The sequence below is a fragment of the Callospermophilus lateralis genome, chromosome 2, assembly GCF_048772815.1.
Source record: "Callospermophilus lateralis isolate mCalLat2 chromosome 2, mCalLat2.hap1, whole genome shotgun sequence".
Lineage (NCBI taxonomy): Eukaryota > Metazoa > Chordata > Mammalia > Rodentia > Sciuridae > Callospermophilus > Callospermophilus lateralis.
Window position 1 is genome coordinate 102,826,131 of NC_135306.1, and position 144,179 is coordinate 102,970,309.

The window sequence follows — 144,179 nt, forward strand, 5'->3', positions numbered from 1 at the left end:
CACACACCCACTGGAAGAGGATTTGAAGGGCAGTAGTATTCTTCATTGCTAGAAGTGAAGCAGGGGATAAAGAACCTTTTTTTTTTTTTCAGCGATGTGATAGAGATGATTTATTCAGTAGGTAATGGTTAGACTACACAACTTCTGACATCTCTGAAAACTCAATAGCTGAATCCAAAGGGGTCTATGTGTAGACTTAGGGCAAGTATAAACAGTTCCCATGATCTTGGAGAAGTCTTCAAGTGGTATGTTTCAATGGCGTGTTTATTAAACAAATGCTCATGACAGATTTTTCACAACAGCAACAAATGTTATTTCACAACATCAAATTTCCCTTACTAAGGGAAAAAAAACCCGATAATCCCAACAAGGTTGATGGATTTGGATTGTTTTTTCAAGTGTTCTGGGGGGGAAACCAGTGTCCTTACTCCTTTTCCTCTTCTGTCTCATCTTTAACTTTATCTGATTTCATTTTCTTTACCTCTTCTCTGGCTACATGTCCCCGGAAGGCTGCCTGGATTTTGACAGCAGCAGATTCCTCTTTTTCTTTTTCTTCTTCCTCCAACTCCTTCATTGAAAGAAAAAGAGATTTTTAAAACATCCCATGTGTTTTTGATGCCATAGAAATAAGGGCATAAATTTAATCAATTTAAGGATATACTTTCAGAGATCTGCTGCTTCCTGAGAGAATTTTTATATATTGTCACGTTGTAGATGTACTAAACAGCAAATGCCAAAATAGCAGGCATTTTGTTTTGTCGCTCTTTAATATGCTTCTGCAATAAAAGATCATTGCCAACTTTTCTTTTTTTTCCAATATAGCTCCTATTTAACAGTTTTCCTGAGCAATAACATTTTTTTGGGGGGTGGGGAATAAGTAGAAATCCTTGAAACATGGTAAAAATGTTAAGAAGATTACTAAAAACACTTTAAAAAAATAATCATGATTACATAAGATGATTAAAATGTTAACTTTAAAATTTCTAAATAATTAGATAATTAAAATCAGATACTTTTTTTTTTTTTTTGGTACTGGGGATTGAACTCAGGGGCACTTGACTACTGAGCCATGTCCCCAGTCCTTTTTTATATTTTACTTAGAGACAGGGTCTCACTGAGTTGCCTAGTGCCTCACCTGTTGCTGAGGTTGGCTTTGAACTTGCGATCCTCCTGCCTCAGCCTCCTGAGCCACTAGGATTACAGGCATGTGTCACTGTGCCCGGCTAAAATCAGATACTTAAGAGTGGAGTACCAAAGATAAATTAATTTACTCCAGTAATGTTAGGTCTATCATTGTTGGTTGCACTTTGACATATTAAAAAAAAATTAGGTATAATTTACAGACAGCAAAATGCATGGATCCTAAGTGTAAGTTGAACAGCCCTTAATATACTTTTATTTTTTAAAATATTTTTTTAGTTGTAGTTGGACACAATATCTTTATTCTTTATGTGGTGCTGAGGATCGAACCTAGTGCCTCACATGTGTGAGGCGGGTGCTGTATCACTGAGCTACAGTCCCAGCCCCACATTTTTAAATTATAAAAATTACATATGCATATTTAAAAATCTAAATATCACTTTCAGTGAAAAGTTTTCTCCATTTTCCCAAATTCTTTCCTAATAAGTTAAGCATTATAATGGATTAAGTGTGTGTCTCCTTCCAAAATTTCTCCGTATGCAAAAATGTTTATATGAAGATGTGTGTGTATGTGTGTGTGTGTGTGTGTATACACCTTTTTATTTTAAAAATGTATACATACCTTTTTATTTTAAAAATGAGATCATGCTAATCATGGTATTCTGCATCTAGTTTTTCCATGTAACAATGTACCTAAGTTCTCTTTTTCTATGGTATCATTTATTATATAACTCTGACCATTCTCCTATTGATGGACCTATGGGTTTTTCATCCTTCCCTGACTACCTCCATGGTCAAACAATGAGACAAATAGCAATTAAATGCAAAAATAATGGTATAAAATCCTCTGAGATGCCCAATATATGCAAACAAATTACTCTCAAGTTGGAAATCAATGAAATTCTAACTTAAACCCCATGTAAACCTATTTATAAGGGCACCTGTAAAAGATGTAAGGAAAGAATAGTCCCTTTCCTTCTTCCCTGAATTCCCACTACACTGTTACCAATATTAGGCTTATTGGATTGTACTAATATAATTCTGGAATAATTTTGTAAATATTATAGGGAAAATCTGCTCCTCATTGCATGAGAAACAAGGTATTTCTTGAGGGGCACGTCCATTTTTAGGTGTCAATTACTGGATAACTAACTGGAACATTTGGACATGAAAAACAACTCAAGAGGTTTGGCCTTTGACATTATATAGAGTGGGCTCTTTCTCATGAGGCTTGGTCCTCCTGATTCTGAACTATAAAGAATATAGACAGTGATATGCTGGTAAATGTTTAACAACTGCCTGCCACCCCCACTCCAACCCCTGATCCCAGGCCAAAAAAAAAAAAAAAGAGCCCTGATTTCTAGTTTTTTCCATAGCCTTAGTATGCGAAAGTGGCTATTAAAATGATATTACTGCTGGGCATGGTGAAGCATACCTGTAATTCCAGCAACTCCGGAGGCTGAGAGAGGAGGATTGCAAGTTGGAGGCCAGTCTTAGCAATTTAGTAAGACCCTAAGCAACTTAATGAGACCCTGTCTCAAAATAAAAATTTTAAAAAAGGGGCTGGGACTATAGCTGAGTGGTAAAATACCCCTGGGTTAAATCTCCAGTACCAAAAAGAAAAAAAAAAAAACATATTACTGAACTTGAAGTTGAGTAGAGATGTGTATAATTGTCTCCTGAGTGCTGGCTTTAGCATATAACTGAGTTATAGATTGGTATCCAGGGCAAACTTCCTTTTGTCTCTGCACCTTGGATGTAGTCTATCAGGAGGAAGGCATTATTGTAGAGGTCTATGCATGGAAGATGAGTCAGTCACATTGTGTGAAGTCATTTTATTTCCCTGTGTGTAATTCTCTATGATTTTTCCTTTTGTAATCTCTGAACCTCTGCCATTGTCACGTGGTGACAGTAACAATTAGTGAAAAATTCCCAGAGTGGAAGATGAATCTGAAAGATTGAGATTGGAGCTCTAAGTCTGTTAGCATTTCCCCAAGGGAAGATTTTCTGTCACTGACAATCTTGGAAAATAAGATTATATTTTTAATAGGTAGAATGAGTTTTCCTTTATAAAAGGCATGGGTGAAAATAATACACCAATTTATCACTGACATTATCTATAAAGCAAAATTATAATTTTAACAATATAGATAATAGACTGATTAATATTTGGAGCATAATTTTAAAGTAAGCAATATCATTCTTTGTAGAAATCTGATAATAAATGGAAAAATTACATACTTCTGCATTGCCTGGTATGTCTTCTATGTCTTCCCCTTTCACAGATGTCTGTGACTTTTCTTGAGCAGATTGTTCTTGCTCCTAGAGAGATGGGAAAGGGAAAGGGTCAATATATATCTTTTATTAAGTAAAACATGTTGGAACAAGAAGAAATAAATGAAAGCTCTCAAGGGACTATGTATAAACACATTTCAAAGACCAAGAATTTGGCAAAAATGCTTGCTGTTCTGCTTTTGAAATGAATTCGTCACTGATTTACATTAAAAACAAACCATTGTCTCATATTAAAATCAATAATGTGAGGTAATGAATCCTGAGGAAAGCCCAAAAAAGGGGTGCCAATGATTTCTAAAATAGTCATAAAATAAATGCCATTGTGATGCATAGTGTGAGGTCAAATTGACTTAATGAAATTTATTGATTAAAAACAAGTCAAGGAAATATGTTTCCCTGTAGAGAGTGATTTAAATATAAAAAGAGAAGCCAGCTCCACCAATTTTGATATGGCTAATGAGTGTTCCTTCAAAATATAGGTTTAAGGGTTGGGGTTGTGGCTCATCTGTAGAGCACTTGCCTAGTACATGCGAGGCCCTGGGTTCCATCCTCACACCACATAAAAACAAATAAATAAAATAAAGATATTGTGTCCAACTAGAGTAATTAAAACCATCTCAAAGTGTTAAAAAAATTACAGGTTTTTAAAAAAATAAACAAAACAAAAAAATATAGGTTTTGCTAATTCACCATCTGTAGGAAGGGCCTCTTTCATTTTAACCATAAAACAGAAAATTGAGAATATACAAGGAAATCAAATACAGCCTTAAGAATTCAAAAGGAAAGGAAAAAAAAACACTCTGAAATTACTGTTTGACCCAAGGAAAAATATTTTTCAAAATTATCCCTTTTATTTCACAAAAGAGAATTTAGTAAAATAGAAATAAATAGATCATCTCCATATATGTAGGCACAAATGAATGGAACTTCACATTTGAACTCACTGGAATAAATGACAGCTACTGCTACAGGACTTTCCCCAAATCTACTGAAGAACATCATCAAAACCTGAACTTTGTTAAATCCTTTTAATTCTAATTACTCAAAAGATGGTATTATCTCAGTTGTACAAAGTAGTGTTCTCAAATTATTATTGTTATTGTTATTATTATTATTTTAATCTTCCACATCATTTATTATCCTATGATTTTGTGTGTATGTTTTAAATGATTATGGAGTTGTTGATTAGAGCAATGTATCATGAATTTATCTAGGCTGTTGTTGGACGTTTTGGTTGTTTCTTTTTTTTTTTTAAATTAGTTGCTCAAGACAATACAATTATCTTGACATATCATACATTTGATTCAAATTGGATATGAATTCTTATTTTTCCACGTGTACAGATTGCAGGATCACATTTGTTATAAAGCCACGTTTATACATACAGCAATACTATTGTCTGTTGTATTCTGCTGCCCTTCCTATCCCTCACTCCCCTCCCTTCCCCTCCCCTCCCCTCCCATCACCTCTCTCTACCCAATCTACTGTGACACATTTCTCTCTCTCCCTCTTTTTTCTCTTCCCCCTCACACCATCATATATGTAATTTTGTATAACAATGAGGGTCTCCTTCCATTATTTTGAGGCAGGGTCTTCACTATGTTGTCCAGGGCTGGCTCTGAACTTCTGGATTCACGTGATCCTCCTGCTTTGACTTCCTGAGTGGCTAGGACAATAAGCATGCAACACCATACCCAGCTAGTATTCTCAAATTTTAATATATCTACAAATTACTTTGGGGATCACGTTAAAATATAACTTCTGATTTGTAGAACTGGGGTAGAAACTGAGACTATAAATTTCTGTTAAATTCCCAGCTGATCCCAATGATGATGATCCCAATAATCTTTCTCAACCATCCTTCCTTATCTGAACCACAGAACACAGAGAATGTTTTGAGTGGTGTTTTTTTCTTAGTTTTCCCAAGGATGCTACAAAACTAGAATTATATTAGCTACAAAGGCAAGACATGTAATGGGTGCTTTAATTTAGGGCTTAAGTTTTTTGAGGAACCTTGTTAAGAAAAGCTATCTTTGAGAATACTGCTGAGATAGATAGGTTCAGATTCTAAAGAGATTAGCTTTATAGAGAAAACTTTATACCATTACCATCTTTAATTCTAATTAGTCTTTTGTAACATATAAGTGACAATGAAATATTTGAACTAATGTTTTATTTTATGAAATGTCATCCATTCATTTAACAATGTCATCCATTTATTTGTTGAGTATCTGCTCTTTCTAAGCATTGTGATGTTCAATGAAATTTGAAGAATTTCAGACAGGATAATTTTTCTATAACTTTCAAGCACCTTCTGTCTATTGATCATCTTTAAATTTAATCTAAAAATCTATACTTGATTCAAATACTTCAGAAAAGAATTTTATTAGAAAAAACAGTGTAATTTAAAAGTTTTCATGTTAACTCTCACAATTCTGGGGAGAATAATAATAATATTTGTTTTCTAGATAGAAGAAATAGCCAAATTCAATGGTTTCATAGAACTATACCTTGAATGCATGGTTGTTATAGAAGCGGTCCTCTACCTTAGCCCCCCATTCTGCTGGATCAAAGTTGGTTTCTAAATAATAAAAAAGAATAATTTCACTTATTTTGAGTTAATTGAAGTAAATCCTGAGTAGCAACACACAAAAATTTCTTGTTCCAAGTCAGTTTCTTTATTGACAGTCAAAAATCTTATTGACAATTCATATGGTCTAGTACTATAGACACAACCAGTGATCATTAAATATAAGATGTACAATTAAACATTAGATGAGCCCTTGGGGATATTTACATTAGCACTAAAAAACATTCCTCTGCTTTCACAGAATTTATAACAAAACAGGAATGAGAGAACAAATGTCAATATTTAAATATGAATATAGGCACATACAAATATGTATTGGTAAATACAAAAAAGTATTTAAAAATAAATGCTAAGTAGTCAAGAAGTTTGGAAAAGTGAAGTATGGGAGGTATTTTTTTTTTTTAAATATAAGGCATGTTATAGAGATAGTTGATGTGATAGGATGAGGTGTTTATATTTAAACAGAAATTTTCTTTAACATTTCACTATGAAAAATTTCAAACTTAGAAAGTAGAGAGAATAATATAACAAAGTCCCATATGTGTATGACCTAGATTCAACAATTATCAACTCATGATTTATTTTATCTATAATCTTTTCTTCTGATTATTTTCAAGCCAACTCTAAGCACCTTATTATTTTATTTACAAACATTTGAATGTTATCTCTAAAAGATAAAGGATCTTTATCTTTAAAATATAACCATAACATTATCATTCCTAAATAGGAACAGTAATTTCTTAATATAATCAACTATCCAGTCAACTATCCAAATTTCCCTCATTGTCTAGTATATTTTGTTGTTGATTCAAATTAACACCCCCCCTCCCCGCCGAAATGGGCATGTACAGCCTTTTGTTGTTATATCTTTTAAATTGCTTTAATGGAACCCCATCCACCCGAACCCCACCCACCCATTATTTTCCTTGCAGCAGTTTATTTGTTGATGAAATTGGGTCATTTTTCCTCTGGAATTTTCCACAGTTTGGATATTTATGACTCTATCTCCATGGTGGCTTTTAACAATTTCCTTTGCTTTTGAATGTCCTGCAGACCTATAGATTGTATCTGATTGAGGTTTGACTTTTTGGGGTAAGAATACTTGATCAGTAGAGTTGTGTAATCAGAAGATAAATAATATCTACTTGTCTCTTTTTTTATAATATTTGTGGGTCCCGTGTTGATAAATCACTTAAGATCATTTCTTTAGGGGTTGAAAAATGGTAATGCTCTAATTTGATCATTACCTCTTTATTTTTTGAAGAAACTCAACAACAACAAAAAAAGTGGTTGTCCTCTTCAACTATTTGGTTATCCTGAAATACAGCTATTACAGAAAAGAAAATTTTTCTTCCCCTCTGCCAGTTTTCCAAATAATCAGTTGGTTTCCTAAGATCCTCTCAAGGTGTCCAATGAATGGTGGTTTTGTTTTAATTATGAAGTCATGAATATTCAACCAACTGGATGAATTCCAGTACTGATGTTGTAATTGTTCAAAATTTGGCCAGAGGGAGCTTAATTCAGGTGCTCAGATTCTCCTAAGTCCTTTGCAAACTATTTTAGTAATCCTTGAGAGTGTTTTTTTTTTTTCTTGGTATGACAAGATGGTCAGCCTCATCTTCTGTATTTGTGACCAGTGCATAGAATTAGCTAGTTTCTCAAGAAGCCAGGGGTCGTAGGAAACGATATTCAGACATGAAAATCTAGGGGCTAGGTGCCCACTGGTACTGAATTGGTCATTGTTCTAAGGTTTTTTGGGGTATGAAGCTGAAAACTACTTTCATTTCTCAAAAGAGAAAACGTATCATGAAATCACACTGATATTTTTCAATTACAATTTAGGATTATATGGGGCCTTTCATGCCTATAATCCCAGTGATTTGTGAGGCTGAGGCAGGAGGATCATAAGTTTGAGGTCAGCCTCAGAATCTTAGGAAGACACTCATCAACTTAGTGAGAACTTTTTCAATATGAAAAATAAAAAATAAAGGACTGGGGATGTAGCTAAGTAGCAACACACTCCAGGGTTCAATCCCTAGTACCAACAAATATATAAAATAAGTAAAATAAAATTTAGAACTACAAAATTTTATAAACTTCTTCCATTTTTATAATTTTATGTCAATTTTCCTACAATAATACTAATTCCTCATAGCACTAGCATAGTTGCTTACCTGCTTTATTCTATACTATATAAATAAATAGTGTTCAGAATAACCCTCTGATAGTCACTTTTCCATTACTGTAACAAATAACCAAGATAAATAAACTTAAAAAGAGGAAAAGGTTAATTTTGGCTCATGATTTTGGAGGTTTCAGTCCATGAATGATTGGCTCCAGTGTTTGGGCCTATGACCATTATCACAGCAGGAGTATGGAGGAAGCTTGTTTAGCTCTTGACCAAGTAAGAGAGACAGAGTGCCCACAATTCCCTTTAAGGCCACCCTCCCAGTGATCTAAAGTCTCCCTCTAAGCCCCATCTCCTAAAGGTTCCACTACCTCTTAACAATGCCACAAACTGGGGGACAGCCTTTAACACATGAACCTGTGGGGGACATTCTGATTCAATTATAACATTCTACTACAATATCATTAGCAATGATTACTGAAAACATTTTAAGGTTTTTATGTTGTTGTTTATTTTAATTTTAGGCTATACCTACCAGTATAGTAGGTATAGTTTAAATAGCCTATAGTTTGTACAGTAAAATTACTGTATGATGTACTTACTTGAAATAATTCTCTTCCTTGTGTTTGTGTCACCTACTTACTTGTTTAATTTCATTTTTAAATGTTAGGAATTGCTTAATTTTAAAATTTAATCTTATTACTATGCTAAATATTAATAAGCCCAAACTTAAACTATATTTTGTCTTCTTACCTCTATCCTGTTTCCTTTTGCTAGAGGAAAATGTTAATTTTAAAAGATTTATTCTTACATTAAATATAGTTATATATTCTTATCAATCTTCTGTTGGATACTAAGCTCACCTTCTCTCAACTTGTTTTTTCCCACTGATTCCTAAAGATCATTCAATATCTAGAGATCTTCCTTATTCTTTTTAAAGTTATATATTATTACATTGAGTAGACATACTCTTACTATTGTGGGGTTGAGTGTGCAGTTCAGTGGTACAAAGTTTGTCTAGTGTGCATGAGGTCCTGGAGATTGATTTCCAGTACCTAAAGAAAAAAAAAATCTCCACTGGATATTTAAGTTGATTCCATAAATGTAGAGGTAGAACTTCTGGGCCAACGATTAAATACATATAGAACATTGGTAGGTACTACTGAGTTTCTGTCCTTCGTGTTGTACCATTTTGCTTCTCCACTAGTAATGTGTGTGAGTGCATGTTCCCCTAGCCTTGCCTAGAGTGTACTGGCAAACAGCATTTTGCAAGTTTGATGGAGGGGTGGTTGTTGGTAACAGTGTAGTTTTGATTTGGACTTCTGTTACTTGCATATTTTTTAGGTGTAGTTGGACACAATGCCTTTATTTATTTATTTATTTTCATGTAGTGCTGAGGATTGAACCCAGGTCTTTGCACATGCTAGGTGAGCACTCTACCGATGAGCTGAGCTACAATCCCAATCCCTACTTGCAGCATTTGAGTAGATTTTCAAGTTAAGGGCCATTTGCATTTATTTTTGTCTGAATTATTCGTATCTGTTTCTTTTCTCAATGTGGTTGTCATTAGAAGTGGGTCATAAGACATTGTTTTTACAAGCTCTTTATTTGGTTTATTAACCCACTGGGATAATAATTACAAGTATTTTTTTTTTCCTGTCACTTGTAGTTTTATTTTCTTTTTGGTACTTTTTGTTATGTAAAGTTTACTTTTATGACATCAATTTTATCAATCTGTTCATAATTGTATCTGGAATTTGAAGCCATTAAAGCAACTTAGTTAGCAATTTTTTATGTTATTAGGAAAATCATTCATTTTTTTCTTAGTATTTGTATGATTTCTTTTTTTAAAAATATTTTAATACCTTTATTTCACTTATTTATTTTTATATGGTGCTGAGGATCGAACCCAGGGTCTCACATGTGCGAGGTGAGCGCTCTACCAGTGAGCCACAGACCCAGACCCTGGTTTCTTTTTTTAATATATAAATTTCCAACCAATTTAGAATTTATTCTGAATCGGTCTACTTTTATTCTTAACTTCTTTAATTCATTATCAATTCATAAGAAGCCCACTGTTTCCCTAGTGATTTGAGATACCACTTATATTATATACTGATTTTTTTTTGTCACAAAAACAAACATTAAAACTAAAAATCACCTGTGATGAATGACAGTAAGGGAATTCTTGCATTGTATGGGATACTGAGAAGAAATTCCATGATTTCTTTTGCCTTTTTCGAGATACTAAATTCTGATACTTATATCAGTTGGATAATTCACCTTTGGTTAACATGGATGGAAGTGGGTGTGGTGCTTAAAATTTTTTCAAATGGTTTTACTGGTTGTTTATTACTGAACTAGTATTCCCAGGCCATTAATATGAATAATGAAATTGCTTTTATTACTGGGATCTGGTAACGATGACTCAAACGTTTCTGTAATGTTATGTTTCTGAGTTTTAAAATTAAACAAATGACTAAAGGCATTTTACTGCATGAATTTGTAAAATTAATGTTATGATAACAAAATTAGTGTTCATAATAATTTACCTCTTTCCCCAAAGCATTTTTCTTACTAACCTTTTCTCCCTAAATATAGTTTGTCAAATATTTTTAGTGCAACTTAAAAGTATAAATAAGATTGTGCAACAGGGCTGGGGATGTGGCTCAAGCGGTGACGTGCTCGGCTGGCATGCACGGGGGTGCTGGGTTTGATCTTCAGCAACACATAAAATAAAGATGTGTGTCCTCTGAAAACTGAAAAAAAATATTAAAAAAGATTGCGCAACAAATATTCATCTTGACTGGACATGGAAAAGACTAGCAATGGTCAGGAAATTGGCAGAGATTCTGAGCTTTACAAGGGCAGAATAAAGAGGATAATGGGTGGAGCTGTGCCATGCATGTGAGTTGTTTGAATTCGAGCCTTGGGCTAAGATTCTTTCCTCTGTAAAATGATTTGCAATGGAATGTCTGTCTGCTTGTGGCAATTTCTAGCCACCTTTACCATTCTGTTGGAATACTATCATTGAAAGTAACAATAACAACAGTTTATACAAAATGAATTTTATAGTCAAGAGTAGGTTTTTAGTATAAACTTATATAACTACTAATTCCCAATTTTAATTCTGGGTCAGGTCATGATAGTCACAAACCTTTAAGACTGGGGATTTGGAAGTTTTATTCATGGTAGTGAAAGAGCTTTGCTTTGGTTCTCAATCAAAGAATTACCTTTAGATCTTTGTCTCTGTGCAGGATGAGAATTTTAAATAATATTAATTACCTTCCCATGTTGGCAGTTCACTTTTTAAAATAGTTTGTTTCTGTGCCTTTACTGAAGAACAGTTTCATACCCCAGTGAAGACCGTTTTATTTAATATAAGGTATGTTGAATTATTTTTGTAATACTTATAATACTTTCAAATGAGAAGAATCAAAAATTAAAGAAAATTGCAAATTACCCTCTCAGGAAGAATAGAAAGGCAACTATTGGGGATGCACAAGAGCAGTCTCTTAGATAGTGGAGAGGAACACTTGTCTGATCTTTAGAAGTCCCCTTCCACACTGTGTGTCCATGAGAAACACAGTGAAGAAAGTCTGGAAAATAAACAGGTAATCTTGAATAAGAGAATCAAGAAAAGCTGTCAAAGAGGCATATATTGTTTCCAATAGCAAGAACTGTTATGTGAAGTCACCTGCTTAAAGGCTTGCTGTAGAATGAAGATGGTCTTAATAAGTTTTACCATAACCAAATGCTTAAGTTTTTTATTTTAAAAATGTCTATTTAAAAAAAGCTTACTCTCTCTTTTCTCTAGAAGGTTCTCAAAATATGCTGCTGCAAAAGCTGGTATGTTTTCTGGTTGTTCCCTCAGAATCTCACGTGTCAGGCCTTCAAGAAGATTCCCAAATCCTTGTGGAATTCGATAATGGGTGTTGGAGAATGGAATCGACATCTCCTTGGGAAGAATTGCCTAGAGTACCTAGAGATTCATTAAAGAGCACTTATCTTTAAATTTTTCTGATGTTAATTATTAATTACATAATCACAATTATGACAACAAAATATTTCTGAGACCCAAATTTCCTGGACCTCAACTTTTGTTTCTCTAAAGATACCCCAAATCCATATATTTCCACACCCGCAGAGAATTTCAAATTCTTCATTTTGAATTAGAATATTACAAATATAGACTCATTCAATTGACTAAATCATTTTTTAAAAATTATAAACCCCACAGTATTTACTATGCCACTAAGTACTTTTTTCTGCCTCTGTCTTCCTGTATTAAAAGATGTGGGTAATTTTTGCTATCCCACAGTATTTAGACAGAACGATTATTAAGAAAGGTAGTTTAACTGAATTCATTACTGATCGCTGAGAAGACACTGTTTAAGGTCTAAAAAAAATTACTCCAACTTGTTAAATTAAATTTCACACTTATTTTTTTTTTCTTAGCTGCCACTTCTGAAGCCTGACCTATATGTCTTGAAACACCTTCGCATTCTTGAATGGCGTTGAAGAGAGGAAAAAAGAAGGTCATGGTTTTGAAATCCCAGGTTGCGAAGTTTTGGGATTCATTTATTGTCTGGTTTTGTTTCGACCAGGCCTTCTCTTTCTGTCTTAGAATACAAGGCTAGAATAAGGTAGCTGCCAAGCAATGGGCTGGACTACTGAGTATGCAAAGAATACCCACGGACCTGGCCTGTTTTGTGAGTCAGCGCTGAATAGGGGTCCAGGTTGGGAGACAAGAGGGTTTAACGACGCCCAAGTCCTCCCCGAGCCCACCCTTTTTAGAGGAAACAGGAGATGAGACCTGCCTCCAGGCGTCGTGAAAGGACAGGTGACACCCTGAACCAGGCTGGGGAGGGAGGGCGGATGGTGTGATTCCGTCGAGGACCTGGGATTTCAGACTCTCGAAGGATGGGCTGCCTTGGCTCCCAATCTGCTCCCGGGTCCCCAGAGTGTGTAGGGGATGCTGAGAGAATACGAGAGACGAAGGTAAAAGGCGAGGTCTTTGTGTTGGAGAGCGAGTGGGGGAAACCGCCTCACCTCTGCTTTCTCTCCGAGCTGGTGCGGGTGGTTCCGGTTGTTTTTTCTCGTTGCTGGGTAACCGTTTTTTCCCCACCCCCTAAACTACGGCGGCCCGGAGGGAGAGAGGAGCTCCTCCCTCCGAGGCCGCGTCGGTTTCGCGGACTGAAGGTCCCGGGGAGGGTGGAGTCGGCCTCACAAGCCCCGCCCCGCCCCTGCCCCCACCCCGCCCCCCGCTGTGGTGCACTTCCCAAGTCCAGCCGGTTGCCGACAGACCGTCGCAAGCATGGTGGCCCCAGGGTCTGCACTCCGGCTGGTTCTGCCATTAATCCTTTTGGCCGACAGAAGTGCAGGTGAGGCGGCCCGGCTCGTTCGGACCCCTCAGGGGCCTCAGGCTCCGAGGTCCCGATTCTCTTCGGGATCCCGATCCGCGCCGGCCCTCTAGGTCTGGGACCGAGCCCATGGCCTGGGGCGGTTTTCTGCGACCCTGGCTGGCTTGCAGATGTTTGCTGCGCCGGTGACCGAGCTCTTTGGCTTTCTCCGCTCCTACCCGCTGTCCTTAACTTGTGTGGAGGAGGGGAAAGAGTTAGGTTTTATCAGAGTGAGGAAGCTCACATGTGCCCAGACGGAGGCCCTCAGGGGAGCTAGGAGGAAAGGGGGCGAAGCTAGTTAAAAACTATTGGGAAACAGGTGACTGAGTCATCCAAAACATTTCAGCAGCTTCCCCCTCAGTGGTGCCTTTGGGGAGGCTGTGCATCAGCCTGGGTTCCTTGGGGGAATTAAATTTTACTCGTTTAAGTGGTTATTAGGGCTAAGAAATACAACCCCCTCACTAGCTCAGAATAATTTAAGGCTCAGCTTTGATTTCTGGTGCAGCTTAGAAATATGGATGCTGGGATGATATGCGTTGGGAAGGGGAGTAACTCAAATTGGCCACTGTGCAGGTCAGAGCCTGCTGTTTGAATACCTTGGGCTGAACCCTGGGTCACAGCATGGAGATACCAGAAAAGGGGGCTCTGTCTGCTAATACAAAGTAAAGTGATAGTGCAGAATTATTTTTCCTTCTTCAAACCACTCAAAGTCCCAGAGATCTCTGTTAAATGTAAGTTGAGATGGGAGAATGATATGACTGCTGCTCTACTGAAGCACCTACAAAATACCCAGATTCACACAGGCAGCATAGTGAATAGTTTTTAGAGTTCAATTATTAGCACTCTGCTTGTCATTCCCTGACTCATCACCACTCAGTGACCATTGGGAACCATCATACAAGTTGAGCAGAAGGTAAAGAGAATAGAGCCATTATTTTATTAATTTTTTCTGTTAAGGGTTATCTTTGATATCAATATCAACTCTTTTGGGTCATATCATTACATAACCTTCACTAATAAGGATTATATTTTTCATTCAATCATTCATGTTCTAAATTTCCCATCTTTCTTACTTGGTTTCATATCCTGAGGTCTTTCCTTTAAACCACTCAACCCCCTTTGCCAGTGTTTATCATGTGATATTTGAGGTGTAACAATGAAATGATCCATGAACTCACCACCCAATTTGAGAACTAAAATACTGAGTTTTATTGAGCCAGTGTTTTCCTCCACAGTGCATCTGCCAGGTTCCCCATGAGAGGTAATCACTATCCTAATTTTGTTAGTTTACTTGTAATGATGGTCTGTCTGTTCCCTGAAGCACTTATTCCTTTTTTTTTTTCTAATTCTGCTCCCAAATAAAGGGAGAAATTAAAGAAAAAAATCAAATGTTAAATGTGTATTGTGTTTGACTCAAAAGCAATTGCCAGTCTTGTTCTCTCAATCTTCCTTAGTCCACTGCCCAATTCCTTGGTCTTCATGTTCCACTGTCTAATCAGGTTGGAATTTAAAACTTATAAGCATAGGGAATTTGGTTTTTCCATGATGAACCATCATTACCTGACCATGGCAGAGTAATAATAACTTTGGACTCAGGTCACTCAGTTTCTAGTAGTCCTCTCATAAACTACCTTGTGATTTAAGTCCATTGTCAAAGTTTAATATTTAGTGTCTTTAGCATTGTGCTTGCCACAGTAAGCTCCCTACTAGAATGTCAGCTGCTTGCTGATAAGGATTTTTATCTATTGTTTTCTTCTCTGTTCTATCCCTGATACTTAAAATGGTGCCTGGCACATGGTAAGCATCAATAAGTATTGTTGAATTAACAAATATGCAAAAGTTATTTTAAAAATTGCTTAATTTATTTAGGTCTTAGTCTCTTGGTCGTCAGTACCTTTTGATCAGTAAAAAACATGATTCTAAGAGGCTTTCTACCTCTAAAATTCTTTAGCTCAGTATAATATAGCCATGAACAAAGATATTCAGTAAGTGTGTATTGGCCAACACAGACTGCCTTGAAAAGGTACTTCCCCAATCTATGGGCTATTGGCTGCACATTCAGATATGCAAATAGCAGCCAGTTTTCTTCACTCCATTCCTCCACTCCTACCCTCTCTCTACTTAGCTCTTATTTATGCTTTTGATTTTTGGTTTTTGTTCCATGTGAAGTACCTACTCAAGACAGGGCCCTCCCACACTTGTGCCTCCCCCTTCCCTCAGCAGGCTGCCAACCTGCTTATGCAATTCTGGGGTGTTGTGGTCTGAGTGTTTTGTTCATGGCTGCTGTTATTTGCAGCCTGTTAGGCCTTCTGGGTGATCTCTGATTGTCACTGTAGGTATCATGATCAAACTAGCTCATGAGGGTAGGGGTGAGGTACATAAGCAATAGCTAAGGACTTTTAGGGACTGGGCTTCCAAGAGCAGTATAGGCCACCAAGTTTGTGTAGGAGACCCATTAGCTGTACTGCTATTAAGTGTAGCCTAAGGGGCCTGGCATCATTTATAGCTTCCAGGGAGGAAAATGTCAGCTTTGTTAATTCTGTTTCTTTCTCTGCCTATTATTTTTGGTTAAAACCCTTAAACTTAATTTTGTAAATTATTTTAGGGACTTTTTTTGGTCTGTTTTGTTCAGACAAGTTGGGACATAAGTTTTATTATTTTCCATGCTAAAATTTTGATGAGGAACTCAATGAGATCATTTGAATTTTATTAAAAAAATACTTCGATATAGGTTGGAAGTTAAAAATAGGAGTGATCTTGTTAAAGTGAATTCTTATTCAGTCTTGTTAGCGACTGTAGAATAGAATCCAGTTTCAATTGTGCTTTCTCTTTTCTTTTTGTAGAATTAAGGTTGTGAAATAGGCAAAATTATAACAAAAGACCTTTCTTTAGATACTTTGACCTTTTGTCTCTTACTGACCATATTTTTGTGTCTTGATTTATCTGAATTTACCTGAGAAAGAAGCAGACTTTTCAAAAATATTCATAAATGCAGTACTGGGGGTGGTCAAAAAACCATAATAAGGGGGATTTATTTGAAGGAAATTAACATTGGTTAGAGATAAAGGGTGGGGTATATTACAGAAGCTGTGATGGAGACAGGATGGCTTCTTTATTCCCAGCTACTGTGGATAGGTGTAGTAATGGAAAGTCAGGGAAGGAAGTGGTTTAGTTTTCTTATAAACACCATTTGTGGCGTGCATGAAAGGAACATTTTAGTGATTTGTGGGGAGAAGTATTAGGGCCTAGTCTGAGAGCAAAGGAAGATCAAGAACTCTGAAGGGGAGAGAAGGAAAAGAGGCACTGGTTTCCTTAGAGGTCATATTGTACTATGATATGTATTGTTCGGAACTGGTTTTGTTATATTGCTTACTTAATTAGGAGGAATAAGATCTAGTTTTAAAAGATTAAAAGATTTGAATGTACTTGAATTCCTTGGTATAGACTGTATTTTTCTATTTCACTTGATCCAATTGGCGCTGAAACTCCCTGATAATGTACCAGTTTGCTGAATTTTTTAGGTGTTGGTTTTCGCTTTGCTTCGTACATCGATAATTACATGGTGCTGCAGAAGGAGCCTGCAGGAGCAGTGATCTGGGGCTTTGGTATACCTGGAGCCATAGTGACAGTGACCTTGTACCAAGGTCAAGAAATCAATATGAAGAAAGTGACCCATGTGAAAGGTAAGGCAGCCTATCCTCTGTTCAGCTTTTGTCTTCTTCTGCCACCTGCTGGATTATCTGAAAATGAATGCTTATGCTCCAGCCCAGGTCATCCATCCATCCATCCATCCATTCATCCATCCTTTCATCAGTGTTATTTGAGTACTTACTATGTGGCAGAAACCTAGAATACAGAGAAAAATAAGGCTCAAAGTCCCTGATATCACAGAGCTCGTGGAACAATACAAATGGATAGCAAATTATATAGTGCTGTGATGAATGTTTTGATGAAGATGTATATAGGGCTGTCATGGAATATAGAAGGGAAACATTTAACTCTGGCACTATAGAGGTGTGGTTAAGAAGCTTGGCTCTGGAATTCCTGTCTGGGATTGGGTCTGACTCTTGTCATTTAATGACTTTATAGTCCTCAGACATGCTATTAAAAATCTGTGTCATAGTTTCTATGTGAAATGGAGATAGTCATAATACTTATTGGATTATTTTAAGGATGAAATGAATTAACACACATAATTATGTACCAGATACTGTGCTGAGTACTGGTGATATAGTGATGAGCAAAAAAGATATGCCTTCTCCCTTAATGAAGCCCCCCGTAATGTATTTAGGGGAGGAGACAGGAAAAGAATGTGTGATAAGTGCCACAATGAGGAAGGACATAATGTATGGAAATGCTTAGGAAAGTAGGGATAAAGAGCTTGTTATGAGGCTGGTTTTGAAAGATGAGTAGGGCAGACCAGAGAGAGGGAGCAGCTGGGGCAAAGGCATGGAGGTATGAGTGGAGGTGAGTCACTGAAGAAGTGCCAGGCAGGTGGGTAAGTGAGAGGTGGAGGATAAGAGGAGCTGAGATTGGAAGGTGAGGTGGGGAGGTAGGGAGGCTTGTTTGTCTTTGCTAATTAGTAGATTCTCTACTTTGGATCAATTGATTTTAAGCGCAAAATAACCTGATCAAATTGGTATTTTAGAAAGATCCCTTTGGCAATACCATGGAAGGTGGATTGGCTATCAGATAATGCTCCAGTTGCTTCAATTCAAGCATTGGTGGGACTTGTTAGCATGTTATTATATTATCCAGCCAATTCAAAATGAGGGCTTGACCCAAAAGAGTAGCCATGAGGATTGATGGTCAAAAAGATGAGAATTAGCAGCTTTCATGAGCAGGGAGATATTATAAAGGGGTCTCTTTCTAGAAGAGATACGAGATATAAAAGACAGTGTGGATGAGGCAAAGCTAGAAGTTGCTGGATGCAGGATGGTGTGCTCAGGGCTGGGTCTTATGAGCTTGAGAATGTGGAAGTGACAGTGAGGTAGGTAAGAGACTACTTGGGAAGGGGGTGTTGGAGTTAACATATGAATTGGTGGTTTGAGCAATTAAAATAGACATGTGACAGGGAAGCTGGTGGAAACTTTCCTGGCTCCTATAAACAAGGATGGCCTTGTTAGTTTTATCAGTTATCAGAACTGATGATCTAATCTAGAGTATTCCAGACCCAGTGCTGTTGTCTTCATATTCCAGAAAATTTTTATTCAGCACACATTTGAAAATGTATACCAGGCATAGATGCAAGGTAAGAACTTCTAGCAGATTTTTAAGATGTTTTAAGGTAAAACTGTTGTTGGGTGAAACTAAGAGACCTGAAAGGGAAACTTCAGCTGATTGAGACATGGTTGTCTCTTGAGCTAAACGCTACTGGTAACACAGGGTATGCTGAAAATGAAGAATTCCAGAACTAGTGCTTTCTGTTTGTGCTGTGTTCCTCTTAGAAATGAGCAGCATTGTGTGCAAATAGTGGCCTTCTCAGTAAATGACATTGATTTTGGTTTAAAAATAAGATATGGGGTTTCCTTGGTGCTAATAATGTTACCAGTAAACAGGAGACAGAGACTACAAAATACTGTAGAGATAGATACACAGAATACATTATATTATATACCATTTCAGTTTTAAAGATTGTTCTTCTGTGTTATTTTTAGAGGTTTTACCCCCTTCATGCCTGTTTCAGGACTAATATCTGAGGTGGGCACAGATAAAGCTGGCAGGTAGGTGGTGATGGGAAGGCATCAAATGTAATCATTCAGAGATGAACTTCCTTTTTTCTTTACAGTGATTGCAAACCTGCTAATTTATCTTAATTTCAATTCTATAATCATCTATCAAGGGCGTAGTGCATATAAAACACTGTCATAGAAACCACAGGAAAATACAAAGAAGGATGCAAACAGTGCCCATCCCTCAGAAGCTCATTCTCTCATGATATCCTTTCATATTTTAGTGATTTAGGCTCAAATACTGCTCCAGTTGCTTCACTGTAAAGTGATATATATATATTTTTGGAGTTAAAATAACCAGCAGTACTTAAGGGAATCAAGTGATTCATGGACTCTTGATGATAATTTCACAGGAAGAGGGGTTGGTAATATTGGTGGTGATAGTGGTAGATCAATTTATCAGCATTCCCACATTTACTTGTAGAGAATAAAGGTATTTTAATTTATAGATGTCAGAAAACCTACTTCAATGGGCATCTTGCTCTTTTCTGCCCATGAAGCAAAATGCATAAAGTGTTATTTGGAATAAGGAAGGCAGACATGTAAGAAGATTTATAGTGCAGACAAAAAAACTGCTCAAAAGAGACACTACAGGGGATATTAAAACAGCTAGATTCCATTTAAAAAAACTATTTTTTTAAACTATGGATTGAACTCAGGGGCACTCAACCACTGAGCCATATCCCAACCCTATTTTTTGTATTTTATTTAGAGACAAGGTCTCACTGAGTTGCTTAGTGCACCTTGCTTTTGCTGAGGCTGGCATTGAACTCACAATCCTCCTGCCTCAGCCTCTTGAGCCACTGGGATTACAGGCATGCACCATTGTGTCTGGCTTTTATTTAAAATTTTGATGAGGACTCTGGGATTTTCTGTCAGACTACTTCAATTTCCCACTTGGTCTGCCTCTTAAATTTTACCTGTCCTCATTACCTGCTATTCCCTAGGGACCCAGAACAAAGTGGAGTTTTAACAACGTGTAGGTTTTTGTCCAGCAGACTGACACTTAAGCATTGGGAAAATAAAAACCTAAAGGATGATCCAAATATGGTCACTTATTGGGTCTGTTCAAATCATGTTGTCAAGTAATGCAGACACAAGGAATAAAGCCAGGGAGAATAGGTATATCATCTCACTTTAACAAACATAGCAGGGTGTGTGTGTGTGTGTGTGTGTGTGTGTGTGTGTGTGTGTGTGTATGCAGGTGATAAAATGAGGGTGTTTCTGTATTTGTCATCACGATTGAGGAAAACAGATTAATTTTGTCTTAGAAAAACACAAAAAAAGCCAACACCCTTCCCCACTCCTGCTTGCAGTGGTGACATGCATACTAATTTTTTTATATTACATAATAAATTACCACAAACTTAGATGCTTAAAATAATACACCTTCACTATCTCACAATCTCTGTATGTCTATGATCTGGCCATGGTCTAACTATGTTTTCAGTTCAGGTTTCACTAGGCTGAAGTCAAGACCAGGCTGTGTTCTCAGCTGGAGGTGTGACTATTGAGTGATCCAGATCCAAGCTCCTCTAGGTTTTTGGCAGAATTAATTTCTTGAGGGGCAGACTTCATGGCAGCATCCTTGTTGCTTCAAATCTCTGACCTCTGAACCCTTTAGTAATGGCCTTGGTAAGTCAGGCCTACCCAGAACAATTTCCCCTTTTATTCATTGAAAGTCAACTGATTAGGGACTTTAATCACATCTGCAAAATCCCTTCACCTTTTCTATATAACATAATCACAATAGTGACATCTCATCTTTGCTGTTTTCTGTTGATTGAAAGTAAATCACAGGCTCTCTTTTCTCTTGAAGGGAGGGGATGATATAAATCTGTGACTTTGGAGGTCACCCTAAGGGGTGTCTGCCGTGGCATGTGTAGTCTAAGTAACTTGCATGAGCAGTTTTATTGAAATAAAAGTATTTAAATTTGGCTTATTTTGTATTCATATTTGGTTGTATTGGATTTGAAATTCAGGTAGAGTAAATGTAGGTAAATAAGGGATGGTTTAGGCAGTAAACCACTTGCACCTTCAAGCCACTTCCCAAAACCACTGAACCACTTTTCAGTTGGTGAAGATCCAGGGTTCCATGAGGAGCAGTGAATAGGGCTGCTTCTTTCAGCTCTAGGTTTTTCTCTCTTGGGAAGGCAAAGGTCATGGATAATTTTTCCTTTTCTCTTTCTTGGCTTCTGAGATTTTGGCACAATAACCTTCAAAACAACATCTGATGTGAATAGCAAAAAGAATAAGCAAGAAAGCACTTTTATGACTAATCATGTCTCTGGGCAAATTATGTTCATTTTTTCCCTTTGATTGTTTGCTCTTCTCATTTTGAAGTTGCAATTAATTGGAGAGATGGAGAAAAAGTACAGATTACATAGTTCTTTACTTATGTCCTTGGCTGGAATATGAAGAGCAACTATAAGAAATAGGCCACCAAATATGCTGTTATGCATGAAGCATAAAGCTCTAGTCAAATTGCTTGGCTTTCTCTTCAGTGTAACCTGGGACTGGGGTTTATTTTCTGACATTTACTTGATGGAGTGCCAGGCTCATGGTAAGCACTCTTAAGTAGCTATATAATGAAGAAAGGAAATTAGTCTTCCTAGATGGTAGAAGAAAAAATGCAAAGGAACAGAGATTTAAGTGCAACAAAAATGAGAATTTATAGATATCTGGGCCAGGATTGGTAAATTCACCTAAACCAGTGATTTTTCTGGTTTAAATGAATTATACATTTAATATGTTGGAGTCTGGCTATTGGTGAGAGAAAAACAAGATAGCAAGTTTTCAGAAGTTGTGGTAAGGGTAGTTTTAGGATCCTGAAGGAGGAACTAAAGCTCAAAAAGCCTATCAGGATCAGCAGAAAACCAGCTGGATGGTGAACTTGGCATGTGGTAATGGTGAGCCCTTTTTGGTCAGTGGATCAATTTTATTATTTGTACTCAACCTGGTGGGCTTGATGGTGAATGTAGCTTCTAAAACCTCTTAACTGGACTTTACTGGCCTACAGTAAGTTCCTTTTTAGCCAAACTGAACTGAACTGACAATCCAAGGACCAGCCAGCTCTCCTCGTGAAACATGGTGGCTTTTGAACAGAAGGAAATTCCTTGGGGTCTTTGAAGAAGTCAAAAGCAGATTTCTCTGGGCTCAAGTCTTAATGCCAGTTTCCCCTCAGGCTCTAGCCCAACAGGAAGCCTACCCTCCAGCTATATTAGGTTGATGTTGCCATGTTTTACTCAAATTATTCATACTCCCACTCCCTTACGGTCTTTTTATTCTTGGGTAGTAAAAGTTTTCAGAAGTTGTGGTAAGGGTCGTTTTCTTCACCTGCCATGTGGCCTGCATTGAGGTTAAGGATAAATCTCTAATTAATAGCAGTGATTAGGAATATGTTGTATAGTAGTGGAAGGCTAAGAAATAGTCCTATCCTGGGTTTTCTGGGGGTTTGCCACATCACCTTATATGAGTAATGTTGGTGGCAGAAGGACAGAGCTTTAGTGAGATATGTCAGTACAGGAAGCCTGGAAAGACCTTGGCAAGATTATTAGGACAGATTGGAGCGTCTGCCTGCTCAGAAGTGTAAGCCATACGGAGCATATCACACCTGTGCGACACAATCTGTACTAGCTGCCCACTGTTTCCAAAACAGTGATTTTTCTGGTTTAGGTGAATTATACATTTAATATGTTGGTGTCTGGCTATTGGTGAGAGAAAAACAATTGTGAACATTTGGTCCTGGGCTTAATTGACCTCCTAGAGATGGGAGTTGCAAGCTTAGTGAATTATGCTTTCCAGAGGAGCAAACATGCACCCTTTCACTGATACCTTGGGGTTTTTTGGACATTTCCTACAGGAAAATAATCCTTTATGGTTTAGACTTTTACTTATCTCCTTATATATATGTATGTGGCATTCTCGTGTTTCTGCTTAGTTCTTGCTGATTAGAAAGAACCGCACAGTATGTGGCACATAGTAGGCACTTGGATGGTATTTTTATAATTATTATTTTTCATGGGTTGGGTATAATAACTTCAGAATGCTTTTTCCAGTTTTTACCATTCTTTTCCTTCACATTAACATTGATTGGATGGGTATTATAAATTAGTTCATATTCTTTGAAAAAAATTTTATTTTAAATTGTTCATTTCTCCATTTTTCTACTCTTATTTCTTCAACTTTGCTTACTGTTTCATTCTTTTAGGAATAATTTTGTCATTTTGAAGGTATTTTCCTAAATCCCTGAGTATGATGTTGGCAGTGGTGACCCCTGCAGTGTGTTTGAGAAGTTAGGAAGATGGTGGTGGTGGTGGGGGTGTTTCTAAGGAAAAAGCTATGAATGTCTGAAATAGGGTTTTGGATAGCTTCTCAGCTCCTTAATTGAGTTCAAACATCTTAAATTTTGTAAATGACTCTGAAAATATTTAATTAGACAAATCAAAATATTTTTTTCACAGAGAGATTTATTTGTATGTCTTCTGCTTTCTTTCTTATTGGTGCACTGTATTATACATAATATTGGCTTCATCATGTCATTCATACTTGCATGCAACATGACTTGATCAATCTCATTTCAGTGTCTTCCCTTTCCCTCCCTTGATCTGCTTGCTTTATTCTATTGATCTCCCTTATATTATCATCATTGTTGTTTTAATGCATTATAATTATATATATCAATTGTTTTATGTATCGATTTATTATATATTTACTATGTATTACATATGCATATATAATATATACATATATTATATTACACACATATATAATCCATTGCAGTAAATTCATACCTGGACATAGCATAGTTTGATATATTTAATTTCATGTCCTTCCCTCCTCCCATCATGTCAATTTCCCTTCCATTACACTACTATTTTCCTATTTTCATCCCACTAATTTTTGATGAATCAATTTCTTCATGCACCTGTTTGTAGGAGAACCCAGCACCACTGGTGGTATTAATTCTTGTTAGGAACATGAGAGGAGGTGGGGGTTGATAAGAGGGGTGATTGTACTATAAGGGAGAGTTTCAGATTATAAGTGATTTTTTTCTGTAATCTGTGCTCACATTTGATTGGATAATTACAAATTAGTTTGGGGTACAGAGAAAAGATTAGATTATGTTAGTATTGACAGTTGGATAGTGTAACAAGAATTTCTGTTTTATGTTTTTTTTAATACTAAATTCCCTTGAATTTTAATCTGTGTGTATTTTTGTCTGTCCTCATTTAGGATTATAACTGGGCAACTTATTTCAGTTAAAAATAAGAAGGGATTGTTACAGATTACAGATAAAAATGCTGCTGCTCTTGTCAGTTCTATCTATTTGTTTCTGAAATATGGCCAATCTTTATAGCTTTGAATACAGTTTATCACAGAGTCTGGAAATAGCTATAAATGAGTATAACTGGGCTTTAATTTCATTTGAAGTGATTGACTGGTTAACTCCTTGGAGACCTGTTGTTATTTTAGCACCCTCTAATACCTGGATGGTGATCCTGGATCCTATGAAGCCTGGTGGACCTTTTGAAATGATGGCACAACAGACTTTTGGGACAAGAAATATTACCTTGAAAGTCCATGATATCTTATTTGGAGATGTCTGGCTTTGCAGTGGGCAGAGTAACATGCAGATGACTGTATTACAGGTAATGTTCCAGAGTAGTAACAATAAATAATATTGATGATAAGGAAGAAAAGGGTGCAATAAGGAGAAGGAAGGCTGTTTCTATTTATTAAGTATTTACCATGTGCCAAGATCTGTTCTAAGTGCCTTCATGTGTAAATTAATTTAACAACCTTAATAAGTTTGATTAAATTGGCAGTAATTGATTGGCACTAATATGTTTCTATACTTTGTTTGTTTTAACAGGTTAAGAACTTGGAAATGTTTCTGTTTTCCCTTATTCTTTCTACCAATCTGAGTTTCTTTTCTAGTTTATTTTTATTTATTTATTTTTTTCCTTCCTTCATTATACACTTTCCCATCTTGAGAAATATTTAAATTTGAGGTTTAAAATCTCTATAATTAGATCATGATCTCAATTCAGCTCTCTTGAATTTTTTTTTTTTAAAGAGAGAGTGAGAGAGGAGAGAGAGAGAGAATTTTTAATATTTATTTTCTAGTTCTTGGCGGACACAATATCTTTGTTGGAATGTGGTGCTGAGGATCGAACCCGGGCCGCCCGCATGCCAGGCGAGCGTGCTACCGCTTGAGCCACATCCCCAGCTCAATTTTTTTTTATTTTAGTCCTTTCAGATTAGAGTCTCTTTTTTCTTCTCTAGCTTCTATTCCTTATAATTTCTTCTTCTGTGGATTAAAAAAAAACAAAAAAAAACAACCCTATTACTAAATAATGCTATTTGAAAAGATCTCACTCTGGACATATCTACTTCATTTCATCATTAGTTTTCTAATTCAGAATCTAAATTCTTTTTTAATATTTACTTTTTAGTTATAGGTGGACACATATCTTTATTTTATTTTTATGTGGTGCTGAGGATCAAATCCAGTGCCTCATGTGTGCTAGGCGAGAGCTGTACCTCTGAGCCCCAATCCCAGCCCCAAGAATCTCAATTCTTATATTTAGGTTTTCCTAACCAATATTTTATTTTTTATAGTTCTTGCCTTACTTAAATAAATGGAAAACTTTTGAATTGAAATGCTTATTAAACTGAACTTTGACTAGACTCCTTAATTTACGTGAATGGACATAAAATTGAAGCTTTATCTCTTGATAGAAAGCATGATTTTGTATAGAGGAATTGCTGTTAACTCATTGAGGAAAACAGTAATTTCCTTAATGCTCTAATTACAGCTCCATGTTTGCACAGAAAGGCATGGACCAGATCTGTTTGTATCTATATAGTCACTTTCTCAATAGCAGTCTATGCCAAGGAATCCTATCCCATTTTCTGTCAAGCTAAATCAGATCTTGATTGTTACGAGTAAACACACTCTTTCTGCCTAGAATTTACTCTTAAGCATCTTCTGTACTAAGCTAGTGCTGTGAGCTCTGAGATGTAGGGGAACAAAAAAAAAAAAAAAAAATCCATCTGAAATATCCAAGTGTTAATTTTTTATTTTAAACCATGTACTTGGTTTGCAAGACAGAATTTTAGGTGCTGATAGTATTGAAAGCCAAGTTTTCTAGTCTCTTAACAGTCAGTAGAATCTTATTTTTTTGATCAGAAGGATCTATGACTCCCCTTTTATTCTTTTGCTTCTTTTCCCCCTACAGGTTCCCCCCCCCACCTCCCCCCAACACATGCATGCACTCAAGCTTGCATCAAACACTGTCTTTCTTTCCCTCCCTCCCATGTGACTTTTCTGAGGAGGTAAAATTCTCACTATAACCTACCACTTTTCACATTCAAAGAAGGAAATGGCAGATTGTATGCCCATCTTGTTGTTAGGGTAAAGTGGAATTTTAAAATTGAATGTTATTTATAACACTGAGTGAGATGTTTATAAATGGAGAAAAATCTAAATGTTCATCTGTTGCCTCCTAAGTCAGGGTAGGTCTTAAGACTTGGATATTTCTTGTTAGGCTTAGAAAAAGATGGCCAATATCAGACAGGAAACCCATTTCTCCATAGGTTGTCACTCCCCACATTCTTAGTTTACCAGTAAAGAAATTAAAATCTAGAAAGGAAGGACTGGTACCATATCTCATAAAATATTCACAGGAGTTTTGATGACTGGCTTCTTTATAGTTATTATGTCAACTTTAGGATAACTGTATAATGCTATAGTAGAATATAAAGTAACTTACAGAATATCCAAATTCTTTTAAGTCAGTAATTTTCTCTGTTTCCTTCACGTGCATGCATGTGCGTGCACACACACATTCACATATGCATGCTCTCACATGCATGCCTTGTTCTCCCATGCAGACCCCATGCCAAGATCCTCTGAGGAAATAGATTCTTGATGCGTCTTCATTAATTCAAGAATGTGGTATAAAGGTTACAAAATGAACACCGGTGAGCAGCTGCTTTGATGGCTAACGGTCTGGTCCCTGGAGAGGCAGCAGTGCTCTCCCTCAGCCTCAGCAGCGTTAATGACTTCAAATACCTTGGTCTTCATTTACATCCTCATTTAAATACTTGGTAGAAAAATAATTACACTGAGGTGTTTGATGAGATGAAATCTGATCTCAGCAGATGGAGTAAGGCTTCCCCTTTCATCAGCAGGGAAACCAAGTGTCATTTAAATGAAAATCTTCCTGAAATCTCTTTATTCCTGAGTTTGCTGCCAATATCCCTGAGGAAATGCTTCCATCAAAAAGGCCTAGTAATATTGGGAAAGGCTACCAGTTTCAGAAGTAATTGTCATCGGGTACAGCAGAAAAATTTTCCCCATCCCCATTTTTGTTAACACTTTCTGTGATTTTCAAGTTCTGGCTTGAAATAATACACAAGTGTGAGTTAGAAAATGGAAGTTTTCCAGGCAATGTTTTGGATCCAGTTCCATGTGCTGGTAACAATACAGGAGAATGCCAGCCACTCTGACTCCATTGGCCTGGCAGTACACTAATCGTTAGCAACGAGTCTAAAAGACAAGTAGCATGTTCTCCCATGCTCCCTCCCCAAGCTGGCATCTCATTGCCATGAGGCGCTTGAGTTCCCAGTCAGTGCGGAAGCTAGTGTGGGTGGAGAGGATGAAAGCAGTTTCATCCACTGTTTCCATGGAAGCAACATATGATCCTTCGTACTTAGTGCAGAACTGAATTCCAAGGGAGGAGACTTTTTTACAGGTACTTGCTTCTGAAAAATAATTTCCCTGCCAGAATATACTGTGAGTGCATTAGCCTGTTTTTACTTTTGAATGTTTATTTCACATTAACCTTGCCAGGCAAGATCCTGAAGAAATAGGCCTGGATTTCCTGTGGAATTTTACTTAGACTGTATAATCTGTCCTGAAAGTAGGAAGACCAGTTACCTGGACAGGCTGGAGCTGCTGCTACCCAGAAGGCATTTCAGATCAGAGTTCCTATTGTGACCAAAAGAGCCATTTCATTTGCATCTGGCCATCTCATTGGCCAGAGTAGGCTCAGTGGCAAGTCAAAAGATGATTCCAGGGGCAGCATATTTCAATGAAATTCTCTGTGGGGGCACCCTGGCTGCTCCATCATTTCTTTTCTACTGTGGGCTGGAGGGCCAGCTGTATTCTCCATGGTGGGTGGGAGGGAGAGCGAGCCAGCTGCACACTCTGTGGCTGGAGGCCAATGGAAAGTATCCCAGCCTTCTGTGCTGCTTGTTGTGGCGGTCCAGACTCAGCTGGAACGCCTGTTCCCTGGGGCTAATGGTAACTGGGCTTCCTCATGCTCCTTTGGCCCTTTGTTTTGGGAGAAGCAGGACTAGTTCAGGGGGTTAAGGAAGAGTCAAGAGAAAATACATAACTGAAAAGGTAAAGCAAGATATTGTCTATCTGTTCTTTTTAAAATAAAGGAAAACCTTAACTAAAAAATCAAGATTTAAGGAAATGGCAATGTATACCTCATAGAGGAATGAGGTTTAATAGGACTAATGAATAAACTACTCAGTATAGAACACATATTCTTATCCAGAAAAGCCCTTAGCCACTCCTGTCATATTCTTGGTAACTGATGAGGATTCATAAGTGATTTAGTATAATGTGATATATCTTCCATGTTTAAATTCTTGGGACTGTTCTGAGCTGTTATCCTGAACACCACCTTTCAGGTTGCCATGCACCCATGCTTTTCTCTAGTGATTTTTTTTAGCATGACAAGATGAGAATGTATGCACTGTGAGATTGATTCCAGTATGTTTCAACTATCACTTTCCAGGTGTGTTTCTTTTGAATACACTTTTCTTGGATGATATGGATTATATTACATAAATCTACCTCCCTTTTGGCTCCATATAGGCTCTCTAAGCACCATTTTTTAAAAAGAAGTTACTTGCCATGGTTTTCCATTATCAGATAATTTTTCAGAGCAGAAGTATTTTAGTTTTAAGATACCAGTGGTCTCTACTTACTAGTCAATATTTAGCCTAACGTACTGCACACCCCCCTCTTGTCTATCATAGACCTGCTTCCTAAGATCATTGGGTTCATTACATTCAAATCCTCCTTGGAACATGATTCATCATGGTCTCTTTTAGTCAAAGTGGATCAAGGTGGTTCAGTCCAGCTCATTACTAGTTTGGGTTATTTCATTTAATCTCAGTATATTTTAAGGCTCAGAAGGAACTCAGTGGGTAGGAAGTATTTCCTAAGAGGCGGCAGCCAGTTCACTACCCATTAGGTTAAATAACATTTCAATTTCTCTTCTAGATATTTAATGCTACAAGGGAGCTGTCCAGTGCTGCTGCCTATCAGTCTGTTCGCATCCTCTCTGTCTCGCTCATTCAGGCAGAGCAGGAGCTGGAGGACCTTGATGCGGTTGACTTGCCATGGTCTAAACCTACCTCTGGTATGTGAGCACTTTAGCATGTACTGTATGTTAAATGATGGGTCCGTGCTTTAAGTGGAATCTGTAAGCCCCAATGTGGTTCTTATCTATTAATACTGAATTATCCTTTTATTTATTTGTTATTGATTCTTCATTCCATTCCTTTTTTTAATATTTATTTTTTAGTTGTAGTTGGACACAAAATACCTTTATTTTATTTTTATACCTATATTTATTTATTTATTTAAAATTTTTATTGTTGGTTTTTCAAAACATTACATAGTTCTTGATATATCATATTTCACACTTTGATTCAAGTGGGTTATGAACTCCCATTTTTACCCCGTATACAGATTGCAGAATCACATTGGTTACACATCCATTGATTTACATATTGCCATACTAGTGTCTGTTGTATTCTTCCTGATAGTCATGTTTCACATGTTTTTTTTTCCCCAAGACTCCAAAAGACCTTTTCCTTGAGGAAAAGACTCTTCCTTCAATTTTGGTGAACATATTGAGGCTATTCAGCATGAGCTGTGCTAGTATCTCTCTCTATTACCTTGACCCTCTGTTTTCTCTTCCTTCTTTTCTGTGTTTAAGGACAATTGACTGGTATCCTGTAAGGGCTAATTCTGATGGCTCTTATTTCTAGGGCCTTCTCTTATCCCTTAGGCTCAGTTCTCTCCCTCAGTTAAGCACAGAATCTTTTATTTCATGCCTTCTCAGTGTCAAGCTCTGTGCTAGTCCCCAAGGACACAGCAGTGACTAAGATGGACACATAATCCCTACACAGAGTGTAGCCTTTTGTTCTAACAAAGAAAGTTGAACATAACAAACACCCTTCTCATGAAGCCTCATCTCTCTCCTTTACTTTGTTATACTTTTCTAGAACATCTTTTGTTTTCATTCTTTTTATGACCTTGCCATGGTTCTTTTATAATCTGGTTTCTGCTTCCATCTCAACAATTTGTTCAACTCAAGGCTACTACTCTTCTCATTTTGAACTCCATAGACCTCTGTGGCATTCAACTCTGTGGATCACCCCTGCTAGAAATTGCATGTTCCTCCTAGCTTGCATGGTACTTCCTTTTTCTATTTCACCTGTTATCTTCTTCCCTGTTCTTTGCTTTTCTAATACCTTTCTTCAAATGTGGTTCCTGTGTTCTTTCTAGGTCCTTTTCTTTTCTGTCCATATATGCTTTACCTTGGTGATCTCAGTTTCTCCTACATTTTCAAGAGCTAATATATTCAGCAAATATCTGAGTGCCCACTATGGTCTAGGAACTGTTCTAATTGCTGTGGGTGTAGTGGTCAATAAAATAGACAAGAATACCCAATCTTATGGTACTTACAGTCTAGTGTGAAGGAATATGGAAAATGAATAATTAGTAAATCACATATGTAGTATCTGATGGTATTCTGTCTCACCTCTCTGAACTCTCCCCCTATAAGAGCTCTGGAACAGAATGGATTCAGGTTAATTTTTGGATAATGTTTTTTTTTTCTTTATGAACTCTTATTATGTGTTATTATGTGTTATCTGAAACTCAGGAATCATTTCCTTTTGCTCTCTGAACTCAGACTGAATAAATTTGAACATCATAGGATAGGTTAGATGATTATGTGTGCTAGTGAGACAAAAGTAAATATACAAAATACATCAGGGAAAGGAGGCCATATGGAAGGATTGGTAGGGAAGAATAGGTTGGGATGGGGTAGTGCTTGTAATTTAGAGTGGCCAGGGGAGTCCCAATTGAAAAAGGTGACATTTCAGTAATAACCTGAAAGAGGCAATGTGGATCTCAGCAGAAAAGCATGGTGGGTCACGTCTCTCCCACAGTTAGAATCTCCTCTTACTCTTCTATTGGCACATTGCTCTGACTTTAAGGACTCATATAATTAGATTTGACCCAACAAGTTGATCCAGAACACTCTCCCTGTCTCAGTCCCTTAACCCTAATCACATCTACAAAGCCCTTCAGCCATGGGAGAGTATACATTTGCAAGTTCCAGGGATTAGGCTGTACACATATTTGTGGTTTTTTTCTGCTTGCCATGCATTCTCATTTTCCAGTTGCTTTCCATTTTCATTACTTCAAGATGTAGCTCCAACCTCCCCTCCAGATTTACCTTCACTATTCTCCTTTTTAAATCTCTGCTTCAGGGCTGGGGATGTGGCTCAAGCGGTAGTGCGCTCGCCTGGCATGTGTGTGGCCCAGGTTCGATCCTCAGCACCACATACAAATAAAGATGTTGTGTCCGCCAAAAACTAAAAAATAAATATTAAAAAAAATTCTCTCTCTAAATCTCTGCTTCAGCCAAATACTTTCAGATATTTCCTATTTCACATGCTTTTAACACGTTTTTTCCTCCTGCCTAGAATCATAGTTCTGCTTATTAAATTTCTGTCTATCCTTCAAGGTCTCTCCACTCCCTTCAGCCCTCCTAGTTACTGTTATCTTCTACCTACCCCTCAGTGATCCACCTTAAACCAGCTACCACAGCTCCTGAACAGCCAATATACAGTTACTGACACTTTATTATGTCCTAGACATTGGTGATACAGATGTGAGGAAGATGAAGACCTACTTTCAGGTGGCTAGTGGTGTTGTGGGTGAGGGAAACACTGAGTGGGTTATTGTAGTGAAATATAGTGATAGAGCTAGGTTTTGGGATTATGGAAGCACAGGGGAGGGGAGGTCAGTCTTTATCAGGCTTTTCATGATCCGACTTTCATTTGACATTTTTTATTTGGTACTAAAATTCTTTAATAACTATTTGTATCTTCTGAGGCACTTAATGAATTTTGCTTTGTACTTTATTCAGCAGAATATTCATCTTATTCTGTAAACTGCAAACCTAAGAAGTCTTTTCAGATCTCTTTCTTTGCTATATCTCAACCATATAGTAGTTCCTGACACATAGTAGGTGCTCAATCAATTTTAACTGATTTGAAATTGATTTGAATTTCTACTATTCTATTATCAACTTTTGGGATTCCAGCATTATACTGTGTTGAATTTGGATCTTCACAGGGCCAAGCCAGGAGGTCTTATGTTGGGTTGAATTGATTCTATCAGTTGTGTGTGCATGCATGTTTCCTTCTTTGTCAACTTTCCTATAACATGGAAATTGTTCACTCTAGCCTGTGTTGGTTACTGGGAAATATGGACAAACAGTTTATATTGCTGAAAATTTAAGCACTGGTTTTCATTTCTGTTGCTTTCCCTTTTGGTCAGACTTCTTATCACTATGTGTCCATATCTTAATTACCATAGCTATAAAATTGACTATAAAACCACTCATAAAAAATACACATTTCTTTTCTACCTATTGTATCCTTGCTTTTCCCTTCCATGGAGAAAAGTAGAAATGAGTGGCCAGGTAAGAACAAAGGCAGAAAAAAGGATAATATAGGAACCCAGGGGCCTTTGTGCCACTTTTACCCACTAGGAGGAGTATTAACATTCTTAGATTCTGAGGAACCTGAGGAGATGGGGGGAAAATGGGGAGACCTGTTTGCCTGGCTGGAGAGTTTTGGCTCCCTGATTATGTAAGTATATTATTTATACTCAGATTGAGAGTAAAATTGTTATTCGCCTCTGTGCCAGGCTGAGAGCATTATTTCCTAATTATGGGAAGCATTTTAAGCATTTGAAAAAAATTGAAGACAAATAAAAGAAAACCATCACTAAGGCTATAGTATTCCCTTTGGATAAGATTCTCCTTAGGGAACGTTTGAGAGATGCTTGGTCTTGGTGCTATATTTTCTCATTGCCTCTCAATCTTATCTTACTTTTCGATGTCTCAGAAAGGTACAGAAGGGATGATCCAAACTCACTCTTTTCACCTAGACTCATCTAGTAGCTGTAGCTCATATTGTATCCACTTCTTTCCCCTTTTCTACTGTTTATTTGGACAGAAAATTTAGGCCAGGGAAATTTCACGTACATGTCAGCAGTGTGCTGGCTCTTTGGGCGTTACCTATACGACACTCTGCAATATCCCATTGGACTGATCTCCTCCAGCTGGGGTGGGACACCCATTGAAGCCTGGTCATCTGGAAGGTCCCTGAAAGCCTGTGGAATTCTTAATCAAGGGTAAGAAAAAATTTCCCCTGGAAGAAAGCCTACCAGAGAAGTATGTAAGAGAGAAGGTCATGGTCTTTGTTGGGGAGTTAAGTATATGTTGAATGCCCACATGTGTTGAATGTATGGAATTTCTTCACGCACAGGTGAAGTGTGGTGTCATCACTACTACAATCATCTGAGAACATGCCAAGAAGGAGTTATGGTCCTTTTCCTTAGTAATAGCCATACCTGATGCTTACAGAAAGCTTCCTATATGCCAGGCACTGTTCTAAGTACTTTATATATATTAATTCACTTAGTACTCAGAGCAACTCCTTGAAGTGTAGAATACTATTAACATCCTATGGATAAAGATGAAGTCTCAGAGAGGTTTAGGAACTTGCTTATGGACATGATTATTAAGTGGCACATTCTGGCTCCAGTGTGTGCTTCTAACCATTAGGCTCTATTTCCTGGAGAATAAAACAGTGTAGGAACAAATGAATGAAGATGTACTAAGAACTATGTTAATATACTGACTTTGAAAGCCCATGTAGGAAAATCTGGATCAGACAGAATGTACAGGGGAGAAAGGGCTAGTTAATAAAAATCCTGATACTAATGCAACATGGAAATGAGCAGGATGTGACATGTTGTCCTGGACACTGGCTGAGTCACTCTGGGAGGAGGATGGACTTTGTTCTTGATAGGGTTTGAGTAAGGGTTTGCGTAAAAGCTTGCCTGAGGGAGAGTGAAGACATTAGCTTTGGGCAGAAAGAATGACCTCTAGTAGAATAGGAGGAAGGATCAGATCTAGCACATGGTGGGAGGATGGTGGTGGTCTGAAGTCTAGGCCTTATAGACCTCTGGTGCTGGGAAGGATAAGGGTGTGGAGAAGTGGGTATATTCAGCTACTTGAAGATAAATTCACATACATTTTTTTTAAGGAAATTTGAGACTGTTCAAAGTTTTTTTTTAAAAAATGTTTTTTGACCCAGCAATTTCTTTTCTGGAAATTTCTCTTAAGGAAATAATTAAGCATGCATGCAATCATTAAGCTAAAAGGAAGATGATCATAGCATTGCTTATAAAAGCAAAAAGTTTAAATCAATCTAAGTCTTCATCCATTGAGTAGTAGATAAACTTGTTGCCTGTGTGAGAAACTCACAGGGAATCACTTCTCCTTTCTGGTTTCACTCATCTCATCTGGAAATTGGTATGGCCACTCTGAACTCATAGAAAGACACCCTTAACCTAGGAAGAACCTGGAGGTGAAATTCAAAGACTAATTACATGTGTTCAAGTGAAACTGAGTAACCAATTTACTTGTATGTTGCTTTCATCAGAAGTTTGTCCCATGTGGAAGTGGATAGATGCCTAGCTTAGGGATCATCATGTGATTAATCACTAGCTTTCTGGTGACATATGTATTTCTCATTGATTATAGGCCCATTCCACAGGATTCTGTAACTGGTCCCAGTGAGCACTCTGTTCTCTGGAATGCCATGATCCATCCGCTACAAAATATGACTCTGAAAGGGGTGATATGGTACCAGGGTGAGTGCTCTGTTTGTTGATTGTCCATCATATAACTAGCTTTTACTGTGTAACAAACCATCCTAGAATTTAGTGGCTTAATACAATAATTTTGCAATTCTATTTAGTTCACAATTCTCTGGGTTAGCAGTGTAATTCTTTTGTCTGGGTTGCTTCAGCTAATTCCCCCTGAGCTTTCTTACATATCTTTGGCCACCTGGCAGGCCTCTTTCTCAGATCTGTTGACTGGGGCTATCTGCTGGGCACCAGGTTCTCAGGTGGCCTTTCTTCCTTCACAAGCCGGTTCATTTATTATTTGCATAGTAGTTTCAGGGGTCCAGTTGCTTCAAGAGAGTGAAGCCCAAAGCTGAAGCACTTTTCAAGTTTTTGCCCACATCACTTTTGCTGAGGCCTCATTGGCTAGAGAAGGTCACAAGGCCACTCCTAAGCACTGTGGGAAGGCTACTTTCTCAAGGCAAGGATAGGGGAAGGGCAGTAATGTAAGCCATTCTTAATTCTACTCCAGACTCCTTTCACGATTTTGGCTGCTTTTTTAGGGGAGTCCAATATGAATTATAACAGGGACCTATACAATTGCACGTTCCCTGCACTCATTGAAGACTGGCGCCAAACCTTCCATCATGGCTCCCAGGGGCAGACAGAACGTTTCTTCCCATTTGGATTTGTCCAGGTATGTATTGAGAGGAAGAGGGTTTATGAGCATTGGTGTAGGATGTGCTATTTAGCTCTCTTCCTGGAATTCATATTCCTTTTTCCCCCCTCATAGTGTGCCAGTACTAGAACTGAATTAAGGCTTAATTCATGAGTTCGTTGATGAGACAATCTTTTTGAAAAAATCAATAAGCAACTGATATATTTTTATTATTAAAAAAAGGTTCTCTGAAAAACTATTAAAGAGATAAGCAAAAAAAGAAAAAAGAAAAGCTAAAACCAGTGAGAATTCTATAATCTAAAGATAAGATGACTTGACTTTCTGCTCATAGTTTTGAAAGAGGATCCATTCCACAATACTATATCCTATCTTGCTTTTTATCTTAATGTGCTGTGACCATTTTTAATGTCAACAAATATTAATCTTTCACACAATTTATAACGATTGCAGAATATTCTGATATATGGTTGTATTGTAATGTATTTACTGAGTTCTTTTAAAATTTTTTATACTTTAGTGGTATTGAACCCAGGGGTGCTCTACCACTAAGCTACATCACCAGCCCTTTTTATTTTATTTTGGGACAGGGTCTCAGTAAATTGCCCAGGTTAGTCTTGAACTTATGATCCTCCTGCCTTAGTCTTCTGAGTAGCTGGGATTTTACAGGCATGGGACACTGGACCTGGGTTTGATGAGTTCTTTTTTTTAATTTTCCCTTTGTAAAAACTTTTTATTCTTTTTATTTACAGATGACAGTAGAATTAATTCTGATATATTTGATGAGTTCTTAATAGATAGGTTCTTACTTAGGTTGTTTTCAATGTTTTGCTTTTTATAAGTAGTGGCATATTTGTTTTCTTTGTAGCTGATTCCTTATAGCTTAATTATTTCCATAAGATAAATTCCCAGAAATGAAACTCCTGGGTCAAAAGCTACACCTTTATAAGGTTTTGAAAATATCCCCAGTTTTCTGTAGAAATTTATGAATATAAATTTTTACGTTTAGCATCTTACATGGGATCTTTATATCCTCCCTTACTTGCTATTGTCTATTCTACCCTCCAGAATGTGCCACTCTCTCTACTCGTAGACATTGTCCATGTTTCTTGCCTGGAACAGCATTTCTTTCCCATGTTTTTCTTGCTAATTTTAACCATTCTTTAGGCCTTAGCCTGGATATTAGTTAGTAAAGCTTCTGTGACTCTCCAAAGTCTGGTGTTGGATTTCCTCCCCCACATAATGTATTCTCTTAGCACCCTCTACTTCTCCTTTTTATTTTTACTTGCATATAAGTTGTGCACCTAGCCATATTTTCCTGGATCACATTTATTATATTCCTAGTATCTAGTTGGTTGGCACTCATTTAATAATGTCTTAACACACGAAATGAGAAAATCAAGACAAACCATATTTTTGATTAGAGGTAACTAGTTTAGAAATATTTGCTTTCAGCCTTGGAAAAGGAATAAATATATTTGACCAAATTCATAATTAACTTGTATTAACTGTTCATATGACCCAAGATCTGATGTTTTAGAAGGGTGGTAGTTCTGGCTTTTTTGGAACATAGGAAATTAAACACATAAAGTGTTATGAAAACAAGTTCTAACTTACAATGCAGTTGCAGAGATAGATTTACAATATGAATGGGACATATATAGTTTAGACATTTGCCTCCCTGAATCCCACAAACACTTTTCTTCTTACCATTTTCCCATCTCCTCCACCTTGTCCTGATTTATTGTATCTTCATCCATTTTGTTGTGGTTATGGGGATTGAACTTAGAGATACTCTACCACTGAGCTACATTCCTAGTCCCTTTTTATTATTTGAGAAAGGGTCTCACTAATTTGCTGAGGCTGGCCTTAAACCTGTGGTCCTCCTGCTTCAGCCTCCTGAGTTGCTAGGATTACAAGTGTGTGCCACTGAGGCCTGCCCTCCTTTGTTTTTGAGTAAAGATTTTTTATAGACCTTCTTTCCACTTAAAATGCTTTTGTGATTATTTCTTTTTTCTTACATTTGTTTTGACTTTGAAACAAGATTCTCATTTTCCAAACAACAGCTCCTGCTACCAGTTCTGTATTACTGTATTTTTTCTCTCTTAGTCTATGTATGTGGTAATTTGAACATGATTTGAGTAATTCAAACCAAAAATATGCATTGAATACTAATTAAATAACTGTGAGGTGCTAGAAATATGTCACTGAGATCCCCTTTATGTTTTTTAGTTTAGAAGTTCTTAACCTCCAGGCTTTAATTTTATCATCACTAACAGAAATATGTTGGTTACTCATGGAAAACTGGAAATATAAAAATATATATTTCTTTAAAAACACACACACACACACACACACACATATTCAAAAGGAAATATCCAATATGACAAAAATAATGGTTCAGAGCCTGGGTCTGGAGCTAGACGGCCTGGATTAAAATTCCAGCTCTAATACCTTAAGTTTTGTGATTTTGAATAAGATATTGAACCTCTTTGTTATTTTAGGTATTAAATAACTTAATTCATGTAACCTGACATAGGCCAGATAATTTTAGTGTTTATTATTATTTGAAGAAATCAGAATGGGGGGGCAGTTGTTCTGTTAGGAGGGATTAATTGGCTTTATTAGAAATATTTAGTTTGAAATGATGGTTGCAATAATGAGAGCACAGTTAAAAGATACAGACCTTTGGCTCTGTGGAGAGACCAGGGCTACATGTGTATTGAAGAGTTATTGGTAGAGAGGTTACCAGAACATGAGAGAAAGATGAGCAGAAGGCTAGGACCTGGATCCTTAGGGGTATGATTTTTAAAAAGGGGGTTTGGAGGAACAGACTACAAACTGTGGTGTTATTTGTAAAATCTTAATGTGGCCAGTTTCATATTCTTTGGCTGGCATATGCATTCATTAGTGGCAATATTTCTACTAATCATAGTGGGAGACTGAACAGTGCTCTCTCTACCTTATCTCAGATTAGGAAAAACACAAGAATTCATCTGGGTGTGGAGTATGCTGGTGCCCCCAGGTGGCCAGTGCGGAGTAATGCAGTCAATTAAATAATAAACAATTGCTGCAGAAATTCTCTGCAAACTGCCATTTTGGGAAAAGACTTTTGTGTCTCATTGTTGAGCTTCAGGCTACTACTTACTGCAGACTGTTTCTGGTAGCTTTGCTGCTGTGATTCTCATGGCAGTAGCTGGTGAACATGGCTCCATTTTCAGTCTTTGGGTGTTTTGTGGAAGAAGTAGGGTGACTCACTGGATTTTTTCTCCCTTTTCTAGTTTTCATGAGATTCCACTGTGAAGCTCCAGTGTCCTTTATCATTTGACATGGAAAGGCCAATTTGCTTAGGAAAATTTTAATAAGAGCTGAAATATCCCCTTAGTTCCATGTCATAGCCAAGACTCCTTCCTGCTACTGTTGCAACTTGTCCAGGTTTTCCAGTCTTTCTGGATCCACTTGGAAAGCAAAAACTTCTTTTCTTCAAAGCTTCATTGGGCCAAGTTTATACAGATGATAGCAGTTATTTCCTGGGCTATGTGAGCAAAATGACGGTGGAAGAGTCTAATGCAGTGCCTCTGATGGGGTCAGAGATTTTGAAATGGAGTCAAGACAATGTGGGTACTAGCCCAAACTAAACTGTTCCCCAATTTGGGGTCTGATTTATCGTTAGAGTATGGTTGGTGAGAGAGAGAGACAGAGAGAGGGTAGGTTGGTGCCTTTCGATGGCTGGAACTAGGGCTAAATCTCCTCTGAGATTTCAGGTTCTCTTCCAAGCTCACATGACTGTTAGTGTAAAGAAACAAAAGGAGACAAAGGCAAGATGCAGAGACAAAAATGGCTGCTGTCTAAGAGGCTGGTTTTATTCACAACACTAGATTACATTAGGTCACTGGCACCATTAGTACATTATTGTTTATTATATCATTAAGTAGGTTTACAGTAGGTCACAATGTAAGATGCTTTTGCTTATGATTAGATATGTGCTCTGGCCAGGCATGCATTAGTTATCTCATTGGTTCCTGGGAAAAACAGCAGAATGGTAGAATTCATTTCTTTGAAGCTACACAACTCATGGTAGCTTACTTCTTGGAGGTCAGCAGGAGAGAGTCTCTTGACTTCTAGACCCTCTTTTAAAGGGCTCCCCTGACTAACTTAGGCTTACCATGATACTTTCCCTTTTGATGATCTTGAAGTCAACTGATTAGGGAACTTACTTACATTTATAGAATCCCATTATCTTTGCCATGTAACATAACATAATCATGGGAGTAAACTCCTAGTGCTTTTGCCATGGTTGTCTGTTGGTTAAAAGCAAAGGGCAAGGTATTATATAAGGATGGGTCATTACATGTCATCTTAGGATTCTGCCTAACACACCCAGATATCCTCATATTGTCCTCTCTTACCTCTTCCTAGTCTTTGTTCAACTCGTGCACTCTCCTCTTTTCCTTATTTTTTTCCAGTGCACTTATCACTTTTTCATATGATATACAATTTTCTTATAATGTCTATTGATTTTCCCTCCCCACTAGAATGCAAGCATGGGAAGTGATTCTTATGTATTGTTCGACACTCTGTTTCCTGGGCCATTATTAATGCTTGACACTGAGTAGGGGCTCAGTAAACTTTTATTAAGAAAATTAATGAATAAATTAGATGACTGATGTTACATGAACTGTTGATCTTTCACAGGCTTCTTTTGGAACAACGTCATTCCACAGGTATTCTGGTACTGCTTGATGAGATGCCTTAGATCCCAAGCAGATGTCAAAGATTCCAAGTGATGGATTTAATCCTTTCCCTGGTGCCTCATATTCAGTTGGCTGTATGGCTTTGTCAGTTTGTCTCATTTTTAATCCCATTCCTACTAGAATCCCTTTAGGTTAGACCTTTCTTTTGTGCCTAGAATGTTGTAGTAAGTCAGCTTCTGTCACTGTAAAAAATACCTGAGATAAGTTAAATGGAAGAAAGGATGGTTTTAGCTTACTGTTTCAGACACTTCAGTAGATGGCCACTTGGTTTTGTTTGGGCCTATAGTAGCACAGTACATCATAGCAGGAAGCACGTGGTGGAGGAAGCCTGTTCACCTCATGGTGGCTAGGAAGAGAGAGGAAGGTCTGTTGTCCCAATATCTCCTCAAGGGCATGCCTCCAGTAACTTCCTCCTACTACCCCCACCTCCAACAGGTTCTATCACTTCCCAATAGTGCCACAGGTGAGGGACCAAGTCTTTAGCACATGGGCCTTTAAGGGATATTCAGGATATAAACTATAATAAATATTATGGTAGCTACTTGACTAATCAGTCTTGTTATAATCATTATATTAATCTTTTAAAATGGTCCTTTAATTACCTTAATAGTTTCAATAGTTGATAGGTGAATTATTGAAATCCATGTAACTTTAACCATTTCAAAGTGTTCAATTCAGTGGCATAAAGTACATTTACAATGTTGCACAACTCTTATCTCTACAGTAGTTCCCAATAGCTTACAGAATAAAGTAGAAACTTTCCACACACTTGCCTGGTTATCCTTCCAATTTTGTCTTTCCATCACCAATATCTCAGTACTGCTAGATTGTACACTCTCAAAACATCTCCTTATAAGGTTCTAACATTTGATGTATGAGCAGCACTACTTGGAGGGACTTCTCATATTTTTCTTACATATTCTGAGGCCATGTTTTCCTATAATAATCTTGGTCTACTCAAAATGTATAGCTCTTGCTGTCTGGGTCATCACTGTTATTATTTAATCCATAGTATTTTATGCTATTGTTCATTAACATTTCTTACATTTATTTCTTATGTAATATGTCTCCCCAACAGAGCTATAGTTTTTATATTAGCTAGTTATTGTCCTGTAGCAAATTACCTTAGAACTTCATGGCATGGGATGATCTTTACTCTTATAGCTTGTGTGTTTGGGAGCTGGGGTGGGCAATATTGGCTAAGCTCCACTGAGTTCTTTCTGATCCCTGTGGCTCTGCTTCAGTTGGCTGGAGTGGATTAGATGGGCAGCTCTGTTGCATAGCTCTCATCCTTCTTCACAGAGCAGTAGGCTAACTCAGCCATGTCCTTTTCTTGATGATGGTAGAAGTGTAGAAACATAAGTGGATCCATGTAAGGTCTGTTGGAGAGACCAGGAATCATCACACCTTAACCAGTGCTTCTGTCTATTGGCCAAAGCAAACCACACAGCTGAGCTCAGATTCAAGGGGTGGGGAAATATATTCTTCTTCTTAAGGGAGGAACTGCAAAGCCACATGGCAACATGGAGTGGGTATAAGGTTTTTCATGGAAGGTACCATACACTAAAGAGCACATGCTTTTCTTTTTCTCCAGAAGGCCTAGCCCTATATTATATATAGATGTATCAATTGCCTATTGCTTTGCAACAAACTACCACAAAACTTTAAATATCCATTTTATTTCCAGGATTACTCTTTGTTCCATGTTTTGTCAGCGTTATCAGCTGGATTCACTCAATATGGCCGAGTTTGACTGGAGGATCTAGAATTAACATAATGAGTTGCTTAGCCGAGATTGAAGGAACACTAGAGTCTATGTTCATGGTCTTTCATGAAGATCATAATATTTTCTGCATAATCTGTCTTACGGGGTAGCTGGACTATTTTTCCATGGCTAGTGGATGGTTCCAAGAGAATCAATCAGAAGCTAGGTCTCTTAGGGCAAAGACTCAGAAGGTGTATATCAATTCTGCAGCATTCTGTGGTCAGAGCAAATCACAGGGCTGGTCAAAATTCAATGGGAGGAGAAATAAGACTCTTAAGTTGCATTGTAAAAGGATATGTGAGATGAGAGGAATCATTGCTTCCATCTCTGGAAAGACTCTACTACAACAGAAACTAGTAAACACTGTTGAATGAGCTTTTGGACAAACAAATGAAGTAAAAGCAGAGTGTGCCAGTGAAAATTCAGATGCAATAAAAGTTAACAAAATCTTTACTTTCCAGTTATCTTCATATTTATCTAATGACAACTCAGACGATGGATTTCCTCAGATCCGCTGGCATCAAACGGCGGATTTTGGTTCTGTCCCTAACCTAAAGATGCCCAACACTTTCATGGCTGTAGCTATGGACCTTTGTGATAGGAACTCACCTTTTGGCAGGTATGGGTGCTTCCTGATTTTGTTTGGTGAAAGTTCTTTGCCTATAGTCCTTCACTGTGGTGTTCACTTGTGAGGGGATGGATTGGACTAGGACTGGAGCTTACATGTCTTATATATAACTTATTTATGGTAAGTTGTGTTGCAATAACAAAATCCCCCTGAACATCTCAATACCTTGATGCAAGAAAAATTTATTTCATGCTCACACTTCATGTCCAAAGAAGGTCAACAGAGACTTTGCTCATTGTAGTTACTCACAAACCCAGAGAAACAGAGGTTCCAAATTGATCTGTGCTTCCATAGTCACCTTAAGTTTCACAGTGGCATTTAAGTGCTTCCATCTAAAAGCAACGTAAGTCACTTCTGCTCACAGTGTACTGGCCAAACCAACCCAAACCAAATAATATGGTCACAACTAGCTTAAGTGAGAGCAGGCCATGGAATTCTAACATGAACAGTTCCAGTGAATACCACACACCAGCTGTAGGATGCAGAGATATTTCAAATATAAAATGAAGTCCAGCACAAAGTCTAGATTGTTGTAGGAACTTGATATTTACTGAAAGAACAAATAAAAGCTAGAGAGGACCAAATATAATGAACAGTTGATTCAGATGAAACACTTTTTAAAAAAAATTTTTTTTTATTAGTTATTGATGGACCTTTATTTATTTGTTTATATGTAGTGCTGAGAATCGAGCCTAGTGCCTTACACATGCTAGGCAAGCGCTCTACCAGTGAGCCACAACCCCAGTCCCAAAATACTACTTTTAGTGACTGGAAATAGCCTTATAATAGCTGTTCTGGGTTAGTTCCAATGCCTTTGCTCTCTCCATTTATTCCTTCCTTCTAAGCCATCTATTGCTTCAAGGATTTTGAACCCATAGGAAGCCCAGAGCCTCATGTATAGTTTCCATTTAACATTTCTCTTAAGGTGACTAGCTGGTGAGCACTGAATTTAGGCAACTCATTCTTAGCTTCTTAAAGGGTGCTCTGTATAATCTCTTTTGGAAAAAAAATGTGGTTATTGTTAAGAACCCAAAGGTCTCTACTTTCCTTTATCCCATAGCATCCACCCTCGAGATAAAGAGACTGTGGCCTATAGGTTGCACTTGGGGGCTCGTGCTGTGGCTTACGGTGAGAAGAATTTGATCTTTCAAGGACCACTGCCTGAGAATATAGAACTCTTGGCTCACAAGGGACTGCTCAACCTCACTTATTACCAGCAAGTCCAGGTGCAGAGGCAGGATGACAAAATATTTGAGGTGAGAATAGCAGGAAAAACAAAGGGGGTGGGATTCATTTTGTCAGGAGTCAAGAGCTCTTTACATGCATGTTTCATTACAATGTAACCACATGGCAGGTCTTGGATAGTTATGGGTGGGGGTTGGCCTTATCTGAGAGAAAAGTAAGCAGCTATTAATTCATTAATTTAGAGGCAATTTTGATGGTATAATCAAGGAAGGGAAAACAAGGCCCCTATTAAATGATATATATATATATTTTTTTGTATTTTCCCTCACAGAGCAACCCTTTTTTCTCAGGGTAGGGTTTTATTTTTAGGTTACCTATTGAGAGATTCTGGCTCCAGTAAATTCCTCTCACCCTTGGGTGTCTTTTTTGTTTTATTATGCTAATTTCAGACATTCTTTAAATCTGGTGTCTCCCTTGAAAGGCTTAAGCTTGATAAATTGTAACTTAGTATGAATTAATATAACAAGACTATTTTTTTTCTCATACCTAGCAAGGATCATTCTGCAGTGGAATTGGGCTATTGATTAAAGAGGGTAATTAGGAGTCTTAAGTAGTTGAGGGTACAGGGTAGAGGCATTCCTTGGTGGAATGTTTAAATGATTGTCTTAGGGAATTTTGAGGTCATTAGGCTAGGAGAGGGTGTATGAAAATATGGCAACAGAGGAGGTGAGATACTGTTAGACTTCACACATGGGTTTATCTAAGGCTACAGCTTCTCCAGAGTCCTGACTATATTATCTATCTGTCTCAGATTCCTGGTCAGCACTTGTTCCACTTTGCTTCTTGCCATGCTAGGTTGGAGTTAGAGACTCAAGAAAGCTATAGATTCTGAGTTCTCCTCTTTGTCAGTTGTTGGCTGTCTGCCTATCATCTGGCTCTGGAACCACACAGTAGGGTCAGGGAAGAATTTAACTGTGGGTCCTGGATAATTTATGTTCCCTTTTCTGGATTGCCTTTGCACTTAAGAAAGGCACAGTGTCCAAAGTTCCTTTGTGCCCTTCCTCAGTGTACATCTCCTCTGGGAATGACAGGGAGCAGCTGGGCTGCTTTGCTCACATTCCTGCCTGCTTGCCATCTCGCAAGAGAGACCACCAGAAGGATGTTCAGGGTGTCTTCCATAAATGCTTTATGTGATTATGCTTCTTTGCCTTCCTAAGTTGATGTTTTATTTATTGATTTAAATTATTCAGTCACATGAACATTTATTTATTTTAGGCCTCATGCATGCTAAGCAGGTGCTCTTCAAGCCAGGGCTACATTATCAACTTGTGGTTTTGTTAACCACACTCAACCTGGACTAGGTTCTGGTTATTATAGGAAATGGGTTTTAGCTAAGCCGTGCTCCTTCCCTTCCTACTAAGTCTGTCTGAAAGAGTAATTCCCAGTTTCTTCAAACACTCTAATTGATCTATTCCTATTTTCTAACTCTTATTAGATCTCATGTTGCAGTGACCATCAATGCAAGTGGCTTCCGGTTCCTATGAGCACTTTTTCCACCCAGACCCTGACCTTGGATATCAATTCTTGTTATGGCACTGTGGATGCTCTTCGCTATGCCTGGACCTTATGGCCCTGTGAATATAAGCAGTGTCCACTATATCACCCCAGCAGTACCCTACCAGCTCCTCCCTTCATTGCCTTCATCTTAGACCAGGTCCCTGGACATTAGAACAAGATTGCCAAATGACAATTAGATGCAAGAGTGACTTTTAGAATTTGGTGTTTGGAAGTTTAAATGATGACAACTGTTACTTTTAAATGAGGACATTGATAGAAAGCCTTGTTGAACAGTTGTCAGCTATCATGTGGCTATTTTTATATTCTTAGAAGTGCCATGGCTGGTGGGCAACTTCAAATGCTTGTGTTTGTCTCCTGGTTAGTCTGAGCCTCTGTCTTGGGCTAATTCTGAACTACAACCAAATTGAACCTCAGTGTCATTCACTTTCTTCATTTTTTTGGGAGTGAAATGTTTTGATACTTTTCTCCAAAACTGTCTAATCTCAGGGTTGGAAGAAAATTTTAAAGGCTGTTTAGGCCAGGTTTCGTGTGTTCTTTACAAAACCTCCAACAAATGATTATTGACTCTTTCTGTGAGAAATTTTGTTTTCCAAAAGTTTTTCCTTATGTGATAGAAAAAAACAAACCAACCAGACACTTGGGCAGTCATATTGGAAAGTACCAAAGGTATGCCTTAAAGAATGGAGAGAAACAGCTGTAGTAGGAGCTCAGTGCAGGCACTTGGTGACAGTTACAGCAGGGGTAGAGAATCAGGACTAAGACAAATAGAAGTAGAGCTAACTGAGGCAAATAGGTCATAAGAATTAAAACTGAGTCGCAGGCTTTTTAAAGGTAAAAGTTTAACTAAAGATAATCCACCTGGAAGAAAAAATTAGCTTGAAAGAAAGCTACATGATAATCCTACAGAAAAATAATGTGGATGAGACAAATATGTAAGAGGGTTTTTGTGTGTACTATTAAGAATCATGGGGTTGGGGTTGTGGCTCAGAGGTAGAGCGTTTGCCTAGCATGGGCAGGGCCCAGGGTTTGATCCTCAGCACCACCTAAAAATAAATAAAAAGAATCATAATGCAGCTTATTGGTTGGTTAAAAACAGATATATGGCTCTTGAAAACTATATTGATTACAAGTTGGGAATAAAAGTATTGTGATTAGTGATGTATATCTTTTTATAATCAGTCAAAATTGTGTTAAGAATAGACCTAAAAGAATTACCATTTAATGTGAAAAATGAATACTACTAATGCAATAAGCACTATTTTCTCCACATCAGCCTTTCAAGGGATTCTAGTGCTATCCCAAAGAGTAGGAATAGCTTTATCAATGTCAAGATTTTATTTGGTAAAAGATCTAAAAAAAAAAAAAAATTTGCACTCTGCAAGGAAGTTTGGCTCCTCTGAGGATTTCCTAGTGTAAATTAACTCTTAATGCTTATACTTTGACCTCTTATGCATCTGGCCCCATGGGAACCACAATCCTAGTAATACAGAGGCTCAAAAGAAAAAGTCAGGTTACTATCTACTCCTCACCCAGCCCAGTGTGTAGGGCATGTTGCATCAGAACAGAGGAAACTTAACTTGCTGGCTGCTTCCGGCTTCCCAGTTCTGGGGCCACATGGGGTTAAGAGCGCCTGGCGATTAGCCAGAAGGCATTGCCATGGGTTGTGAAGAAAATTGGACCACCTCTAGGATAGGCTGAGAACCCTTCTTCCCTCACAGACAGCTCAGGTCTCCCATTACTGCCTGTAGGATGAGTGTACATGTGAACTCTCCCCACCCTGCTGATCTTTACCCTGATTGGCTCCTGTACATTATATTAGCTTTGTGTGTTTTTTCTCAATAAACGAGATCCTGCTTTGACTGTTCTCCCTGGCGCGTCTGATTGTCCTCCGCGTCTGGGCATGCTCCCCCAATCTCTCCTGCAGGTCAGGAGGGAAGGGGGGGAGGGCTAAAACCCCCCAACACAGTGCACTGATACTCACGGCCTCACGGCTGTTCTAATTTGAAAGCAGCCTGCAGCTGTTATGGTGTGAACTGATCAAGATAATAAGTCATAGATATGGGTTATAGGTATAAAGCAAGATAGAACAGATAATCAATAAGCAACAGACATAGATTAAAGACTACAGGAATAAGGTAAGATAACATAGATAAGCGATAGTAAGACATAAGTTCATCAGGAATAAACTTAAGTAATAGTAGAAAAATCATGTAACTGTAAAACATAGGATTTAAGTCATAGGATAAGTCAGTGTGTCAGTATAGTTATAAATAAATATAAGCAAGTAGGTTAATATAGGTAATGTTAGATTAACACAGCAACTTGATCCTGTAGCCAGAGTTTATAGATATTAGTAAAATGACAGATGAAAATGTGTATGTAGGCCATAAGATAACTGTAGTTGTAAGTAGGCATCAAATAAGTTACTAGTACTGAGTGTGTAAAGCAATTGCTGTGGTAGAGACTCATTAGTCATTTGCAACAATTCCCGCCTTTCTGGGATTACGGGAATAGGGTCACTATAGTCATTTGAGTAAAAAGATGTGACTATAGAAACTCCATCTTAGTTTCTTTGTAACTGTCCCCATGAAGAGAGAACTGCATGACCCATTTCTAGGAAATAGAAACTAAAGCTCTTATAAAAAATCGCCGTACTTTGTACCCCACAAATTATACCCTGCTCAGGATGCAGCGGTAGTGAGCTACATCCTGGGTTTGAATGCCCTTGTGGGTCTACATTACTTTGAAGTAGATTCTTGCCCCGCCAACCCCCAAGCAAGTTCAGTGTATGACTGTCTAGCACCTGCTTGACCTGGGACTGTGGTCAAGTGAATCTTAAAGCTAATGCTTTTTTAGCTTCTGTTTATCGCTTGCTTGCTGACTGGAAAAGTCCAATCCTGCCTAGAGCTCACAGATCCCACTTATTAATGTTTTAATTTCTTTGACTGGCTAGCTTTCATGACAATAAGCAAGTCCCTGAGTTGTGGTTTTTGTGCTTATATTCTCCTTGGATGGGCCAGGAAGCTGCTGTCCTCCCACAGAGCTTGAGTCTCTATGGTGGGTGATAGTCCCTGGCCAAATAAAGCTCTATTTGATTTGAAATTTGGATTTAGAGTGGTTTCTGAAGTGGCTCCTCATAACACAGGCAGGAACTCTAAGCCAAAGTTCCTTATCACCCAGTCACCTGGTATACACAGGGTAAAAAATTTGGTTTAGGTAATTTATATTAATGAAGCCACATATAAATGAATTTTAGTGGCTGAATAATTTAAAACATTCTGTAGGAATTCAGTGTATTTCCCCCAATGAAAAGAACTTTTTACTCTTTGAAAATGAAGTAATCACTGTAGAAAATTTGGACTACTGAAGAAAAGCACACAGAAAAATCATCCCCAGATCATCAAGAGGGAAACACAATTTTGGTAAACATGCACTTGATTTGTTTGGCTTAAATATTGTACACTATGTAGTATATTCTTTTGTAATCTGTTTTTAATTTATTCTACCAAAATAATTTTCTGATGCAAATAAAAATTTACAGTATTACAGCTGTGGATCCCTATACTTTATTTAACCAATTTCCTAAAATAGGCATATGGATATTTTAGAAATCTGCATTGTTAAACTAATATTGTGAAGAGTGTTACATACAAACATCATACCTCACTCATTCAGTTATTTCTTAGGGTTCTTAACATGAGTAACAGGTTAAAATGTATGTTTAAAATTGTGATACCTACAAGCTTAACACTCCCAGAGGATGAAACAATTTACATTCCCACCAAGGTATTTTTTCCCTCCCCCTTATTGACATTGGATGTTGTCAAATTAAAAATATTTTAACAATTTGGTAGATGAAAAGATATTTTAAATACATTTTGGCAGTGTTTTCTAAGTTTTTAAAAAACCTTGGTATATAGCAAAAACATTTAATATTATTTCACATATCCCCATACATATTTGTAAATATTTATATAAATACATATTTACAATTATAATTGAAATCAAAGTTACAATCTTTTTCCATGTGATGTGTTTCAATATGTTCTATTTAATTTTTAAAAAAGTAAGTGTTGACTCTTTAAATTTATGAAAAACCTTTGGGTTGATTGTAGTTTGAAAAACAGTTCTGGTACTTGTACTAATTTATTAAAAATAATTTAAATGTCTGAGATGAGATTCTCTTTTAGGATGTGTTTTACCCAGGCTGAAATACCATAGAAAAACATTTGCTAATTGATAAAAGCAGCATCTATTATTTTGGTATAAGTGCAAATATGCTCCAGCCATTTATGCAGAGAAACAAGATAAAATACTAAAACATCTCAACAGCTTTGATCCCCTCCCAACTGGATTTGCTACTATTCAAGTTTTACACTGTTTATTTTGCATTTTAAAAGTTATAGAACTTCAGTCACACAGTTGCTGTTCATTTGTAGTGTCCAGTTTGCTGTGCTCTCAACACTGCTCCTTCTGATCCCTCCCCCTGCTGGTCACATTTATTACTACAAAATGCCAGTCCCATTCATGTGTCTTCAGTTGGTAGTCACGAAGTACAGCATGTGACCAATTCATTCTCACCACTGTTTCCCCATTCTACTTCTGATCCTTTCATTTCCAGACATCCCTGGGCACCTGATGGATGGTGAGCTGAAGAATTCCATAGATAGTGTGGAGTTGTAGCCATAGAGATAGTTAAGCCTCCAAGTAAGGCTATATAAGCAATGTCCAAAGAATTCAGTTGTATAGAATGCAGAGATATATAATTGGATGGCTAAAACAAAATGATGGGTTAAGTGAAATGAGGATGGAACTAATCCCTGATTATATCTGAATGTGTGTTTAACTGAGTTAAAAGCACATTCTCCTAGCCTCAGTAACTTAGTGAAACCCTGTCTCAACAAACAAAAAGGGCTGGGAACGTAGCTCAGTGCTTAAAGGATGTTCAAAATATGAGTGTATCCTGGACTGGACTTTGCAACTTGAGTACAAGCAGAGGATCTGTTTGTCAATACTGCCATGAGCAGAAAGCAGGAGCCTGGGTTGTAGGGGCTAGGGGATTTGGGAGTCCTCAACTGGGATCAAAATCAAGAGTGGAAGGTTGCTAGAATCTTATCTCCTTCACAAATTAGTAGCTGCTAAAGACTCAACATCTTTATTAAATCATAAATTAAATCCTAATCCCTCCAATGAGATAATATTAGGAATTAGGGTGTTCGGGAGAGGATTAAGTCACAAGGATTCTGCATAGTGTCCTTATAAAAGGGTCCCGAGATAGCTGCCTTGCCCCTTCCATGATGTGAGGCTATAGCAAGACAGCTGTCTTATGAACCAGGGAGCTAGCCCTCACCACTGACTCTGCCAGCACCTTGAACTTAAAGACTTTCCAGCCTCCACAACTAAGAGAAATAAATTTCTGTTTATAAACTACCCAGCCAATGGCATTTTGTAATAGCAGCTGAACAGTCTTTCACTCTGATTTTTAAGGAACTGAAGTTTATATCAGGAAGAGCTAAACAAAAAAGATTATGTCCTGATTACAAGAAGAGAAATATGAGCAAAATTGTCAAGAGAAATTTATTACTAAAATAAATCAACACAGTTTTTCCAGGGTAACCTGTCACCATAGAAACTTCTATGACAAGATAATGTCTTCTTTACTCCTGAACTGCTGCCTTCTTCCATATATTCTACATTTTAGTTTAAGTTAAAAATCCATCCTGATGAAAATGATGTGGACTCTGATCCCTCTTTGTTTAATCTGAAGATTGAACTGGCTTGCACTGTGATGGAGACTTCAGGTGCTGCAGGTGAGTATCCACCAAGGGTCCCTGTGTCAGGAACCCCGGCTGGTAAGATGACACAAAGGCTGCAGGTTGAAGCTCAGGGAGCTCCAAGGATCCTGGAGAAAGCAATTTCTTAAATTCTACTACTGCTTGGGAATCTTAGGAGAGTGTTCAGGCACATAAATAGCCTTTTAATTCCTTAACACCTTTGCATCTATCAGTCCAATTTTTCCCTTGGTTGTAAAATAGGACAGATGTTTACTTTTATCATGAAGAAAACTGAAATAGATGAAGTCATTTGCCTACATACATATAACCCTATTATGATCTGAATGCCTGAATATACCCAACTGATCTTCCCATTTGTGGGAAGCAATCCAAGTAACATCAGTAGGACTAAGGCCAGGAGGTGAATTCTTTAACTTCATTTGAAATTTTACTCCCTGTACAGAAGCCTTCCCCTGGTGTTCCACTTAGGTCTTACTTAGGTTATAGAATGAGACACTGTAGTGGTCCACAAAGGGTCACTCAGGATGTCCTGCCTTTTGCAATGACCACAGGTGCTTCCTGTGACTTCTGTGAGTAATCTGGGAATCTAAGCAGGCCTCATGTTCCCCTCTGACTCAGTACCTTTCATGGTTAGATCAGTGAAAGCTTACATCACTTACTGTCCAGATATATGGAATACTCAATAATGGGTACAGAGGGGATAGTATGTTCAAACCAGAAAGGAGAAGGTATTGTGGCTCAGTGGTACAGTGCTTACCTAGCACATGTGAGGCACTAGGTTTGATCCTTAGCACCACATATAAATAAATAAAAAGCTATTTTATCCACCTGAAACTTAAAAAAAAAAAAAAAAATACCTGGTAGAATGGGATCATCATGCTCTTCATCAAAGGTCTGTCTCTGAAAGGCTTCAAAACTCACAGCTACATCATTCTCTGGCAGTCCCTGGGGTAGCTGCCCCTCTCCAGGTTTGCACACATCAAATTTCACCCACTGGTAACTGTAGGATCAAAGGGAAATCAAAGTTGTCTGCCTCTAATAATCCATTCCTACCTCCAAAGGGATCTTTAGGCCTCTCCTATATATATCTAAAAATATATTAGCCAAAGGGGGAAAAAAGTAAAATAGGCAGGCTTCTTTAGTGATGCATTATTTTGCTAGTCTTCTCATCCTTTTTGCTGTTATAGTACACAAAAAATGATGCAAGTTAAGCATCTCAAATCCCAAAATATGAAATACAAAATGCTCCAAAATTTGAAACTTTCTGAGTACCCAGATAAGAGTGAGAAATTCCACTCCTATTATGTGATAGGTCACAGTCCAAACACAGGTGCACAAAACATACTATATAAAACTGCCTTCAGACTATGTGTGTAAGGTGCATGTGAAACATAAATGACTTCTATGATTAGGCTTGTGTTCCATCCCCCAAATATCTTATTGTGTGTATGCAGATACTCGAAAACACCTCTGGTCCCAAGCACTTTGTATAAAGGATATTGAACCTGTAATAATTAAGTCCAGGGGGTTTCTGACTCTGCTCTGCTACCTAGAGGCTAAAAGGGTCAGTGATGAAGCACTCTTGTTGAGAAGCAAGTATGCCTTGGACAAGGTAGAACAATGTAACTGCTGCTCTAGGTCCTTGATCAGCTGATTACTGAGATTCTCTCAACAGAATGAGTTTGACCACACTTACTTGACACATTTTCGAGCTCCTGGACAACTCTGAATCAGGTTGTGAATAGTCGGATGAGAAAATCCAAAAAAGTCAGCTCCAGATGGAAGCAGGTTAGGCATTAGTTCCCCCCTAAACAGGAGAGGGAGAAATTTAGCTTCAGAGCTTAGAAAGAGATGGAGATAGGTTTGAGAATGGAAAAGTGGTATGAATACACAGGATGATAAAAGATACTCTGGAAACTCTAGCTATTAGGATGTCTGAAGGATGCAGGTTAGTTTTGTATATTAAAAAGGAATCTCTACACACTGAAAGAAAAGCTCTATAGGGATCTTTTTAATCTGTTTTTAAGCTGTGGGTCAACTTACTTAGTAGCACTTATGGTCCTGAGCAGTTCTGCATGACAAGCATCTGCAGAAGAACCAACAATAGCATTCTGGGGGTCATCTTCAGGAACGATTTCAAACTGAGAATGACAAAGGAACAATTAATCTGTAAGGAGGAAGTAGAGTCATACCTCCTACAAACATTTCTTCACTTGAAGCTGCTGTATACCATACTAGAATATAGGTTACACACAATTCCCTATAGTGCTGTTAAAAATTCAAACAAGGGGCTGGGGATATAGCTCGGTCAGCAGAGTGCTTACCTTGCATGCACAAGGCCCTGGGTTCAATCTCTAGCTCCACCACACACACACACACACACACACACACACACACACACACAAAACAACAAAAAAACAAAAAACAAAAAAAACAAGTATACAGAAGTCTTCTGTTTCAATTCCACACTTCTTGATTGACTGCTTTTCAGCAGTCAAAATTTAATTAATTCCATACCTTTTTGGACCCTTTCCTATCCAGCTACTTATATCCTTAAGTACAAATAAAAATGATATTTTAAAAACACTTGGGATCAGTCTCCATGTACACTGTTACATGTTATTCTTCATTCTCATTTGCACATTTCTCTAGGAAACATGAGATTACCCAGAAGTATTCTGGGTCAAAGGACATATGCATTAAAATTATTGATATTGCCAAGTTACCCTCCAAAAAGATTACCAGTTTTCATTCTGACTAATGTATACATACTTATTTTCCTATACCCTGGCCAAGACTGGATATTACTAAAGTCTGATATGTACCTAAAGGCAAAAATAAGGTGTGACTTCCTCTTTACTTGATTGTTTATTTTTATATTACTCTATAGGAGTACTGTATCTGGGGGTTGGGGATGTGGCTCAAGCGGTAGCGCGCTCGCCTGGCATGCATGCGGCCCAGGTTCGATCTTCAGCACTACACACAAACAAAGATGTTGCCGAAAACTAAAAAATAAATATTAAAATTCTCTTTCTCTCTCTCTTTAAAAAAAAAAAAAAAAGGAGTATTGTATCTGGACATCAATCCCATGGTGTACATGTTCTTCCTGTTTGTTGCTTAACTCTGTGGTATCTTTTTTTCCAAAGTACTTAATTTTTTTTTTTTTTTTTTTGGTGGTACTGGGGATCAAACCCAGGGCCCTGTGCATGCCAAAGCATTTAAATTTTTAAAAGTTGACTCTGTTATTATTTTCCTTTATAGCTTCTGTGTTTCCATATCTTGCTAAAGGAACATTTTGACCTTACTTTAAGACTAAAAATGTTCTTTTACACTTTCCTTTAACATATTTATAGCATAAAACATACTCAAGTAACTGAAAATCTTATTGGGGCTAGCCATGGTGGTGTATGTCTGTAATCAACAGCTATTTGGAGGCTGAGGCAGGAGGACCACAAATTTCAGGCCTGCCTCAGCAATTTAGCAAGCTCCTGTCTCAAATAGAAAGGGCTAGGAATTTAGGAATTTAGGTCAGATGTCAAGTATCCCTGGGTTCAATCTTCAATGCCAAACACAAACACACATACACCTCCAGTCATATTGGCATGTACTGACAAACAGATCAATGAAATAACATCATCTGCAAACAACCAAGTATTTTATGTATTTAATTTGTATCCTGAAGTAACTTTTTTTTGGGGGGGAGGCTGGGGGGATTGAACTCAGGGGGACTTGACCACTGAGACACATTCCCAGCCCTATTTTGTATTTTATTTAGAGACAGGGTCTCACTGAGTTACTTAGTGCCTCACTTTTGCTGAGGCTGGCTTTTAACTTGAAATCCTCCTGCCTCACCCACCTGAGCTGCTGGGATTGCAGATGTGTGCCACCCGACCTGGCCTGAAGTCAATGTTAGTTGGGCAGAAAAAATTAAAGCTAGATTTAGTTCACAATAACCTAAAAATAATGTTCAATAGAGGTTAGTGATCTAAAAAACTAAAAATCTCACATTTTATTTTTAGAAAATGTTTTTGCGTTTTATCTTTTGGTGGAAGACTCGGCTTATCAATTTTTTACTAAAAATTCAATTAGAATTTTGATTAAGATTTGCATTGCATTTACAGATTTGTTATAAACAGGATACACTGTTACAACAGTGGATCTCTGTACTACTTTCTGAAGAGAATTGCTGCATGACCAAGGTTACTTGAACTCTTCTACTTCACCTACCAGTGTCAGATGACAGGAGTGATACAATATTACCCACGTGCATCAGGCAGGCTCAGGATTCTAGCACCTTTTGCTCATATTAGAGGTAGGTTGCCTCTAACCTCCTTCCATACAATTTTCTAGTGATCTATAACCTCATCTGACAGTGAAGCTTGGAACTCTGAAAATGGTCTATTCTTCCCAAATATGAAGAGGTAACAGATGGGGAAAGTGAGCTGCATTACATTTTAGCACTAAGAAGGATGAAGAATGGCATGAGGGGGTCAGGAGTCCCAGGTCCTTAAGAGTATATGCAGCCATATGCTATGTCCACTTTGGTTCAATCTGAAATGGTGGTGTATCAAACTAATCTTCCTTGTATCTGAGCCTGTACTTAATTTTAGCAGGCTTGATCAAACCTCACGTGATGACAAAGTAGTGTGGTTCAATGGAAAAGCATTAATTGAGAATCAGACAGATACAGATTCATATCCCAGTTTAACCACTTATTAGTAGAGATATGACTTAGGGCCAGTTACTTCTCTGGTATCTTGGGGCTATCCAAATGGTGATTATATAGTATCCACTTTGTAAAGTGTCAGAATTGGGATACTTATTAAGTGCCTGGAACACAGAAAGGTCTTAAAAAAAGAAAAAAAAAATAGAGGTTGTATTTGATCGAGTACCTGAGGCTGCACACCACCATCCTTGATCTGACAGGTATACAGACACTTCTGGTCTGGGCACTTCATGCTGGCATACACCCGAGTACTGCAATAGCCCACAGGGTAGATGGTATTCTCATCATGGAAGCCAGGTCGGTCGGTGATGATCTATAAAAAAGATTTCCCCAACCTGGGATTGAGGTCACTGAGGATTTAGAAGTTGTGTTTATGGAGGTAGTCTTTAGAACCACTTTGGGTTGTAAAGAATGACTGAAATCACATAGAAAATAGAGAAAGTGTTGGCTGTGTAGCAGACAAATCTGACCTGGTTTCACAGGGATTGGAGATTTTCTGGGGTTGGTATGGATCAGCAAGGGGCTGCTAATGGGAACCGAGAGGGAAGGCTCAACCCCATTCCCAGATTTTTCTGATTCTCCTCTCTATATGTTGCTGGTCTCACTCACCTCCCCCAGGCTATATACTGTTAGACCCCCTAGTCCGATGGGGAACACAGGCCGTCCTGAGGGATCCAGGGCAATGGGCTGAACCAGCTTGCGAGCACCTCCCTCCATTTTCTTTTTCTTGGATGTTTTCTTCAGAACTGAAACGCAAATCTGGGGTCACCCACTTTAGGCCCCTCCCAAAAGCTGAGGGAAAGGGAAAAATTTATACATGGAATGCTAAGGGTAATAAGTCAGCCTTGGTATTATATAAGATGCTCCTTGACTCAGGATGGGGTTATCTACTGATAAACCCATTGTAAGCTGAACAAAGTTTAAACTGAAAATGCATAAAATTAACCTAACTTACCAAATATCATGGCTTAGCAATACAGCACAGTGTGGTATATCAGTTGTTTCCTTTTATGATTGTGTAGCTGACTGGAACTATGGCTTGCTGCCACTGCCTAGCATGGAACTAGAGCATCACACTATATATACTGCTATTCTCGGAAAAGATCAAAATTCAAAGTATAGTTTCTACTAAATGCATATTGCCTTCACACCCTGTAAAATTGAAAAATCATTAAGCTGAACTACTGTAAGTCTGGGACCATCTATATTCACTGAATTCACTATATTTCCCCTTTCCCAAAGCCTTGAATATCTTTCTAATGTGCCCCTAGATGGTAACCAATTTTAATATTAGTGCTTAGGAGCTAAAGCATTACATTTTTAAGTCTTCTTCATTTGTAAAATCAGAAATTTCCCAAGCTAGTAGTGTGCTCAAAAGGCCACCTAGCCCACTTCCCTGCCTCTCGGAAAGACTGAAGCAAATGTAACCCTGAGAGTTGGGGGAAGAGGGAAAGAGGGGGTCTCAGTCTGCTCCTTTAGACATTTAACCACGTCTAACAAGAATCTATTCATCCAAGGTGGCTCTAATAAGATACTTACTTCTCAAGGGACTTTAAAAAGTGTTTATGTGGCCATATGTCTACCAGTCAGTAACAGGTCTGTCATCAGTAGCTAAGCCACGGGAGCAACTGATATCATAATGTACCTTCCAGTTTGCTGTTCTCTTTGCCTTTTTCTTTTTTCTCCTTCTTGGATTTCTTCCCAAATGGTTCCTCTGCCCCAGTGCTGGGCCCAGAAATGGGTCCAGCTCCCTGTATAGTTCCCACAGAGCTGGCCACACCATAAGTCAGAGGCAAACTGGAGCTGTGGGAAGGAGCTGCAGCCTGTATTTCTCCTTCAGTTAGAGCCTGAAGTTGAAGGAGCTTCTTTAGCAAGTACCTGAGGTTGGGAAGGAAAGGGAGCAGAGGTATGAACTTCCATTTTGTCTCAATTCAATACTTTACTCAAACACCAGAAAAAGCCAGAATTATATACAAAGATTATCACACTCATAAAAATAAGATTCATATTGAACTCTCAAAATAACAAAGTCCCAGAATATAATCAATACTTCAAGAAACAAGGATAAGGATTGTAGTTTTTCTCTCTTGTACCTGGAGGACTCCTCTACCTTAAAGTTGGAAAGTGTCAGGTGTCTGAAGGGCATATACTATCAGTCGGATGTATATATATTCATTGTGCTTTGTATAGAGAAGTAAAGATTGAACAAATATTTGTAGAATATTATCCCTTGGTTATTTGGGAATTATAATAAGATTACTTATTAGATGGCAAGAAGACTCAGAAAGATGAGTAGAGGAGTTGTCTCATCATCATGGTCCAATATGACTTCAAGGTTTGGGAACCAGTTCCACAGATATTTTTTCTCTATACTTGATCAAGCAGTCAAGGGATTGTGCAGTACATAAAAATCCAACGGGAGAAAATTCCCAAGAGCAATTACACTATGTTAATCACAAAAAATGTGATTCTGAACACAAAATGAAGTCAGCTCACCTTCTTTCTTCTTTTGCTTTAAGAAATTTTTCCTCAAGACGAGCAATTTCATCACAAATAGCAGCATTTTCCTTTAAGAAAAAATTTAAACACAATAAAATAAAATAAATAAAGGTCAAATCATTGTTCTGGGAACAGTATCCATATTTCAAACCAAGGACTGTTGTTGCTGGATAAGAAGAGCTATTCTATGTTCCAGACAAGCTATAAATAAATCTCTAGGGAAAGTCAGGTTCTATTATAGAGGTAGGGTAATTATATATTACCCATACCGAGACACCTTTGAGTGAAAAGGGGCCACTATTAATAATACAAGAACAATATGGTAAAGTAGGACTGTCCCTGGTAAACCAAGATAGATGGCCACTTTAATTAGAATAACCATTAGCAGAGAAAATGGCATACCAATTAAATTCACACTATTACATAATTATGAGAACAATGGGAGCTTTGGTTTTTGAGAGACAAAGAAAATCTAACTCAAAGCATCCCATAATTATACCCTAAAGTGACAAACTGGAATGAAGTCAAATCTAGTGTTTAAAATTCCTAAACTTTATAATTTATTTGTATATATTCCAGTGCCATCTTTCCAATGACTCCATCTCTTAAGCACCAATTGTGAAGGAAATGTTCCATTCCAGATGTCCCACAGATGGAACCTCTAAGTTTGAAAGTTCAAAGCAGTATCCTTTTTCTTCACACAACCTCCTTCATGACTTTGGCATATGGGGGATAAAAGAAACAATCAGATGTCAAGTTCTCTTAACTTTAATTTTCTTATTTTTATCCAATGCACAGAGAAAATGCTGAATGAATATTTTTGGAAGGAGTATTCTAATTTACAAACTCTTATGCTTCCAAGAATGCTGAGTTATTTAAGCTTTTGGTAGAATGAAGGGATAAACTATTGATTCAGATGTGAGGGAACATTCGAGGACTCCACCCCTATTTCCAGGCATAAAGGCAAATCAGAATGTTGTAACACAAAGTTATACCAGACAAACCAGTTTATTCATTTAATAAACTTGATGCCCCGACGATAAAGAAAGGCAGGAGCAGAAGGCATAATGTATGAGTGGGAGTTAAGAAACACCTAGGAGACTCAAAGTGGGTTACAAGACAGAAATTATTGAAAGGTTCATGTGCCTGTTTAGTTAAGGGATCAGTTATGGGACAGTGGGGTACCTGGGAAATATGCTGTGTAGGAATTTATAAAGTGGAATTGATTTAAGGCTCTGACACAGTGCCCTTGGGCAAATCATCCCTGAGCTTCAGGGTTCAACAGTGCCTAATTCTCAGGCATTTCTGAGAGTTCTGCAGTAATAACGATAATGATTAAATAAAATTTATTGGCAGATTCTCGGACTATTCCCTGAGGACCTTAAAAGAGCCTACTATAGGGATACTGCCACATCAATGATTATAGCGGCACAATTCACAATAGCTAGACTGTGGAACCAACCTAGATGCCCTTCAATAGATGAATGGATAAAAAAAAATGTGGCATCTATACACAATGGAGTATTATGCAGCACTAAAAAATGACAGAATCATAGAATTTGCAGGGAAATGGATGGCATTAGAGCAGATTATGCTAAGTGAAGCTAGCCAATCCTTAAAAAACAAATGCCAAATGTCTTCTTTGATATAAAGAGAGCAACTAAGAACAGAACAGGAAGGAAGAGCATGAGGAAAAGACTAACATTAAACAAAGACGAGTGGGGGGAGAGAAAGGGAAAGCATATGGAAATGGTAGGAGACCTTCAATGTTACACAAAATTATAAGAGGTTGTGAGGGGCAAGGGGGAGGGAAAAAAAAAGGGAGAGAATTGAACAACAGCAGAGGAGGTAGAGAGGGAAGATGGGAGGGGAAGGGAGGGGAGGGGGATAGTAAGGGATAGGAATGGTAGCAGAATACAACAGTCACTAATATGCCATTATGTAAAAATGTGAGTGTGTAATCGATGTGATTCTGCAATTTGTATTTGGGGTAAAAATGGGAGTTCATAACCCAATTGAGTCAAATGTATGAAAGATGATGTATCATGAGCTCTGTAATGTTTTGAACTATCAATAAAAAAAAATTTATTGGCAGACCTTCTGAGTACCAAGCAATTTTTCATTTAATCTCCAGTAGGGTAACTAGTTACTAGCTTTCATTTACAGACGAGAAAACAGGATGAGGAAAATTATGTATTTTATCCAAGGAGTAACAAGTAGTAATGTATACTGAAAAGCTAACATTGTCACTCTGGGAGGGGAATCAGCCTGGGGAAAGATTTCACGAGGAAGCAAAGTTTCGAGGCGGAGGCGGGCTGAATGACCGTCAGACTCACAAACACCGTGGCCTTGGCCGCTTTTCGCAGCCGCAGGTACTTCAGCCGGTACTTCTCGTTCTGGCTCTTCTTCGGGAGCTTTTTCATCCTGGCCTTGCTGGAGTGCAGCGGGGCCAGCGGCGACGAGGTCAGGCAGACCAGAGGCTCATGGTCTGGCCCCACTACGGGGACTTCAGGATGAGGCCGACATCAGCTCCGAGGCCTACTGGCGGGGGAGAGCGCGGGCTTTGTCTGCTCTGATGTGGCGAAATCGGGCCTGCACGATACTAGCTCTACAGGATGTCCCCAAGGAGGACTACACGGCCAGAAACTTTGCAGCGGAACCGGCAGCCGGCGCTTTCTAACACTTCCGCGTCTGTCTCGGAAGTAAGCCCCGCCGGAAGTTGCGTAATGACGCCGGCTGCGTGTAATTTCCTGGGCGGGAGCTCAAGGTGCTCCCGCGAAGCAGATTCTGGGAGTGTGAGGAGCGGAGCGCAGTTTTGTGGAGAGTGTGGGACGTGGAGCACTGGAAGGGGTGGCGGCGGGAAAGGACAGTCGGTGACGCTGTGTCTTAGCGCGTATCGGAGGAAAACTATTGCTGAGTTACGGCGCGAGTAAATAAAAACCTATCATCGTGAACTCTAGGTCGCGCGTTCCCAGGCTACTGCCTTTCAACACTGTTTTTCACATTTCATTGTGACCCGCCTTCTTTGGGTTGTAGGAAATAACCTGGACGCAAGTGCTGGGACTGCTTCTTTATGCAGTTCTCAAACATGTTTCCTATGTTCTGATTTTCCTAGAGCTAAGACCCCGGTAAATAGAAAGACTTGGCTCTTTCATAGTTTTGAATCTAGTGGGGAAGGTGAAAGATTTTTCTTTTGTTTTTTTGAGGGTTTGCCAGTGTGTTATTTTTATTTATGGAAGATTTAACTAGTAGTTTTAATACTAGCACAAAGTAGGCACTTATTAGATGTTTTCTTAATGAAAGTGTGTTTCTGAACATATCCTTTCATAGTTCTAACTTGATAACCATGCTCTATGTGAAATTACCAAATAAGGAAGATACAGTGTACAAAACTATCAAGTGCCTAAGGCCAAATGGCAGGATTACATTCTTTTAGCAGTGCCGCTAACTAATTGAGTGAGTCACTGGTTCATAGTTGTTTTTTCTTATAACAATATATCTAAAATTGTGAGGTGATTGGGATTTCTAATCTGTACTGATAAAAAGTATAATTACCGTTCAACATTTGAAATGTATATTTCTAGAATCAAATATGGAAATTCAGGAAAATATGTTACATAGTTAATAAGTTAGCTGAAATTACTAGAGAAAAATGTTATAACACTAATATAACATAACCAGAAGTCAATAAAAGGTATAGAATTGATTCATTTCCGAAAATTGTAAAAATGGTGACTGAATCTTGCTTGCACAATGGTTTAGTATAAACCTTATGGAAGTTTTGTTTTTTTAGTATAAAGCTTATGGAAGTTTTTTTTTTTCATCCATGTTGTAAGTTGCCCTTGTTGGACTTGACTGGGTGTTAACGAGACAGCTCAAAAGTACCTAATAAGGCCATGTACATTCAGTTTTGGCAACTTCCAGGACCATTTCCAGCTCACAAAATACCCAAATTATGCCTTTTAATAATACATACAGGAATTTTACCTTGGAACCTGAAAATAGCCTCAGTAATAGAAAAAGACTTTCTTTTTTCTTTTAAAAATTCATATCTGCTAACTCTAGTTTATTTGCTGTCCTGCTGTGTTTGTCCCTGTAGGCTTTCGGATCTGACTTTATTTGTATCATTCATCTTCTACAGGTATCTTACTTATCCAGTAGGAAGGGAAGTGCCATCCTTTTCTTAGTTTGCAGGCTTCTCTGACCAATGGACTTCAATGGAATTAGTTTAAAAATGTTTATTGTTTCTTCTTCATTGCAACTTTATTTTTTTTACAATTCTAAAACACTTCTTGCAAATTTTAGAAATTAAAAGTAGAAATGTAGAAATTTAAAAATTAAAAACAAGGAGGATTAAAAACAAAATTTATGGGACTGGGAATGTAGCTCAATAGTAGTTCTCTTGCCTAGCATTCAGGGGCCCTGGAGTTGATCCCCAGCTCTTCAAAGGAAAAAAAAAATCATTCTGGAGGCTTGGTCACATAATTCAAGTTAAAATTTTGATTCACAGCACTGCAAAACAACAAACACAAACATACACAAACTAAATTTATAATGCTGCAACTTATGGAAAACTACTCCTAACATGTTAATTTTTTTTCATGAATTTTTATGTAGGTTAGACCATACTAAATGCTAGATTTTCTTTTTACTCATTTACTGTGATTATCATTATTTTACAGTGTTATGACTTCTTTATAAATATAATTTGATTTTTTTCCCAGGGCTGGGGATTGAACCTAGGGCCTTGCACATATAGGTAAGTGCTTTAGCACTGAGCTACATCCTTAGCCCTATAAGCATAATTTTAAGTGGCTAGTCAATATTACAGTGTGTCTGTATTCTATTTTCCATAAGTATTTTGCTGTTCTTTGACTGTTTGGTTAATTGCTGTGAATTGCATCTTTGTGCACAGGGTTTTTTCCATTCAAAGGCTGGATTTGCATCCTGCAAAAAATGTGGTGCTACTGAGCATTCTTTTACTAATTTGTGTAGAAGAATTTTTATTTTATGACCCAACTTTTAGCAAACTTAAGAGGGAAAGACAGACAAATGAATTGGTGATATTAATACAATGTAGTAAATTTATTTCAGAGGTAGGTTTTGTTTGATATGGCAGCATCCAGTAAGGAGAGAAGGGAGTAAACAGGAAGATTTTTTGAAGGAAATGTATCTAGGTACACTCTGAAGGAGAAGTAGTGGCTGGCTTAGTGAAGAACAGAGGAAGGTCTCCCAGACAGTGGAGACCATATATTAAAAAACTGAGCATCAGGAAAAGCCCAGGAACTGCAAGTGGCTGATACAAGTGAAAGCTGTATGGGAAGCAAGAGGAGAGACTGAAGTAGTGGGCAGGTTTTAGATCATGAAAGGTTTTGTGTAGCAACTGAAGAGGTGGATTTCTTAATGACAATAGAAAGTCATTAATAAATGTCTGTACATCATCAGTGTTTGCTTTTTAAAGGTAATTTAAGTTAGAAGCAATGTAGCTTTTTTACTTATATGAAGAAAGGAGGGTCCATGCAATGATTTCTCTGAAGAAGTGATAATATGCAGCTTTAAAAAGAAATATAAAATGTGAGACATCATTGTATTGTGGGCTGAATACCATGGAACTGGATCAAGGATCCATTAAATCGAGACATAGGATTTGGAGTTAGGTATAAGGATGGATTGATGAATAAGAGAAGGAGAGGAGAGGCTCAATAGTACTTTACTGTTTATCCTGTGTAGTTCTAAATGGTTGCTATTTAGTGGCTGTATGTGAAGTTATAGTAGCTCATAATCCCAGTCCTTGGTGAAACGAGATCTTGATTTCGATGATGAAAAGTGTATCTAGACATTTCAAGACTTTTCTCATGGCTATGCATAGTCCTGCCTCTCTTGTCTTAAACTCTTAAGACCAGATTATAAATTGAAGCCATCATTATCTCTTGGATTATTTTACAGACCACAAAGGGCCTGGTAAGGCTGATGAATTCCCCAAAGCAGTCTGGGCAAATTCCTAGGATTTTAGGCCACACCAAAGAGTTTCACATCTTTATTAATCTCTTACCAGATTGCTCTACTTTGTCTCTTGGGGGAAGTCCACGTATTATGCATCCTAGAAGGTCTATGGAGTGAATATAATAAGGAGAACTAGTCTTTATAAATAGTCTTTAGAATCTAATTTTTTAGTTCTTTGACTCTTCAATTCCAGCTTTCACATTTGTTTCTGTATATTGATTTTATCTTCTTAACAGATAAAGGTTATGTAAGTCAGGTGAATCCAAGCTTGGCAATGCTAAAGTAGATTTTTTTTTTTGTGTGTGTGTGTATTGCTGTATGTGACTTTTAAAGATGGTGAAAGACTTTTGCTTTCCACAGAATTTCTCATTGCATGGTTTCTTTATAAACTAACTATGGATGTTCATCACACATCTGTTGGGTGAGATGTTTGGGTTTTGAGGGTTCTAAGCCAGCCAGTAACGTCATGAAATCGACCACTGTGTCAATGTTATGCTTCTGGATGGTTGTGTCCTTCAACACACATAAGACACTCAACCAGCTAAAAGAGATGAGCTCAGAGATGTTGGCTCGGAGGAAAAGAAGAATTACATTGAGATCATTGATTGGGCATCCCAGCATCTTTCTGCTGAGGAGATCAAAAGCTGGGAGCATCTCATATACAGATAGGAGTCGTTTGTCCCACTGACACAGCCGTGTGAAGTTGTATATTATCACAGGAACCAATAAGGTGTATATTGCTGCACTGGAGAGGCTGACAATCTGAAAAATGGATAGGGAGGTCAGCCTGCATGTAATCAGGTCAGGAACATGGGTTTCATCATGTAGTAACCCTGCCTTGATGGAGCAGCTGAATTCTTCTTGGAAGAAGACATCCAGATGAAAGTGGCCAAGGTACAGGTATGTGGCTGAGGTAAAGAGGAGCAAGAGGGAGTTCCTCAGGAGGTAGGTGGCCACTAGTGAATGTGAGCGCTGCTTACATGCCAGGTACCGCTCTAGTAGGGGGAATTCAAAGTATCGTTTTTTTCGGGCTCTGCACAGGGAAAGAAAGGAGGAAAGTTAGGAAGCACCATATGTAGAACCATATCCCAAGAGTCATGTGGGAAACTAACAAATATGTGCATTCATTATGGAATTCTTGGTTAATTGAAGATCTGCCTTCCCCAAGCATAACCATGATTCTTCTCCCAAAAGATGTAAGTATAACTCATTTCTCCAAGTACTGAGTACAATGTGATAAACCTGGGGGATGATTGGTGAATGATGAACGATCACTTTGGATTTTTGTCCAGCAAGTCACACACTAAAGCTGTAAGCAGATATAGGACCCTTTGGAAGCAATAGGCTAATAAAATTAGCACTGGATTGGGAGTCTAAATATGTTCTAGTTCTTGGCTGTGTACTCTCTGTATGGTTTTTTGGACCAGTTCATTTATTTTATACAAATGAGTGTGCTGACAAGTATTTGTTGAGAATTGTGGTGTTCAGGTAGATAAACCAGTCTCTGTTCCAAAGAAGCTTAGAGTCTTGTTGTGAGGGAAGGAGTAGACAAAACATGCAAATATTCAATGAAATTAAACTTGATATGTTGCTAAATTGATTGATACAAACCATAGTCATTATAAAAGTTAGGAGATGGAGTAACAGTGCAGGTTGGAATGTGCAGAAAACTTTACAAGAGAATATTGGCTTAAAGCTGGGCTTCAAAAGGTAGAGGGGAACTTTTTACAGAGTATATAGTGTGTGCATAAATGTGAAACAATATGATTTCAAATCATGGCTCAATTATGGTCACTCTATTTAAAGCTACTGTTAATTGTTCAGCTTTCCAAAACCCCTTCCCCTGTTTTACTTTTTCTTCATACTAGTTATCTCCCCTAATGTATTTTACTGGTGTGTTCTACTTTTTGTCTGTTTTCCCTCTAGTAAATATAAGCTCCACATGAATAATGATAGCTTTGTTGCCACCCCCCCATGTATCCAAAGCACCCAGTATAGTCTCTGATACTCAGATGTATGAATAATGCACTAAATAAATGATTTTTTTTTTCAGTGGAAAAGAGGGAGACTGCTTAGGTAGAGCGAAAGGTTTCTGTCATCTGGTTGAGTATCCCCTATTTAAAATGCTTGGGACCAGAAGTGTTTCAGATTTTGAAGTTTTTCAGGTTTGAGAATATTTGCATAGATTTTACTAAAAATGCTCAAAAATTTTTGGATTTTGACCATTATGGATATTGGATTTTTGGGTTTGAAATACTCAATGTATAGTTAGTTAGATGCTTGAAAAAGTAGTTGGATATGTTGAAGCAAATATTTAGGAGATTTTGAGTAGTTTTGGTAGATCTGGGAGGAGCTATTTAAGGTTTCTGAGAACAGGAATAGTGTATAGAAGTGGTATTTTAGAGAGATTAATCCCTTTGTGGCTCAGAGTGTTCATCTGTAAACTGCAGGTAGCAGGCCTTTCTCTTCTCTATAGGAATGACAGTTCGTGAGATGATGGTAACTTTGCTCCCTTAAGAAAGATAACATAGAGGACATTTTAAAGATTACGGTGCATGGGTACCATTTTATGCTTAACTGCATCCTTCAAGAAAAGACTGAAAAAACAACTCACTTTTCCAGTTCATCCCAGAAGACAAGCGGGTCAGAGCTCTTCTGCCGTATCTTCAACATGTGCTGCACCAGGCGGATGGAACGATTATAGGATTTGTCTAGTTCGCTGATGATGAACAGCAGATCTGAGCTGAGGGCTGGAATAGCTGCATACTGCCACAGCAGTACTGGCAGGTACATGGCCATGGCCAGGGCCAGAAGGGAGTAGGGGAGGGCCTGTAGGACAAAAGTTAGCTGAGCAGGTGGCTCAGGGTGTTGAGCCTTGAGTGACAGTACTAAGTGAGGGCTTTTTTCTCCCCAGTTCCTATTTCAGAAGGGGAAGACAGCATGGGAAGTGGGCCACCTAAGGCTCTCTATCAATATGAAAGAATATAATGAGGTCCAGTAGGAAAGGGATGGCAGATCTTCCTGTTCCCCACATTCATACAATTTTTCTGATCTGTGGTCTATCTAGGGCCCCAGAGAAAGAGCGAGAATGAGAGGGCATGGGATATGTGTGTGTATGTGTATCTCTATCTCCCTTCTTGTTCCCTTGCAAATGTGTTGGGGTGAGTAGATGGCCTGAGGTTACAGCCAACAGTGCCATGTCATCCTAGGCCATGTCAACAATGGCCATAGCCATGTCATTTCTTCCATGTAGCCTTCCCTGACTTCTGTAATGTACACTGGTATTTTTGCATCTTTGCAATTTTTGGTAATGCCAAATTACACCATCAGAAACCATCTTGGAATTCTTTTGGGGTTCTTTCATGTATATAGAACTGTGAACTGACTTTCAGAAATGCATAAGCCTTGTCTCTTTAACTATACTATTAGCTACATGGGATAGGGGACTGAGATGGGTTGAATTGTATTTATGTCTCCCTCCCCAATATGTGGGCATCTCAATCCTTAGAACCTCCCCATGAAATCATATTTGGAAATACAGTTGTTCTAGATATAATTAGATAATTTAAAATAAGATTAAACTGGAATAGGGTAGGCTCCTCATCCATTATGACTTATGTTTTTTACATACACACATACATCATGTGAAGAGGTGCACACAGGGGGAACACCCAAGGTGATGAATCTATAAGCCAAAGAGAAGGGCCTTGAAGATCCATTCTTCACAACCCTCAGAAGATCCAATCCTACTGACACCTTGATTTTAGACTTTTGACTACTAAAACTATGAGACAGTACATTTCTGTCCTGTAAGCCAAAGTTTGTGGTACTTTATTATAGCAACCATAACAAACTATAATAAGAACTTTTCCTTAGATTTCCTCATCATACTTAAACCTGAAACTGGGCTGGGCCTACCATTTTGCTCACAGAAAAATCTCTACTTGTAAAGGTTTCTAAGGTCATGTTTTTGGTAGGCACTTAGCATTCATTATTTTATTTGCTTTGCACAAAGATGCTATCAGGTAGGTATGATTAGTATCTTTTTTTTTTTAACAGATAAAGGAACTGAAATATGAGAAGATTAAGTGCTTGTACAGGGTTACACACCCAGGAGGGGTGACAGGATTTATAGCTGGGCTGGGTGATTTAGGAGCATATTCCTTTAATGACTACTTGACCAATACCTTCTCCTAATCTAGGGATATTTTTTCCTTTTAGAAGAGAGTTTGGAGAGAAAAAAGGAGGGTATGGATTTGATTGCATCTGTGTGTGTGTGCGTGCCCTTGCTTTCTGAACTAAGGAAGGAAGGTTAGGAATATGAGGATACAAGAGAAAGAATCTTTTCACTCCTGTTCAAGAAATAACTTTCCTTGAAACTAAGCTCTTTATCTTTGTGGAGTGTTTCTATAGGTTTGAGGTGGAGTTGGAGGATCTGGGTTTAGAGAATTTCCCATTGACTTTGATGATCAGGTATCTGATTTTTTCTTGACTTGTAAATCCCCTCTGTGACATCTTGAACTTGTTACCATCTAATTTCTGCTTGAACTGCCAGTGGCAGAGGCCTTCTGGTGAACTGAACTGACATGTTACCATTGTTCCCTCATAAAACCCATTAACATCTGGGAATGGAAGCACACGCCTATAATCCCAATGGCTCTAGAGGCTGAGGCAAGAGGATCGCAAGTTCAAGACCAGCCTCAGCAATTTAGTGAGGCCCTAGCAATTTAGTGAGACCCTGCCTTAAAATAAAACATAAAAAGGACTGGGGATGTCAGTCAGTGATAAAGTACCTCTAGGTTCAATCCCTAGTACAATAAATAAATAAATAAATAAATAAAACCCACTAGCATGACAATAAAATATTAAAAAGAAAGACAAGATTTTAAAGGACAAAGAGAATTGGAGAGGTTGGACACATGGCTGTAATCCCAGTGACTCAGGAGGTTGAGGTGGGAGGATCACAAGTTTGAGGCCAGCCTGGGCAAGTTAGCAAAATCCTGTCTCAAAATAAAAAATAAAATGGACCAGGGATGTGAGTGGTAGAACTCCCCTAGGTGCAGTCCTTAGTACCAGGAGAGGAAACAAACAAACAAACAAATAAGCAAACAAAAACAAAACAGGAGAGGAGATGAGGAACAGAATATTGGAAAGCTAGAAATCAGAAGACACCAGCATGTTGGGAGAATGGGGAGTTGAGGCAGGGACAAGAGAGCTATTTGTACCTCAGAGCCAGAAAGGAATTGGAGATATGGAAGAACTTGAGCAATGAGCATGTAGGGAGGGCTAACAGCAGAAAATTGAAAAATCTGTGTTGAGAAATAGACCAGAAGTTCTTTTCTGTAATGTTATGCATTCCGGCAACCAACCTGGCCCTTCCTGACAGGATAGAAGTTTACTGTGTAGAGATTAAACCAGATTAAACTCTGTATTTAAGCTTACTAAGGGCAGAGGAACCATACTGAGAATGGGGGATCAGCTGAATGAATACTGAGTGGTGAGTTCCCAGAGTGCTGACAACCAGGCTTAAAAACCAATTGTGCCCTGCCCATCCCCACAGGTTAAGAACTGAATGACTCTTCTCAGAGAGTAGTGATCAGCCCAAGAAAAGGATTAAAGATATTTGAGTTCCCCCCGCCCCCCACCCAATGGAATAGACCCAAGGGATCACCTTCAGCTAAAGGCTGCTTGTCGACAAGCTTCACCCACTGGTACAAGGCATCCAGTCAGATAAAAGTGGGCAGCTGAAGATCAGCAGAATTTGAAGAATGCATGGAACATGAAAGTCAGCCATGGGGGAAGGAGGTGAGAAGGAATGTGATGATACACCTCTCTCTCCTGCCACCCTGCTCTGAAGCCAGGATGACAGTCTCTGTCTGCTTTACCTTGTGGGGCCAGAGAGATTTTATCTTGTACCGGCCAGCCTCATCCTGTTCATGGTGAATCAGGGAGTCCCAACAGGAACTGTCCACATATGCAGCCTGCCGGACACTGAAGTTACTTGGAGAAAAGCAGCTGATTGGAGACCCTGGAGTAAGAATACAACTTTGAGGCAGCATTGAGTTGGAAATGGTTATGCAAATTTGAAGGGGCCACTGTCTAAGGGTTTTGTAGAGGTCACCTTCACAACTCTGAATTTATGTGTGTGGCAGACACTATCTTTCCATGCTCTACTTTTCTGGGGTTGGCACTGCTGTGTCTTGGCAGGACAGGGCATGACAGGATAGCTCCCCATTGTTTGGCTTTTATCTGTCAGTGTACTGTCTCAGCCTGGTCTGATTATTCTTTTCTCTCAAATTTCCCCCCCTGGATTCCCAGGGGATGGGGTATCCCTACATACCTGCAGTTTCTCACCAGACTTGCATTGTGATGGTGGTATCTCCTTTCTGAAAAAGCTGACATCGTTTAGATTGTAAAACATAGAGGATTAATTACCTGAACTTCTGAACCCAAAAGAGAAAGGACAGGCAATTGGTACTAGAAGGAAAGTAGGCTTGGGGAAGAGTCTCTTATTTTTTATTTTTCCATCATTCTCTAGAAAGAGGCAGAGCTGTGAGCCAATATCTTTCCCCTTCTTCTGGATGAATGAAGGGGCAGTGGGAGGTAGGCACACTTCACTGGGAAATGTAATAAGCAAATGGAATGGCCAAAAAAGAAAGCCAGAAGTCCCAGTTCTCAGGAAATCCGCATGCTTTTTAATAGAGGTAGTGGATTTGTGGGTAAATTCAGTACCTAAAACACCTTAAACATGTGTATGTTAGTTTCTCTGTGTGTGACTGGGTTTTTTGGAGAAAGCAGTAGGTTTTTTTAGCACCTCTGAATGTGGCTATGTCTGGCCCTTAATATACTCAAATCAGTAACATTGGAGGTGGGTGTGTGGAGAAGGCTCAGAGGAAATAAGACACTTGTCAACAACATGGCTGATTAGGTCCTGAAAAGATTATGACGACCAACCTCTATTATCTATATGCAAACTAAAGTAAAATATTAATTATGAAAGTGATATAAAACATAAGAATACTGAAATCATGACTAATTATTTCTTATTGTAAAATGTCAGAGGTGACTTTTAAAATTTTTGGTGCCTCTGCTTTGCTGGTGTCCTAAACTCATGCATGGTCTGTCCTTTAGGTAATCTGGCCCAGCCCAAAGTCATGAAACTTAGTCATTGTGGGAGCCATTTATCTTCAGAGCTCATGCAAAGAATACATTGAAGTGAGGTCTCTCACTGGCTCTTGGAAACAACTTACCGGAGGAGAACTCTTGGGCAAAAGCCAGAGACATCAGCAATAAGGGGAAGCCCACAGCAACAAACTTGATCATCTGGTCCATGGGCAGTTCCAGGCGCAGTCCTTTCAGGCGGGAGCCCTTTCGGTCAGGCAGCAAGGCATCAGAGAGCATATACTCTGCAGCTGTGTGTGCCAGAGACATGATGCTACGAGATAAGGTGTTCAAGTGGGCCAAGGTGTCCCAGGTTAGTAGAATGAGGAGGTAACAGCTTTAGGCAGCTGGCTTTGAGCAGACAGTGCTGCAGCCCCAGCCTCGTGGATATCTGTGCTTGGAGCAGGCGATGTTTCTCTAAATAACTGCCTAAGCCCTGAGCCAGGCACCCTGGTAATTAGAGGGGGGCGTAGCCTCAGTAGGTCCTTGCTGGAGGAGGGTCGGGTATCACTTGTGGTTGGTGCCAGGCTGCTGTCTTTGGATTGTCTCTGAGTAGATCAAGTCTAGTGGCTTTACGCTGCCCTTTCATTAATAAAGTATTTTCAGCGGGGTGGTGAAGAGAGGAGAGCTATGGAGCTGGGCCCCCATGTAATTGGTGTGGAATTTGGGTGGGATTGCTTAAATGTGTTAAAGGCCATAATTTTGTGGTTTGGGTGGGAATGGAGCCCCCAGGACTCAGTTATGATTTCTACCTCTATAAAGCAGTCTTTGTCCCAGGGATGAATTTTGCTCAGGGCCCAGGCTCTTTCCTAGAAGCTGCTCTGTATTTGGTGTTAAATTTCCTTCCCTACTCTGGGCTTCTTCCAAAACATTTCAACCATGTATTTAAAATTTCCAATTCCATTTTAGCCATATAAGTTCTCTAGACAATTGGGGGATACATGGCAGTGATGAATAATAGAAAGAGTATGACCTTTGAAGATTGAAGGAAAAGTCCTTCTGTGCAGACTAGCAGTGCTCACTTTTTAATTTAATCTTAATTTTGGGCAAGTCACTTTGTCTCAGTTTTCTCATTTCTCAAGTGGAAGTATGTTAGAATCTTACAAGATTGTGGGGGAACTGATTAAGATCATTATATGTGAAGGTTCACAATAGATTGTAAAGTATAGGGCAAGTGCTGTGGTTTGGATAGGTGATCCTCAAAGGCCCATGTGTTAAAGGTTTGTTCACTAGCCTGTGGTGCTACTGGGATGCAGTGGAACCTTTTTAGAAATAAAGCCTAGTGGAAGGAGGTTAGGTCACTGGAGTATGTCCTTGAAGGGAATATTGGGACCCCAGCCACTTCCTGTTTCTCCCTTTTGCTTCCTGGTTGCCATAAGGAGAGCAACTTCTTCCCTACACTCCTATCATGATGAACTGTGCTGCCACAGGCAAAAAGCAGCAGGGCCAAATGACAATGGACTAAAATCTCAGAAACCATGAACTGAAATAAACTTTTCCCCTTATTAAGATGCTTATCTTAGGTATTTTGTCACAGTGATGGAAAGCAGAGTAACAGCAAATGTCAGCTGCTCAATTTGGTGAGTTTGGGTGGAAGAATAGGGCACTCTTGTCTCTACTATTGCTTTTCAGCTTGGGCCTTTGGCTATGTCCTTCCTATGAGGCAAGGAGTTCATGAGCTTATGCAGAACCTATGCAATATCTAAACCTCTCTTCTAGTACAGTTGACTCTGTAATTCATGCCCATATGGCTTCAGTCTAGTTTCAGGACCTGTGTGAACCTTTTCCTCTCATGCAGCCTTTTCTAGGGAAGATTGTACTGCTGGTGTACACCCTCAGGCCTAAGGATTGGATGAAATCAGAAGTTTGGATGGAATTTAGAAGTACTGAGGTGTCCATATGTGCACTTGTGAGGTTTTCTGCAAAGTGAGACTTAGCCAGGATGAGAAGAGAAGAGGATTGGGCCAGGGATCTGGAAGACTGTGAAGATTCTAAATTTGAACCTGGCATTCCTGATCATTATGGTATGTGTGTGTTTGTGTTTGTGTGTGTGTGTGTGTATGTGTGTGTTTGAGTGTGTATGTATGTAGGTAGGTAGGTAGGCAGGCAGGCAGGTGGAACATACTTTACTCAACAGCTTGGTTTAAAACTTCTCATTTTTTAGATATGTGTTATATGGGTCTCTATTTGAATTTTTTTCCTGGTCCCACAAATGAGTAGGCTGGGCCTGCCTCTCTTCCCATTCCGCAGGATAGAGGCCAACTCTGATTCAGAGTTGCTGCATATGTACTAAATGAAATGATCCAGGTATGGGAATAGCAGAAGAAATTCTTTATTTCTATTCTCCATTACCCTCTCTACATTCTCATTTCTATATCTTTTAATTATGTGTTTTTATCTAATGCTTATTGTTAGTTTATATGCATGTATATTTTTTTTGCTTTTAAAAATACTTATGTATTTTTGAAGTGTAATATAGAATCATTAAAATGCACATATAATAAATGTGAAGTTCAATCTATTTTCATCTGATCAAGAAACAGAATATTATTAGCATCCCAGAAACCCCCTCTGTGCTCCTTCCTAATAATTACCATTTCCCAAAAGGTAATCATTATCTTAACTTTAAATAGCATAGATTTTTGCCTTTTTAAAATAGAATTATCCATGTATACTCTTTGGTACCTGGCTTGTTTTGCTATATACATTGTATTTATGAGAATCATCCATTTTGTTGCCTGTTTTTGAACCTTATATGCAAGGATTTATATACATGTATTTTTTGTGTTTGAATTTTCTGTCTAAATTATTTTTGGGATACATCTGTGCCACTGTATGTATTAGAAATGCATTCATTTTTATTGTATATACAACAGTTTGTTTATATATTCACCAATTGATGGATATTTGGGTTTCTGGATTCTCGATATTATAAAATAATGTTGCTTTGTGAATATTCTCAGGTGTTTTATGGTGAATAGATGTATGTCTTTATGTAGGGTGCATATTGAGGAGGATTGCTGGGTCATAACACAATGCATATGTTTATAGTTTTCCAAGTGGTTACATCAGTGTACACTTTCACCAACAGTTTATGAGGGTTCCAGTTACTCCACATCCTTGGCATTACTTTTTTTAATTAAAAAATTTTTTTAGTCATTTTTTTGAGCTGGGGATGTGGCTCAAGCAGTAGCGTGCTCACCTGACATGCATGGGGCCCGGGTTCGATCCTCAGCACCACATACAAACAAAGATGTTGTGTCCGCTGAAAACTAAAAAATAAATATTAAAAAATTCTCTCTCTCTCTCTCTCTCAAAAAAATTTTTTTTTAGTCATTTTAGAAGGTGTGTTAGTCAACTTTCATTGCTCTGACCAAATACCTGAGAAACGCAGCTTAAGGGAGGAAAGATTTATTTTGACTTATGCTTTCAGAGATTCATAGTCAGGTCTTCCATTGCTTTGGATGACAGAAGGGAGGAGGGATAGAAGGGGAGGTAGGGGAGTGGGGGCAGAACAAGGGGGAAGGAGAAGAGAGGAAGCTGGTATAATATATACTCTTCTGTATATGTCCCCAGTGACCTACATTCTCCAATTTGACAATCATCATCTATAATTTTCACCACCTCCTAATAGTTCATTAAATTATGAACTCATTAATGGAATAATCCATTTATAAGATTAGAGCCCTTGTGAGACATTCATTTACAAAAGCCCCACCTCTAAACATTGCTGGAGTGGGGACCAAGCCTTCTATACATGAGCCTTTGGGGGGCATTCCAGATCTAAACTATAACAAAAAGTGTGTATAAGCAGTGTATTGTGGCTTTAATTTGAATTTCTCTGATGACTAATGAAATTGGCTATTTGGACTTTTGAATGTCTTTTATTTTTCAATCTTATTTATTTAAAAATAAATAATATATACTTTATATATTTTTTAGTTGTTGATGGACCTTTATTTTATTCATTTATTTAAATGTAGTGCTAAGAATTGAATCCACTGCCTCACACATATGAGGCAAGCTATAACACTGAGCTACAAGCCCAGCCCTAAAAATAAATGATATTTTTACATACCATATTAAAATGTGTATGGTATGGCCAGACAATGGAATTAAACAGATTAATGGAAATGATTAGACTAGAGATATGGTAACATGGATAATTCTCAAAAATATATTGAGCAAAACAAAAAAAAAGAAAGTTGCAGGGTATTTCTAGTAGAATCATTTTTATAACTTTTAAACATGCTAAAAAACAATGATATATATGTCTATATCTCTATATCTCCATATCCTATATATGGATATCATCTTTTATTAAGTATATGTTTAAGTCTTTTATCTGTTTTTCTTTTGCTTATTGATTTGTGGGAATCCTTTTAATATTGTGGCTATGAGGCTCCCTCTCATTGTCCCTCTGCATTGGTTACCTTTCATCCTCTTCATGGTGTTTATTGTGTTTCTAGAAGTTAGTGTATTATATGTTTTTATTTATGAATAATGCTTTAAGTATTCTACTTAAGAAATCTTTATTCCAATATTCAATAAGCTTCTTTTAAAATATTTTGCTTTATATTTCTCACTTAGGCCTGAATTCATCTAGAATTGTTTTTTTTAAACGAATGAGATGGAGGTGAAGGCACAGTATTTTCCGTGTGTGACTCAGCTCAATCTATTGAAAAGATGATCCATTGCTTGTGGTAATGTACTTTTATTATTGCCATAAATCAGATTACTATCTTCTAGTTAACAGTTTGTCTTTTGGTGCTACTATCACTACATAGCTTTAACTACTGTAGCTTTATAAAAGGTCTGCAATGTAAATCTCTCAGTTTTGTTTTTTTCAAGATTGCTGTGGATATTCTTAACCTTTTGCATTTCTATATGAACTCATCAATTTCAGGGGGAAAACCTGCCAGAATTTTTTATTAGAACTTTTAAATCTATAGCTTAATTTGGGAAAATTGAGATCCTTACACCTCAAAGCTTTCGAATCCATGAATGTAACATATCCCTCCCTTTGTTGAGTTCTTAAATTTTTGTTCATTGAAATTTTTAGTTTTCAGTGGATTTCTACACATCTTCCGTTGAATTTATATTGCTAGATATTTAATATTTCTTGATATTTTTGCTAAACTGAATCTTTAAAACTATTTGATTTTCTAATTGTCTATAGTATATGGAGATAAAACTGACTTTTATATAATAATTTTGTTTTTGACAAACCTGTTACATTAATTTATTGATTCTAATGTATAATTATATCATCTATTAAAAATCAGTTTTTCTCTTTCTAATCCTTATGCCTTTATTTTTCTTGCCTTATTGCATTGATTAGGATCTCTAATACAATACTGAATGTAAATGTGACAGTGGGTATCTTGACTTGTTCCTTAGGAAGAAAGTTTATAACATTTCACTATGGAGTTAGGATGTTTATTGTAGGCTTGACTGGGCTGCAGTATGTATTTTGAAACTCAATCAGTGGTTATTGGCTTAGAGTCTCTTCATAGGGTGCCATGGCAACTGATTTTTCCAGTGCAGGTAATCTGTCAAAAGAGAGAGACAAACACATACACACACAACAGTTAGCCATAATGCCTCTTGTGACCTAATCTCTGAAATTGCAATTGCTACTTCTGTTTTTCTCTTTTTCACTAGGAGGAAATCATTAAATCTGGCCCACTTGCAAGGGAAAGTAAATGTGCTCTATATTTTGAAGAAGTATCAAATAATTTGGGTACTATTTTAAACCACTATGTTATATAAGTGAGATTTTTTTGAAGAAGTTGTCCACTTTTAAATGCAAATGTCAAATTTATTGAAATACCATCATTCATAATATCCCCTTATATCAATATTTTAGTTTGTGATTTAAATAAACAACAAAGTTGAAAGTTTACAGTGAACATCTGTAATTTGTAGTTCTATCATTAGCATTGTACTTGGATTGCTTTGTTATTTGTTTGTCCACCCCTTCATCTACTCATCAATCCATCTCTTTTTTTTAAAAAAATTATTTGTTCTGCTTAGATAAACATGACAGTAGAGTATATTTCACATATTATACATACATGGAGTGTAATTTAGGATACCGTTCTTGTGGTTGTACACGATGGGGAGTTGCACTTGTAGACGTAAATACTCTTCTCCCTAAATATTTCTGCGTGTATACAGTTAACTATATTTTTGCATTCTTACAGTCTATTTTGTTAGAGGTAAAATTTATATATAGTAAAATGCACAAAGTTTAAGTATGCATGCATGGAGTTTGAAAAATGTATACACCTGTGTAATCTGTACTCCATTAAGGTTAGTGCATTATTATCATTCAAGAAAATTTCATTTGATTCTTTTGTGGAGATCCCAGTTTTCTGGTGAAAATATCCATACTTCAAATTCACCCACCTTTTATTTTCTTGATTTTACTAATCAGAGTTATTTAAAAATCTCTATCATAGATTCCAAATCTGGAAAATTCTATTTGCTTTTACTGTTTACTTCATGTCTTCATTATTGGTCATTACTGTAGTCTGGATTTGGGAAGTTTCCCAAGACCCATGTGTTAAAGTCTTAGTCCTCAGCCTGCTGCTATTAGGAAGTAGCAGAAGCTAAGAGGTGGTACTTAGTGAGAGGTCTTAAGTCATTTGGGGTGTGCCCCTTCAAGGAGATTGTGGGACCCTAGACTTTTCCTCAGAAATTTCTCTCTCTCTTTTGCTTTCCAGCCACGAGGTAGGCAATTTTCTTTGCTACACACTCCCACCATGATGTGTTGCCACAGGCCCACAGTAGTGGGGCAGGGGGGTGTCAATTGATCATGGACTGAAACCTCTAAAACTGTGAGCCAAGGCAAACTTTTCTCTTCATAAATTATTTCAGGTATTTCTTACAGTAACAGAAGGTTGACTAATATAATCATATACTCTTAACTCTTTATACATGGAGTAATTATGTGTTATATACCAAATATTATGTATGAAACATATGGTTCTTTGGTTTTTAGATAATGCTATCTTTCACCAAAGGTGGTTCTCCTTTCTTCTGTTAGGCATCAGGAATGAGAACTGATCACAATTCAATCAGGAACTGAACATGATTAGACTTGTATTGGAGTTCCAGTAAGATTCAGTCTATATTAGTTTTTATCATTTCTAAACTTGACCTTTCCAGATGTTTTATTGAGTTAGTTAAACTGTTGGGGTCTTTGTCTCTTAACTTTCAAAAGACTTAGAAGTTTTATTATCTTCTCTAGAGGATTTCCATTTAGCTCTTTATTTTTCTACCTCAGGTAGCTTCAAAATATGGCAAATGTTTTGAAGGGGAGACTAGGTCAGAAAGTATGTATCACTGATATTAATGCAAGTCTCTCAAAAAATATCTTTGTTTCCTAAGCACCACAGGGTATAGGTATAGGAGATTTCCCTTAGCATTTTAGAAGCTTTTGTTCTAGTCCTCAGTCTATACAACTCCAGCATTCAGCAAATGTCCTATGGGTAAAACTGGCCATGTGTTTGAAGTCCCTCAAGTTTCCAAATGTCACAGCACTCCTTTAACAACCTTTGAAAGCTTTGATGGCTCATTTATCCCCAACAGAAGCTCTGTGCTTGGACCAAGGCCCATGACAAGTTGGTGGTCAGATGCAGAAGATTCCTGTAGGTTAAAAGTTCCTGGAGATTGTCATTTTGCCTCAGCATGGTTCTGTCCTCTCACAAATTTCCCTTTATCTCACTCTTATTTCTTCCATAGCTTCCTTATAGCCACAAAATACAATTTTTATAATTAATATATTTTTTTCTATTTGTTGCTTCAGGAGCATTCACCTGCCCTACTGTACTGTACTTTACTCAAAAGTCTGTGCTTTATAATTTTAATATACACAGGTGCTGTTCTGTTTTATATCTCATTTTTTCCTTAGTTTTGAAACCTTAGCATTGACCCTCTAAAGTCAATCCCTGTTGCTAGCTAATTTGTTGTTTCCACTACTGTTTTACACTTCATTTTACCTACTCAGTCATATATTGACAGACACTCATTTCGCTCCTACTCCTTGTATCACAATCAATGTAAATTTCCTCTTATGGTCTCATAAGAGAATTTAGTTGATATACCCCTCTAGGAATAGAATATCTAGGGATACTGATCTAAAATAGTATTATTTTAATTTAAATTTCTGTTAATTAATTGAGTATCTCTTATATGTGCCTTAACCATTTATTTCTACTAACTATTTAACATACTTTAAAACTTGACAACTTCAAACAGTGAACATTTATGATTTTCCATTTTCTGTGGATCAGGAGTTTGATAGCAACTTGGCTAGGTTGCTCAGAATTGCTCACAGAGTTGTGTTCAAGAGATTGGCTTTGTTCATTGACGGCTTGGCTAGGTTTGCAAGATTCAAATCCCAGATAGTTCACTCACATGATTTTTGGCAGAAGGGTTCAGTGTGGCAGGAGGCCTTTCTTTATTGCTGCCTGCCCCTTTCCATAGTTGTGATTGAGAGTTCTTACTACAAGGCATATGGCTTTTTCTGAAGTGAGCAATCCAAGAGAAAACAAGGCAGAAGCATTAAAAATTCAGTTTATAGAAGAATCACAGAGATGCTGTTGAAGACTTTGGATTTGCCCTTTGTGAAACTGATGAGGAAGATGCTGAAGAAAAAAGGTATAGGAAATAAGTACTTTAATCTAGTGACTACAACATTCAATTGAGCCATGAAGGACTTTGTCATATTAATATCATATATGCTAGTGCATGAGAAAAGGAATGGCTGACGAGTTGATGAGTAACTCAGAAAAGTATATTTTTTTTAAAGAATTAATTTTTTTAGTTATAGATGGACAAAATACCTTTATTTTGTTTATTTATTTTTTTATATGGGGCTGAGTATCACACCACCCAGTGCCTCACACATGCTAGGCGAGCGCTTACCACTGAGCCACAACCCCAGCACCAGAAAAGTATAGTTTTAATACAAGTTGTTGCACTACTCAATCCCATTATAAATTCCACAACAATTGGCAGGGAGCTGACTTGATGAAATGACAGTAGCTGTTGGTCAGCATGTAATGCACAGCCATGACAAATATAAGGATATAGAGCCTGTGATATGTAGTCTTCAACGCAAAGTTGTGTTCTTCTTTAATATAAAGTTCATCAGTATTTTAGGAGTAATAATAAAACAGTTAATAGAGGTCTACAAATAATCAATTTCTGATGAAGTAGTACATAGAGGTGTGGAGCTGATAAGAAAAATAAAATGATCAAGGTTTCCCACTATGATGCTCAAATAGATTGTTCCTCAAAAAAGAGGAGCTTGGAAGCCTGCTTGCCTTGTTCCTGGGAATGCAGTCTGTAGAGTAATATTCTGCTTCCATTCTCCTTTAGGTTAGAGGCCTCTGCTAAGGCCAGGTACAAGCATATCCCCCTTGGGACTGTTTTCTGTGTTTCACTTATTTTATTTACTACTAACATTTTCTAGCAGTCAGGCTTGCTAGGGAGTATTTCAGAGATGAGGATGATTAGAGGAAGTGGGCAGCAACTGGAGTTTATACTACCTATAACCAGCTCACGTATTTAGAGATAATTTTTTTGTGAGTTTCTTGGTTTTGTGTACATATATTTTGCTTTAGTGATCTTCCTTCTCATATAGGTAATCTTACAATATTTATCAGAATGTAATAATGTAAAATAAACATTATCGCAAATCTGTGTAGCGTGATTATAGTTATTCTACTTACTGTTCTACTTATAGTTATTCTACTTGCTTATTTCTTTTATCAAAAGAAGACAAAAATACCTTAAAGTGTTAGCTGTGCATGAACATATTTTTCCCCTCCAAAACTCAGTTGCTATAGAAATGTAAGTTGTCCTTAGGCATCTGTAAATCACCTTTGTTTTTTCTCTCTCTATAAAGTTCTGTGACCTAATGCAGCAAGTGTCATTTCACTTCTAGGGGGTTAGTTAGCACCTCTATCAGAGGGAAATAGATAGAGTGAGAACATGATGTGCTGGTTCCTGAGAAAGCATTTCAAAAAGGAGCACAAGGCTGTGGGTGTACCTTAGTGATAGAATGAGTGCTTAGTATGTACTGGGTTTGATCCCTAACACCAAGAAAAAAATGAGTATACAATTTTGCACCCAGATAGGTCATATGTGTTAATATTGATGAAACTTGGATAATTTAATTTTGATGCACACAGGTATAAATGTTAAAAGACCATGGAGGAATTGTTGTAGGTCTGCTAGGCTATGTTTGCACAATATCATCAAAGAAAAAGGAAACGAATAAAGAACAAAGGATCATACACACCCACAAAAACAATGTTATTTCAGTTATGTATTTATGAAAGATTGTGTATGTGTTTTGGGTGTAGAAAATGAAAGAAAATACAAAAAGAAGCAAGAAGTCACATTGTATATTCATGCCAATAACTAGGTTTGCTTTGCATATGAAATTGGATATAATAAATTGGTAGTTGGACTCAAGTCCTAGGATTGCTGAAAAGCCAGTCATTGTGATTCTAGATAGGAAACAGTGTTCTGTAGAGAAGAATCAGATTATATCAACTGAGAATTTTGTAGCTTAAAAAATTGGGCATATTATACTTGGAATATAGTTTGTTTTTAGTAAAATAAGGGAGCAGAGGAAAACAAGATGAGATCTGTTGCTGCTCCTGCCTGTGTTCAGAGAAGCTCAGGAAAATTCACATTAGGTCAGGGTTAAAGGTAGGCAAAACTGGAAATAGAATAGAGCACTCTCACAGATCAAAAGTAAAATTACTTGATTTGGGGATTGGATCTCTCTCCTATATGTTTCCTTTATGCTGGAATTCAAAAAGTTTGTTCTTGACTTCTTACATGTTAGTTTTCCACTAAAAGTTTCAATCACTCTTTTTTTTTTTTTTTTTGAGAGAGAGAGAGAGAGAGAGAGAGAGAGAGAATTTTAAATATTTATTTATTTATTTTTTTAGTTTTTGGCGGACACAACATCTTTGTTTGTATGTGGTGCTGAGGATCGAACCTGGGCCGCATGCATGCCAGGCGAGCGCGATACCGCTTGAGCCACATCCCCAGCCCTCAATCATTCTTATTGCTTCATAATTTTATATTTTATGCTTTGATTCTCAAATCACTATTTACTTGGTCTCATTTTTAATGTTAACCTATGGTCAAGGCAAAAAGTCTTGCAATTGATGGTAATTATGTTGATACCCAAGAGGATTGTTGGGAAGTCTTGGGACATTTCAAACAAAAAGGCAGAGTAAAATCTGATCTTAAAAAGCAATTGCTTTTAAAGCTACAAAACTTTTGGAAGAAAACACTGGGAGAACTTTTCATGACCTTGGATTTGGCAATGGATTTTTAGATTTGACTCTAAATAGGTAATCAACAAATGTGAAAATAGATGTTAGACATTTCTCCAAAGAAAAAAATATGAAAAGAGGCTCAATATCATTAGCTATCAGGGAATTACAAAATTCAGTAATTTTACAACCATACAGTAGGAAGGTTGTAAAAAAGATGGGCAATACGTGTTGATTAGGATGTGGGGAAATTGAAACCCTTATACTTCAATATTGAAGTGTAATTCCCATATCTTTACATTTATCAATTTATAAACTATATAATTCAATGGTTTTAAGTATGTTCTCTGAGTTTTTTGTAACCGTCACCACAATCAATTTTACCCAAGAAAGAAACTCTACAACCATCAGCTGTCATTCCCAATTTCTCCCCCAATAAATAACTATCTGCCTCCTTCACCCTGCCCCCAAACCCCAGATCCAGGAAATCACTTATTTATTTATTTATCTCTATATGTCCCATTCTGGCCTTCTTCCTTCTTATCAAACTATTATTATATATCCTTTGGCTAACATCTTCCAATTCTCTCTGCCCTAACCACCAAGCCTTTAATAACTACCATTCTACTTTGCCTTTTTATGAGATAAGCTTTTTAGGGTTCCATGTATGAATGAGATCATGTGGTATTAGTCTTTCTGTTTCTAGCTTATTTCACTTAATATAATGTCCTCCAGTTTCATCCATGTTGTAAATGCCAGGATTTTGTTCTTTTTAATGTTGAATAATATTCCATTACACACACACACACACACACACACACACACACACATACCCACACACACAATTTTGTTTATGCAGTTATCCATTGATGGACTCCTAGGTTGAGCCCATGTCTTGGCTATAGTGAATAGTGCTGCAATAAATGTGGGAGTGTAGATATTCCTTCCAACACATTGATTTTATTTTATTTGGATATATACCCAGTGGTGGGATTGAAATTCTATTTTTAGTATTTTGAGCAACTGCCATGATGTTTTCTCTCTCTAATGACTTTGAATTTATATTTCTGCCAACAGTGTATAAGTGTATAAGGATGTATAAGGATGGAACTCGTACACATGGTGCAGCCATAGAAAAATTTGGCAGTTACTCAACAAGTTAAATTTAGTGATTTCATGTGACTTAAAATAAAATACAGTAATATTACTGTATGTTAGAAGTACTCTAAAAATATACAAAAGCAGTATATATTCATGTAAAATGATAATATGCAGATAAGAAAAAAATGAGAAACTAAAAACACCATACTTCCTTAACCAATGATTATCATTCCTTACTACTTAATGTCTATCTTTCTAGATATTTTTCTATGGATTCATATGCCTTTTATTTTAATCCAAAAGTGAGAGCATACTATATATACTTCTGGTATTTTTTTAGTGTTGCATTTTAAAATACATGGTTTCATTTGATTTCATCGAACTCCCTCATACCCAAGCCATTAACTATATCTGCCCTGTGTTCCTTTTTCTTAGGAATAAGAAAGTCTCCAAACTTCAGGTTGTAGTAGTAAAGACAAGGAAATCTACATTGCATCATAAACTTTATACCTTTAATCATGGTGCCAGTAATGGAATCATTAATAACCCCAACTCTTTGGGTTATAATATTATTATCCTTACGTTAAGATAAGAGATTTGAAGTTCAGAGGTTAAGTTAAATAAATCTGCCACTGTCAATCATCTAGAGCTGAGCTAGAATTTGTACCAGGATCAACCTGATTCCAGTTTTTTGTCTGAGTACTTAGTGGGACCATATAACTTGTCATTCAGCTGAGATATAGATGGGGAAAAAGTCATGGCAGGATGCTTTTAGAGTGATGTCAGCGAAAATGGTGGAGTAGGGGACTCTAAAAGCTCGCCTTTCCTCCATCCATAGAAGCAACAAATAAACTGGAAAAAAATGTTTGTAATTAACTTTCTTAGAACTTTGGGACTAAAAACTTTGCAGCAACTAGGGGAACACATAATTAAGGAGAACAAACTGCATCTCAGTAAGAGCTTTGTATCCTGGATGCTCTTCTCTTCCCAACCAGTTGGCAGAAGCCTTGAAGACAGAAACCCACATTCCTGGCACAAGTGCTCAGTATGGAGGAAGCATAATGAATCTCATTATCAAAAAAAAATAGTAGGAAGGTTTTTAATTGTAGAAGCTTAAGGTGAACAAAATAATTATATTTTTTCACTGAAGGTTTCAACTTTATTTTGTTGTGTTTATATTTTCCTAATCTAATTTATGGACATGAGAGTATCACTTTTATTTCTTCATATATTTTAATGAAAATCTTTTAAAAATATATATTTATTTGATTTATAGTAATTACATATATTTATGAAGTACTGTGTGGTATTTCAATAAATGTGTACAATATGTATTGACTAGATCAGAGTAATTGGCATTTTTTATCACCTCAGACATGTATCATTTCTTTGTGCTGTGAACATCAAATTACCTGTTTTAAAACATTCAATTAATTGTGTGAATCATAGTTATCCTACTCTGTTATAGAACATTAGGAGTTATGTTCTATAATATCTCTTAGCTAACTGTGCCCTGTACCCATCAGCATAATGATTTTTGATACATCTATGCATGGTAAAATGTTTACTACAATAAAGAATTTAACAGATTCATAATCTCAGTTATTTTGTTTTGTGAGAACACCTAAAATCTTTCCAAAATAGCTTCCATATAATACACCATTAGTAGTTGTAGTCTTTATGCTGTATATTAGTTCTCTAGATTTATTCATCCTCCATCACTGAAATTTGTACCCATTGAATTACCTGTCTCTATTGTAGGTTCCTCCCGTCTCCAGTAGCCTCTGTTCTGTGTATTCAGCTTTTCCACTCAGATTCCACATATAAGAGTGATTACATGGATTTTTCCTTTCTTCGTCTGATTTATTTTACTTATCATAATGTCATGCTCATCCATGTTGCTTCAGACAATAGGATCTCCTTTTTAAAAGCTGAATAATAAATATTCCTCTGTGTGTGTGTGTGTGTGTGTATGTGTGTGTGTGTGTGTATTCTAGAAAGTCACATGCATGCCCAGGGCTGGATACTACTGAGAGGAGACTTGAAAAGTCCCGAAACTCTTACCTTTGGTTGACCTTCAGGTAATGTTATGTATAATAGCCTAAAAGAGGAGACAGCCCAAATGGCCATCAACAGATGAATAAATAAAATCTGGTATATTCACACAATGAAATATTACTCAGTAATAAAAAGGAATAAAGTTTTAATATATGTTACAACATGGACGATTCCTGAAAACATTACCTAAGTGAAAGAAACCAGATTTAAAAGGCCACACACATTTAAATCCTTTAAAATGAAACATTCAAAATAGGGATGTCTAATAAGAGACAGAAAGCAGGTTAGTGGTTGCCAGGGATTGAAGGTAGGAGGAAATAGTGAATGACTGCTTGATATTTATAGGGTTTCTTTTTGGATGTGGTTGAATGCTCTGGAAGTCAGTAGCACTGATGGTTGTATAGTATTATGAATGTACTAAAAGCTTCTGTATATAATCTTTAAAATGGTCAAATGGTTAATTTTATGTGAAGTTTATCTTAAGAATAGAAATAAAAACAAATAAGAAAAAAATTGCTCTAATAATTCTGAAACCATTTGAAATGAAACCTCCATGGCAACTATCTGTAGTTACATCACTTCACAGGAAATTTCCTAGGTGTTGCATCATCCAGACAAGAATTCTCCAAGGTTTTTAGAGAAAAGTTAACTTTTAATTAATCCCTAAGGTATCTTTTGCTCTTGAGTCTCAAGGAGAGTCTTCCTTATGGGGCTTATTTGAAGTTTTTCATAATGAATTGTTTTTTACATTTGTAACTTTTATGCAATGGGAGAGAGAGAGCAGGGATTAGGATTTATTAATTGCTCTGAAGGATATGTCAACATTCTGAGTTAAAAATTCTGTAAATGAGATAGTGTTACCACTGAGCCTTGGGTTGAATATGAGCCACAGAAAAAGATAATCAATCCTAATAAGTGTGTGTATATACTAATAAGCATAAACAGTTTCTGAAAAGGACATGGGCTTTGCCTTTTGTATTATGGTTCCATTTTTCTGCAAGAAGAGAAGCTGCAGCTCAACTATGTTAAAAAATATATAGCCCATGTGCTGAGATTTGAATTTCCCCAAGGAGAGATTAATTGCTTTGGCTAAAATACTGCTCACTTTTTCTTGTTTTTCTGAAATAAGTAAATAAACTCTTTTCTATTTCAAGTGTTCTATTACTTATAACTGCATGGAAACAGATGGGATGACAAAAATTGTGGACAAGAACAATGCTTTCTCAGCATTCTTTTGGTGGTGATGTTTTCTATTCTTAGATTTTTCTCCTTACAACTATAATGGATATGTGTATTAGACTAAGGTTCTATTCTTATGGTGTGTGAGGCTGGATGAGACACACCACTATGTTTTCCTTTCTTGTAAGCTAGTCATAATAAGAATATATTGCTTGACTGATATTTGTTCATGAGTAGAGATGAAATTATCAGCTATTTTCTTTTTTATCTGTGGACTGTGTCTTTGATTTTGTTTGAAAATTGCTTAATGATAGAGACAGAAGATGTTGGAGTAGAGGGAAGCTGCATCCCAATCTGTGCCATGGCATGGGAACAAAGCAGCAGGCACACAGCTTCTCAATTAGGTGAATGAAAAAGGGATTTCACTAAAATTTAATATTGGATATTCAAAGTGGCTTAGGAACTCGGAAATTTGTGTAAAATAAAGAAGAAAGAATACATTGGACCTGACCTGGTGGCTCCACGGGTATTGCTGGCATAGATTCACCACAGACAGAGGGAGGGGGCACAAGTAATTTCAAAAGCAGAATTATAAAACTCCTTTCATTTATTGTCCAGAGAGAGGGAGAAAGAAAAAGAGAGGAAGAGATGAGTATTACCATATGGATATGTTGTCATGGTGTGAATTAGGTCTTATTTCTGTAGGTTGACTGTGTTCTCCAAAATTCTTATGTTGGAGCCCTAGCCTATAAAGTGGCTTGTCCATCGAAATAGGACTCTTAGGAAATAAATGCAGTCAGAGGGGTGGGATTCTAGTTCATTAGTACTGGGGGCCTTTTAAGGGGAGAGAGAGAGAGAGAGAGAGAGAGAGAGAGAGAGAGAGATAGATATCTCTTTGCCAATGTGCAGAGGAAAGACCATATGAGCACACCAAAAACAAGGAAGAGTCTTCTCCAGAACCCAGCTATGCTCCAGAATCATGAGGAAATGAATGTCTCTTGTTTATTACTTCCAGTCTATGGCAGCCCAAGCAGATTAAGGCACTATGAATATTTGTGTGTGGCCCTGAAGAAGCTTTTTTCCTTGACCTCCACTTGAGCTCCTCAGGTCAGGGGCACATGCTGCTCCTATTAGTATCCAGAATCCTACCCTGGTATTTGTCAAATTGGAAGAAAAAATGCACAAACATTCTCTCCTGGCATAGAATACAGTATCATGTGCAATGTCAAGGTTCTTTGTTTCTCCCTGTGCAATGAAATTTCTATATTCCTCCTTCAAAACACAAAAATATATGGGATGGATGTTGCCTAATTTGGATTTGTTCCTTCGATGTGTAGTTTTAACTACTTTTTCTCTCTTAGAGGAATAATTTGATTTGATGACCCCCATATCACATGCCACATTCTTTACAAATCCTATTAAGCCACTTCTGGAGGAGAAAATAATTAAACAACTTGCTTAAGGGCATATAGCTAAAGATGCAGTATGTAAGATGCAGTATATGCAGATAAATCCCAGTGTTTGAACCCATTGTGCATCCTGTGAAAAAAATGGGAAGAAAAGAAATGAGAATTGTGAAGGAACAGAGAGGGCTTCTGGAAAGTTGTTTTGGTGTGAAAGTTGTTTTGATATTAGTGCTTCAATGGGGATAATGTATGGTGCAAGATTCCTATAGCAGAGAAATGATATATAAGACTTCAATAGGTAACTAGAAAAATGTCATGCACCTGCAGAAGTCTTATTTTAAACAGGGTGAGCTACAAGGAAACTTGATCTGTTAAAATAGTGAATATTTTCCTGGAGTGGTAAGCTGAGTTCAGGTCAAGCCTCTCTGATGAGACATTACTATTTCCACAGTAGTCCAATCCTGTTAGAAAGAATGCTATCATTTAAATAAAGAGTTATTCATAACAAAAATATTAGAAAATTGGAACTGGGGGATGTGGCTTAGTGGTAGAGTATTTGCCCATCATGTTCAAGACCCTGAGTTCAATTTCAAGAACCACAAAAAAATTAGAAAATTGTGTCCTACAAAATTTTCTTCCTATGTGTTACACAGAAGATATATCGTCTATTTTCTGTCATCTTGAATGAATTCAGGACAGAAACCTCTTAGGGAATGTATTATTTTCAGGAAACAATAATATATTAGTTTTCATATTTATATGAAGATATCATGAATTTTGCAAAGTTCTAAAACATTAATTTATAAGTATAGCCTTAAAAATAATGATGCAGTTAAGAACTTTAATTCAATCTTATTTAAATTATTGCCCTTAGAGCAAAGAGCTAAGTATTTATGTTTACTTCAATATTTTTGACAATATTATAATGGTTTTGAATGCTATTCCTCAAGAACTGTCTTAATGAACAGTGTCTATTTTTTTAAAATTAAATTAATTTTTTTAGGAATTTCAATTTTTTTATTTTAATTAGTTATACATGACAGTAGAATGCATTTGTGCACTTTGATATATCATACATAGATGGGATATAATTTCATTTTTTCTGAGTGAACATGTTGCAGAATCATATTGGTCATGTATTCACATATATACATAAAGTAATAATGTCTGTTTCATTCTACTATCTTTCCTATCCCCACATCCCCTTCCCTGCCTCTACCTAATCTAATGTAACGCTGTTCTTCCCTAGTGCCCCCCACCTTATTGTGAATTAGCATCCGCATATTTTTATTCTTTCATTTACATTCATCACAGTGCCTCGTGTAAAAAATAACTTTCACACTGTTTGGGTTGAATTTTGCTCTAAAGCATATATTTTAGTAAAGGCACAGAATGCTTTCATTATGGCATAGGATGAGATCTATACATCTATGTTTATAAACCCTGCATAATTAACAAAAAGGTAAAAGTGAGTCACAGACACAGCACATTATGTGTGGTTTGGGAATGATATCAGGGTCAGTCGCACTGCCTAGTGGAGAATGAATGAGAGGCAGCCTGGCTCTGTACTGTGATGTTAATGGCTAATTTTCAGGTCTATAGTATTGACAAATACTAACAAATATAGCTAATAAATATAACTGATTTAATCTTCTAATTAAAACCACATATAATAATATTTATAACTTTAATCTGGGCCTGAGTTTTAAAAATTAATATAATAAGCTAAATGAAAAAATGATTTTAGAAAATGAAAGCTCATTTAATGATTATTGAATGTTTGTATGTGTAGTTCATTAAAAATATTGATATTGCCATATACATCTTTCTTAATCTCATGCTGTTTCTTGGTTTCTCCAAATGGATGATTTGAATTGGAAAAACTTCTAACTATAATGAATCTCATATTAACATATATTAAATGCATAGCTGTCTTTTTTTTTTTTTACATTCAATCTTAATTATGTTACAAGCTGACATAAATAGATTTGGTAACAGAAATTTAAAAGGGCAATGTTGCAAGGTTTGACTTTTAAATGAAAATATGAAGTTAGAAATCTTAGAAACAATCCTCAGCACCACATTAAAAAAAAAAAAGATGTTGTGTCCACTGAAAACTGAAAAAAAAATTAAAAAATTCTCTCTCTCTCTTCTCTCTCTTAAAAAAAGTAGCTCTTATGTTATTTAAATTTAATTCAATTTAAAACCTTTACATTGTATTAAGGTGTTTTAAAACTTGGATACTTAAAAAAATTCCACATATAAGTTAAATCATGTAGATCCCTTCTGTTGAACTTGAATGATGACAACCAGGGAGGCTGTGGAGGGGGTAGAGGAGGAAAGAAGAGACATGAGTCAAAGGGTTCAACGTTTCAGTTAAGAGGAATAAGTTCTGACCAGTGTAGTGGCCTGTGAATCTAGTGACTTGGGAAGCTGAGGCAGGAGGATCAAAAGTTTGCGACCAGCTTGGAAACTTAGTGAAACCCTGTCTCAAATAAAAAATTAAAGGGAGAGGAGGGGAGGAAGTATGGGGGCAGGAAAGATGGTGGAATGAGATGGACATCATTACCCTAGGTACATGTATGATTGCACATATGGTGCAATGCCACATCATGTACAACTAGAGAAATGAAAAGTTGTGCTGCAATCGTGTACAATGAATCAAAATGCATTCTGCTTCCATACATACCTAATTAAAATAAATAAATAAATAAAAATAAAAAAATAAAAAAATGAAAAGGGCTGAGGATGCAACTCAGTGGTAAAGTACCTCTGCATGCTTTATAAATTATACTTTATAAATATATATTTATAAATAAATATAAAGAAGTATTAAAAAGAGAGATAAGTTTTAACTATAGTTAATAATAACATATAATTCAAATTTGCCAAAATAATAGATTTTAAATATTCACACCACAAAGAAATGTAAATTATGAGAAGTGATGGTTATGTTAATTAGCTTGATTGAATCACTTCACAATATACTTATGTAATATCTCATTGTGTTCTATAATCTATATAATGTCATTGATCAATTCAAAAACTATAATTTTTTATACCTAGTTTATTATTGATGGTGACTATGAAATAAATATTTAATCATAAAAATTCTTGATTAAGGATTGCCAATAGCTATTTAAGCACAAAGTCTGGTATAACAAATTAAGTTCCAGAAACAAGTACAAATAAGTAATTATTTGGGTGTCTTATCTAATAAAAAGGAAAAGCCATTTATCTCTTTTAAGAGGCATAATTTTAAATTTTGAATAATTTTTATTAATATAGTATATAATGAATATACATTTTTTTCAAATTTCACTATCAAGTAAACAGTTATTAAAAGCTTATAAAATATACATTAGTGGTTTCATGAATAATGTAGAAATCTACATGATTGTGAACCAGATCATAATATAGAGCCTTACAGAATATTTTATTCAGTAGTTTTGTCTCTGTTTAGTGGATGGTTAGGTCTTAATAACGTAGCCCCCAAATACTAGATATAACAGTTGCTATGCAGCTTATTTGGTCAACTTCATTCTTAAAGTATATTAAGGGGTCAAAGGTCCTCAATATGTAATTTTTTGTTTTTTAGATAGCTGTATTAAATTTCTCTGTCTTCAAGGGTTCATCTCTTTCTGAGACTCTAATTCTGTGTACATAAGAGTGCCTGAGAGGTCTAGTAGATTACTGAAGATCTGTTATTTTTTTCTATTTCTGTTTCATTTTGGAAAGTTTCTATTGCTATTCAGGTTCACTCATCTTTCTTCTGTTTGTCTGATCTACCATTAATACCAGAATGAATTTGAATCTTAGAATTGTTTTAGATTTACAGAAAAATAATGAAAGTAGAGAACTAAATGTATTCCATATCCAGTGCCCCTTGTTATCTTACTTAGTGTGTAAATTTGTCACAATTAATCAAATAATATTGATACATTATTATTAGTGCCCCTGAATTATTCAGATTTCTTTAATTTTAATCTAATATCTTTTTTTCTGTTCCAGGCTCCCATCCAGGATACTATTACATTCACTGGTGATGTATCACAAATTTCTTGGCTGTCCCCATTTCTCATATTGCATGTTTTGGATGGCCTTGCTATTAGTATTATTGGTCATGTATTTTGTAGGATGTCCCTTCAGTTCCTATTTCTTACAATTATCTTATAATTAGGCCAGGATTATGTATTTTGGATTCAGTGTATTTTTCACTTCAGACATTAAATTTGTCATATCTAGAAGACAGATTTGGGTCTTTTCATATTATGACTTTTTTTAACATGGATGTTTTCTTCTACCTTCCTTTTTTCATAGTTTTAAAAATTTATTGATTCTTTTTAGTTATACATGTCAGTAGAATCCATTTTGACTTAATTTTAAAAACAGGGAATATACCTTGTTCTAATTCAATCCCTAGTAATTCTCCTTTTTCCTCTCCTAACCTCACCGCCGCTCCCATCCTTCTCCTGATCTTTCTGCCATTTAACCATAGTTTTTTTTTAAAAATTATTTTTTGTAGATATACAAGATGGTGAGATTCACTGGTGTATTCATATATGTCAGATTTATTCCACTATCTTTTCTTTTCTCATCCACCCTCCCTTCCCTTCATTCCCCATCATCGAATCCACTGAACTTCTATTCTTTTTTTAAATCCCCTCCTTTTTACTGTGGGTTAGCTTTCACATGTCAGTGAAAACATTTGACCTTTGTTTTTTGGGGACTGGCTCATTTCACTTAGCATTGCAGTCTCCAGATCCATCCATTTAGTGGCAAATGTCATAAAATCATTATTTCCCCCCCCCCAGGTTTCAAATGCGTTTTTTATTCACTATTTTTGATGATAGTAAATAAGTGTTTCCACCGTGGGAAAGAAAGTTAGCACAGTACATTTTCATGACTGGGAACGGATTTTCTCAAGTCATCTTCAATAGGGTAAAAACTTTAAAAAAACCTGAATGTTGGAATTCAGTTCTTTATATAAAATCCTTATGAAAACATAACAGAATAAAAATAAACCCAAAAGGAAGGGCGGGGCAAAATTAAAAGAAGAAAAAGAAAAAGGAAAAGAAATTAAGACGACTCAATGCTTCTCCGATTTCTCCTCGGTCTCCTCTCCAGGTTCCTTGTTCTCCTTCACAGAAAGAGCTTCCAGCTCTTGGGTCACTTTTTCAACATTATCATTTTTGCCAAGTCCTTTCTTTTTTCTCTCTTCAAACGCTTTCCTGCATTCTTTAAACTTTGTTTTGAACTTTTGTGCATTCTCAGCGTTTAGGAAGTGGATGGCGAGCAGCTCTGGCTTAGGGTACTCATCAGCAAGTCAGCACGGGTGTTCCAAACCCAGGCAGATGACTGCCAGCGTTTGGCTTCAGTTCATCATTGGCGTGATATAGTGGTTGATGCATATCTTCAGGGTCTTGTCCCTCCTCATGAGAAGGCGGGTGGTTCTTTTCTCCTTATGTTTTAGGAGCTTGACATCACCAGTGCCTCCTTCCTTCCATTCTGGAAGATCATTCTATGAAGCAAATCGAAATTGCTCACATCTTAAAAAGTTCCTCTTCATCTTCCTCCAGTGTTTTAATTTCTTGCTCAGGGAGTGAAACTATAGGCTGAACTGGGGGTAGTGATTGGACTCATCTACATTTCAGCAGAGGTTTCATGGTCATGATGAGGGTCCCCAGTGGCCACCATGGGAACGCTCTGGAGGCAGCTCCACTGGTTTGGTTTTGGCTTACTCCAATGCCTTTAGGCGACTAGTGGTAGCTTCTTTTCTCCTTGTCCTGCACCGGTGCCTCCCACTCTTCCCTCAGCCCCGGCACTGAACCCCAACCCCTTACCCTGGTGGTCAAAATCCTTATTCTTTATGGGTAATACTCCATTGTGTATATATACCACATTTTCTTTATCCATCTGTTGAAGTGCACATGGGTTGGCTCCATAGTTTAGCTATTGTGAATTGTGCGCTATGAACATTCATATGTTTGCATCCTTATAGTAGGCTGAGTTTAAATCCTTTGGATATATGCTGAGGAGTGGAATAGCTGGTTCAAGTGGTTGCTTCATTCCTAGGCTTTTGAGGAATCTCCATACTGCTTTACTGCTTCCCAGAGTGGTTGCACCACTTTGCAGTCCCACCAACTGCTATGACTTGCACAGCATCCACAAAGGATCTTGAGTAGGCTCTCGCCTTTCTCGAGACTAAAACACTCAGAGTCACTCCAGGTGAACTGGGCTTCACAAAATAATCACACAAGAGACAGAGATACCTTTTTCTTTGGGTCCTGTGATGGCTCCTCTGACCTTAAGGGTCCCCAGTGTGTGTGTGTGTGTGTGTGTGTGTGTGTGTGTGTGTCTGTGTGTGTGTGTGTGTGTGTGTGTGTGTGAGAGAGAGAGAGAGAGAGAGAGAGAGAGAGAGAGAGGAAGCCACTCAAATTAGGCAAGGGGTCAGGTTTCAGGGGGTTGAGTCTAGCTTCATGATGTCTGCTGTTGGCAGGTTGACTGACATCTAGGAAGGCCACACCCGAAGGCAGAGCAAGAGAAGGGGACACACAAAGGGCGTTTCCATGGAACATTCTATCCCAAACAGGTCAAGTATTTCAAAGGAATAGGTGAGTGTAGCTCAATGCCATGGGTGACACACCTACATCTGAAGACACACCCTCAATTTCCTGAACCAGGACAATGTCCAGGTCACTATGAAATGTAGTGACTGGTGAAAGCCTTCAGGATGGAAGTTGTGAATCATTCAGAGTGGCTCCCCACAGTAGGAGTGACAGGAGATGGAGAAAAACACAGAGACAAAGAAAACACAGAGACATTTTCAAATAAAGCTGGGGCTAGGCAGGTCACTGCACTCTGGTGGAGGAACAGTAACCCCAAGCTAGCTCTGCAAGCATATTATACTGGGTCTCATAATCAGGAAGTTAAGCTATAGGGATATTATAAATTGTTTAAGACTTATGTGTTTTCAAAAGTCTTCTTTGTAATCTAAAAAGTTTCAGAGGTAGAAACATTTTTTGCAGCTATCCTGCTGCACCCAAGAAGCCTACTGTAACATCTGTTAAATATTAGTGTCGAGTATCAAGGTTGTTAAGATCCTTGCTTTTTGGCAAGGACTGTTTCCCAGGCTTGGCTTTTACAACACTGCAGGATCAGCCCATGACTGGGGTTTCATCCACTCTCCACAACCAACATCGTATGAGCGGACCCCTTTCAGTCCATCTTCACCAACATTTATTGTTACTTGCATTCTTAAAACTTGCCATTTTTAAATAAAGTCTTTTATCCATTACCATTCTGACTGGAGATGAAATCTCAGTGTAGTTCTAATTTGCATTTCTCTGATAGAGAGTTTGAAAATTTTTTTCATATATTTATTGACCATTCATGTTCATTCTTTTGAGAAGTGTCTGTTTAGTTTCTTTATCCATTTATTGATTGGGCTGTTTGTTTTTTCAGTGTTAAGTTTTATAGGTTCTTTGTATAGCCTGGATATTAACGCCCTGTCTGAGGAGCAGGTGGCAGATTTTCTCCCATTCTGCAGGCTCTCTTCACACTCTTGATTGATTATTGCCTTTGCTCTGAAGAAGGTTTTTAATTTGATACCATCCTATTTATTGATTTTTGATTTTCCTTCTTGTTCTTTAGGAGTCTTGTTAAGAAAGTCATTTCCTGAGCTGATATATTGGAGTGTTGGGCCTGCATTTGTTTTGAGCAGGTGCAGGGGTTCTGGTCTAATTGCTAGGTCTTTGATCCACTTTGAATTTTGTGCAGGGTGAGAGATGGGAATAGAAAAGAGTAGAATGAATCAAACATAACTTTCCTATGTTCATATATGAATACAACATTAGTGAAATTCCACATCATGTACAACCACAAGAATGGGATCCTAATTGGAATAAGTTACATTCCATGTATGTACAATAAGTCAAAATATAGCTTCATGATGTCTGATGTCAGCAGATTTACTGATATCCATCATATATATCTAAAAAGAACAAATAAAATATACATAAGTTAAAAAAAACCCCAAAGATCTGCAAGAGACATTGTAAGGGAATATTCAGGAGGACTTCTCAAAAAGAGAATAGATATAGTCAATAAAAATTTTCCCAATACTAGCATAGGTATTTGGATAAATTATGGTGTTACTACAAAGAAAAATCAGGAAGATTGGAAATATGGTAAAAATTATACATTCAGTTTTGAACAATTGGATAGTAGGCTGTAGGGAATGCATAAAAAGGCTAAGTGATGCTCAGGAGAAAGATCAGAATATGAAAAATAATAATTAAGGGTCATTCTCATTGATATTGAAGCCATTGGATTAATGAAACCAATGTGGGGAAAAGCATAGGGAAAAATAGCAGAGGGGGGAAAAACCCAAATTATTTGGAAATTCCCCAATTATTTTTTTCTACTTAATATAATAGGAAGGCTAACTATTATGAAAACAAGCAACTTTTATTATTCTAAAATCCCCAAAATTATGAAGGGACCAAATATTCCTTGTGGAAAACTTGACAAAGACAGATCAAGGAAAGAAAACTTAAGACCAATACCCCTGAGGAACATAGATGCAAAAATTTTCAATAAAATTCTGCCAAATTGCATACAAAAATGTATTAAAAAGACAGACCACCATGCTCAAGTGGGGTTCATCCCAGGGATGCAAGGTTGGTTAAACATATGGAAATCAATAAATGTAATTCATCACATCAATAGACTTATTATTATTATATTATTATTGGTTGTTCAAAACATTACAAAGCTCTTGACATATCATATTTCATACATTAGATTCAAGTGGGTTATGAACTCCCATTTTTACCCCAAATACAGATTGCAGAATCACATCGGTTACACATCCACATTTTTACATAATGCCATATTAGTGACTGTTGTATTCTGCTACATTTCCTATCCTCAACTATCCCCCCTCCCTTCCCCTCCCATCTTCTCTCTCTACCCCATCTACTGTAATTCATTTCTCTCCTTGTTTATTTTCCCATTCCCCTCACAACCTCTTATATGTAATTTTGTATAACAATGAGGGTCTCCTTCCATTTCCATGCAATTTCCCTTTTCTCTCCCTTTCCCTCCCACCTCATGTCTCTGTTTAATGTTAATCTTATCCTCTTGCTCTTCCTCCCTGCTCTGTTCTTAGTTGCTCTCATTATGTCAACAAAGACATTTGGCATTTGTTTTTTAGGGATTGGCTAGCTTCACTTAGCATAATCTGCTCTAGTGCCATCCATTTCCCTGCAAATTCCATAATTTTGTCATTTTTTAGTGCTGCGTAATACTCCATTGTGTATAAATGCCACATTTATTTTATCCATTCATCTATTGAAGGGCATCTGGGTTTGTTCCACAGTCTAGCTATTGTGAATTGTGCTGCTATGAACATCGATGTGGCAGTATCTCTGTAGCACGCTCTTTTAAGGTCTTCAGGGAATAGTCCAAGAAGGGCAATAGCTGGGTCAAATGGTGGTTCATTCCCAGCTTTCCCAGGAATCTCCATACTGCTTTCCAAATTGGCTGCACCAATTTGCAGTTTCACCAGCAATGTATAAGAGTACCCTTTTCCCCACATCCTCGCCAGCACTTGTTGTTGTTTGACTTCATAATGGATGCCAATCTTACTGGAGTGAGATGGTATCTTAGGGTGGTTTTGATTTGCATTTCTCTGACTGCTAGAGATGGTGAGCATTTTTTCATGTACTTGTTGATTGATTGTATGTCCTCCTCTGAGAAGTGTCTGTTCAGGTCCTTGGCCCATTTGTTGATTGGGTTATTTGTTATATTATTGTCTAATTTTTTGAGTTTTTTGTATACTCTGGATATTAGGGCTCTATCTGAGGTGTGAGGAGTAAAAATTTGTTCCCATGATGTAGGCTCCCTATTTACCTCTCTTATTGTTTCTTTTGCTGAGAAAAAACTTTTTAGTTTAAGTAAGTCCCATTTGTTGATTCTAGTTATTAACTCTTGTGCTATGGGTGTCCTATTAAGGAATTTGGAGCCCGACCCCACAATATGTAGATTGGAGCCAACTTTTTCTTCTATCAGACGCAGAGTCTCTGATTTTATATCAAGCTCCTTGATCCATTTTGAGTTAACTTTTGTGATGGCGAGGGGATTCAGTTTCATTTTGTTGCATATGGATTTCCAGTTTTCCCAACACCATTTGTTGAAGATGCTATCCTTCCACCATTGCATGCTTTTAGCCCCTTTATCAAATATAACATAGTTGTAACTTTGTGGATTAGTCTCTGTGTCCTCTATTCTGTACCATTGGTCCACCCGCCTGTTTTGGTACCAGTACCATGCTGTTTTTGTTACTATTGCTCTGTAATATAGTTTGAAATCTGTTATCACTATACCGCCTGATTCACACTTCCTGCTTAGAATTGCTTTTGCTATTCTGGGTCTTTTATTTTTCCATATGAATTTCATGATTGCTTTATCTATTTCTATAAGAAATGCCGTTGGGATTTTGATTGGCATTGCATTAAACCTATAGAGAACTTTTGGTAATATCGCCATTTTGATGATGTTAGTTCTGCCTATCCATGAACAGGGTATATTTTTCCATCTTCTAAGATCTTCATCTACTTCTCTCTTTAGGGTTCTGTAGTTTTCATTGTATAAATCTTTCACCTCTTTTGTTAGGTTGATTCCCAAGTATTTTATTTTTTTTGAGGATATTGTGAATGGAGTGTTTTTCCTCATTTCCATTTCAGAAGTTTTGTCGCTGATATACAGAAATGCCTTTGATTTATGCATGTTGATTTTATATCCTGCCACTTTGCTGAATTCATTTATTAGTTCTAGTAGTTTTTTTGTAGACCCTTTTAGGTCTTCTAGGTATAGAATCATGTCAGCTGCAAATAGTGTTAATTTAAGTTCTTCTTTTCCTATTTTCATGCCTTTAATTTCTTTTGTCTGTCTAATTGCTCTAGCCAGTGTTTCGAGAACTATACTGAATAGAAGTGGTGATAGAGGGCATCCCTGTCTTGTTCCAGATTTTAGAGGGAATGCCTTCAATTTTTCTCCATTCAGAATGATGCTAGCCTGAGGCTTAGCATAGATAGCTTTTACAATGTTGAGGTAAGTTCCTGTTATTCCTAGTTTTTCTAGAGTTTTGAACATAAAGGGATGCTGTACTTTGTGCTTTTTCCTGCATCTATCGAGACAATCATATGGTTCTTATCTTTAAGTCTAATGATGTGGTGAATAACATTTATTGATTTCCGTATATTGAACCATCCTTGCATCCCAGGGATGAATCCTACTTGATCATGGTGCACAATTTTTTTGATGTGTTTTTGTATCTGATTCGCCCGAATTTTATTGAGGATTTTTACATCTAGGTTCATTAAAGATATTGGTCTATAGTTTTCTTTCTTTGAGGTGTCTTTGTCTGGTTTCGGAGTCAGGGTGATGTTGGCCTCATAGAATGAATTTGGAAGAGCTCCCTCTTTTTCTATTTCCTGAAATAACTTGAAAAGTATTGGTATTAATTCTTCTTTAAACGTTTTGTAAAACTCCACTGTATACCCATCCGGTCCTGGGCTTTTCTTGGTTGGTAATCTTTTGATTGCTTCTTCTATTTCATCCATTGATATTGGTCTGTTCAAATTGCGTGTATCCTCCTGACTCAGTCTGGGCAAATCATATGACTTAAGAAATTTATCGATGTCTTCACTATCTTCTATTTTATTGGAATATAGGTTTTCAAAATAATTTCTAATTGTCTTCTGTATTTCTGTAGCATCTGTTGTGATATTGCCTTTTTCATCCTGTATGTTAGTAATTTGAGTTCTCTCTCTTCTTCTCTTCGTTAGCATGGCTAAGGGTCTGTCGATCTTATTTATTTTTTCGAAGAACCAACTTTTAGTTTTGTTAATTTTTTCAATAGTTTCTTTTGTTTCAATTTCGTTGATTTCTGCTCTGATTTTAATTATTTCTTGCCTTCTGCTACATTTGCTGTTGTTTTGCTCTTCCTTTTCTAGGGCTTTGAGATGAAGTGTGAGCTCATTTATTTGTTGGTTTTTTCTTCTTATTGAGGAATGACCTCCAGGCGATGAATTTCCCTCTTAAAACTGCTTTCATTGTGTCCCATAGATTTCGATATGTTGTGTCTGTATTTTCATTTATCTCTAAGAATTTTTTGATTTCCTCCTTTATGTCTTCTGTAACCCATTGATCATTCAGTAACATATTGTTTATTTTCCATGTGATGTAGGATTTTTCCTTCCTTCTTTTATCATTGATTTCCAGTTTCATTCCATTATGATCAGATAAAATGCATGGTATTATCTCCACCCCTTTATATTTACTGAGGGTTGCCCTATGGCATAATATATGGTCTATTTTTGAGAAGGATCCATGTGCTGCTGAGAAAAAAGTATGTCCACTTGATGATGGTTGATATATTCTATATATGTCAGTTAAGTCTAGGTTATTGATTGTGATATTGAGTTCTATAATTTCTTTATTAAACTTTTTTTTGGAGGATCTGTCCAATGGTGAGAGAGGTGTGTTGACGTCTCCCATAATTATTGTGTTGTGGCCTATTTGATTCTTGAACTTGAGGAGAATTTGTTTTATGAATGTTGCAGCACCATTATTTGGTGCATAAATATTGATAATTGTTATGTCTTGTTGGTGAATGGTTCCTTTTAACAGTATACAATGTCCTTCCTTATCCCTTTTGATTGACTTAGTCTTGAAGTCGATTTTATTCGATGTGAGGATGGCCACCTCTGCTTGCTTACGAGGACCGTGTCTGTGGTATATTTTTTCCCAACCTTTCACCTTCAGTCTGTGTATGTGTTTTCCAATCAGATGTGTCTCCTGGAGGCAGCATATTGTTGGATTTGTTTTTTTAATCCATGTTACCAGCCTATGTCGCTTTATTGGAGAGTTTAAGCCATTAATGTTTAGAGTTACTATTGATATATGGTTTGTACTTCCAGTCATGTTTGATTATTTATCTTTTTTTTTTTTTTAAATTTAGTTTGTTTCTCCATGATTAGCTTTCCCCCTGCCCTCTGTCTTTACTGAGGCACTTCCCACTGATGGTTTTGGTTATTGTTTTTCATTTTTTCCTCATGTAGTGTTTTGCTCAAGATGCTTTGTAATGCTGGTTTTCTGGCTGCAAATTCTTTTAACTTTTGTTTATCATGAAAGATTTTTATTTCGTTGTCATACCTGAAGCTTAATTTTGCTGGATACAGAATTCTTGCTTGGCATCCATTGTCTTTCAGTGTTTGAAATACGTTGTTCCAGGATCTTCTCGATTTCAGCGTCTGTGATGAAATAACCGTTGTTAACCTTATTGGTTTACCCCTGAATGTAATCTGCCTCCTTTCTCTTGTAGCTTTTAATATTTTCTCTTTGTTCTGTATATTGGATATCTGCATAACAATGTTTCTTGGCGTTGGTCTACTGTGATTTTGTATGCTCGGTGTCCTGTATGCATCGACAATTTTTTTTATTGGTGGTTCAAAATATTACAAATCTGTTGACATATCATATTTCATACATTAGATTCAAGTGGATTATGAACTTCCATTTTTACCCCAAATACAGATTGCAGAATCACATCGGTTACACATCCACATTTTTACATAATGCCCTATTAGTAACTGTTGTATTCTGCTACCTTTCCTATCCTCTACTATCCCCCCTCCCCTCCCCTCCCCTCCCATCTTCTCTCTCTATCCCATCTACTGTAATTCATTTCCCTCCTTGTTTATTTTGCATCGACAATTTGTATATCTGTTTTCTTTTTTATTTCTGGAAAGTTTTCTGTAATTATTTCATTCAGCAGGTTACTCATTCCCTTGGTTTGAATCTCTATACCTTCCTCTATCCAGATGACTCTTAAGTTTGGTTTTTTTATGTTATCCCATATCTCTTGGATGTTTTTCTCGTGATTTTTTATCAGCCTTTTTGAGTTGGCTAGACTCTTTTCAAGATGATATATTTTGTCTTCATTATCTGACATTATCTGGCTTCTACTTGCTCCACTCTGTTAGTGATACTCTCATTTGAGTTTTTAATTTGGTTTATAGTTTCCTTCATTTCTAGAATTATTGTTTGATTTTTTTTTATAATCTCTATCTCCTGATAAAGATGCTTAACTTCTTCTTTTATCTGTTTATGTAATTCAATTTCAATGTATTCTTTCACTGTTTGAATTTGCTGTCTCATATCCTCTTTAAGGTTGCATTCCATCTGTCTAAGGTATTCCTTGAGTTCTTTATATGACCATTTTTCTGATGACTCTAGGTCCTCCTGAATATTTAGGCTGTCCTGCATTGTTTGTACTCCTTTTCTTCCTTGCTTTTTCATGCTGCTCATGTTACTTCTTGTTCTGTTTGACTGCTGAGTTACTGTTTACTCCTATAAATTTATTTGATGCTTGGGAGGAAAGGTATTAGAAGGGAAGGGAAGAAGTCACTAAAGAGAATGAGAGTAAGCAGGTAGAATTCAAGGAAAGGGGAATAAGAAAATTGAAAAGAAATGAGAAGACAAAAGAAAAAAATAGAAAATAAAAAAAGAAAAAATATTAAAAAAATAATAAAAAAATAAAAATTAAAATTTAAAAAAAATTAAAGAAGAGAAATTTTAAAAACAACAACAAAACAAAAAACAATTAAAATTAAAAAAACCCAAATTAAAAAAAATTAATAAATGCAGTCTTGGAGTTTGATTAACTTCTCTTCCAGGAGGTGGAGCTGTGCCCACTGGGCCAAGCTTCTCCTCTCAATACCCGGGAACCAATCACTGTGCAGCAGCTCCTCCTCCCAGACTGGGCGGGTCTCAAATCTGAGTGCCTAGGGCCTTCTCTTGTGTCTAGTCACTTCCCCTCTTTTCCTCAAGCCAGGGCCCACTCACCGGTGACGCTCACCACAATACTGGCTACACACCAGGTCTGCTGCTCCCGGGAGCCCTGTTTTCATGAATGACTGGGCATACTCTCTCTGTTTGCCTTTCCTTAGACCCTAAGTTTATAGAGCTTGGGGCTGAGAACCTCAGCAAAATTTGCTTGCCCTCTGGTAGCCATGCCCCCAGTAGCTGGTGCAAGAGACCTCAGTTGTCAGCACTGGTGGGAGTGGTAGCCGGGAGTCCGCGTTGTGGGTCCCGAGCCACTCCTGATTCCCTCCGTCTGGCTATCGCGCTCATGGGAGAGCTGGGAGGGGCCCTTAAGATTTCCCCACTGTGTGGAGAGGGAAGGCTGGGGGTTACACACCTGTCGCCGCTGGTTTCAATGAAGTTATCTCCTCCGCCGCATTCTGGTGATGTCAGTTCTCTGCCATGGTGGTATCCCATGCAAATGGCGACAGTTCATTTCCCTTTGCCGGGTGACCAATGCAACGGGTGGGTCCTGACTGGCTCTCCCAAGCCCCATTTCAATCCTGTGGCCAATGCCTATGAAGGCTCGGTTGGCATTTACCTCCATAGGTGCCGAAGGGCCGACCAGTTGTTTCAGTGGGATTGTTTAGTGCTGAGTCACAGCTGTTTGTCTGCTCTTGGTTCTTTGCCTGCTTTTCACAGTACGGAATAAGAAGCAGACAGGCACATCATGCAGTTTCTCTTTATTGGACCCAGGATCCAAATAGCAATGGGATTGCAAAATGGCTGGAAGTGGTGCTCAAGTAAGGCATTGTAAACCTATCACATCAATAGACTTAAAGATAAAAATAATATGATCATCTCATCTTAACATGCTGAAAAAGCATTTGACAAAATACAACACCCTTTCATGCTTAAAACACTAGAAAAACTAGGGATAGTAGGAACATAACTCAACATTGTAAACTTAAGTCCAAGGCCAACATAATTCTAAATGGAAAAAAATTGGAAGCATTTCCTCTCAGAACTGGAAAAAGTCACGGGATCCCTCTCTCACCACTTCTATTCAGTATAGTCCTTGAAACTCTAGTCAGAGCAATTAGGCAGGTGAAAGAAATTAAAGGTATATAAATAGGAAAAGAAGAACTAAAATTATCACTATTTGTGGAGGACATGATTCTATACTTAGAGGATCTAAAAAAACTCCACAGGAGAACTTCTAGAATTAATAAATGAATTCAGCAAAGTAACAGGATATAAAATCAGTACCCATAAATCAATTATATTTCTATACATTAGTGATGAACTCTCTGAAAGAGAAATTAGGAAAACAACCCCATTCACAATAGTCTAAAAATATTTGGAAATCAATCTAACAAAAGAGGTAAAAGACCTCTACAATTAAAATTACAGAACATTAAAGAAAGGCATTGAAGAAGCTCTTAGAAAATGGAAAGATATATCCAATGTTCTTGAATAATCAGAATTAATATTGTCAAAATGGCCATACTACCAAAAAGCCTTATACAGATTTAATGCATTTCTAATTAAAATCCCAACAACATTCCTCTTAGAAATAGAAAAAGCAATCATGAATTTCGTTCGGAAAAATTAGGAGACCCAGAATAGCTAAAGCAATCATTTGCAAGAAGAGTGAAGCAGGAGGCAGCACCTTACCAGAGCTTAAACTTTACTACAAAACTAAAGTAACAAAAATGGCATGGTATTGGCACCAAAATAGACATGTAGATCAATGGTACAGAAGTCATAGAGACAAACCCAAACAAATACAGTTATCTCATATTTGACAAATGCACCAAAAACATACTTTGGAGAAAAGATAGCCTCTTCTTCAACATATGGTGCTGGGAAAACTGGAAATCCATATGCTGTAAACTGAAATTAAACCACTATCTCTCAACTTGCACAAAACTCAACTCAAAGTGGATCAAGGAGCTATGAATTAGACCAGAGACGTTATGCCTAACAGAAGAGGGCCCAAATCTTCGTCATGTTGGATTAGGTCCTGACTTCCTTAACAAGACTCCTAAATCTCAAGAAATAAATCACGAATTAATAAATGGGATGGATTCAACTAAAAAGCTTCTTTTCAGCAAAGGAAACAGTCAACAATGTGAAGAGAGAGTCCACAAAGTGGGAGAACATGTTTACCCCATGCACATCAGGTAGAGCACTAGTTTCCAGGCTACATAAAGAACTAAAAAAACTCAACAGCAAAAGAATAAATAACCCAATCAATAAAGGGGCTAAGTAAATGAGCAGACATTTCACAAAAGTAGAGATACAATTGATCAATAAATATATTAAAAAATTCAACTTCACTAGTAATTAGAGAAATGCAAATCAAAACTACTCTGATTCCATTTCATTCCAGTCATAATGGCAATTATCAAGAATACAAGCAACAATAAGTGTTGGAAAGGATGTGGGGAAAAGGTACACTCATATATTGCTGGTGGGACTGCAATCTGGAAAGCAGTATGGAGATTCCTTAAAAAACTTGGAATAGAACTACCATTTGACCCAGCTATCCCACTCCTTGGTCTATACTTAAAGTATTTAAAATCATCATACTATTGATGTGACCCAGCCACATTAATGTTTATAGCAGTTCAATTCACAATAGCTAACCTGTGGAACCAACCTAGATGCCCTTCAATAGAAGAATGGATAAAGAAACGGTGGTATATATACACAATGGAGTGTTACTCAATAAAAGAGAATAAAATTATGGCATTTGCAGGTAAATGGATGGAGTTGAAGAATATCATGCTAAGCAAAGTAAGCCAATCCTCCCAAATCAAAGGCCAAATGTTCTCTCTGATAAGTGGATGCTGATCGATAATGAAGGTGGGGGCAGCATGGGAAGAATGGAGGAAATTTGATTGGGCAAATAGAGGGAGGGGAGGGGACATGGAGGTAGGAAAGATGGTGAAATGAGATGGATATCATTACCTTAGGTACATGTATAACTGCACATATGTTGCAACTCTACATCTATATTACCAGAGAAATGAAAAACTCTGCTCCATTTATGTACAATAAACCAAAATCTATTCGGCTGTCATGTAAAACTAATTAGAACAAAAAAATGTGTTTTCTATGGAAATGTTAACAACTCTTAATTATGTGATTCAAGAACATGAAATGTTCCTAGGGAATTTGCATTTTAGCAAATCATGATGCCAGAAGATTTTTATGTATTGTTCTAAACTGGAGTTTAGGATGAAGGTCATTCTTTCACCTTTAAAACCACCAGTGTGACTATGAACAAACCTGGAGTGAATATAGAGATATTTGGACCTTGTCCTGCATTGCAAAACTCTCTCTTCCCTTTCATTCTTTTGTTTGCATAACAGTCACATTATACTTACACATTACTTATCAAATAGTCATTCTTTCTCTGAGATGTGCCTCAGAATATTTTGCTCATTCCTGACTCTTTTTTTCCATTTTTTTGTTTGTGCATTATAGTTGTACATAATGGTGGGATTTTGTTGTGACATTATTTGTATATGCACAAAATATAATATTACAATTTGGCCAATATCCCCAACATTTCCCTTTTCCTCCCCTTCCCCCACTCCTTGGTCCCTTTCCTCTATCTTAGCAGTATCCCAATTTTCCCAAAGACCCCCCCACCCCCACACCTTTATTTTCCTTTTTCCTCTCTAGATTTCACATATGAGAGAAAACATACAACTCTTGACTTTCTGAGCTTAGTATAGTTTGTTAACATAAAGATTTCAAGTTTCATTTATATATATATATATATATATATATATATATATAAAATTTATTTATTTATTTATTTATTTTTTTTGTAGCAGGGATACAAACTCAGAGGCCCTTGTGATTCAAGGGTGATATAAACTCAGAGGCCCTTGACCGTTGAGCCACATCCCCAGGCCTATTTTTTTAAAAGCATTTTTTTAAAAATTTATTTTTTAGTTGTACTTGGACACAATACCTTTATTTTATTTATTTATTTATATGTGGTGCTGAGGATCAAACCCAGGGCCTCGCACGTGCTAGATGAGTGCTCTACTGCTGAGCCACAACCCCAGTGTCCCCCAGACCTATTTTGTATTTTATTTAGAGACAGGGTCTCACCGAGTTGCTTAGCACCTTATTTCTGCTGAGGCTGGCTTTGAACTCATTATCCTCTTGCCTCAGCCTCTGGAGCCACTGGAATTACAGGTTTTCTGAGCAATCTCCATATTTTTTTCCAGTATGGGTGCACCAATTTGCAGTATGAGTGTACCTTTCTCCCCACATCGTTGCCAACATTTATTGCTACTTGTATTCTTGAAATTGCAATTCTAACTGGAGAGAGAGGGAATCTCGGTGTGGTTTTAATTTGCATTTCTCTAATTGCTGAACATTTTTTCATATATTTGTTGATCATTAGTATTACTTCTTCTGTGAAGTGCCTGTTCAGTTAATTCATTCACTTTTGTTATTACCTCACATTATCTTCATCTCTCTAACACTGGTCATTCCTACCAATGCTACCATACAATTCTTCTAAGTCAGCACTGTGGTTATTTCAATCCTGTGACTAAAATAAATAAAAATAAAAATAAAAACTTTGAGTGGCTCCCAATGCCCTCCTAGAGGGAGTGGGTTCTGATTTAGGAAACTGAGAGTTTCCTCTGCTACACTTAACTCAAATTTGCTTTTGATATATTGGGACCTTATAGACAGCCTGTGCAAGTCCTCAGGGTGACATTCAGGGAGGATACTTCATGTTATTATCATGAACGGTACTGTAAATGTAGGATAGATAAGATATTTTTAACTGCAATCTTTCTTTGAGCTCATCATCTTGGACCTGGAGGGCTCCTAGATGACCTTTTACAAGTCCAGCAGTGGCTTTTACTTGTCTTAGTGATGTTTTTCCTGCCCTGCATTCTTGTTTACAAATAAAAGCATTTATAGTACATAAGCCTTTTCCAGTGGAGCAAAAAGTCTGCGTAGTATCCAGTACAGGTTTCAGGAAAAATAGGAAAGGCATCCTCAACCATCCAACTTTTACTATATAAATATTTCTTAACTACCTACTGTATATGCTAGATATAGTTACAGGTGCTGAAGAAACAGGATTGAAGAGCAAAGAAAAAATCCATGAATTATGGAGCTTAGTCTCAAATGTATGTGGGTACATATATTGAAGGAAGACAATATCTCTATCTATCTATCTATAGATATCTGTCTATATCTATCTATATCTGTATCTATTTATTTATCTATCTATAGATAGATATAGATAGATAGATATAGATAGATAGATACAGGTTGGATAAGATCTTTTAACTGCAAAACCTGATCTCTAGGGAAAATACTGGGAAAACAGGTCTTCCAGATTTTTAATCAGGCCCCTAGTATTTCCAAACTCATAAAACCTCTTGAATCATATTATTATTATTATTTTTTTAAATATTTTTTTTATTGGTTGTTCAAAACATTACAAAGCTCATGGCATATCATCTTCCATACATTTGATTCAAATGGGTTATCAGCTCCCATTTTTACCCCAATTACAAGTTGCAGAATCACATCGGTTACACATCCACATTTTTACATAATACCATATTAATGACTGTTGTATTCTGCTACCTTTCCTATCCCCTACTATCCCCCCTCCCCTTCCCTCTCCTCTTCCCTCTCTACCCCATCTGCTGTGGTTTAATTCTCTCCCTTTTTTTTCCCTTTCCCCTCACAAACTCTTATATGTAGTTTTATGTAACAATGAGGGTCTCCTTCCATTTCCATACAGTTTCCCTTCTCTCTCCCTCTCTCCCACCCCACTCGTCTCTGTTAAATGTTAATCTTTTCCTCATGCTCTTCTTCCCTGTTCTGATCTTGGTTGCTCTCTTTATATCAAAGGAGACATTTGGCATTTGTTTTTTAAGGATTGGCTAGCTTCACTTAGCATTATCTGCTCTAATGCCATCCATTTCCCTGCAAAATCCATGATTTTGTCATTTTTTAGTGCTGCGTAATACTCCATTGTGTATAGATGCCACAGTTTTTTAATCCATTCATCTATTGAAGGGCATCTAGGTTGATTCCAAAGTCTAGCTATTGTGAATTTTGCTGCTATGATCATTGAAGTGGCAGTATCCCTATAGTATGCTCTTTTGAGGTCCTCAGGGAATAGACCGAGAAGGGCAATAGCTGGGTCAAATGGTGGTTCCATTCCCAGCTTTCCTAGGTATCTCCATACTGCTTTCCATATTGGCTGCACCATTTTGCAGTCCCACCAGCAATGTACAAGTGTACCCTTTTCCCCACATCCTCGCCAGCACTTATTGTTACTTGACTTCCTAATGGCTGCCAATCTTACTGGAGTGAGATGGTATCTTAGGGTGGTTTTGATTTGCATTTCTCTGACTGCTAGAGATGGTGAGCATTTTTTCATATACTTATTGATTGACTGTATGTCTTCCTCTGAGAAGTGTCTGTTCAGGTCCTTGGCCCATTTGTTGATAGGGTTGTTTGTTATCTTATTGTTTTATTTTTTTAAGTTCTTTGTATATTCTGGATATTAGGGCTCTATCTGAAGTGTGAGGAGTAAAAATTTGTTCCCAGGATGTAGGTTCCCTGTTTACCTCTCTTATTGTTTCTCTTGCTGAGAAAAAACTTTTTAGTTTCAGTAAGTCCCATTTGTTTATTCTTGTATTTAATTCTTGGGCTATGGGCGTCCTATTAAGGAATTTGGAGCCCGACCCCACAATATGTAGATCGGAGCCAACTTTTTCTTCTATCAGGTGCAGAGTCTCTGGTTTGATATCTAGCTCCTTGATCCATTTTGAATTAACTTTTGTGCATGGCGAGAGAAAGGGATTCAGCTTCATTTTGTTGCATATGGATTTCCAGTTTTCCCAGCACCATTTGTTGAAGATGTTATCCTTTCTCCATTGCATGCTTTTAGCGCCTTTATCAAATATAAGAAAGTTGTAATTTTGAGGATTGGTCTCTGTGTCCTCTATTCTGTACCATTGGTCCACCTGCCTGTTTTGGTACCAGTACCATGCTGTTTTTGTTACTATTGCTCTGTAATATAGTTTGAAATCTGGTATCGCTATACTGCCTGATTCACACTTCCTGCTTAGAATAGCTTTTGCTATTCTGGGTCTTTTGTTTTTCCATATGAATTTCATGATAGCTTTATCTATTTCTACAAGAAATGCCCTTGGGATTTTGATTGGCATTGCGTTGAACCTGTAGAGAACTTTGGGTAATATTGCCATTTTGATGATGTTAGTTCTGCCTATCCATGAACAGGGTACATTTTTCCATCTTCTAAGATCTTATTCTATCTCTCTCTTTAGGGTTCTCTAGTTTTCTTTGTATAAATCTTTCACCTCTTTTGTTAGGTTGATCCCCAAGTATTTTATTTTTTTTGAGGATATTGTGAATGGGGTAGTTTTCCTCATTTCCATTTCAGAAGTTTTGTTGTTGATGTACAGGAATGCCTTTGATTTATGCGTGTTAATTTTATATCCTGCCACTTTGCTGAATTCATTTATTAGTTCTAGTAGTTTCTTTGTAGACCCTTTTGGGTCTTCTAGGTATAGGATCATATCGTCCGCAAATAGTGATATTTTAAGTTCTTCTTTTCCTATTTTTATGCCTTTAATTTCTTTTGTCTATCTAATTGCTCTGGCTAGTATTTCAAGGACTAAATTAAATAGAAGTGGTGAGAGAGGGCATCCCTGTCTAGTTCCAGATTTTAGAGGGAATGCCTTCAGTTTTTCTCCATTTAGAATGATGCTAGCCTGAGGCTTAGCATATATAGCTTTTACAGTGTTGAGGTAAGTTCCTGTTATCCCCAGTTTTTCTAGTGTTTTGAACATAAAAGGATGCTGTACTTTGTCGAATGCTTTTTCTGCATCTATCGAGACGATCATATGGTTCTTATCTTTAAGTCTATTGATGTGGTGAATAATATTTATTGATTTCCGTATATTGAACCAACCTTGCATCCCAGGGATGAATCCTACTTGATCATGGTGTACAATTTTTTTGATATGCTTTTGTATTCGATTTGCCAGGATTTTATTGAGGATTTTTGCATCTATGTTCATTAGAGATATTGGTCTGTAGTTTTCTTTCTTTGAAGTGTCTTTGTCTGGTTTTGGGATCAGGGTGATGTTGGCCTCATAGAATGAATTTGGAAGAGCTCCTTCTTTTTCTATTTCTTGAAATAGCTTGAAAAGTATTGGTATTAATTCTTCTTTGAAGGTTTTGTAAAACTCTGCTGTATAGCCATCCGGTCCAGGGCTTTTCTTGGTTGGTAATCTTTTGATGGCTTCTTCTATTTCTTCCTTTGTTATTGGTCTGTTTAGATTGTGTGTGTCTTCCTGACTCAATCTGGGCAGCTCATATGACTTTAGAAATTTATCGATGTCTTCACTGTCTTCTATATTATTAGAATATAAGGTTTCAAAATACTTTCTTATTATCTTCTGTATTTCTGTAGTGTCTGTTGTGATATTGCCTTTTTCATCCCGTATGTTCGTAATTTGAGTTTTCTCTCTTCTGCTCTTCGTTAGCTTGGCTAAGGGTCTGTCGATCTTATTTATTCTTTCAAAGAACCAACTTTTAGTTTTATCAATTTTTTCGATGTTTTTTTTTGTTTCAATTTCGTTGATTTCCGCTCTGATTTTAATTATTTCTTGTCTTCTGCTATGTTTGCTGTTGTTTTGCTCTTCCTTTTCTAGGGTTTTGAGATGTAGTGTGAGTTCGTTTATTTGTTGGTTTTTTCTTTTTTTGAGGAATGAACTCCAGGAAATGAATTTCCCTCTTAAAACTGCTTTCATTGTGTCCCATAGATTCCGGTATGTTGTGTCTGTATTGTCGTTTAACTCTAAGAATTTTTTGATTTCCTCCTTTATGTCTTCTGTGACCCATTGATCATTCAGTAACATATTGTTTATTTTCCATGTGATGCAGGATTTTTCCTTCCTTCTTTTATCATTGATTTCCAGTTTCATTCCATTATGGTCAGATATGGTGCATGGTATTATCTCCACACCTTTATATTTACTAAGAGTTGCCCTATGGCATAATATATGATCTATCTTTGAGTAAGATCCATGAGCTGCTGAGAAGAACGTGTATCCACTTGATGATGGTTGATATATTCTATATATGTCAGTTAAGTCTAGGTTATTGATTGTGTCATTGAGCTCTATAGTTTCTTTATTCAGCTTTTGTCTGGAGGATCTGTCTAATGGTGAGAGTGGTGTGTTGAAATCACCCATAATTATTGTGTTGTGGTCAATTTGACTCTTGAACTTGAGGAGCGTTTGTTTTATGAACGTTGCTGCACCATTATTTGGTGCATATAAATTGATAATTGTTATGTCTTGTTGGTGAATAGTTCCTTTTAGCAGGATATAGTGTCCTTCTTTATCCCTTTTGATTAGCTTAGGTTTGAAGTTGATTTTATTCGATACGAGTATGGCCACTCCTGCTTGCTTCCGAGGGCCATGTGAGTGGTATGCTTTTTCCCAACCTTTCACCTTCAGCCTGTGTATGTCTTTTCCTATCATATGAGTCTCCTGTAGGCAGCATATTGTTGGGTTTGTTTTTTTGATCCAGGTTACTAGCTTGTGTCTCTTGATTGGTGAGTTTAGACCATTTACGTTTAAGGTTACAATTGAGATATGATTTGTACTTCCAGTCATGTTTATTTATTTATTTATTTTAGTTTGGCTAGTTTTTACTTTTTGGTTGTTTTCCTCCTCCTTTATTGAGATGCCTCCCTCTGTTGGTTTTGGGCACTATTTTTCATTTCCTCTTCTTGTAGGATTTTGCCCAAAATGCTCTGCAGTGCTGGTTTTCTGGCAGCGAATTCTTTTAGCTTTTGTTTATCGTGAAAGATTTTAATTTCATTGTCAAATCTGATGCTTAATTTTGCTGGATACAGTATTCTTGGTTGGAGACTATTATTTTTCAGCATTTGAAATACATTGTTCCATGATCTTCTCGCTTTCAAAGTCTGTGATGAAAAATCAGCTGTTAACCTAATTGGTTTACCCCTGTATGTAATCTGCCTCCTTTCCCTCGTAGCTTTTATTATTCTCTCCTTGTTCTGTATGTTGGCTATTTTCATAATTATATGTCTTGGGGTTGGTCTATTACAGTTTTGGATGTTTGGGGTCCTGTAAGCTTCCAGGATTTGGCAATCCATTCCATCTTTCATCTCTGGGAAGTTTTCTAGGATTATTTCATTTAATAGGTTGTCCATTCCTTTGGTTTGAAGCTCTGTGCCTTCTTCTATCCCAATGACTCTCAAATTTGGTTTTTTGATGAGATCCCACATCTCTTGAATAGATTGCTCGTGAGATTTAAGCATCTTTTCAGTGTTGACTATGCTCTTTTCAAGTTGATAGACTTTGTCTTCATTATCTGATGTTCTGACTTCTACTTGATCTAGTCTATTTGTGATATTCTCGTTTGCATTTTTAATCTGGTTTAAGGTTTCTTGCATTTCTAAAATTACTGTTTGGTTTTTTTTTAAGATCCCTATCTCCTGGTAAAGCTCGTTCTTTACTGTTTGAATTTGTTTGTTTAGTTCAATTTCGAAAAATACTTTCAATTCTTGGACTTGCTGTCTCATGTCTTCTCTAAGATTCCGTTCCATCTGAATTAGGTATGCCTTGATTTCTTTCCCTGTCCATGTTTCTGATGCTTCTAGGTCCTCCTGTAGATTTAAATTGTCCTGCATTATCTGTAATCCTTTTTTCCCTTGTTTTTTCATGTTGTTCACGTTACTTTCTTGCTCTGTTTGACTGCTTTGTAACTGCTTTCTCCTATACATTTGTTTTGGCTTTGTTTATCACTGTTGTCTCTCCTTTGTGGTGGGAGATTATGCCCGTAAATGTTGGGCTTTATTGTTCTTTAGAGCTGATTCCTTCAATTTATAAAGGGCTTCGGGATTTTGTATGCATATAGTGGTTTGTTTTTTGTTCTTAGGACTTTAGGTTAGGTGCTATGCAGGTATAAGGGTTAATATGTCTAGGCTACTTTAGAAGATTGTTCTACTGAAGGGGGGTACTAACCGTCGATTGGATCAGGGTGTTGGTAGTAGCTAGGCATTTAGGAGCACTATAGACGGCCTCGAAACATTTACCTATTTGCATTTAGACAGTTACACGAAATAGAGGACGTAATGCTTGGGATGAAAGTTGGGGGGAAGGGGAAGGAAGGTGCTCTTGAAAAGAATGGAGAGGGAGATAGATAGCATAGAGGAGAATGGCAGGAAGAATAAAACTTGAAAGGGGAGAGAAAGCGGGAAAAAGGGAGAGAAAAAAAGAAAAAAAAAATGAAATAAGATATAAAATTAGGTCTTAGAGATCCATTTTCTTCTCTCCCCGTAGGCAAAGCTGTGCCCTCCGGGCTGAGATTTGCCCTCAGTGTGTCAGCAGCAATCCCTATAAGGCGGCTCCTGGGAGTCTCTCAATCCTGTTGGTCCAGAGCCGTTTCACTTCTACGGCCCCTCCTCCCCTTCTTCCTGCCAGCCAGCCAGGTCCTGGTCACTGGAGGCAGTTCCCCAGGGATTTGGTTACACTTTCAGCCCCACCGAGTGCTCTATTTCCCTAATAATTGAGCACTCTCTCTGTCATTCATCTAAGCCCCAGTGCTGTGGAGCTGTGGTCTGGGAATCAATAGTTTAATTTTTCCGGACCCCTTTGGTGAGCACTCCTTCGGAATCTGGCGGCTAAGACCATTGGTGTCGCCGCTGGTGGTAGTGGGAGTTGGGGGTTGAGGGTCCCCTCTGCTTCCCTCAGCCCCTACAATCAAGACCGCTCCACTGGCGGTAGGAGGATTTGGGGGTCTGGGGTGTCCTCTGTTTCCCTCCGCTCCTACCGTCAAGCCCTCTCAGTTGGCAGTTGGGGGAGTTGGGGGTGGAGAGTCCTTTGGCCCTTACTGTCACGCCCACAAAAAGATTATGAAGTTTCCCGGTTGTTTGTATCTGATGTGCGTGGGAACCACACACCTGCTAAAGTAAAATCCGCTGGGAAGGAATCTCTTTGGCCGATCTTTGGTGACTTCCCCTCTCTGCTATGGCGGGCCCCTGGCTCCTTGTAGGAGTGACCGAAGGGAGAGGTGGAACTGGCTTGTCTCTGGTCTGACACAATCTCTGGTTTTAGATCCCAGTTCGCTAATTCATAGAGGCTTGGTTAGATTTCCTTCCCGTCCTCTCAAGGGGGGGAGCCCTTTCCCGGGTGGGCAGGGCTGTTAGCAGAGCCGGAAGGGCACGGGCCTTCTGTCGGGCCAGGCGGGGACCCTTCTGGCTGCACTGGGCCGCCGGGGGCGCCCGCAGAGCCTGGCAGACGGCGCCCGCGTGGCTAAGAGCCGGGTGGGGTGACCCTTCGCAGAGCGGGCGGGCCGCCAGGAGTGCTGGGATGGCGGGAGCTGTCTGCCGGCCGGGCAGGGACCCTTCTCGCCGAGCAGGGCCGCCGCGGGGGCTTGTAAAGCCGGGCGGCTGCAGCCTCGTGGCTAAGAACCAGGCGGGCGGGGTGGCTGTTTGCAGAGCAAGAGCGGAATGGCGGGAGCTGTCTGCCGGCCGGGCGGGGACCCTTCTCGCCAAGCAGGGCCGCCGGGGGCCGCTTGTAAAGCTGGGTGGCTGCAGCCGCGTGGCTAAGAACCAGGCGGGCGGGGTGGCTGTTTGCTGGGCAAGAGCGGGGCTGCCAGGGTAGCCGGGATGGCGGAAGCTGTCTGCTGGTCGGGCGGGGACCCTTCTGCCGCACTGCTCTGGGGCGCCTGCCGCTTGCAGAAGCGGCTGGTGGCCGCGGGATTGGACTCTGCGCCCGCCGGTCAAGTTTCACTTGTCTGGGGCAAACTGTCACGTCTAATAAACTTACTAATTCTCTGCAGGTCTTCTTTCAACGGAATTTTGCTAGATGATCCTCAGTAGGTAGAATGTAGCTGTTTTAATGAGTGTTTCTGATCCCGTTAATGTGGAGATATTGAAAGTGCTGCTTCCTCGCCGGCCGCCATGTTGGATCCCCTTTTGGATCATATTAGTAGATGGCTTTTATGGTAACAGTAGAACCTATTTACTACCTTGTAGGGTGAATAGCACAATGGGCAAAGCTACCATCAAAATCATGTTCTGTAATTCATAGCTTCTCAGAGCCTGAAAGACTGAGGGTTGTGTGCTGAATTCCTCCGTCCAAAATTCATCCCAAACAAAAGCAATAACATCAAAAGAAGAAAAACTCTTTTCTGGGCTGTGCCCCTCTAAAATTTATCATAGTTATCTATCATTCTCTGAGAATAGAGCAGAAGTGTTATCAAGAGCCTCTCCTGAAGTCCTGATGCAGGAGGGTGAGTGCTGAATTGTACCTATCCTGCTATTCTTCCAAACCTCATTTGTGGGAGCCAGAGTGTCCTTGAAAAACCTCATCTGCTCCCTGCTGAGACCACCGTTGATCCTGTGGGTGGGAGCTGAACCTTATCCTCTCAGAAATTTCCTGTGTGTTTTTAAAAAACATTCATATTTTATATATCTTCTGAAGATTATAAAATGGAGAAAACAGACACAGATAAAGGTGAGCTTGAGTTCATCTCCCCATCTGGGTCTCCATCTCATTATATTGGGTCTGGGTGGAGAGAGCTGGGTTCTCATTTTAATGTTACTATTTCTTCTTTTCTTGTCTCAGACTTGAGACGGGGGGACTTGTCTCAGGGCGGAATGGTCTCAGGCAATGGCTCTTCAGTGACCCAGTTTATCCTGCTGGGTTTAACACAACAGCCAGAGCTCCAGCTGCCTCTCTTCCTCCTCTTCTTAGGAACCTACTTGGTCTCTGTGGTGGGGAACCTGGGCTTGATTGTTCTGAATCCTCACCTGCACACTCCCATGTACTACTTCCTCTTCAACCTTTTCTTCACAGATCTCTGCTACTCATCTGTCATTACCCACCCCCCCACAGCCCCCCCCACCGCCAATGCTGATGCGCTATATAAAAATCAGAACATCATCTCTTATGCAGAGTGCATGGCTTGGCTCTTTTTCTTCTGCTTCTTTGTTTCACGAGTGCTATATTTTGACATCAATGGCCTATGATCTATTTTTGGCCATCTGTAAGCCTCTGCTTTACAAGGTCACCATGTCCCATCAAGTCCGCCTCTTGCTGATGGTGGGTGTGTATGCCATGGAGCTTGTGGGTGCCATGGCCCACACTGAAGGCATGGTAAGACTCAGCTTCTATGAAAGCAACATCATTAGTCACTACATGTGTGACATACCTCCTCTCCTGAAGCTCTCCTGCACAAGCACCTTCATCAATGAGCTGGTGGTTTTCATTGTGGTGGGTGTCAATGTTATAGGGCCTAGCCTTATCATTTTCATTTCTTACACCTTGATTCTGTCCAACATTTCCGGCATCTGTTCCACAGAGGGCAGGTCTAAAGCATTCAGTACCTGCAGCTCTCATATTATTGCTGTTTCTCTTTTCTTTGGAGCATTAGCATTCATGCACCTTACACCTTCTCCTCCTGGGTCTTTGGATCAAGATTAAAGTATCCACAATTTTTTATATTGTTGTGGGACCAATAAGGAACCCTGTCATCTACAGTTTGAAAAACAAAGATGTCCATATTGCATTGAGAAACACTTCAAAGAAAAGAATGCTCTTCTGATGTGATGGGAGGGGAGGGGAAGGGAAGAAGGGATAGGAAGGGCAGCAAAATAAAATAGACATTATTATTGCTGTATGTATATAGGTGACTGAATGACCAATGTGATTTTGCAACCTGTACAATCAGAAAAATGAGAAATTATGCCCCATTTGATTCAAATATATGAATTGTCAAGATCATTGTACTGTCATGTGTAACTAATAAAAAAAATGAAGAAAAAAAAGAAAACGCAGGATCTATTTCCTTAAAACCATAATTTTTGAAACAAAATAAGGAGGCAAACTAATAAAGATAAGTTAATATACTATAAAAAATGCATTGTGCTGTCATATATACCTAATTAAAATAAATTAATTAATTTTAAAAAAGAAAAGGATGCTCTTCTAAACAGAAACTTTGTTTCTTATACATGTCAAATCTTATGTTGGGCAAATGATGTTTAAAAGCATGGAGGGTGTAGATTAGTGATAGAATTCTTGCCAAATGTCCATGAAGCCCTGGATTTGATCCCCAGCACTAAAACCCAGCAGCAATAGCAGCAACCACTACCCAAAGAATGATGGAGAGAATAGTAAAAAGTCAGAATAAATGCAAATGATTTAAATTACACAAAATTAAATTAATTATAGAAATTATTTCATAAGTGAAGATAATATGTAGATATGAATTAGTCCATCATCCTTTCAGAGTAGAAAGAATAGTTCATTCTGTCATTTTCTAGTTTATCTTCAGAAATTCCATATATATGTGTGTGTGTGTGTGTGTGTATATATTTTTATTTTATTTTATTTATTTATTTTTGTAGTGCCTGGGTATTGAACCCAGCTCTTTGTGCAAGCTGACTTCCAGTGAGCCACACAGAAATTGTAGTTTTAAATAGAAAAAGTTGGATGATAATAAACTCAGAAATGATAAAATCGTTATTTTTTAAAATCTTTTTTTCCTTTGTTGTGCATCAAATCCAGGGCCTTGTATGTGCTAGACACAAGCTCTACTGCTGAACTATGCCTCCAGCACAGCTTTGAGATTTTGACAAGGACATATGTAGAATTCCTGAAAATGTATGTTATGGAGATAATGATTTGGCAGTCTTAGTGTCAGTAATTTCTTTATCCATTTAATAAACCACTGTTAAGTGTTGTAGGAAACTGTGTTTTGGCAAATTTCTTTGTTTCTATAAAGGGGAGAGATATGGATCTCTGGTCAGTTCTCTTTAGCCTCAAGGGAATGTGATATAGTAGGCAAAAAAAAAAATTTTTTTTGACTCCAGTTCCTAAGCACAGGAAATGAAGTAGCCACTCAGACCAGCAGGATAAAGGGAACCTCCTCTAGATTTACCTCTAAGACTTCAGGGCAAAAATATGAGTAGGAGGACATTCTGTTATCTTTCTTCACAAGCAGTTTGCTGCTGCAAATGTTTACCAACTCCCAGTAGAGGAATTTTTGCCCTTTATTCAAATAGGTTTTGTAATCTTAATTCATTAACAACCAGGTCTTTCTCTTTAACATCTTCACTTTCATTTTTTTTCAGAGTTTTATATGAGACAGATGATGTAGTTTATTTAGTCAGTAGGCATAGACTGAGAATATATTCTGTTTTAGACATCAAAGCATCAAGGTGGTTTTAAATATAAAAAAGACAGTGGTGAGGAAGACAGAAAATACCTGTGCTCTCAGAGGGCTAATTTTCTATGGTAAGGTGCACAGGAGGTGCAGGTGGGCAGGAGGGTGAGGTAGCTGATAAGCAAAAAATACATACACACACATGTGAATATATCAGAAAATGCTATACAAAATTTCAAATTAAGATGATGGTACAGAAAGTCACTGTGTTTTACTTTGGAATGGGTGATTATGAGGGGATTTTCTGAGGAGGTGGCATATGAGTAAAGACAGCACTGACAGAGGAAGACAGTCACCTGTAGACCATTTCCCTCACAGGGTAGAGCTGGGTCACAGTCCCAGAGGCGGTAAATATCTTGATGATTATGAGGGATAGAAAATAGACCAACATGTCTGTGGTGTGGTTGAAGTGTGGGTGGTACATAGTTAATTAGGAAATGGGGATTTGCAAGGGAAAAGAGTGGGTGTTATTAAAGCACAATAAAAATTTATGTGTTATTAATCACACAAAGGACGGCTTTCTTTCTTTTCCTCTGTTTTGAAGTCTTGTCTATGTCATTTTAACTGATCTGGGAAAAATGTTAAGGGTTCCATGAATAATTTATAGTGAAATTCGTGAAATGCTGTACCTTAAATAACAACAAATTTCCATGAACTGCAGGAGGTAAGATGATTTTTTTTTCTTATCTTGCACACCTGAAAGATGAGTCAGAGGTTCTAGATATCAAGTGGTACTTGGAAGAGCCCTGAATCCTGTGTTTGTACCATATTGGTACAAGTATCCCAAAGTGGAAGGACCACTGGAATTGGTACCATGTGATCTGGTTTGGCTCCAGATTCTTGCAATTTTTGTGTTTATGTTCTCTCAGTCTTAGTGTCTGCATGGAGAACATTTCTAAGCGTGTGGTGCAGCTGAAATAAAGTGGCACATGTTTAGAAAGTGCTCTCTATGGTTAGTGTAATGATTTTTCAAAGGATAGATCATACTCAAGGGATACTAAGAAACACATTTCTTTTCATGTAACTTCCTTTAAATCAGCATGCACATTATACTCTGTGACATCTTACTGTTGGCCTACTGGCAGTTCTGACATAGCTGTCATTGCTTGTGCCTGCACAAACTTTATCATATGTTTCTATGTTGCTGTCATTGCAGAGAATCAGGAGAATTGGTATTCACACGTGTAAGTAGTTGAGTTCATTGCCATTTAAGAGTATTTTTTTACATATATATATATTATCTTTAACATATGAGTTTAATTTTATGTTTTCTTTAGGTGCAACTTCAATTAAAAGAATAATATAGTGCTAAAGTATAAAGTTATCACACATACATGAGACTATTGAAAAAAAGAAAATGGGATAGAATTTTCTAATAACTAAGAAATATTCTCTTTCCTTCTATTTTCTTTTCTTTTTTTTTTTTTATACTGGGGGTAGAACTCAGTGCTTTGCTCATGCTAGGAAAGCCCTCTATTTCTAAGTCTCAATCCCAACTGGAAATACACCTTATTAGTAGAATAGTCACAGTTTTTTTATTCATCAATCCATTCATTCATTGTGAAACAGTACTTGAAAATACAAAATATCTATAATTTGATGAACCTTGGTCATCATTTCTGAGACATTTGAAAAAAATGCCTTACATATAAAAAGCCATATACTGAAGGCAAGATAAATTATTGAATTTTCTGTAACATAGGAATATCTATAAATGTCAAAATAGTATCTTTTTAAAGTATACCATAGAAATTCTAAGCAGCATGTGACTTCATTCTGATGAACGGTTGACAACCTCTTACTCTCAAAAATACAAAACACGATATCATATCCATCAAACTTTGACACTGATATTTCAGTGAAATTCCACTTTACCTTGTTTAGTGAACAGTGGTTGTTATGGGCTTACTTATGTCCCTGCAAAATCAGGTGTTGGTGCTCCTCCCCCTAATACTTCATCCTTTGATTGTACTTACATACTAGGTATTTAGTGTGATTAATTTAAGTGAAGCTTTTGGGTGTACCATAATCTGATCTTACTGGCATCCTTATAAGAAGAGAAAATTTGGATGCATAGACATCAAGAGTGCACATACACAGAGAAAAAACCAGCAAGGACACAGGAAAGGAGCAGACATCTCAAAACCAAGCAGTGAAACCTCAGAAGATAACAAATCTGATGACATCTTGACTGTGAACTTCCAGCCTTCAGAACGCTGAGAAAATAAGTTTCTAACTTTTAAGTTACTCTGTCTGTGGCATTTTGTTATGGCAGACCTAGAAAACTAATACAAGAATAAAATATAATTTTCTCTTGTTAAGGGAGTATACTGAGAAAAACAAAAGAGTAAAACAAAGAAAAAATAAAACAGACCAAAATCTTAAATGTTGACAGTACTCTATTTAATGCAAAGACAGATAATTCTTCTTTTTTTAAATTGAGCTACTGGGGAGTCAAGTATAGTCACTTTGGGGTCCATTCATGGTAACCAAAAGTGTTACCCTAAAAGGCAAGTTGATGTAAACCAAGTGTAAGTACAGTTTATTTAAGCCACAAAGTGTCTTGCCACCCAAGGCAAACATTTATTCTAGTTGCCAAAATAAGTTTCTACCAAAATGAAATCCAAAGGGTCTGCATTTTAATATATCAAAAAATAAAATGGACAAGAAGTTTACAGCAAACTGGTTGTTACAATTGCATTGATCTATACAAATAGCGTAGGACATGGATTGGTCATTTGTCATTGATGTTATACATTTCAGGTATGAATTGACATAGCAGGAAATGCCTTTATTAGGGTTATTTATTATCTTCATGGCATCAGGATGTCTGTAGAAATCTGCTATGCAAGGTTATAGTGACCTTGGTCACTGTGGTCTCATGCCTCGTGTTTCCCCTGAGCTAAAGAATTTTGTGACCCCATTCTTTTGACCTTTTAAACCCTTGCTCAATGTATTCAATGGTACTAATCAAATCCAAGTAATTAGTATTTCCATCTCTTTAAACATTTGCCATTTTTTTGATACTGGGAACCTTTAAATCCTCTCTTTTAGTAAGAAGAATAATTTGTTTTTAGGAGTAAAGTCTTCCTACCTGAGGGGAATTTATCCCCTTGGAAGATCAAGTCAATTAGAAAGTCTTTAAACTCCTTAAAATAAAAGAATCCTGACACTTTTACTGAGGTTTTAAATCTACACACAGATTTTTTTTGAAGATGTGAATTATTTATGATCTTCTTATAACTTATATATTAAATGTGAGAAAAAGACTAAGAAATGCTGCTCAGTATACTAATATCCCATGTGGAAGTGCATGATAAGCTCCCCAGGTGACCTTGCTGGCCTAGTGTGGCATGGGCAGCAGTGCACCTCAGTTCAGCTCCCTGCTTGGCCTCACTGATGTGGCACTGGCAGGGAAAGTGGAATACCAACGAGCATCGCCCTGTTCAACTTTGTTGCTGGTGGGTGAGGGAGGAAGTTTGGATTTTTCTTGGCCCCAATGAGGGCATTGGATTTCCACCTACTACCTCCAGACACGGGGCAAAGCTCAGCCTCCACATGGCCCTGCTGATGTCACCCATGAGGGAATCGGAGAACCCCTTGCTACCACGAAGCAGGAAGTGCTCTCCACTTAGCCTGGTGACATAGGAAAGAGAATTTTCTTTAGTTTTTGGTTGTTGTAAGTAGTTACTATATTAAAAATATTTTATATTTGCTTATGACTGCTGCCAAAGCATGAGTGGTGAGTAGGGGATTGTGTACAAAACTCAGGCTAAGTTTAATTAATGTGTAATTTATCCTGTGGATGTTTCTATCTCCAGGGAGCATGTATGGAGCCTCCTGGTCTCCCAGGAATGTGTGGATGACAGGTTCTTTCCACTCTGTGCTGTGCATTCCTACAGAGTCTAGAGCATACTTGCTCTAAGAATAACTACAACTGCAGGCTAGTGGAGTCACTGACCATCTCTCCTTGCCTGTCACTAAGAGTAACACACACAGCTAGAGTACATGAGGTGTGTGTTGCACCTACTCACTGTTGAGTCAGTTTTCTGTGCAGGGTGATTGCTAATCATTATCTGCACACACCTTTGATCTTTGCATCAACCACATTGATGGGGAGGGAGAGACAGGTAACTGACTAGGGGAGGCTTATGCAAAAATGCCTCAGAGTCTCATTGTTTTTACATATATTTCATACCCAGATTCCTTTTCTTTAATGGTTTGCTTATGATGGATAATTATGTTGTGCACCTTCACAAAAAGTAATGGAGGAATATATTCTGTGTTTACCATGTCTTTGACAGATTATAAATGCAAATCAAGGTACTATAGTCTTTAATCTTGGAGGGGAAAGGAGGAGACCTTCTTAAAATCTGAGCAAAACCAGTTTCCATTGTGATCCTTCACCCTCTTCCCCTGAAACATTTTACACAAACTAACCAGATTACATTTTTTTTTGCATGAAAACAGGGACCTAGTACTCTCTCTCTCTCTCTCTCTCTCTCTCTCTCTCTCTGTGTGTGTGTGTGTGTGTGTGTGTGTGTGTGTGTATGTGTGAATGGGCACATGCATATTACTGGGGATTGAACCCAGGAATGTTCTACCACTGAATTACATCACCAACTCTTTTTACTTTTGAGACAGTCTCACTAAGTTGCCCAGGATGGTCTTGAACTTGCAATCCTCCTGTCTCAGCCTCCCAAGTAACTCAGATTATAGGTGTGTGTGCCAGTGTGCCCAGCTAGTTTCAACATAATTTTTTCTTTTAAATTTTTTCAGAGCTTTATAGTACATCATAGTTGGATTCATCCTGACAAACTTACACATACATGGAATTCAATTTTGGTTCATGATCCCCCTTTTCCTTCCTCCTTTTTTTTTCTTGTCCTCCCTCTCTTCTGTTACACTCCTTCCTCTATTCTAGGCTCCATTTTGCTTATCTATTTATTTATATTTGATTGTTTCTTTTTATTTATGCAATAAAGTAAATTTCCCTGTGGTATATGTATATATTCATGTATCATGTTTTTTTTTAAATAATTCATTCTGTATTGCCTTTCCTTACCCATTCCTTCACTCTGCCTCTTGATCTCCTTCTTCTACATTACTGATCTTTCCTTTCTCTTTGTTATCCTATCCTACCCGCCCCCCTCCTTTATTTTACTCTAGCTTCAACATATAAGAGAAAACATCTGACCTTCATGTTTCTGAGTTTGGCTTATTCCACTTAGCACGATATTCCCCGTTTCCATCTGTGTACCAGCAAATGCCATAATTTTATTCCTTTTTTTAATGGCTGAGTAGAACTCCATTGTATATATATCTCATAATTTCGTAATCCATTCATCTATTGACAGGTTCAATATGCTAGTTATTGTAAATTGTGCTCTTATATACATTGAGGTGTCTATATTGCTGTACTATGCTGATTTTAGGTCTTTTGGAAAAATACTAGAGAGTAGGAGAGCTGGGTCATGTGGTGGTTCCATACTAGTTTTCTGAGCAATCTCCATACTGCTTTCTAGTGTGGTTGTATTGGTCTGCAGTCCCGCCATGTACATTTTTCCCCCCACAACCTCACCAGGATTTAGTGTTATTTGTATTCTTGTTCATTGCCATTCTGACTAGAGTGAGATAAAAATCTTAGTTTTGATTTGCATTTCCCTGTTTGATAGAGATGTTGAACATTTTTTTCATATATTTGTTATTTCTTCTTTTGAGAAGTTTTTGTTTAGTTTTTTTGCCCCCATTTACTGATTGGGTTATTTGTGTGTTGTGTGTGTGTGTGTGTGTGTGTGTGTGTGTGTGTGTATGTGTGTGTTTGGTTTTGTTTCCTGATGTTAAGTTTTTTGAGTTCTTCATATATTCTGGATATTTATCCCCTATAGGAGGAGTAACTGACCAAGATTTTCTCCCATTCTGTAGGCTCTCTCTTCATACTCCTAATAGTCTCCTTCTCTGTGCAGAAGCTTTTCAGTTTGATGGCACTCCAATTATGGATTCTTGATTTCATTTCTTATGCTTTGAGGGTCTTCTTAAAGAAGTCAGTGACACCACCTATATGATGGAGTGACCCTATGTTTTCTTCTAGCAGATGTAAATTTTCTGGTCTAATTCTGAAGTCTTTCATCCATTTCAATTTGAATTGTGTGCAGGGTGAGAGAGAGAAGTCTAATTTCATCCTTCTACATGTAGCCATCCAGTTTTCCTAGCACCATTTGTTTAAAAGACTGTCTTTTCTCCTAGATGTATTTTTGGCATCTGTATCAAATGTCAGATGGCTATAGGTGTGTGGATTTGTCTCAATGCTTTCTAGTCTGCTCCATTGGTCTTCATGTCCATTTTGGTGCCAATACCATGCTGTTTTTGTTACTACAGCTCTGCAGTATAATTTCAGAACAGGTATTGTGAGACCTACTGCTTTGCTTTTCTTGCCTAGTATTGCGTTGGCTATTCTGGGTCCCTTATTCTTCCAAGTAAATTTAAGAATTGTTTTTGTCTAATTCTGTGAATAATGTTATTGGTATATTGATGGGAATTGCATTGAATCTGTATATTGCTTTATGTTGCTTTTTGGTAGCATGGCCATTTTAATAATATTCATTCTGCCTATCCAAGAACATGGGATATCTCTGCATCTTCCAAGCTCTTCTTCCATTTCTTTCTTCATTGTTCTATATTTTTTATTGTAGAGCTCTTTACCACCTTGGTTATATTAATTCCCAAGTATTTAATATTTTTTGAGATTATTATAATGGGATAGTTTTCCAAATTTATTCCTCAGCTGAATGACTGTTGGTGTACAGAAAAGCTTTTGATTTATGGGTGTTGATCTTGTATCCTCCCACTTTGGTGAGGTCACTTACCAGCTCTAGAGCCTTCTGGTGGAGTTTTTGGGGTCTCCTAGATATATGATCATATCATTGACAACCAGAGAGAGTTTGACTTTTTCCTTTTCTATTTGCATCCCATTGATTTCCTTTTCTTGCCTGATCACTCTGGCTAATGTTTGAGGACTATATTGAATAGGAGTGGTGAGACTAGACAGTCTGGTCTTTTCCTTATCTTAGAGAAAATGATTTTGGTTTTTCTTCATTCAGTATGATGTTGGCTTTTGGTTTGTTTTAAGTGGGCTTTACAATGTTGATCCCTAGCTTCTCCAGCATTTTTAACATGAATGGGTGTTGGATTTTATCAACGGCCTTTTCTACATCTATTGAGATGATCATGTGCTTCTTGCTTTTAATTCTGTTTAAGTGATGAATTACATTTATTGATTTGTGAATGTTGAATCATATTTTTATCCCTGGAATGAAAACCTGTTGATCATGGTGTATTATTTTTTATGTATATTTGAGTGTGCTTTGCTAATATTTTATTAAGTATTTTTGTATCTATGTTCATGAGTATTGTTCTATAGTTTATTTTCCTTGATGTGTCTTTGTCTGCTTTGGGTATCAGCATTATACTGGCTTCATAAAATGTCATTTGGAATATTCCCACTCTTTCCATTTCATACAATAATGAGAAGACTGGTGTTAGTTTTTTTTTTTTTGTAAAGGTGACTGAGAATAACTTGGCTGAGAATCCAACCAGTCAGGGGCTTTTATCCTTTGGAAAGCTTTTAATTGCTGTTTCAATTTCATTTTTTGATATTGTTCTGTGTAGGTTTTCTGTACCTTCCTGATTCCATCTGGGCAGGTCACATGTGTTTAGAAATTTGTCAATGTCTTCCAGATTTCCCAGTTTATTGGAGTATAAATTTTCAAAATAGGTTTTGATAATCTTCTGGATTTCAGAAGGGTCTTTGGGGATTCCTCCTTTTTTACATCTCTGATCTTATTGATTTGCTTCTTTTCACTTTTTTGGTTAGTTTGGCTAAAGGTTTGTCAATCTTATTTATCTCTTCAAAAAACCAACTCTGCATTAATCTAGAAGGATATACAAATGAAATCCCCTAAATAGTGTGGCCTGGGAAGAGGGAGGGAGGAAGAAGGCAGTACATTGATAACATTGATTCTTTCCCAATACATGCGTTTCCAGTGACAAGACTGTGGGAATGTGATATCATTCCAGCCTAAAAATCAAAGTCTGTGAAAGTACAATAGACCGTAGAGGGAAAGAGATAAGTGCTGAATGCTGAACTTTGGACCCATCATCCTTGCCCAGTAAAAATAAATTTCAAATTCTTTCAACCTATTTCGTGAATGAGCAAACTGATAGGTCCGATTAAAGTCTTCAATGGTTAAGTCATCTCCCAGTGTGTGACCTATATAAATCTAGACCTCCCCGGTAATCAGTGCCATTTTCACATGATGGAACAACCCACATCACTGTGCCCTGTGAGAACTCAGCTGCAGGCCTCAGCTGACAAAAGTTGCTGCTTGTAGGAGGTTCATAGCAACCAGGGAATTGGCACCTTTGCCCCTATAACTCTGGAGAGATTCATGGCCAAAGACTGATGGACATGTGCTTAATGTACAAATCTTAATGAAATCCAAATCAAGATTTAAGAATTTCTTCACCTTGACATGATTTACTATAAATAAACTTAATGTCAACTTTGATTATATAAATAACTCTAACTTGAATGATAATTGTTACCCTAGTAGCCAACATTGTACTTTCAATCCATTTGAATGTCTTTCATCTAATGGTTTAAAGCATTAATTGGAATCAATTTTCTTATCATTTGTTTTCCTAGCTTTAGTTCATACTTACTCCTCTTACCCCCATTCATCTTCTTGCATTATCCACTACTACCTCAAAAGCCTACCAACCAAGAAAAGCCTGGGTCCAGATAGATTCACAGCAAGTTCTACAACTTACAAAGAAGAATTAATACCAATACTCCTCAAATTATTCCATGAAATAGAAAAGGAGGGAACCCTTCCAAACTCATTCTATGAAGCTAGTATCATCCTGATACCAAAACCAGACAGAGACACATCAAGGAAAGAAAAGTTCAGACCAATATCCCTGATGAATATAGATGCAAAAATTCTCAATAAAATTCTGGCAGATATCATACAAAAACATAAAAAAATAGTGCACCGTGATCAAGTGGGGTTCATTCCAGGGATGAAAAGTTGGTTCAACATATGGAAATCAATAAATATAATTCATCACATCAATAGAGCTAAAGATAAGAATCATATCAACTGATGTAGAGAAAGCATTTGACAAAATATAGCACCCTTTCACATTCAAAACACTAGAAAAACTAGTGATAGTAGGAACATACCTCAACATTGTAAAAGCTAAGTCCAAGGCTAACATAATTCTATATTGAGAAAAATTGGAAGCATTTACTCTCAGAACTTGAACAAGATATGGATGCCCTCTCTCACCACTTCTATTCAACATAGTCCTTGAAACTCTAGCCAGAACAATTAGACAGATGAAAGAAATTAGAGGAATATAAATAGAAAAGAAGAACTCAAATTATCACTATTTGTGAATGACATGATTCTATACTTAGAGGATCCAAAAAACTCTGCCAGAGAACCCCCCCAAAAACAAACAAACAAAAAACCTAATCAATAAATGGGCTAAGGAGTAAGCAGACACTACTCAGAAGAAGCTAAACAATTGATCAACAAATATATGAAAAAATGTTCAACATCTAGAATTTAGGGAAATGCAAATACAAATTACTCTTGAGATTTTATGTCACACCAGTCAGAATGGCAGTTATCAAGAATATAGTCAACAAGAAATATTGGCGAGCATGTAGGGGGAAAGGCACACTCATACATTGCTAGTGGGACTTCAAATTGGTGCAACCAACCTGGAAAATAGTATGGAGATTCATTAAAAAACTTGGAATGGAACCACTATTTGACCTAGCTACCCACTTTGTCTATAACCAAAGGACTTAAAATCAGCATACAGTAACGCAGCCACATCAATGTTTATAGCAGTTCAATTCACACTAGTTAACCTGTAGAACCAACCTAGATGCCCTTCAATAGATGAATGGATAAATAAACTGTGGTACATATACACAATGGGATATTACTCAGCATTTAAAAAGAATAAAATTATGGCATTTGCAGGTAAATGGATGGAGTTGGAGAATATAATGCTGAGTGAAGTGAAGTAGGCTAGTCAAAAAAACCAAAGGCCAAATGTTCTCTTTGAAGAGTGGGTTCTGATCCATAATGGGGGTGGGCATGGGAAAAATGGAGAAACTTTGATTGGACAAAGAGGAGGGAGGAGAGGGGAGGGGCTGTGGGGACAGGAAGGTTGGTGGAATGAGTTGGACATCATTACCATAGGTACTTGTATGACTGCACTTATAGTGCGATACTACATATGTACAACCAGCAAAATGCAAAGTTGTGCTGCAACTGTGTACAATGAATCAAAATGCATTCTGCTGTCATATATACCTAATTAAAATAAATAAATTTAAAAATTTATGTGTAGAGCAAGGTGCACTGACTTTTTGTTGAGTTTAGTTCAGTAGCAGAGTCTCTAGTGCCCTGTATGTTACCAGCACCTAGTCTCTTAGCACCCTGTATGTTCCCTCCCGCTCGCAGAATAGAGAAAAACAAACAACAGCAATAACTGTTGTAATCAATACACAGAATTAATGTAAATAACCAGTTCCTACTATGGCAATTTCAACATTAACTACCACCAAAACCCACGAATGGTGGGATCAGCAATTGTCAACAGTAAAAACAATAACCATGAACTAGATCTGGCTTTAATGCAAATAGCAGGTGTCAATTATGTTATCTATAGCAGTAAGGATTGCATCAGCATTAATGGTGAAGGCAGGAGTTATGTAAGTTAATTTATTCTGAAAGATGGTAAAAATACAGTTATTAGGAGAAAAATACAGTTATTAGGAAGGTAGAAGGATTTACAATCTCAAAAAGTGAATAGAGAGAATGCAGAAGAGCTGTAGCAAGTGATGTTTATACAGAAGGAGGGGCAAAAATAGAAGAAGCCATGTAATGGGGGAGAGAAAGAGAGAACAATAGAATTTGGCCATTAGCATGAGAAGAGAGAAAAAAATAAAATAAATAAACAAATGAAAACAATACAAAACAAACCCCAAATATACAAACCCCAAAGTGCAAAGCCTCAAAAGACAACTCAAGAAAAAAAATAACTACATTAAAAAATACTAAAAATGAGAGAAAAAAATAAGTATATGTATATATCTCCCTGAACCAATTAGTACAGCCAGAATTCACACACATATGGGCACACAAACTCCTCCCACCCCACACCAAGGAAATGTCTCCATTGAGGTAATTAAAATATTTGACCATAATAGGTGGTTAGTGTTTCTGCCCAACAGTCCTTCTTCCCATATCCTCTTGAGTTATATACTGACAGAGAGTGCAAGGGGTTGGAGTTGCTAACCCCTTCTTGTTTTTGGGTTGCTCTCTGAGCTGCCAGTTTGAGTGGCCTAAAATTGAAGATGTTTGATATAAGACTCAGCTTCCCCTCTCACTAGTATGAGATGGGATGACTTAGGAAGTATTTTCAGTTGGAGTTTTTTCCACTCAGACCAATTTGGTGCACTCCCTGGGTACCACTTATGCAGAGTTCTGTGAGGGGAGTTCTAGCAGGTGGTGTTTAGGTCTAATCATACCTAAGGGGCTTTACTGGGTGGTGTCTGCTTTGGAGAGATTAGATTGACCCACCTATTTCCTGGGGAGTAGCTGATCTCTGATGTGGGTCTGGACCTCAGGATTCTGTCTAGAGTTGCAGTCATGGGGCCAGGGAGTCAACCCTCCCCTCCCTGCTGCTCAGGAGTAGACTTCCCGGACATAGTCCCTAAATGTATTCACTCCTGTCTGCTCAAACTCCTAGCCCACTTCAGCTGGTCATGTGAGCTGTCAGACTTAAAGGAGAAGAAGGTGGACTCCCCTATGCACTTTCAACTTGATTCCCCCTGGATACTGTCGTCTCCACACAAATTTCACTCACATTTCCTCCAGGTACACCTTAGGCCATCAGGTAGGTGCCTGCTGGGATATTGTGGCAGTATTTGCTCTGATCTTCTCGCTACCACAGCTGCATGAGTGTGATGGCTCCGTGAAGGCTCCTGCCTCAGCTCTCCATGGTCAGGTGAGATACTAGAATGCTTTTCAAGCACCAGTGCACAGCGCAGCATCTGGATCAGCCAAGTTCAGTCAGCTTTTCTCGTCTCATGTTTTTCCATGCCAAATTTGTGTTTCTCTGCACTTTTCCTCTCTCTGGTGAATCTGTGCTGCGATTGCCTTCATGTTCAGTGCCAGTTTGGCAGGCAGGTTGGTTTCAATATATTCTTCTTTGTTCACTGTAACTCAATTTCTGAGTCCCTAAGCCACTTCAAGTATTCAATATTGAATTTTAGTGAAATCCCTCTTTCCCACATCTCACTGAGAGGTTGCACACCTGCTGCTTTGATCTGAGCCAAGGAATGACTTGGAGTGCAGCTTTCCTTTACTCCACTATCTTCTGGTCCTTCTGCCGCCTTTTTTTTTTTTTTTTAAATCAATATCTAAAATTAGTTGTTTCATATAGTTTTTTTGGGGGGTTTCTGGTGGTTTAAGGCATCAGGAAAATCTGGACCCTGTTACTCCATCATACTTGGAAGAGGAGATTTCAGCTTCTTCTTCTGCTTGAAATATCATTCTTGTTTTAATATGCATGTATCAGAAAAGTAGGGCATCTTTATTATTATTTATATTTCCTCTGAAATATCTCTTTATATCTTTTGTTCACTTTTATCTTGGGTTGTAGCCATTTTTTGTTGTAAAATTTTAGAAACTCTATATGAAAGATATTTGCACTTTGTTTCCACATAGATTTTCCCCATTTTGTTATTTAACTATTATTTTTTTATGACATCTTTTTTGCCAGGCAAAAAATACTTTTTAAAATGAATCATACTTGTTATCATTCTGGATCTGAAATGTCCTCCAGAGTTTCATGTGTTCGTAGGTGGGGCTTTTCAGAATAGTTGGATCATGAGTGTTCTGACTCCATCAGTGGATTAATCCATTGATGGCTTAATGGACTACTGAGAGATGGGATATTTTTGGAGGAAGTAGATCTCTGGGGATGTGCCCTAGAAGAGTTTATCTTCTTTCTGTACCTCCTCCTCTGCTTCATGGTGGCCATGACCTGAGTAGCTTTCCTCTACTATGAGCAATGGAGCTGCTGTCCATAGACTGAAACTTCTGAAACCATGAGCCAAAATAAATCTTTTATCCTTTTTCATTGACAGGTATTTTGGTCACAATGAAGGAAAGTTGACTAACACACTTATTTATGGCCTCTGAAAGAATACTCTGCCAACTGTTCTCTACTTTCAGGTAATGAATAACTTCATCTTATGCTTCATTTCCACCCCCCTCCAAAACTTATAAGATTTCATTTTTTTTTACATTTGGGTACCTTTAAATTTATACTGTTTAAGTGTGAGAATGAATCTAAATCTTTTTCTTTTTAAAATTTTTATTGTTGGTTGTTCAAAACATTACATAGTTCTTGACATATCATATTTCACACTTTGATTCAAGTGGGTTATGAACTCCCATTTTTACCCCGTATACAGATTGCAGAATCACATCGGTTACACATCCACTGATTTACATATTGCCATACTAGTGTCTGTTGTACTCTGCTGCATTTCCTATCCTCTGCTATCCCCCCTCCCCGCCCCTCCCCTCTTCCCTCTCTACCCCATCTACTGTAATTCATTTCTCCCCCTTGTTATTTTTTTCCCTTACCCTCACTTCCTCTTGTATGTAATTTTGTATAACCCTGAGGGTCTCCTTCCATTTCCATGCAATTTCCCATCTCTCTCCCTTTTCCTCCCACCTCTCATCCCTGTTTAATCTTCTTCTCATACTCTTCCTCCCTATTCTGTTCTTAGTTACTCTCCTTATATCAAAGAAGACATTTGGCATTTGTTTTTTAGGGATTGGCTAGCTTCACTTAGCATAATCTGCTCTAATGCCATCCATTTCCCTGCAAATTCTATGATTTTGTCATTTTTAATGCAGAGTAATACTCCATTGTGTATAAATGCCACATTTTTTTTTATCCATTCGTCTATTGAAGGGCATCTAGGTTGGTTCCACAGTCTTGCTGTTGTGAATTGTGCTGCTATGAACATCGATATAGCAGTGTCCCCGTAGTATGCTCTTTTTAGGTCTTTAGGGAATAGACCGAGAAGGGGAATAGCTGGGTCAAATGGTGGTTCCATTCCCAGCTTTCCAAGAAATCTCCATACTGCTTTCCAAATTGGCCACACCAATTTGCAGTCCCACCAGCAATGTACAAGTGTACCCTTTTCCCCATATCCTCTCCAGCACTTGTTGTTGTTTGACTTCCTAATGGCTGCCAATCTTACTGGAGTGAGATGGTATCTTAGGGTGGTTTTGATTTGCATTTCTCTGACTGCTAGAGATGGTGAGCAATTTTTTCATGTACTTGTTGATTGATTGTATGTCCTCCTCTGAGAAATGTCTGTTCAGGTCCTTGGCCCATTTGTTGATTGGGTTATTTGTTATATTATTGTCTAATTTTTTGAGTTCTTTGTATACTCTGGATATTAGAGCTCTATCTGAGGTGTGAGGAGTAAAGATTTGTTCCCATGATGTAGGCTCCCTATTTACCTCTCTTATTGTTTCTTTTGCTGAGAAAAAAACTTTTTAGTTTGAGTAAGTCCCATTTGTTGATTCTAGTTATTAACTCTTATGCTATGGGTGTCCTATTGAGGAATTTGGAGCCCGACCCCACAGTATGTAGATCATAGCCAACTTTTTCTTCTATCAAAATAAATCTTTTATCCTTTTTCATTGACAGGTATTTTGTCTCTGATTTGATATCAAGCTCCTTGATCCATTTTGAGTTAACTTTGGTGCATGGCAAGAGAAAGGGATTCAGTTTCATTTTGTTGCATATGGATTTCCAGTTTTCCCAGCACCATTTGTTGAAGATGCTATCCTTCCTCCATTGCATGCTTTTAGCCCCTTTATCAAATATAAGATAGTTGTAATTTTGTGGATTGGTTTCTGTGTCCTCTATTCTGTACCATTGGTCCACCCGCCTGTTTTGCTACCAGTACCATGCTGTTTTTGTTATTATTGCTCTGTAGTATAGTTTGAAGTCTGGTATCACTATACCGCCTGATTCACTCTTCCTGCTTAGAGTTGTTTTTGCTATTTTGGGTCTTTTATTTTTCCATATGAATTTCATGATTGCTTTATCTATTTCTATAAGAAATGCCGTTGGGATTTTGATTGGCATTGCATTAAACCTATAGAGAACTTTTGGTAATATTGCCATTTTGATGATCTTAGTTCTGCCTATCCATGAACAGGGTATATTTTTCCTTCTTCTAAGATCTTCTTCTATTTCTCTCTTTAGGGTTCTGTAGTTTTCATTGTATAAGTCTTTCACCTCTTTTGTTTGGTTGATTCCCAAGTATTTTATTTTTTTTTGAGGATATTGTGAATGGAGTAGTTGTCCTCATTTCCATTTCAGAGGATTTATCGCTGATATACAGGAATGCCTTTGATTTATGCGTGTTGATTTTATATCCTGACACTTTGCTGAATTCATTTATTAGCTCTAATAGTTTCTATGTAGACCCTTTTGGGTCTGGTAGGTATAGAATCATGTCATCTGCAAATAGTGATAATTTAAGTTCTTCTTTTCCTATTTTCATGCCTTTAATTTCTTTCGTCTGTCTAATTGCTCTGGCCAGTGTTTCGAAAACTATGTTGAACAGAAGTGGTGAGAGAGGGCATCCCTGTCTAGTTCCAGATTTTAGAGGGAATGCCTTCAATTTTTCTCCGTTCAGAATGATGCTAGCCTGAGGCTTAGCATAGATAGCTTTCACAATATTTTACAATATTGAGGTATGTTCCTGTTATCCCTAGTTTTTTTAGAGTTTTGAACATAAAGGGAATGTACTTTGTCGAATGCTTTTTCTGCATCTATCGAGATGATCATATGGTTCTTATCTTTAAGTCTATTGATGTGGTGAATAACATTTATTGATTTCCATATATTGAACCAGCCTTGCATCCCAGGGATGAATCCTACTTGATCATGGTGCACAATTTTTTTGATGTGTTTTTGTATCTGATTAGCCAGAATTTTATTGAGGATTTTTGCATCTAGATTCATTAGAGATATTGGTCTGTAGTTTTCTTTCTTTGGAATCAGGGTGATGTTGGCCTCGTAGAATAAATTTGGAAGTTCTCCCTCTTTTTCTATTTCCTGGAATAGCTTGAAAAGAAATGGTATTAGTTCTTCTTTAAAGGTTTTGTAAAACTCTGCTGTATACCCATCCGGTCCTGGGCTTTTCTTAGTTGGTAGTCTTTTGATGGCTTCTTCTATTTCCTCAATTGATATTGGTCTGTTTAGGTTGTCTATATCCTCTTGACTCAATCTGGGTAGATCATATGACTTAAGAAATTTATCGATGTCTTCACTATCTTCTATTTTATTGGAGTATAAGGATTCAAAATAATTTCTAATTATCTTTTGTATTTCTGAAGTGTCTGTTGTGATATTGCCTTTTTCATCCCGTATGCTAGTAATTTGAGTTCTCTCTCTTCTTCTTTTCATTAGCATGGCTAAGGGTCTGTCGATCTTATTTATTTTTTCAAAGAACCAACTTTTAGTTTTGTCAATTTTTTCTTTTGTTTTGATTTCATTAATTTTAGCTCTGATTTTAATTATTTCTTGCCTTCTACTTCTTTTGCTGTTGATTTCCTCTTCTTTTTCTAGGATTTTGAGATGAAGTGTGAGATCATTTATTTGTTGGTTTTTCCATTTTTTAAGGAATGAACTCCAGGCAATGAATTTTCCTCTTAGAACTGCTTTCATTGTGTCCCATAGATTCTGATATATTGTGTCTGTGTTTTCATTTATCTCTAAGAATTTTTTAATTTCCTCCTTGATGTCTTCTATAACCCATTGATCATTCAGTAACCTATTGTTCATTCTCCAAGTGATGCATGATTTTTCCTTCCTTCTTTTATCGTTGATTTCAAGTTTCATTCCATTATGATCAGATAAAATGCATGGTATTATCTCTACTCCTTTATAAAGTCTAAGAGTTGCACTGTGACATAATATATGATCTATTTTTGAGAAGGATCCATGTGCTGCTGAGAAAAAAGTGTAACTGCTTGATGTTGGGTGGTATATTCTATATATGTCAATTAAGTCTAGGTTATTAATTGTATTATTGAGTTCTATAGTTTCTTTATTCAACTTTTGTTTGGAAGATCTGTCCAGTGGTGAGAGAGGTGTGTTGAAGTCTCCCATGATTATTGTATGTTGGTCTATTAGACTCTTAAACTTGAGAATAGTTTGTGTGATGAACATAGCTGCACCATTGTTTGGAGCATATATATTTATGATTGTTATGTCTTGTTAGTGTATGGTTCCCTTGAGCAGTATGTAGTGTCCCTCTTTATCCCTTTGGCTTGAAATCTATTTTATTTGATATGAGTATGGACACTGCTGCTTGTTTCCGAAGTCCATATGAGTGATATGATTTTTCCCAACCTTTCACCTTCAGTCTATGTATGTCTGTACCTATCAAATGCGTCTGCTGTAGGCAGCATATTTTTGGATCTTTTTTTTTTTGATCCATTCTACTAGCCTGGGTCTCTTAATTGGTGAGTTTAAGCCATTAACATTTAGGGTTATTATTGAGATATGGATTGTTCTTCCAGCCATATTTGTTTATTTATGTTACTTAACATGGTTTGTTTTTCCTCTTTGATTATTTTTTCCTTTTACTGTACTACCTCCCACTGTTGGTTTTCATTGTTATTTTCCATTTCCTCTTCCTGTAGTGTTTTGCCGAGGATGTTTTGAAGGGATGGTTTTCTAGCTGCAAATTCTTTTAACTTTTGTTTATCGTGGAAGGTTTTAATTTCATCTTCCATCCTGAAGCTTAATTTTGCTGGATACACAATTCTTGGTTGGAACCCATTTTCTTTCAGCATTTCAAATATGTTATTCCAGGATCTTCTAGCTTTCAGAGTCTGTGTTGAAAGATCAGCTGTTATCCTGATTGGTTTACCCCTAAATGTAATCTGCTTCCTTTCTCTTGAAGCTTTTAAAATTCTCTTCTTATTCTGTATGTTGGGCATCTTCATTATAATGTGTCTAGGTGTGGATCTCTTATGATTTTGCACATTCAGCATCCTGTAGGCTTCTAGGATTTGGGATTCTGTCTCATTCTTCCAGTCAGGGAAGTTTTCTCATATTATTTCTTTGAATAGCTTGCTCATTCCTTTGGTTTGGACCTCTATACCTTCCTGTATCCCAATGACTCTTAAGTTTGGTCTCTTTATATTATCCCATATTTCTTGGATGTTCTGCTCATGGTTTCTTAAGAGTCTCGCTGAGCTGTCTATGTTCTTTTCAAGTTGAAATACTTTGTCTTCATTGTCTGATGTTCTATCTTCTAAGTGTTCTACTCTGCTGGTAGTATTCTCATTTGAGTTTTTAAGTTGGTTTATTGCTTCCTGCATTTCTAGGATTTCTGTTTGTTTGTTTTTTATAACCTCTATCTCCCTGTATAGTTGATCTTTTGCTTCTTGGATTTGTTTATGTAATTCATTGTCGAAGTGATCTTTCATTATCTGATTTTGCTGTCTAATGTCTTCCTTGAGACTCCAGATCATCTGAAGCATGTAATCCTGAATTCTTTATCTGACATTCCATCTGCTGCAGCTATTACCTCTTCTAAAGTTGAGTTGACCTGCATTGCTTATGGTCCTTTCTTTCCTTGTCTTTTCATACTGCTCGAGTTTCTTTCTGCTTGGTAAAACTGTTGTGTTATTGAATTTTCCCCCTATATACTTATATTGCTCTTGTATAGTTGCAAAGTCTCCCTTGCAGGGGTGGGCGGCGGCTGTGCTCCTCCTCCAATTGGGGTGATCTGTCTATCATGCCGGCAGGCTGCTGGGCCCCTTCTCCAGGTCGTGTGGTCTGCCTACCTTGTGGGCAACGGCTGGGCCCCTCCTCAAATAGGGGTGATCTGTCTACCACGCTGGCGGGCCGCTGGGCCTGTTCTCCAGGTTGCAGGTCTGTCTACCTTGCAGGCACCGGCCGCGGCTGTGCCCCTCCTCCAATTGGGGTGATCTTTCAAATAGGCCGGCTGGCCGCTGGGCCCCTTCTCCGAGACGTGCGGTCTGCCTACCTTGCGGGCAGCAGCTGGGCCCTTCCTCCAATTGGGGTGATGTGTCTACCATGCTGGCGGGCTGCTGGGCCTGTTCTGCCGGTCGGTCTCAGGTCTGCCTACCTTGCAGGCGTGGGCGGTGGCTAAATCTTTTTCTTTATAAAGCTATCTGGTTATACCATCAGCATCATTTCCCGCCCCCATTGATTCATCAAATATTAAATTTCCATTTGTTCTTGAATTTGTACCTGAATTTTATATTCTGTTCTAATGATACACCATTCTATTCATGTATTAAAACCCCATTTTAATTATAAAAGCTTTGTAATGTTTTCATATAAGTTAGGCATGAACTTTAAAATCAGTTTGTCTTCTGACAGGAAAAAAATCCTCCCAGCTTTGATGCTAAATCTATCGAGATGATGTTACATTTACAAACCAACTCAGAGAGAATTGATGTATTTTGGTGTTGAGTTGTACAAAAGAACATGATATATTTTCTTATTTGTTAGATCTGTGTTTTTGTCTTTAGTCGTGTTTATACTTTTACTCATATAGGTATTGTACATTTCTTGTTAGATTTTTGCCTAAGAATTTAAATTTTCTATTGAGATGAGATGTAATGTGAGGTTTTTTTTTGTTACCAAAACAAAATACCTGAGGCAATCAATTTTAAAGTAGGAAAAGGTTATTTTGACTCATAAGTTTAAGGTTTCAGCCCATGGACAGTTGGCCATATTGTTTTTGGGCATTTTGTAAGACTGTGCAGCACGGCAGAAGCCTTTGATGGAAGAAGCCTCTTACCTTATGGTGGCTCAGAAACAAAGATGAAGAGGGGGACAGGGTCACAGTATTCCCCTTACAGGGCAAGCCTCCAGTGACCTAGCTTCTTCCCACTAAACTCCACCCCCTAATAGTTCCACCACTTTTCAATAATGCCATGGGTTTGGGACTAAGTCTTCAACACATGGGATTTAGGGGAGGCTCAAGATCCCATGTAAGGCAGGCAATATTCTAGAAGGTTAGAGTATATAAAAAGAAAAAAATCAGTTAGAGTATACTCTGGTATATAAAGTATACAAAAAATATCAACAGTTGATTTCTGATTTTATTACTGAAATGTAGCTGGTATATTTTTTAGTATTTTTCACTAATTATTTTGAGATTCCAGATATAGAATAATATAATCTGCATATACTAATAGTTTTGTGTCTTCCTTTATGATTTTTGCTTTGCCTCTTTTTTTTCTCCTCTTGATTTTGCTTCTTTTCTTTACAATATAAAGTAATAGAAAATTATAATGGACATCTTGTCTAGTGTAGGTTTTAATGGGAGTATATATGATATTTTGTGTTAAGAATTATTTTCACCTTTATTATAAGAATGTGTCTATCACTATTTCATTGAATATTTAAACTAACAAATGGAAATTGAATTTGGTCAAATGCCTTTTTATATATTCTTGGTTCCATCTCCTCCCATCCTTCCTATCCTCTAAAGTATCATTTTCTTTCTTGTACCTTCAATTTTCCCTTTGATACTAACTCCTTACTTCATACTGCAAACATAATCATGCCTTAATTATCCTAAAAATGTACTCCAATTTTCTTTCTTCTTTTAGTGTAAAATTTTAAAATGTATTGTATACTTAGGCTTTCACTTCCTGTCTATAGTCAAGGGCGGATGTTCACTTATAAATAAATAAGACGTATCATTCATTGCCCTTCTCTCTTCATATACAGTGCCACATTGCAACTCCCCTGCAGATGTACCTGATCTGTAAGTCTTTTCTATGCATTTTAGAACTTACTGTCTTATTGTCAGTTCTCTGGAGTAGAGGGAGTTTCCCTGGGCCTGCTTGTTGATTCCTGTCCTTGAATTTGAGGCATTTGACACCAGGTGGCAGTAGCAGAAGGAGTCATCCCATTTGAATTGACAATGAAGATGCTTAGACCTGTACTGATCCAGCACTATCTTCTATTTTTTTAAAAACGAGAGAATGTGTGTGTGTGTGTGTGTGTGTGTGTGTAATATAGATACTATATGTATATATATATTATACACAAATATATACAGTGTATATATATTTATTATATATTTGTTTAAAAAGTCTAGCAAGCTCTAAGATATGATTTAATAAATATTGTGTTAGAAACTTAAGAATAACTAGAAAAAGGAAAATAAAACAACTTGATATTTTTCATTCTTTATTTACAAGTTTACTGAGAATCACAGAGTATGGGTGCATTTAATGTTGAATGAAAATGATTGTTTTGTGTAGAGAGTTTCTGCCTTCTTGAAAACAAGAAAATGTGTGCCCCAGTTTGGGGCCTGTAAGAAGCAAAGTGTCATTATGGTTATGGTATGATCATTCCTGTGCTGACTGCAAAGGGTGCAACACTGTTCCTTAGAATCATTAGTAAAGTAAACATTTATTTGTTCCTCCTGTGACCATATGAACAGACTTTAGAATCTATTAAGGCAATATCTGCAGTTATTTAAGAAAACAGTCACCTCAGTAGATTTTAATAATTCTATTTAATTTAGTTGAGGGGAAGAAGGGCTTTCTCATGTGTACAATGTTAAAATCCTGCCCAATTCCAAGCCCACAATTTAATACTGGATCATGGCTATCTTTGCAGAAAGCCTGCATAGGGCCAGTCTCAGTGGTGTACGCCTGTTATTCCAGTGGCTCACAAGGCTGAGGCAGGAGGATCACAAGTTTAAAGCTAGTCTCAGCAATTTAGAGACCCTGAGCAACTTGTTGGGGCCTTGTGGCTCAGTGGTAAAGTGCTCCTTGGTTCAATACCCAGTTTCTTCCACCCCCACCCCCACAAAAAAGCATGCAGAGGGATTTTCTATTAACATCAATCCTGAACCCTAGGATCCAGTGGGGGAAGGAGACAGAGTAGGCACTTCCTTTCATTGCTTTTGGTGTTGAAGTGAAAGTGAGCACAGAAATAAAATTGCTACATGTGTAAAGTCGAAGGCCATATTTCTTACCTTCTGTAGGACCTTTAGGAGAGTATCTATTGAAGCCTTCTCTGGTTTCTACTTAGTCTTTTATATATTTGCCTGTAAAAGTAATTTAGGCTATTAGTTCTCTGGCTGTTCTTGAAGTGGGACACACTTTTTTTTTTTGTCTCAAAACTGTACTTGCACTTCTAGAAGCAGAGCCAAACTCTGAGCAGTAAAGAAAAATAGCTTAGCTATGGGGGAATTAATCTTTTTAATTAAAATATTTCTAAGAACTAATTAAGAAACCTTAGCTGTGTCTTAAGATTTCTTAATTACTTCTTGGGAATTTTAAAATTTGTTCTTTAATTAGTTAAATGTGACAGTAGAATATATGTTGACATATATTTTAGTCAGCTTTTTCACGGCTGTAACTAAGGGATCTGACTAGCACAATGGAAGGTGAGAAAAAGTTTATTTGAGGGCTCACGGTTTCAGAGATCTTAGTCCAAAGAAGGCCCACTCTATTCCTCAGGGCTTGAGGTGAGGCAGAACATCATGGCGAAGTGTGAGGCAGAGAGAAGCATCTCACATCATGGTGGTCAAGAAGCAGAGAGAGAGACCTTAGCGCCAGATACAAAATATATATCCCATAGCCACGCTCCCAATTAACCACTTTCTCCAGCCACACCCCATCTGCCTCTAGTTACCACCCAGTTAATCCCATCAGGGATTAATTCACTGATTGGGCTAAGACTTTTACAGTCCAATAATCTCTCTGAACCTTCTTGCATTGTCTCACACATGAGTTTTTGGGGAACACCTCACATCCAAACCACAACATATTATACATATATGGAGTATAACTTCCCATTCTTCTGATTGTACATGATGTGAATTATATTGGTCATGTATTCATATATGTATATAGGAAATTAATGTCTGATTCATTCTATATATCTTTCCTATTTCCATTCCCAACCCTTCTATTCTTTCCTCACCTTCCCTTATTGTATGTTAGCATCTGCATATCAAAGAGAACATTTGGCCTTTGGGGTTTTGGAGATTGGTTTATTTCACTTAATATGACATTCTCCAATTCCATCCATTTACTGGCAAATGTCATAATTTCATTCTCCTTTATGACACACTAATATTCCATTGTGTATATATACCACATTTAAAAAATCTGTTCATCTGTTCAAGGGCACCTAGGTTGGTTCTATAGCTTAGCTATTATGACTTTACCTGCTATAAATATTGATGTGGCTGTGTCACTGTAACATGTTGATTTTAAGTCTTTTTAAGTGATTTTAAGTCTAAACTGAGGAGTAGAATAACTGAGTCAAATCATGGTTCTATTCCAGGCTTTCTGAGGAATCTGCATACTGCTTTCCAGAGTGTTTGAACCAATTTGCGTCCCACCAGCAATGTATGAGTGTACCTTTCCACCCACATTCTCGTAAACATTTTTTCTTACTTGTATTCTTGATAATTGGAGATGAAATCTGAGTGTTGTTTTAATTTTCATTTCTCTAATTGATAGAGATGATGAACATTTTTCTCATATATTTGTTGACTGATCACATTTCTTCTTCTGTGAAGTATCGTTCAGTTCCTTTGCCCATGTATTGATTGGGTTATTTTATTTTTTTGGTGTTAAGTTTATTGAGTTCTTTACATATCCTGGAGATTAATGCTTGATCTGAGGTGCAGGAGGCAAAGATTTTCTCCCAT

General features: G+C 37.5%; 4 protein-coding genes and 2 pseudogenes across 12 annotated transcripts; 2 read left to right on the forward strand and 4 right to left on the reverse strand.

Moving 5' to 3' along the window:
• Nucleotides 1–267: 267 nt before the first annotated feature.
• On the reverse strand, nucleotides 268–13,290 carry Spa17 (sperm autoantigenic protein 17). 2 transcript variants are annotated; one of them, XM_076843605.2, is made up of 6 exons: nucleotides 13,206–13,247; nucleotides 12,974–13,131; nucleotides 11,955–12,135; nucleotides 5,946–6,016; nucleotides 3,382–3,462; nucleotides 268–568 (listed from the first exon to the last, which is right to left on the reverse strand). In XM_076843605.2, the coding sequence occupies exons 3-6, from the start codon at nucleotides 12,106–12,108 to the stop codon at nucleotides 425–427; spliced, it is 450 nt and encodes a 149-aa protein (XP_076699720.1). In that variant the 5' UTR covers nucleotides 12,109–12,135; nucleotides 12,974–13,131; nucleotides 13,206–13,247; the 3' UTR covers nucleotides 268–424. The 2 variants fall into 2 exon arrangements, with proteins under 2 accessions (XP_076699720.1, XP_076699719.1); XM_076843604.2 differs by lacking the exon at nucleotides 12,974–13,131 and having other exon boundaries at nucleotides 13,206–13,290.
• Nucleotides 13,291–13,427: 137 nt separating this feature from the next.
• On the forward strand, nucleotides 13,428–49,449 carry Siae (sialic acid acetylesterase). 2 transcript variants are annotated; one of them, XM_076846228.2, is made up of 11 exons: nucleotides 13,468–13,537; nucleotides 14,433–14,468; nucleotides 17,077–17,238; nucleotides 24,763–24,938; nucleotides 29,597–29,735; nucleotides 33,640–33,817; nucleotides 35,235–35,344; nucleotides 35,881–36,014; nucleotides 42,974–43,131; nucleotides 44,201–44,396; nucleotides 45,821–49,449. In XM_076846228.2, the coding sequence occupies exons 3-11, from the start codon at nucleotides 17,115–17,117 to the stop codon at nucleotides 46,052–46,054; spliced, it is 1,449 nt and encodes a 482-aa protein (XP_076702343.1). In that variant the 5' UTR covers nucleotides 13,468–13,537; nucleotides 14,433–14,468; nucleotides 17,077–17,114; the 3' UTR covers nucleotides 46,055–49,449. The 2 variants fall into 2 exon arrangements, with proteins under 2 accessions (XP_076702342.1, XP_076702343.1); XM_076846227.2 differs by lacking the exon at nucleotides 14,433–14,468 and having other exon boundaries at nucleotides 13,428–13,537.
• Nucleotides 30,821–61,607, reverse strand: Tbrg1 (transforming growth factor beta regulator 1). Of its 7 annotated transcripts, none has more exons than XR_013090378.2 (10): nucleotides 61,260–61,607; nucleotides 58,921–58,991; nucleotides 58,070–58,302; nucleotides 57,034–57,170; nucleotides 56,591–56,737; nucleotides 53,742–53,839; nucleotides 53,395–53,505; nucleotides 52,556–52,698; nucleotides 41,872–42,126; nucleotides 39,836–40,929 (listed from the first exon to the last, which is right to left on the reverse strand). XR_013090378.2 is itself a non-coding variant. In XM_076846232.2 (9 exons), the coding sequence occupies exons 1-9, from the start codon at nucleotides 61,344–61,346 to the stop codon at nucleotides 31,946–31,948; spliced, it is 1,068 nt and encodes a 355-aa protein (XP_076702347.1). In that variant the 5' UTR covers nucleotides 61,347–61,607; the 3' UTR covers nucleotides 30,821–31,945. The 7 variants fall into 7 exon arrangements, 5 of the variants coding, with proteins under 5 accessions (XP_076702347.1, XP_076702346.1, XP_076702345.2 ...); XR_013090377.2 differs by having other exon boundaries at nucleotides 39,836–41,093; XM_076846232.2 differs by lacking the exons at nucleotides 39,836–40,929; nucleotides 41,872–42,126 and adding an exon at nucleotides 30,821–31,986.
• A 3,712-nt stretch (nucleotides 61,608–65,319) lies between these two features.
• Nucleotides 65,320–72,357, reverse strand: Panx3 (pannexin 3). The gene is made up of 4 exons (XM_076843606.2): nucleotides 72,177–72,357; nucleotides 70,812–70,954; nucleotides 67,541–67,755; nucleotides 65,320–65,959 (listed from the first exon to the last, which is right to left on the reverse strand). The coding sequence occupies exons 1-4, from the start codon at nucleotides 72,355–72,357 to the stop codon at nucleotides 65,320–65,322; spliced, it is 1,179 nt and encodes a 392-aa protein (XP_076699721.1).
• Nucleotides 72,358–94,229: 21,872 nt separating this feature from the next.
• Nucleotides 94,230–94,837, reverse strand: LOC143386837 (ran-specific GTPase-activating protein pseudogene; annotated as a pseudogene).
• Nucleotides 94,838–117,746: 22,909 nt separating this feature from the next.
• LOC143386848 (olfactory receptor 8B8-like) lies at nucleotides 117,747–118,693 on the forward strand (annotated as a pseudogene).
• The last annotated feature ends 25,486 nt before the right edge of the window (nucleotides 118,694–144,179 follow it).

Coding starts and splice junctions, on each gene's coding strand:
- Spa17 (XM_076843604.2), bottom strand. CDS start 12,108: ATGTCGATTCCATTCTCCAACACCCATTATCGAATTCCACAAGGATTT. Junction 6,017..11,954: donor CCTTCTAGAGAAAAGAGAGA/GTAAGCTTTTTT, acceptor TTTATTATTTAG/AAACCAACTTTGATCCAGCA. Junction 3,463..5,945: donor ATAACAACCATGCATTCAAG/GTATAGTTCTAT, acceptor CCATCTCTCTAG/GAGCAAGAACAATCTGCTCA.
- Tbrg1 (XM_076846229.2), bottom strand. CDS start 61,346: ATGAAAAAGCTCCCGAAGAAGAGCCAGAACGAGAAGTACCGGCTGAAG. Junction 58,303..58,920: donor AAAGCAAAAGAAGAAAGAAG/GTGAGCTGACTT, acceptor TCCCAACCTCAG/GTACTTGCTAAAGAAGCTCC. Junction 52,699..53,394: donor GGAGCTCGAAAATGTGTCAA/GTAAGTGTGGTC, acceptor TTGATCCTACAG/TTACCAGTGGGTGAAATTTG.
- Siae (XM_076846227.2), top strand. CDS start 13,471: ATGGTGGCCCCAGGGTCTGCACTCCGGCTGGTTCTGCCATTAATCCTT. Junction 13,538..17,076: donor TTTGGCCGACAGAAGTGCAG/GTGAGGCGGCCC, acceptor TGAATTTTTTAG/GTGTTGGTTTTCGCTTTGCT. Junction 29,736..33,639: donor ATGGTCTAAACCTACCTCTG/GTATGTGAGCAC, acceptor TTATTTGGACAG/AAAATTTAGGCCAGGGAAAT.
- Panx3 (XM_076843606.2), bottom strand. CDS start 72,357: ATGTCTCTGGCACACACAGCTGCAGAGTATATGCTCTCTGATGCCTTG. Junction 70,955..72,176: donor TGCCCAAGAGTTCTCCTCCG/GTAAGTTGTTTC, acceptor TTCTTACTCCAG/GGTCTCCAATCAGCTGCTTT. Junction 67,756..70,811: donor AATCTCTCTGGCCCCACAAG/GTAAAGCAGACA, acceptor TTTGTCCTACAG/GCCCTCCCCTACTCCCTTCT.